The sequence below is a fragment of the Ambystoma mexicanum genome, chromosome 8, assembly GCF_040938575.1.
Source record: "Ambystoma mexicanum isolate Mex_15411 chromosome 8, UKY_AmexF1_1, whole genome shotgun sequence".
Lineage (NCBI taxonomy): Eukaryota > Metazoa > Chordata > Amphibia > Caudata > Ambystomatidae > Ambystoma > Ambystoma mexicanum.
The window spans coordinates 1,553,745,358-1,553,889,536 of NC_090929.1; positions in this window are offsets into that span (position 1 = coordinate 1,553,745,358).

Genomic DNA, 144,179 nt, shown 5'->3' on the forward strand with positions numbered 1-144,179 from the left:
CTAAGAGACCCATCACTTAGAGTAGCGTGGGAGCAGCTCTTCGCCTGGGCACTGAATGACTACTTGATAGGGAGAGCTTAAAGGTAACAAAACTAACATCTAATAACCAGCACTTTTGAGAATTTTCAGGCGGGCAACTATAACGTCGCAAGAATAAGCTGCCAGGACCGCAGCAAGGTAAGAGCAATATGCCGGTGAAATTAGCATATGTAATAAAAATAATAGGGATTTTTATGATCACCGGGTTCTTGGCTGCTTCTGTCTGGCAGTACAGCTATGCTATTGATTTTATTGCTGCACCCAACCTTAATATACCCCCGTCCCCTGCTGCAACAGGTGTTACGTCAGGTGGTAATAGTAATTTTGCACCCAAGCAAAATAGAGTTAAACGCAGCACATACTCAGACAATAAAGGTATTGATAATTATGTACAAGATTCAGCACACGTCACAAACAACATATGGTACCAACACATGACCCGCATTGGTAAGCAGACAACTGAGGATAGCTGTTACGTTTGCTCATTAATACCATACGCCATGAGCGCTTCACGAACATTTGTTGCCACAGAAATAGATGAAAAAACAGCACAGTGCGTAATATATTTGGCCCTGTTCCAAACAAAAGGAAGATTTCAAGGAACAGTAGTGCACATGACATGGAAAACACGAGACTCATACCCATATGAAAACAACTTCCTCAAGACCTATTTAAGTTATCACAAGACCAGTTTACATGCTGAAGCATTCAGGTACATAACAAGTGGCCCTGCAAAAGGAGAAACAAAGAAGGTAACACTGCAGTACCTACCATGTGATTGGTACGCCACTGAAGTTCCGGGTAAACAAGGATGCTGGGAAAGGCCGCTACTGACGATAACAGGAAAGGTGTTCCTGGGCAACAGCTGGGAGATAGGAGTGATTGGCAGCAACATGGTAACAAAAGAAACTATCTCAACTATCGAGACACACAATCATCGATGTTGGACGACGTGGATCAAGTATGTACCAATGCTCACATGGGTAGAAGAAGATGAAGACCCGATAACTATACTACCATTGACTGCACCCAAAGTATGCTACCAGCATAAAGGAGAGGTGGACGTAGGATATAACACCAATTGTGCAAACGTGATGGAGTTACCTGAGGGGGGAGCGGGAACAGCAGTAATAATGGACCATTATTGGGCCTGTGGGGAAAAGGCATATCATACATTGCCTCCCCTGTGGAATGGTGTGTGCACAATGGTACACGTCAATGTACCATCACTAGTGGTACCTAAGAAGCATGTCGATGTGGCGAAATTTCCTAAAATGGATGAAGGGGATAAGAGAAGAAAGAGATCTGCACCACTCCAAAAGGAGCAAGGAAACAGGACCAACAGCAATGATACTGTCCTAAACAGGAGAAAAAGACAAGGAGAGCCATTGACAGGAAATTACCTGTGGGGAAGATCGGAAACGGAACTAACATCAATACCGCCAGAACATAGACTATTCAGTAGAGCAGCAATGTTCTTCTCCTCAATAATACATCCGGGACTGCAGGCATACGCAAACGCAAAATGGCTCCAAATAACAAGGTGGGAACTAATGATGACCATCAATTCAACAGTAAATGGGTTCAACGCAATTAAAGAGGAGCTGCGAGCTGTAAGGATGGTTGCACTCCAGAACAGATATGTATTGGACCTCCTCACAGCAATGGAAGGAGGAGTTTGTGCAAAGATAGGACAATCTTGCTGCACGTTCATACCTGCCAACGATGCTGACAATGGTACGCTGACAGAAGCAGTTTCACAATTGGCCCAGATGCACTCCAAAATGATGGACGAAAGTAACGGTGTGAACAAGGATAAGAGCTGGTTTTCACTATTATGGTCATGGATGCCATCTTGGCTGTCAGATGGACTGAAAATAATAGTGGGATGTGCTATTTTGGCTGGAGCTGCCCTGATAATAATTAGGTTTTGGAAGGCCCGGAAGGCACGCACGACTGACGAGTTGCTGGAAATGGTGGGAATGCACCCCTTGATGCCAGCAGATGATGGTCAGCATACAGGGGTGATAATACAAGAGAGGGAGAAGCTGCGCACACAAATCATCGCCAACCATCTAGATCCACCATCAGTGAAGATCGAGAACCCAAGGAACCCCAGGAGCTACATAGGAAGATGGGTATACTGTACTCCTGGAAGAACATGTGAATACATGTATTGGTCGTTTGAAGATCATGTAAACCATTATGGACATCTCGGAGGGATAACTAAGATATGGAGGGTAAGAGGAGATAACGAGAAGGATATGTTTGTGGTCGACAAGTCGACCAGAGGGGGGACTGAAGTGGGAGAATGGAAGACCAGGCTCCCGTCCTTCACCTCTCGCGCTTGGCCTAGAGGGTCACGGCCCAGACACCCGCCGCGAGAAGAGTTCGTCCAGTTACCAGACGACCAGGTACCATGGTACAGGAACATACGGATGTGTCCACCTGCCTGCCCAGCAGCCCGCACTGGCCGTGCCGACACCTGCGGCCCGGATCAGCTAGACTAAAAACCACACGTCGTTAGAGATGCCATGACGACCTAGACAACGGGAAGCACATCTGTATAAATATACACACTTAACATTCCCACACCAATCTACACGAAGAATATACTCAGTGCTCTGACGTAGGCGACAGGCATATTCACGGACATGCATCTTTATTATTTTTACATAGGCTTTCAGAGTACAGAAACGCAAGACGCATCATGAACTCATCTATAACGCTTGCTCATGCTTCCCTTGAAACCCGTTACCACCGTGAGAGGTATAATGGAAACACGATATTGGTCATGGAAATATATGCCACTATAATCTAAAGCACCCATGCACGAAATGGATCACTTATGCACCAGGCCCAAGTAGGCCTCAAGCAAGAGTTCCGTGGACATTAACAAAGCAAAAGTCAGGTTGCTGATCCTGCAGAATGAGCCTGGTGGAGCACCCAGCCAAGGTCGCAATGTTGCAAACCCACATCCAAGACCAAATCATCAAAGGCACGATGTTGCAACCTCGCACTCCGCGTACCAACGTTAGAATCATATCTACAAATTAAACCAGACACACAGTGGAAAAACAATATTAATTGTGCAGAATTCTGCCTCAAACACGGTCCCGCCTCACGTGACCAAGCCGAACCTGACGAGATGCCAAAACCCAGGAGAGACAGGGCGTCTGGGTCCCGCACTACGAGACACAGGCCGGGACACTTGAAAGGCTCAATGGACACCTGCTACAGTGGGAACGGTCAGCTCCCACCTATGAATAAATCCTCACATTGTCTGCATGTACCCATATTGAAACATTGTTGCAAACACGGGTACACCGAGAGCTGGGAACAACGGTGGTCCCAGGCTGGGGAGCTCACGGATGCACCAATCAGAGCATGGGGCTCTTATCTCAGACGTCAGTAACATTAGCCAATCCTCAGGGGTCTTCATGTAACAATTCTTATGTATCTAATTGAAGGGACAACCCAGATATACCACCTGACTACACCTTGACCACTAATATCATTCTCTATATGTGTACTATACTAACCCTACCACTCGAGCAACCAATTAAGAGTGGCGGTAGGTTTTTGTTAACTTTTTGAAGTGACGCAAGTAGCGCGTCATATTACAGTAAAAAGGGCCTGCGAGCCCCACGATCGTGTGTGTGTCAGGACGAACGCGTACGCTCCTTGACCCATCCCTGCCGTTTGCATAATAAACAGCAGAAGTTGCCTTGCTCCTTGTGTGTGCCTCATACTCTGTCTCGATCCGAGATATACACGGGAGGAGTTGGGGCCTCCCTGCCCGGAGGTCTGCGGGCGGCCCGGCCGACCCCGGCAGAATTTCCCCCCGACACTAGGATTGCTTCCTGTGTCTCTTTTAACCACCTCACTTCATTTGTTGATCCATGGATAGTACTGTTTGTACGTCTTTGTAAATTTGATCTTTTCTTTCTATCGCTCTCATTTAGACTGGACTCTGAAGAGGATGAAGAAGTGTCTTCTGATGTCATGGTTTCTATTGGGCCTTTTTTTGTGTGTGGTAAGAAGAATATCATATCATATCATAACCTTTTCCATTGCTCTTTAGTCATGGAGCTAAGAAACTCTATCTCATTTAGCTCCCATTTCTCCATTAAAGCGATCTCCTTCGAGAACTATTGGTACTTCACTTGTACATGGGAGCTCGCCATCTCCTTATAGGCATTCTCTATATCTGGATGTGTTGCAGGATCGAGCTGTACTTTAAGGAAATCTGCAGGGAGCAAATATGTGCCCGCAACCCTGGACTAGGGACCCCAAACTCCCTTTGTGGTACCTCCTCTGGTGTTGCTATTGATAACCCTACTAGCTTCCTGTTCTGAATAGTATCCAGTCGTGTGCAGGGCAAAAGTCCCCACAGCTCACTTCCATAAAATATCGCCATATGAGTTTTAAGCTTTAAAACAGAGAGGCATTTATCCAGTCTGTTCCCCCATAAAGATAATACAATCGTAAAATACCCTTAAAACATGTTTCCTTCTGCGTAGTCACCAGCCGTATATGAGTATTCCAATAGATGGAGGAATGAAATGGATGAGGCTGGGTTCCAACAGTAAATAGGCTCAGTCAAAAAGTAAGAGTGTGGTGTGAAGTATTGTTGATAGTCCTAATTAAGAGATGCCTTTCTCGGAAAAAAAGGGAGGTCCAAATGGGAAACAACATGACATCTCGGTCAGACACCCTTCTAGTTGGGCTGCAAACAAAAAGCTCAGTGCTACTTATTAATCATCTTGTGCAGTTGGAAAAAAACGTTCTCTGCCTGTTCCTCCCACCACACAATCCTTGTGCAGCCTTGTGGTGGGCCATGGGAGAATATTCCACCCCTTAGTAAAGAGGAGATTTATCTCCTCACTATTGGCAAGTGAGTATCTCAAAACTCCTCCGTCCATCGCAGGCAGGCTTTGGCAGGCTATCTTTTTGCATTTCACAACCTCTCTCCTGACAGACACGCTGGAACAGTTTCAGAGTAGGTTTTTAGATGCCAAAACAATTTCTTTTTTTATTGTATACGGTTAAAATAAACCTTCACAATTCATCACATTGAGTGCAAGGCGATAATACATGCAAACAAGAAATACAATAAAAGCGGATATAAAGTCAAGTTAAGCACAAAATAAAACGAGTTGCAAAGCATTAATATACCCGTAATTATAGTATAACATGCATTTCTTTTACAAAAGCAAATATATAACAATCCTAAAATTGAATTGAAGAGATTTTTTTTAAATCAATTACTGCGTGATCATCTCTTATTTCATCACTTCCAAGCAGATTTTTCTGCATACGAGACATTTAATCACCAATTACACTTGTCTTCTTTGTCTCACCCTGCTTGAGCTCCAATATCCTTAAACTAGGGCAACTTCAGAGAATTAAGAAATCCAGCTACATCAATTCCCACTGCTGTCTACTCTGGGATTAAACAACTTATCCATAAGTTCTCAATGTCTGCCCACTCTATTAGTAGAACAATTGCCTACAGACATTCTAAAGAGTGCCCTCAACCATGTGGGCAACATAGTCTTTGGGCATTTGATCTGGAGGCACAGGTGAGTTTGGGCCTACTGAAGAGGCTCCAGGGCCTTTGGTTTTTGCAAATTTGGTCAGTGGTTTGGGCCCTATGGCCCTGCCTGCAGTCCCCGTTCCCCTCTCCCTCTCCGCTTCCCTTCCTCCCTCCTCCCGCCTTCCAGCCTGCCCCGACCCTGATAGGCTGCTAAGTTGTGCCATACCCAGGCTACCATCAAGACTGCTCCCTGCTCGCTGCATTTATCTGGAGGCGCAGGTCAGTCTTGGCCTACGAAAGAGGCTCCAGAGCCTTTGTTTTTTGCCAATTTGGTCTGTGGTTTGGGCCCCTGGCTCTGCCTGCAGTGCCATTCCCCTCTCCCTCTCTGCTTCCCTTCCTCCCTCCTCCCACCTCCCATCCCGCACCCCGACCCTGATAGGCTGATAAGCTGTGCCATCCCCAGGCTACCATCGAGCCTACTCCCTGCTCGCCGCATTTATCTGGAGTTGCAGGTGAGTAAGGGCCTACAAAAGAGGCTCCACGGCCTCTGTATTTTTGAAAATTTGGTGCGTGGTTTTGGCCCCCTGGACCTGCCTGCCGTCCCCATGCCCCTCTCCACTCTGCTTCGCTTCCTCCCTCCTCCCGCCTCGCAGCCCGCCCCCCAGGCCCTGCGTGCTTCCTCACATCCCTGCCTCCTTCTCCTGCTGGTCTCCTCCCTCTGCCCGCCTCCCATCCATCCCTCCACCCGTGATTGGTTAATCCACTGGCCTAACAAGCCCTCCCAGGGCAACCCTCTGCCCGTCCCAGCCCTTGCGGCTAACGGCCCTAAGGCAAGAGGCGGCTCCAACAGAGGCGGCTCCAGAAAGTGTCAGCAGGTGTCTGCAGGGGAAGCCAGTGAAGCCAACAACCAGCCGTCAACCAGCAGCAACCACAATAGTAAGTGTGGTAGGGTGAGAGTAGAGCATTTACTCTATGCCGGAAAACCCTGCCACTCAACTTTACGTACGTCATAACTGTGAATGTAAGCAATGCCACACCAATTTATAATTGTGAACATTAGCCTGCATCAGATCTAGATAGAATTGCGATGTTCCATCTAAGGATTGTGATCATTAAGTACTCCAACATTTAGAGAGAGTTATGAACCTTAGCCTGCGCCAATCCCAGAAGGATTATGATTGTTAGCAATGCCACACTTAGTTAGAATTATGAACTTTGGCCTGCGCCACACAGCCTTTACCATCGAGCACCAGATGAGTGGGAAATGCAGCCCGAGACTCTCCAGGGCTTGGTTGGGCATTTTGTTAGGCCCTGCATGTCTCACACTTAGATGGAATTGTGCATGTTAGCATTTCCCACACTTGGATAACATTGTGAATGGTAGCATGTCCCACACTTAGATGGAATTGTGAATTGTAGCATATCCCACACTTGGAGATGAAATCTTGAACATTGGCCTCAGTCGCATCTAGATGGAATGCAATTGTCAGCATGCCCCACACTTAGGTGGAATTGTGAATGGTAGCATGTGCCACAATTAGATGGAATTGTGAATAGTAGCATGTGCCACACTTAGAGATGAAATCGCGACCATTAGCCTGTGTCACATCTAGATAGAATATGCATGTTAGCATGTGCCACACTTAGAGATGAAATCATGAACATTGGCCTGAGTCGCATCTAGCTAGAAATGAAATCGTCAACATGTCACACACTTAGACGGAATTGTGAATGGTAACATGTACCACACTTGGATGGAGTCATGACCATTGGCCTGTATCGCATCTAGAGAGAATTGTGCATTTTAGCACGTGCCACACTTGGATTGAATTGTGAATGGTAGCGTGTCCTACACTTGGATAGAATTGTGAATGTTAGCATGTGCCACACTTAGATAGAATTATGAATGGTAAACATGTCCCTCACTTAGATAGAATTGTAAATGTAAACATGTGCCACACTTGGATAGAATTGTGAATGCTAGCATGTCCCACACTTAGATGTAATTGCGAATGGTGGCATGTGCCTCACTTAGATGAAATCATGAACATTAGCCTGAGTCACATCTAGCTAGAACGCAATTACCAGCATGTCCCAAACTTAGATGGAATTGTGAATGGTGGCACATGCCGCACTTGGATGGAATTGTGAACACTTGCATATGAAGTCGTGAACATTGGCCTGAGTCGCATCTAGATAGAAATACAATCGTCAACCTGTCCCACACTTGTGCATGTTGGAGTGTCCCATGGATAGAATTGAGAATGGTGGCATGTCCCACACTTGGATGGAATCGTGACCACTGGCCTGCGTCGCATCTAGATGGAGATGTGCATGTTGGCATGTCCCAGCATGTCCCACACCTGATGGAATTGTGGATGGAAGCATGTGCCACACTTGGATGAATTCGTGAACATTGCCTTGAGTCGTATCTAGATAGAAATGTGATTGTTGGCATGTCCCGCACCTGGATGGAGTTGTGAGTGCTGGCATGTCCCACACTTGGATAGAATTGTGAATGTTTGCATGTGCCACACTTAGATGAAGTCATGAGCTTTGGCCCGAGTCGCATCTGGATAGAAGTGTGAATGCTAGCATGTCCCAGCATGTCCCTCAGCTGGACGGAGTTGTGAGTGTCGGCATGTCCCACACTTGGATGAAGTTGTGAATGGCAGCATCTAGTGCCACACCTGGATGGAATCGTGAACATTGGCCTGGGTCACATCTAGATAGAACGCAATTACCAGCATGTCCCACACTTAGATGGAATTGTGAATGGTGGCACGTGCCGCACTTGGATGGAATTGTGAACACTTGCAGATGAAGTCGTGAACATTGGCATGAGTCGCATCTAGATAGAAATACAATCGTCAACCTGTCCCACTCTTAGATAGAATTGTGCATGTTGGAGTGTCCCACGGATAGAATTGTGAATGGTGGCATATCCCACACTTAGATGGAATTGTGAATGGTAGCGTGTGCCACACTTGGATGGATTTGTGACCATTGGCCTGCGTCGCATCTAGATGGAGTTGTGCATGTTGGCATGTCCCAGCATGTCCCACACCTGATGGAATTGTGGATGGAAGCATGTGCCACACTTGGATGAATTTGTGAACATTGCCTTGAGTTGTATCTAGATAGAAATGTGATTGTTGGCATGTCCCGCACCTGGATGGAGTTGTGAGTGCCAGCATGTCCCGCACTTGGATAGAATTGTGAATGTTTGCATGTGTCACACTTAGTTGGAGTCATGAGCATTGGCCTGAGTCGCATCTGGATAGAAGTGTGAATTCTAGCATGTCTCAGCATGTCCCTCACCTGGACGGAGTTGTGAGTGTCGGCATGTCCCACACCTGGATGGAGTCGTGAACGTTGGCCTGGGTCACATCTAGATAGAAAGGCAAATGTAAGCATGTCTCTCACTTGGATGGACCTGTGGACGGAAGCATGTGCCTCACTTGGATGAGGTCGCGAACATCGGCCCGAGTCGCAGCTGGATAGAGGTGCGAATGTTGACATGTCCCACACTTGGGTGGAGTTGTGAACTTTGGAGTGAATCGCATCTGGATATAAATGCAAATGTAATTATTAGCATGCCCCACACATGTGCCCCTGTGTACCCTGCTTTCCTTTTCCCCCTTGCTGTTGCTATATATCAGTATGCCCCCCTCCGGTCGATGTAAGCCCAGCCCCCTGTCACTATGTGTCTGTGTGTCGCTGTGTTCCCTGCCATCCTGTTCACGTGCCTGGTCTTGGGTGCTGTAAAGATAACCATCATATCACATCAATACGCTTACTCTCTACTATACACCATCACACAACTAGAACACAGCTATACCCCTGAGAAATTCAGCCTAGCTGTTCACATACGAATACTACCCCATGATCACCTTATCACCCTAGTAAAACGCAGCTAGCCGATGACCTTCCGGCCCAGTTGCTCACATAAGCATCCATCAGACCTAACGCAGCCAGAACCCAGTCTGGGTGTCCACCCACCAGACTGCACACATCCAACTGATTTCTTCATCACCACAAGCTAAAATGCAGCTACCATCCTGCAATTATATCAGCTGCACACATATCTTGTGCACCCACGCACCCTACAATGCTATCTCTCTCTACTGGCCAGAACTGCGGTTCCCGAGGGCATTCAGCCTACCAGCGCTCTGAGATCATACCAATGATATATAGAGTGCTAAACAAATGCCAAGTTACATAACATAACATAACATATGTGTAGACATAGGCGTGGGGAAAGACATAAGGGGCTAAGCATACGTCAGGCTACTCGTTTCCTGCAGGAAGAGCAGAATAAGGCGCTTGAACTTGCCTTTGAGAGGCCTTTTCTACTCCTCCACATATGATCAATTGACTAACAGAAAACTGAACACTCAAACCATCAAGACTCTGGTCTCTATACAAAAACATCTGGCTAAAATATTAGATTGTGTAGCCTCTGAGAAGTTAGACAGGTCTTGTGTTTTTTAGGCTGCAAGAGGTTCCAAAACAGATGAATCAGTCAAAACTGTTCTTTAAATGAGTGGTGCAGAAAGGCCCAAAAGACTTCCTCATCTTACTTTGGACCGTTCCCTTCCTCACAGTGCAAAAACTAGGTATGTCCTTCGAGCATTTGAGGCTAACTCAATCCCTGAATGAGTGTGTCTTGGTCTTCAACTAGGGGTAAGGAAATGCATTGCTTAAGAGCCTGGGCTCTCTCTGTGAAGGCAATACTCTCTGAATTCCTACACTGTCTCCACACCTTCCCTCTGCCCCACCAACATCAGAAGATTAAATAACTGCTTCTGGTAGATTTGTTCAAACTTCTCCAGTCACGGGACATTAAGTTATGCCCCCATAATAGAGATGCAAAGGCTTCTTGCCCAGAAGTGTATGGTGAGGCAGAAGCACCAGAGTGATCTCCTGATCATGCTCGACCTTTCCCCAATCCACATATCCCTCCCAAAGCAGAACTACTAGTTGATCACCAAAATTCAAATCTGCTGATTCCTTATAAAGTGGAACTGCACATCTGGTTTTATGCCATGAATGTCAAGGATGCCAAACTCCCTATTCCTATTATTCCTCCATACCTCAGGTAGGGAGGCTAAGGATCAGCACTAAGTCCTGTCCTTTAGACTCAGTATGGTGGATGTCTTTGTGGTCTTCCTTATATTGAATGTATTCATTCTGGTTTCTTTTCCGCTGTCCTAAATGTGCTCCTGCAGGCACTGCAGTCACCAGGCTGCTCTACCAATACGAGGAAATCATCTGTCTGCCCCTCTCAATGTCTATGCTCCATTGAGTACCTCTGGGACCCAGCCCTGGGGGAAGCTGTTTCCCACCCCAGAGAAGTCCACGCCCTCAGAGAGTGTGTTCTTCAGTTCTAGACTCAGATAAGATTGCCGATAATCTTCTTTCACAGAATCCTTTGGCTAATTCCTTTCTCAAAGTGTGTGGGTCTACAGTAACTTATCAAGATAAGGGAATCAGTGCTACACCTCGTGAAGTCCTGGGACCAAGGGCAACAGCCCCAATCCATCCTGCTACCTATCCCAGAGGAAGTCTTCTTAGACCTCCAATGGTGGATTCTTGATGACTAGTGGGTTCTTGAGGGGCTCCTCTGTGTTTCTTCTGGGGATGATCATCAGAGTATGGCTGGGGTGCTATGTTGAGCAGTATGAGAGTGTGCAACTTATTATCTGGTGAGGACACCCCACCTCAACATGCTGGAATTGAAAACAATATTTCTAGCAACTGTTCCTTTCACAAATTTGATAGACCTCATTTACACTGACAAAAACACTTTAATGTTTTACATCAACATGCAGGAGTGAACCAGGTCTCTTCCTTTGTGTCTCCTGGTATTGGAGTTGTGGAAATGGCCTATCAGCTCATACGAAACCTAACAGCAACCCATGTGGGTGTCTTGAACACCAGGCAGACATGATCATCCCACTTACTAATTCGCTGAACAAACGGGCACTGAGTGGGTGTTGCACAAATGATTTTACTTATGTGGCTTCTCTCACATTGCCCTATATAAAGAGTTTGAATGGGAGTTCTGTCTGCACAGCTTGCGGATAGCCCAAGGAACAGCTTTTTTATAGGATGTGTTCCATGTCCTATGGGATGATCTAACTCTCTATGCATTTCTCTCTCTCTCTCTTTCTCTCTCTTTCTCCCTCTCTCTTCTTTACAGAGTAATCTCCAAACTCCAAATGATTACCAACTGTGCTCTATTTCCAGTGGCCCTTACTGGTGGAACTTGTTCTAGTTCCTAGAGCTCCTCTGCCTGTTGCAGCTTCCTCCCACACACCTTCTCTACAGGGAGGACTACTTGATTCGGCACAGTAGACAATGTTGCATCCCAACGCTCAATCACTAAGCACATTTGGGTTACTTAATGAAGATCTGAGGGTCTTTCACTTGTTCCTATCTCATTGTTTAATTAAGCGTTACCCACCCGTTCCAAGGGCTGGAACGGGCAGTAACTTCCTGGGGCCCGAGTTAAAGGCCTGAGCATTAACGAGGGCCCCAGGACGTTACCACCCGTTCCAGCCCTTGGAATGGGTGGTTCATGGTATTAGCACCCGTTTCATGAGCTGGGATGGGGCTAGTTTAAAGCATTTTCTTTCTGTGAATGGATTGCGTCGTGGCATCCCATTCATGGAAAGAAAATACTATACAAACAATGCCGCCAAGGAAAAGGAAGGCAGGCTTCGTACAGAGCCCCTCTTCCATGTCCTTGGCAGCCAAACGTGGTACAGCGAAAGGAGCGGCAGCAGCAGCTGAGGCGACAGCCATTGCAATGAGGTAAGTGGGGAGGGGCGATTGAAAAAAAAGGTAATAGGGGGTGGGGGAAGATGGCGGGTGGCGGACCGGCCATCAGGCGGCTTGGAACACAGGCTATAATGGCAGTTTCATCCTGCGTTCCTTGCCTCCTGATTGATTGGCTCCCCTCTCCCCCCTGCAGGGTGCTAATAGTAATTATCATGCCTGCAAGGATTCAACGCAAACACAGTACCAGGGTAAATTGGCCAGACACTGTTAAGGGTCCCTGGAGAAGGGAGTGAAAACATTGGAAGCCCCTCTTGAGCAGTGTCTTTCTTTAATATCCAGTCCCCCCAGATCTGGCATGCAAAATGAATCCTTCCTACCTCTTGGCAAGTGGGGCCAGAAGGAATTGCGGTTAGGAATCTTTCTATTTGACCAGTGCAGTGGTCAAGAGGCATTTGACAGCATGCTTCATCTCCTGACTTCTGCTAAAATGCCTGCACCCCTTGTGGCATTTGAACATTTCTTGTTTGACTTATCTCACAATCCGTTTAAGCTCACAGCTTCATTCGAGTGTAAGTGGGTCTAGAGGACTACTGAGTTTCTGTTGGATTATAGAGTCTTGCTACTAAGGGACCCATCATAAGATTAACCAAAGACAAGGTGGTTCACACAGCCAAAGTTGTATTACATTATAATATCACGTCACAAATCCACAAAAACATAGACATCTGTCTGCCTGTCTTTTTCAATATGTATTCTGTTAAGGATTTCAATCAGATGATACACTCTGCTCCCGGCCTAGTGTACAGCGCAATAGAAAAACTTATTTGATATATGGATTCAATTATTTGAAAGAGGTACCACTCGTATCACACCCATTACTTAAAAATACCCCAGGCCACGCTGGACCAGGAATCAGGCTGGTTTGTAAAAGGTATTATTTATTTAGTTATTAAAGATCAAAATCACAATATATATATATATTAATAGGTAAACAAAAATCACCAACGGGGAGACTGAACACAGAATGATATCTTTAATACACTAGGACTAGGCAATGAGCAAAACAAATGCAGCACCGAAAATAATACGTTTGTGTTGGTTTCAGATCAGATAGCACAATGGTTAGAAATTCCCCCTGCAACACCCCTCAACTCACCAATAAGCAAATTTAAATAAATGTGAGGAGAAAGCAGGTATTCAGAAATAGTACAGATCACAGTGTCTCACTTCTCCCTTCCCCCCTTACACAGAAAGAGAAAAACAAAGTGGGCTTTTCAACTGTCAGGATGACTTTTAAAGTGGCTGAGCAAGAACTGTAAATGTGTGGAAAAATGCTTAAATTGTTGTAAATTCCTATGGGAGCCGCTTTGAACAGTTGCACACAAGCATAAGAAATGATTTAGTGAGCAGAAAACATTTGCAATCTTAAAATCCAAGTCGGAAGTAGTTTAAATCTATTTTAAACGTGTACAATTTCTCAGGATTTAAAAATCGCGGCAAACTTTTCCATGCACAGTATTCGCGATAACGGGAGAACCGCACTGTTTTGAAATGCGGTTTTGGGTTTTATGGATCTATCACAAAAACGGAGGGTGTTATAGTGGTTTTAGTAAAGGTCGTTTTTTTCGAGATAGGCGCGAGAATGGAAAGAGGCTTTAGTTTTAAAATCAGAAAAATATTGACTATGGACTAGAGCATCCCAGCTAAGCCACCAGGACGGCACAACGGAAGAGTCAGGAGTGATTCGCGACTCAGTCCTGGTTCCTCGCTGTCCACCTTGGAGCGCTAGGCTGGTCACTTAAATGAAATTAATAGATCAAAGTTGACAAAATGACTAGGAAAAGGATGCTTTTACAGATAGACAGAATAAGATTTCACTATGGATTTAACAATATCACTGATTATGGAAGCAAGGATATTTCAGAGGTTAGGAGGGGATAAGATAATGTACGGGAATCAACAGTTTCTAGCTTCCTGTTAATACTCACAAAACAAATGGATTTAAGATTTTGGACCGTCTGGATTCTGGACCATGGAATCGGATCTATCAGGGACTGACAGCTGGGCACATCGGACTGGACAGGGTCAGCAAGGCGCTCTGGTCACAGCACGGAACAGCACAGCACAAGGTCTGTCCTTCTTGGTTCTGAGGATATTTCAATTCAGCAGGCAAGCATTAACAGCATGCCCGGCTGTATTATGATGCTTCCCCGAGGCTTTTGGGGTTCTGTTCTAGAATTTGAGGCCTAGCTGAGAATGGTTCAGCTCTGCAATAGGCCTTTGCTTTGCCAAGTTTCTGGAGTCTGGAACAAGGAAGATGTAGATTTCAGCAGCAGGGCACTCCACCAGCATCAGGAGAGTGAGTGGATCTGTCTGTCCCTATGTGTTGTCAACTGTCTCTATTTATACAATCTAATTGACATCACAAAGGGGGTGTCTGGGCCGGCTTAGCTAAGCTTGCCCCTGTGAGCTGGGATTAGACCCCACTTCATCTTCGCCTTGCAATTGGAGTGATTGGGTGATGTCAGGTTTTATGATTTGCTTTACAATCCTCAGAGACCTCCCTTTAGCCATTGGTCTCCCAATCTGATTTTATATTAAACACACATTTCTACATGAGTCCCTTTTATACAAATTACACACAAGGATGCCATATTTTACATAGCAGCTATTCCCCAAAACCCCACAGTGGTGGGATCTTGTCTCCGCTTTCTACAGAATGTTGCCCTTTTCGCTATGAACACACTTTCCAATTTTTGTGAAAATGTCCACATATATGCGTAATTAACATGGGGACATGTGTGTCAATTTTCACAATTCTAACAGGAATACATTTCGCATAAAACCACATATCTTGCCATTCCTGCCCAGAACATGTCACACAGTTCTGCCGCCTCTTCACACGTGGAGCCAGAAATTAAATTAACAACTCTGTCATTTTTATATTTTTCACCATTTTAAATAGCAAGTTATAAGTCTTTTAAAATGTGTTCTTTGTTCATGTTTAGCAACAGATGGTCACTTGGCTCTGCCTCTTTTTGTCTACCTGCAGTCCAAGGCATCCCCCTCCTTGCTTGCTCCTTCCAGAGGCCATCTACGACCCCTTTTCACACTTCCAATTTCCTGGGCTGCACTTTGTCATTGTTCCTTTGCTCTCTGTAGACCAGATTCCGTCCCATCCTGCAATTAACACCTCCCCGTGAGTTTCTGCTGAGGGGAAGGCCCTCCTTCTGGAGAAAAAAAAACTGCTTTTCCAGTTCTTTGCAGCTTCAGCCAAGCTAATTCACTTTTAAACTTAGCAAAAACCACATCTGTTGCATCACATACAAATACATTTCTTTCTTGGCCTTAAAATCTGTGTAATCAAAAACACAACTAAAATTTGTATTCCTGGCATCAATCCTGTTTATGTTTGCTAATTCAGCCGACTTTTGTTAGTTTTCAGACTTTGTATGTTTCACAATGTTTCATTTGATACATGGATTTTAGCACCAGGCAAGATTGTGAATATTGAAAAGTGTTGTGTTATAGGCATTTTGGAGTTTTTGGCAACAAAGCAAATGTCATTTGTAGGCACATTTTTGGGTTTTATTTGCAAAGTGCTGCTTTTCTCTCTGCCCGCTGTTTGCTGGTCATGAAACCCACTGGCACATTTCTGCAGGGTGTGCTCTATTTCCCCTGCACATGCACCATGTGCGGCAGGTTGTGCATCCCTCTTTTTGTGTGCTGAAGCACACGGTTCTGGGACGTTTTTGTAGGTTTTTGGCGCGCTCAAGGGTTTTGCCGCCATTGTTGCTGTTTCTTTCCCCATAACTGGCAAGAGATTCTGCATAGCACAGCAGAGTGGGTCAATACATCCCACAATTCAGAAGACTGAAATCGCCTCGTAATCTAGATATGCATGGAGACCTCACGCTCTATCTGCACCGCGCCAACGGGTTGCCTTCTACAAACCATCTTTTGTTGTCTCTCATAGGGCTCGCATGAAGACAAGCAGACCACTCAAACAGGAATTTATTGGTGGATTGCTGGCATTTTCAAAATATCGCTAACTTCAGAAGTTGGCACAAAGGGCCTCCAAGCTTTTGGTTTGCACTAAGGGGGCTTTAATAACATTTCAGAGAGGTGTGCCTTTTGGAACCACTTCCACAGCAGCTATGTGGGCTTCCCTACATGCATTTCTTTGCAACCTTTACTCAATGGATTCTGGCTCCAAGGCAGGCTAGCTGTTCTGAACTACATGACTGGGCGAGTTCCTTATGTATTAATCTAAAAAGAGTTGCAAATGCTTGGGTAGGGCATTTTACAATAAGAATGGAGGAAAGTTGACATACTCACTGCAATCAGCATACCCATTTCCTTTTTCATTTTGACTATTCAATGGCAGTTAAGTACAATCAATAAGATTCATATTTTGCACGGGCGTGCACCTGGGAGTTAGAAGAAATGTGAGGAGCAACACATAGTTTGTGGGTGTTTTGTTATAAACCCACCCATTTCATGCCCATGGCCATGCTAATCCCTATGGTCATCTCCACCCACTACCTACCATTCGCTGCCCAAAATATATCACACTGGAATCTCTATCAAGCAGTAACATCAAACTCTGGCCTGTCAGAATTATGTTTACGCGGCCTGCTGAGGGAGTATGACCTCACTTCAGCAGTCTTAGCCAAGTGTGCCTTCATCCACTTGGTTTATGCCTGTTTGTGGTTAAAAACAACTTCTGACAAAGCCAAAAGTATGTAATAGGAATTTGCCTGCCACTGCTGCCATATGCCCAGGTAATCACACCATTCCTCAGCTTTTGCACTCTTATGGCCATGTGGCACCATTATGGCACTGCCTGGTTAAAGCCTATCGTATTCTTACACAAAAGACAACATTATGATATGGCATTTATGACGTGCGTATACACAAGTGTTTCAGCTTTGCCAATGCTTGTATTTTTGTATTTATTTTTTAAAGATGTTAGCATTTCAACCGGAAGTGTTGTGCAGAGAAGCAGACAGTGGCAGAAAGTGGAAAACAAGTGAAAGGTGGGGAGTCCCACCGTAAACTTCTTGTCTACATGTTACTGAAGCAACTGGGAACTGTCCACAAGCGCAGCAAGCTCTTAAAGAGGGGCTGAAGTTTAATTTTCAGAATCCTTTGTCCACTTTTTAAGCAAAAACATGTCTGTCCTTCATAGACAAATAACGTCTGCTTAAAAATATTCGGAGAATATAACACTTGGATGACCCCCTTGCCTGGCAACCAGCTATGCCCTGTTTCCTGCCATGTGTTTGGTGGGAATATTCTACAAATAGCCTGCAACCTTTCTTGCAGTGATGTTGATAATGTGTGTCATTGGCGCAGCGAACGATATAGATGACATATTATATTTTCAAACAATCAGGCCATTCAGAGTCCCTCTCGCTCTTCAAAAGGCGCTTTGTTCGACGACCAGTGTTGGAGCCAGCCCAGGTCACGTTCCCGGTCATTGGCACACACTGCCCTGTTCCTGGCGAACATTAATAGAGCGGGCGCTTCCTGTGGCGCAGACAGATATCCCTCCCATAATTGCCTGGCATAGTCTCTGTCAGTCAGCCAGTACCTTCCTTTCAAAAACAAGAATATACATTGACATGACTCTGAGAAGGATTTCAAAAACCTCAATTTGGGCAAGAGAACAAAATGAGGGCGTGTTTATGTGCAGTCATTATTAGTGCACTCTTCATGAAAAACCCTGACGATATTTGAAATACTTGCTGTTTTGACGGTTTGTAGGGACTATGAGCAGTGGTCGAAGTGCACGAAAAGAAGTAGTGGAACTATGTTGCCTGCTGGCCTGCCCTCGCTCCCCACAAACCCCATCACCACGCCCCCTCCCACACACAATAAACATACCCAGACACTTGCACCTGCTGTTTAAGGGAACGTTCAGTGCAGTGCACTGAAAGTGCAAGTTTTAACTTCTTCCAACACTTTTATTTTAAAACGAAACCATTCCGGAACGGTTTCTTTTTAAAATAAAAGTATAGGAGCTGTAAAAGGTAATTTAAAAAAGTAGATGTGCACCGCTCACGACCGCTCCCGCTCACTCTGACCACTGGCCTCCAGGCAATGACTTGGGCGATTAGTAATTTAGATTTCGGGGGGCAATGGTGTTGCGGAGAGTTTGGAGTTACAAAGCTGAAAAAGCTGTCATTTATTGCAACATGAAAATGTCCACTCTTTCAATCCTGTGTCGCGTTGAAGGTATGAAATGAGGAGAGTCTATGGGCCTCATTACACGTTAGGCGGTAAGGGTTTACCGGTACCGGTAAGGGCACCGGTACCGGTAAACCCTTACCGCCTTCCTACGAGTTCCCTTTGCGGGACCCGACCTTAACGGCTGGTTTTACCAGCCATTAAAGTAGGGTGCCGCAAAGGGACCTCCGTGCTAATTATGGTACCGCAATTTGCGGTACCGTAATTAGCTCCTTCCCCATTCCCATTATGCCCTATGGGGGCAAAAATGGGAATGGGGAAGTGCCTTGGTGAATGGGGAATTACCGCCCCCACTCACCTTGGAGTAGGGCGGTAATTCCGCCATCCACCAAGGCGGACACGGTAAAATACCGGCGGCAACCATGGCGCTAATAGCACCATGGTTACCGCCTACCGTGTAATGAGGCCCTATGCCTTGTTCTTATGCCCCAGGAGGTGGTAGAGATGTTTTGCAGGCGGTGCGGTAGACCGGAACGGAAGTGGAATACCTCGCCTCATTCTCACTGCTCTCGCGAAACCACTGAGGGAGTCATTTTGTGAAAAGCGTTAACTGCACGCTGGGGACCTGGACTGTTAGTACTTGCATGCAATTTTCCATATGTAGGAAACAAAGTGGAAAATTAAAGCCGTCACTCATTAATTCTACTCTTCGTTTTGTGAAAAAATATATAAACGTTGTCTGCAAATAATGTTTTGCAGACGGCATTCAGCAGGTGCTAAATGTAGGTGGATTTCGTCGGAGTCCATTAGTTTAACGCAGGCAGGTGGCGAGTGGAAGCAACAGGGGGATGCAGGCGGGGATGGGACTGTCGGAAGAATGTGTGTCTGTCTGCAAAACACACTACAGAAAAGTTTGTGACGTCAATCTCCGGGTACACCAACAGCTCACTGGAAGGATTCTATAACCATGGAATCTCACTTCCTCGATCAACGGATTCACGGGGTCGCCCCATTTGAAAGAAACACACCAGGTGACAAGGCCGTGCTCTCTAATGCTCATGAGAAAGCGTTTATGTTCTAAGTCCCAGAATGGAAAATGGTGTTGGTTAAACAGCCCGGGCGGTAGTTTTGATCGTCACTTGCCACGTATGTCTTCTCTACAGATACACATTCAGCAATGTAGAGAAATCTATATGTGTGTCACGGCTCCATTAAGCAGTACACCTTAAGCAGGATGTCTGCATGCGTACTCGAAGCATAGAACAGCAGCTCCGTTAAGCAGTGCACCTTAAGCAGGATGTCTACACGCGCGGGTAACACGAAACATAGAACAGCGACTCCATTAAGCAGTACACCTTAAACAGGATGTCTATGCGCGTAACACGAAGCATAGAACAGAGGATCCGTTAAGCAGTACACCTTTAACAGGATGTCTACATGCGTAACATGAAGCATAGAACAGCGACTCCATTAAGCAGTACACCTTAAGCAGGATGTCTATGCGTGTAACACGAAGCATAGAACTGTCACTCCATTAAGCAATACACCTTAAGAAGGATGTCTATGCATGTAACACAAAGCATAGAACTGTGGCTCCGTTAAGCAGCACACCTTAAACAGGATGTCTATGCGTGTAACATGAAGCATAGAACTGTCACTCCATTAAGCAGTACACCTTAAGAAGGATGTCAATGCATGTAACACGAAGCATAGAACACCGGCTCTGTTAAGCAGTACACCTTAAACAGGATGTCTACACGCTTAACACGAAGCATAGAACTGTGGCTCCGTTAAGCAGTACACCTTAAACAGAATGTCTACGCGTGCAACACGAAGCATAGAACTGCAGTGCCGTTAAGCAGTGCACCTTAAGCAGGATGTCTACGCGCATAACATGAGGCATAGAACAGCGACTCCATTAAGCAGTACACCTTAAGCAGGATGTCTACACGTGAAACACGAAGCATAGAACAGCAACTCCATTAAGCAGTACACCTTAAGCAGGATATCTACGTGCGTAACACAAAGCATAGAAAAGCGGCTCCATTAAGCAGTACACCTTAAACAAGGTGTCTGCGCGCGTAACACGAAGCATAGAACTGTGGCTCCATTAAACAGTACACCTTAAGCAGGATGTCTATGTGCGTAACACGAAGCATAGAACAGCGGCTCCGTTAAGCAGTACACCTTAAACAGGATGTCTACACGCTTAACACGAAGCATAGAACTGTGGCTCCGTTAAGCAGTACACCTTAAACAGGATGTCTACGCACGCAACACGAAGCATAGAACAGCAGCTCCGTTAAGCAGTGCACCTTAAGCAGGATGTCTACGCGCATAACATGAAGCATAGAACAGCGACTCCATTTAGCAGTACACCTTAAGCAGGATGTCTACACGTGAAACACGAAGCATAGAACAGCGACTTCATTAAGCAGTACACCTTAAGCAGGATATCTACGTGCGCAACACGAAGCATAGAAAAGCGGCTCCATTAAGCAGTACACCTTAAACAGGGTGAAACACGAAGCATAGAACAGCGACTTCATTAAGCAGTACACCTTAAGCAGGATATCTACGTGCGCAACACGAAGCATAGAAAAGCAGCTCCATTAAGCAGTACACCTTAAACAGCGCGTAACACGAAGCATAGAACTGTGGCTCCATTAAGCAGTACACCTTAAGCAGGATGTCTATGCGCGTAACACGAAGCATAGAACAACGGCTCCGTTAAGCAGTACACCTTAAACAGGGTGTCTGCGTGCGTAACACGAAGCATAGAACTGTGGTTCCATTAAGCAGTACACCTTAAGCAGGATGTCTATGCGCGTAACACGAAGCATAGAACAGCGGCTCTGTTAAGCAGTACACCTTAAACAGGAGGTCTACACGCATAACAGGAAGCAGAGAACAGCAGCTCTGTTGAGCAGTACACCTTAAGCTGGATGTCTATGCGCATAACACGAAGCATAGAACAGAGCAATGAAGCTATTACCTTATGCAGCATATCAGTAATACCGCATGAAGCGCATAGCTCGTGATTATGAAGTGGAATGGCCACCAAAGATAGCCCATATGCTTATATCAATGCAAACGGTGGAGGCAAAATATATCCCTCATTTGTCACTATCCACTTCCCCAACTTGCTGAAAAAAAGGTTGCCCTGTAAGTTAAGGGATGCCCCTGCAAAACTCCTTCACGTACATGACAAATGGGACTCCCAGCAGCAGGGCTTGGAGATGCCCGTTGTATGGAGGGGTCAGCACTGACCAATGCGTGAGTTATCTTCATGGGACCGCATTTGTCTGAACTGCTTCTGTTATGCTCGCATGACAGGCAGTGTTTAATTGTACACACTGCCTGCAATGCTTGCTTGATAGCGCATAAAGCCGGCGGGCTCCATAGGGATCCCGTGCATTTGCGCCGCATGTAAATACATGTCGGCGCAAATCCTGGGGCATTTTATGGCGGAAGGTAAGGGAGGCTACGGTAACGCACGTTTGTTGCTCCCCTCTTCTCCGCCATACAAATGATGAACGCAAGGCTTTGCACATTTTTCTTATGCTATGCCGGGCTGACCATGAACCCGAGGGTGTCATTCGACGCCATCAAACTCTGAGCATCCTAAATGAAATGTTGGCACACCGCCTTTTTTATGGAGGTGTGCTAACCTTACTGTGTGAGGTAAAATACATCCTTATAGATTGAGGAAGGTGTCGTTAAACCGGATGATGACCAGCCAACAGGTTATGAGCAGACGCAAAGCCGAGGGCCATAAGTTGGGGAAACGCCCTTATTCTAAGCAATAATTAGGTCCTTATTCCAAGCGATAATGACCCCTGCCAAGGTCTATAAGGCTATTAGATCATGGGGGTAGTAGCAATGCATGTTTTGGAGTTTTCATGGTGAAGTTAGAAATGGTGCTTTAAAAGTGCGAAAATAGACAAACTTAGTCAATGAATTGTGGTTTAATTTTGTATTATTTAAATAACATGGTTGTCTGAATAAGTTAAGCATTTTAATTGCAACTTCATTTAACTAGAACAGGTTGAACATGACCATGCATAAGGTGTCAGGTAAAAGTAAATGGTTTCTCTATAAGAAAGTGAAAGCATTTTGCAATGTTTTTTCTTTCTACTTTGTGTACTAAATAGCATGTTGCATCAAAAAAGGTCTTCCCCAAAAGGGAATTGTCTTTTTGAAGCAAAATCTTGCCTGCCAATTGCATTGTTGCTTCCTTGTTGCTCCTGAATACCGAATGGTGAAAGCAATCAATACCAGTAGTTATTGACTGCACTGTAAACATTCTGATTAACTGAGAGGAGGACAATAACGGTTTCCAAGTGCTAATCTTGCATAATAGCACATGTTAAACGTTATTGACCTCCTCTCAGCCAATCAGAATGTTCAGAGTGCAGTCAATAACTACTTGTATTGGCTGCATTGTGAACAGTCTGTCTGTCTTCAGAAGCCGACAGGGAAACAACAATGCAAAGTCCAGGCAAGAAGAGAGTTCATCTCTGGGAGGACCATTTTTTTGCTGCAGCATACTATTTAAACAGACAAAAGGGAAAGATAAAGCATTGGAAAATTGTTTCACTTTCTTATAAAGAAACCATTTACTTTACATGACACCTACTGCATGATTATGTTAACCCTGTTCTAGTTCAACCAATTTGCAATTAAAATACTTAACATATGAAGACCACCTTGTTATTTTACTACCTCAGTTTGGCTATTTACTTTACTCACTCTTAAAGCATCATCTGTTTACTTAACCACGAAAACTCCAAAGCAGGTATTGCTGCTTATATATTTTGACATTGTCATTATCTCTTGGGATAATGGGACTTCTCCAAATTATGGCCCTCAGCTTTGCCTCAGGCCATAACTTGGTGGTGGGTCATTATCCAGCGATAATTACCCCTCCCTAAATCTATAGGGCTATAATACCTAAAAGGTCAGCATACGACTCGAAATCATTTTGGACTGTACAAGGTACCTCTTTGTTTACTGCATACCATAACAATATTTGAGATTGGTAGTATTTTCCGAGCATATACCACAACACTCGTAAAGAGGGTCTTTGTGAAATGTAATAACGTTCGCAGGCCTCAGACTGCTTCTGCAAAAGGCATTGTGCTCGGTAAGTAAAGTTCTATTTTCGGCAATGATCTCGTTTCAGTTCTTAAGACTATCCTAGCTTTAACCTGCATAACTCATTAAAAAAGAAAAAAACTGTTTATGAACGCTGGCTCCAATCGATGAGTGCCTGAGTGCTGGAAATAAAATGACCTCTGGGAGGCCACTAACAACTCGACTCCAATATTAAACGCTATTAATCATTTCAGGGGTGTTTAAACAGCAGCTATTCACAGAAAAGTAATTCAGAGGAAAGTAAGCAAGCTTACCATAAACCGCAAGTCTGTAATATTAGATCAGAATGCTATCAAGGCACATGCAATGCTTTCCATCATAATGCATGGGTTACTCATAGCGTGGTGTCATGAATAGAGTGGTTTTCATTTCAGCCTGGGCCAAGCTGATGGAGATTGGACCATACATGTGCTTAAAGTGAGAATCTATCGTTTTCTTATGAGAGTTATACGTATTGTACCTTGTGCCCACAGATGGTTTATTTTGACGTCTTTTTGGGCGTTGCTTTCTTTTCTGATTACCTTTTCCTGGCCTTCACGACCCTTTCCCAAAACGTTGGCACTGAAGGCTTTCACAATTGAATCCTTGCACTATCCCTTCCCTCCACCGGGGGTCAGCTTTGTATGTTTCCTGGAAGAGATCTTTGAAGTGAGACTGGCAGAAAAACTCTGAATTTAAGTACTGTGTACTGACGAAGCAATGGTCCAAATTAAGGAGTCAGTAACGAAACAGGTGATCGGAAAAATTATCGACAAACAGGGACGTCATTTGGGGGTCGCCAGGGTTCGCAACTGCGACCGTTGAGGTCCCCCTTGCTACCCCTGTGGTTTCCCTTACTACCCCTAAAAAAAAAAAAAAAATTTTTATGGTAGGTCATGGGCTGTGGTCAGCACCATGCGGCTCTTTGTTTCTCGAGTGGCTGGCTGTCTTGTTCAGGCCTCTTAAAAAAACGGGGTGTTCCACAAGTGCAACACTTTGAGCAGTGACCCTAAATAAGAAAGAATAGGAATAACAAATAGTCTTTCTGGAATTCTATACAATAATTGCTAGACTCATTAAAGGTTTATTTTATTTTAGGCACACTTCAGGGGGTGAGTCACTGATTTAGTCTGCTTTTAAACAGCTCAAATTCACACTATTTACACAAAATATATGTATTTTGCTTTTCACAAGTTGCAGTTATATATCATGTTTTTTTCTACAGTTGTCTGTTACGATCATAACAAGACATTCCATCTCAGTGTCCTTGGTCACTTGACAAAATCCTTGTACCTAAAAGCTTGTGTACAGTGTAGAAATGTTTGTCCATAGCACATAAAGTGGGCCTTGAATCCATTGTGCCACAATGAATGCTTTGTTGCAATGTGTCTATCTTTACTGTCTCCCTGGCGTTCTGTTCAGGATGTTTGTTTACATGTATGAGGTAACGAGTGCCCAGAGTACGGGATGCTGTGTGAGGGCTCTGCTTTCCCTGCTATTCTAAATTAATTAATACACAGTCATGAACGCTCCCAATGGTATGTGTTTTGCCAATCTCTGAAGCCTAAAATGTAGATCCACTAAGGCTTGGCATGTGACCAACTTTGCAACAGACCTGCAGATGATGAACTGGCCTGATGTTAAGTCTCAGTTACCACTTTATTGGTATCCACTACAGAGTGTAATTTGCTTTCTGATTTTGAGAAGAGTCAGACATGTAATTGCTCGTTTTACTATAGCTGGTAAGATAGCGCAGTGGGATGAGTGCTCGCTGAGCAATGTGTGTGTGGGATTTGCAAGTTGCAGGTTCGAACCCCAGCAAGGCCATCTCAGCCTTTCATCCTTCTGAGGTCTATAAATGAGTACCAACACAGGTTGGGTGATATTATATGTACATTTGTTCTATATAAAGCACTTTAAGCATAAGTGCTATACAATAGCGCATCATTATCATTTGGCCATGGACGTCTGTTTACATTCACAGTAATTTGATAATATGGGCCTATAGACACTGATATTAATGATACATATGGTGATTCATTTTTGTATGAAATGTATATCACATAACAGTGCTAGTGTAGAGGAGATCTCAGAAATGGCCTGCATCCCTTCCTCTCATTTCGAGGTATCAGGAGCGTACTCGCCAAGGTATGTGACTTATGAAGAGCAAATGAGCCTACAAAGAGCTGCACTGGGACTCTGCCCAGTATACATCAGAAGATCCATACCGGTTGAAGCACCCATAACCAGACAACCCTGGGCAGCACGGTACCCTATTAGACAGCCATACCAGCCGCTGATACGAAATGAGGAGTACCTAAACACGGTCCACGAAGAGACCTCAAAAGCCTTAATGGAAGGCCAGTGGAAATGACACAAGGGCCTGAACAGACCCGTGAATGAAAAAAAGCAGCTGTCGAAGATAACACGCCAGTGCGAGTAACTACGAAAATGAATGGAATAGACACAGAGAGGAGACAATGGCCCTCATTACGACCCCGGCGGTAAGTAATGGACATTACTGGCATGGCGCAACTAACGTGTCCGTGCTGGTCTCAAACCGTTAAAAGCGGTAAATTACGACCTCTCGGGCACGAGCATTGCGCCATGCCTGTAATGTAATCTGCGCCATGCCGTTAATGTCCCAAAAACGTCACTTACCGGCATCGTATGCCGTGCAAGCTGCACCACGGCCACCCTACCCATCGATATTAGTGATCAGCGTAAATAGCGGTGACCGCTATTAGCGGTGACCGTAAAGAAGCAGATCTGGAAGTTACTCCATCGCACCGGAACGAGAAAGAGCACGGCGGCCATCTTTAAAAACACAATCCATTGCAATCCTCTACAACCAGTGCACATCTGACCCCGAGACCCGCCACAAACCTTCACCCCCATCCACCCATCGTCATTATGCCGAAAGTTCTCAAAAAATCTTGCGATCGGCTGCGGCAGGAGCGCTTTAGTAGGGAAGAGCTCACCATGATGGTGGAAACCCTACAAGAAAACCCGGACATCGTATTCTCCACTGAAATGACCAGACCGGCAATAGCACGGAAGAAGGCCATATGGGACCTAGTCACACAGCGGGTCAGTGCAGTAGGAACAACACCCCGCACCACAAAACAGTGCTGGAAAAGGTGGGACGACCTCCAGCTCCGTGTAAGGAGCATACTGTCTGCCAACAGAAACCTGGGCATGGCAACTGGTGGAGGAGCAGACTCACCAATTAAAATGGAGCCGTGGGAGGAGATATGTGCCACAACCATTGGCACCGAGACCATCGAGGGGGTCGGTGAAATGGAGAGAGGAGCCCCGACATCAGGTAGGTGCCTCAAATTAAGCCATGCTAAACTTCCTGAAGTCCAGTTTCATGGGAAGCACAATGTTGCCTAATAGGGTTAACGCAACAAATCAGCAGAAGACTGCCAACAGGCATCATTGACCTACACCCTGTACACATGCAGTATGCACATTCTCACTGTAGGCACCCACATTCCTGCTTGCTTCTCCCACCCAAAAGGGAGACAACCTGTATGTCACTGCCTCCAAAGTGCACCATCTAGTCATCAAAATCATGGCAGTCATCACAATGCCTGCTAAATGTCCGCAGACCCATCAATAACAATTTCCCTCCTTTGCTCCACCACAGGCTCCCATTCGGACCCAGGCTAGGACGAGACCTGCACCACACCTGCCAAGAAGGCCAGGACAAGGCAACACCACACCAACTCCACCTCTGCTGGACCAAAAAAAAACCCACAGCAGCCAAAGTCGACTGCCACAACACAGGCCAGGGCAACGATAAGCACCAAGGCAAGCAGAATGGTACCACCAGCAACAGACATTCAACAACTGGTGGCCACTGAAGGGACTGTGTCTGCAGGAAGCAGTACGATTGGGGAGACGGCTGCCATTGTAGCTTGCTCTGATAGTGATGTGGGGAATGATGAGGATGTCATAGAATGTCCCCCCACTGCCCACCTTCATCCCCCTACCTGTCCCAATGTAGCCTGCATGCTGACAACACACAGGGGCTATCCCCTGATAACTCATGGCCAGCCACTCCATGCCCAGTGGAAGGTGTGGAGGAGGGGAGTAGCCCAATGAACGTGCCAATGGCATCATCCAATGCCCAAAAATACCAACAGTTGCTGGACCAAATATTAACAAGGCAACACCAACTGTCCTCACTCCTCACTCAGCATGTGGCCGATTGTGGAGGTGCAAGTGCTGAAATGCAAAAATGTGCCGAGACTGTGAAGGCGGCTATACAATCCTCCACCAAGGACATCTGCGCCTAAATTGCCGCAGTGCGGCACGTGCTCTCAGAGCTTGTACAGACAATGAGGGACATGCGTCCTAGTGAGCAGCCGAGTACCTCCTCCGCTGCCAGTTCTGCCCCAAGCAGCCCTGTCCGCAGGGCGACCAGGAACCTGCAGAGTACAGGCAGGGGTGCCCCGGGGGCCGGCAGAGGGGGCTGCCAATAGAGGCCGCCCAGTGGATCAATTCCACATTAGGCACTTCAACACAGGCATCCACGCACTTTTGCTGGGAGTTGAGGGGAGAGGGGGGAATGGGTGTGTTGGGGAGTTGAGGGGGGAGGGGGGAGTGGGTGTGTTGGGGAGTTGAGGGGGCAGGGGGAGTGGGTGTGTTGGGGAGTTGAGGGGGAGGGGGAGTGGGTGTGTTGGGGAGTTGAAGGGGGAGGGGGGAGTGGGTGTGTTGGGGAGTTGAGGGGGTAGGGGAGTGGGTGTGTTGGGGAGTTGAGGGGGAGGGGGGAGTGGGTGTGTTAATTGAATTCACATTTACAATACAATTTTTGCTTGATCACAAATCACATGTGTGGACATTGCTCATTGAGTATGTGTGATTTATTGGTGACAAGTCCACAGTGTGCATATACCAGACACACACAGTGCCACAATTGCCATCTCCATGTGACACCCCCCATCCGTGTGTGCTAGAAACATTGGTTGATCAGAGTCCGACGCATGTCATGCCCCTCCTGTGCATCGCTGCCTCCCTGAGGTGCTGCCCCATCCCCACCGTCCTTATCCTCATCGTCCGGTGGTTGCAGTTCAGCGTCAGGGGGCAGGGGCACATTCCGTCTGATGCACATATTGTGTAGCATGACACATGCCATGACGATCTTTGCCACCTTCTCATGGCGGTACATGAGTGCCCCACCAGACCTGCTGAGGCAGCGAAACTGTGCCTTCAATAGGCCAAATGCCTGCTCAATCACCACACGGGTTCGTGTATGTGCACGATTGAAGTCCTCCTCGTGCTGGTTCTGTCGGTTCCGGACTGGTGTAAGGAGCCACCTCTTCAGGAGATAGCCTTCATCACCTGTATGTGGACAACAATGTATGTGTCAGTCATGACATCAAATCTCAAATCATGACGTGCCACCATGGCATGCATTCAACTGTTACTTTGTACCACTTTTACATGCACAAATGGATTCACACTATTTTTTTTTTTTTTAAGTATTTTATTGGTTTTGGGGCAAAAATAAAGCAATACAAACTTACAAACTAAAACAAAAAAGGAAGAACAACAACATAAACAACAGTCCTCGTGTAGTGATACGCTTAGAATCCGGGATGGCGTGTGAAAAACGAAATACTGGTTATTCGGGAAGTGAGGGGAAACAGTTTCAGGGGGCATCGACTCTGTGATGGTGCAAGAGATCAGTACTACAAAGCGTTATGGGTTCTCAGGGAGGCTTATGGTCTGCGTTGAAGCGCATGTCTCTCAGGAGGGCCTTCCAGGAGTCCAGAGTGCCACTTGCGACGTCCCCACTGGTTATGGTTCCTTCCTGCCAGGCTCTGGTTTCGGCAGCCGTCCATCTCGCCATTTCGTTTAACCACTGTTCGTGCCTGGGACCTGCAAGTGTCTTCCAGGCCATTGCTATGGTTCTTTTAACTAATATACATGAAATGTCCATCAACTTCACAATATGTTTGAGTTTACTTGGTCTGGGGTAGGTACCTAGTAGACATTCTCCGGGTGTCCACTCGTATCTTTCCATTCCAGCGTCCTTGCAAGACTGTTGAGCTTTGGACCAGAGTGACATCGCCCTAGTACAGGTCCAAAACATGTGGATCATATCCGACTTGTCATTCCCGCACCATGGGCACACCGGTGAGACCTTCTCGTTGAATGAAGCAACCCTTTGAGGAGTCATGCATGTCCGGTAATGGCTGTTCAGTTGTACTTGACCAAATCTGGAGTTTCTCGACACTTTCTTGGGGTATATTAATGCTCTCTCCCATTCCTTATCGGTGAGTGGTGTTTCAAGATCTGCTTCCCATCTCGCCTTCAGTGCCATTCCTTTGGGATTAGGTTTATCGATGAGCTTGTTGTAAAGCCTGGAGATTGGTCTCCATCCATCCGAGAGGTCATGCAGTTCCTGCAGCAGCGGATCTGGGGTGGGTTCCTCTGGCCAGCTGTGCCACTGCTTCTTGGCGGCCTGTTTGAGCCTGTGGTACCAAAGGAATTGGCCCTTGGTTAGTCCTTCATTGTCCTGTAGCGACTCAAAGTCCCTGAATCCCCCTTCTCTGAACAAGTCCCCCCACGTGTATATGCCAGCTTCTTCCCATCTCCTAGCTATGGAGAGCTCTGCCTTTGTTTTGCACACATCAACCATTATAGGGTTGTCAGGAGAGTACGGGTGTTTCACCTTCCTTATGTAGCAGGTCCTGGCCCATATCTTCCTGCCGAGCTCAACGATTAGGGGGATCTCCAAGGGTGGCCGGAGAGGGTACCATAGAGTTTCTTTGGGGATTAGGTTGATATGATATTGTTTCAGTAGCCCTAATTCGGCTGATGGTTCATCTGACAACCACTTCGTGATATGGCTGAGCTGGGCGGCCAGGTAGTAGAGCTGGAGGTCTGGGAGTTTTATTCCTCCCTCTTTATGTGGAAGAGTTAACGTGGCCAGTGACAGTCTGTGCCTGTGGGGGCCCCACAGAAAGTCCCCGAAGGTAGCCTCTAGTTTCTTGGAGAAGTGTGGCGGAACATAGTGGGAAATCTTCACAAAGAAGTACAGGAATCAGGGGAGAATTATCATTTTGGCAATCGCCGCTCTTCCCACCATCGCTAGTGAGAGTTTGGACCAGAATTTTATAGATCGCCGGAGGTTGGTGACTGCAACTTCAGTGTTGTGCTCATGTGTGAGCTGCGGAGTGTGGCCCACATTGATTCCTAGGTACCGGAACTTGTCTAGTTGCCACTTTATCCCTATAGGCAGGAGATCGTTTGCTGGAATGTCTCGCAATCTGGCTAGAGGGAGTGCAGAGGATTTGTGTCTGCTAAACTGTATTCCAGAGTATTTCGCAAAGTTATCAAGTACTTCTAGTGCTGTCGGTGCATTGACCTCGGGGTTCCTTAGGTAGAGATTGACGTCATCTGCATATAATGATATTATATTATAGACATTGCCCACCTTAATGCCAGCATCGAAGAACTGTTGCCGGAAGTATATGGCGAACGGTTCTAGACCCAGTATATACAGCATGGGCGAGAGTGGGCATCCCTGTCTCGTACCCCTCTGTATTTCCCAGGATTCCGAGACTGTTCTGCCTGTCTTGACCCTGGCCATTGGAGAATTGTAGAGTACCTGGATCCATCTAATGAATTCCTTACCAAAACCAAAATTCCTCAAGACCTCCACAAGCCACTCCCAATAGATGGAGTCGAAGGCCTTGATGGCGTCAAATGACAATATCGCTAGGTCTTCCTCGGATTCATAGGTTTCGGCCATGATGTGCTGTAGCCTCCTCAGGTTAGCTGTGGTGTTGCGTCCGGGAACGAATCCATTCTGGTCTTCGTGAATTATGGACCCCATCACTCTAGCAAGTCTGCTGGCCAATATCGAGGTGAGAATCTTGCTGTCATAATTTAGCATGGCCAGAGGTCGATAGGAGTCACAATCAGTGGGTGGTTTGTGCGGCTTTAGCATGGGGATGATTATAGTCTCTTTCATAGTGTTGGGCAAGATCCCGTTTGCGTAGGCCTCCTGGCAAACTTCGTGCAGGATGGGGGTGAGAATAGATTCATATGTTTTATAAAATTCCGGCGGAAGGACGTCGCTACCAGGGGCCTTGTTGGTGGCGAGCGACCTGATAGCCTCTCTCACATCTTCGGCAGTGATCTCCAACTCCAGTTCGTCTCTCTGCTCGCTGGATATTTGGGGTAGGCCTATCTCCTTTAGGGTTTCTATTAATGCCGCGGTGGGTATCTGGGCTTCATGGGCGTACAGTTTTGAGTAGAATTTAGCGAATGTCTCATTGATCCGCATTTGCGTCTTGTGGGATACTCCTTCCTCGTCCCTTATCTCCGTGGGCAGGTGTTTGGGGTGTTCTCGCCTGCACAGCCAGACCAGCAATCTGCCCGGTTTGTCTGACTCTTTGTGGGATCTAGTGGTATATGTTGCAAAGTCAAATTTCTCCAATCTGTCCCAGGACTTCTGACATTTTTCACGTGCTACTTTCAGTTTCCCTTCGACCTCTGGAGAGAAGTCTGAGGTGGATTCCATGCGGGTGATCTCTGCTTCATGTGCCTCCAGGGTCACCTTTAACTGTCTGCGAATGCCGCCAGCTCTGGATATAATTTCTCTTCTGGTAACCACCTTCATGGCTTCCCACAGTGTGCTCCAGGTGGACACCGATCCTTTGTTGATTTCGACATATTCCTCTAATCTGTCAGCGAGGTGTTCTCTGAACTCCGGGTCATCTAGTGTCACGGTGGGCATCCTCCACAAGGGAATCGGGGGTTTGGGTCCCCTTAGCTGCCATTGCATGCTCAGCGGAGAGTGGTCAGAGATAGATCTCCCCAAGTACTCTGTGGATCTGTCCATAGCTGTGTCCATGACGCAGTTAAAGTCTCCACCCCATATAAAGGTACGGCCACGATGGTGTGCCAATTTAGCACTTAATGCGCTGAGGTATGACGGGATTCCGTGCTGTGGAAAGTATGTGTTGGCCAGGCAAATCGGGGTCTGTTCTATGGTGCCCCATATTATCACGAATCTTCCTGCCTTGTCAGATTCGCACCCCTGTAGCTGGAAGGGCACGTTCGGGTTCACCCATATTAGTACGCCTCTCGCGTATTTGGAGTATGGGGACCCACTCACAGTCCCTTCCCATCGGTCTGCTAGTCTGGACATTGCGTCCTCCGTGAGATGGGTCTCTTGTAACATTGCAATCGAGACTTTTTTCCTCCTGAGGTAGGATTGTATGCGATTTCTTCTGAGGTACGAGCCCATTCCCCTCACGTTCCACATCATCACGGTGAGATGTGACGCCATTGATTCAGTGTTCCAGATTTGGCATGAGGTACGATCCCTTTGGCCTGGTGTGACGTCAGGCCGCGGATAGAGGGCTGCATGCGGGAGGCCTCCGGTTCGCGATCACTTGGTTCACCACCTGTATCCATCTTGTGTCTTACTGGCATCAGTGAAACGAAGACCGTGAAACTAACGAAACTAGTAACATAACTCAAACTGGTGCGCCCAGTGACTACAACACTGTCGCGATGCTCAGGCGCTCTCGAGCCATCTGAACCCATCCGGGAATCGGGCGCGAGTTGGGTCGGGTGAAGAACTGGCCCGATTGGATTTTTCACTGGGGGTAGGGCTGATGCGAGGCGGCGGGGCCGAACGAGGGCCGTGTCCTATGGCAAACTGTTGAATGGATTACCTTCTAGGGTCCGGCAATGTGCGTTTCGTGTACTCTTTATGGCCGTGTGCAGGGGCCGTGAAAGGTCTCTGGGGTTCAGTCTTCCTTCCGTGAAGCGTCCTTGCCATCAGCAAGGTTATTATCTTCTAGCCACATGTTGGCTGCCTCCGGGTTGTCAAGGAATACCACTCGCCCATTATGGATGACTCTTAGGCGGGACGGATAGAGCAACCTATATTTGAAGTTCAGTTGGCGAAGCCTTGCCTTGATCAGGACAAATAAATTCCTCTCCCTCTGCACCTTCTGAGTGTAGTCCGGGTATATGGAGATCTTGGAGTCTCCTCGTTCGATAGGACCTGTTTCCCTGGAGTGTCTCAATATAATTTCCCTGTCCTGAAAATTTAGTATCTTAGCTATTATTGGTCGTGGATGTGAGCCGGGGGGAGGACGTTTCTGGAGGGACCTGTGGGCCCTTTCGACCGCGAATCCCTGTGATAGCTTGCCGGCCCCAATCTCTTGTATCAGCAGGGTTTCGACATAGGTTGTGGTATTCGAGCCTTCGTTCCCCTCTGGGATTCCCAGGATCCTGATATTCCCCCGCCTGGCCCTGCCTTCGGCCTCTTCAGCCCTTTCCTCAAGGAATGCGACCTTCCTTTTCAAGTTTGAGACTTCGGACTGTAGGGCTGCTGTGGCCCCGGACGTTTCCTCTGTTGAATTCTCTAAGGTCGTCACCCTCTCCGCCAAGTTGCAAGCATCCTGTCGGATGAGTTGTATATCTATCTTAAACTCGTCGATCTTGGAGTCTATATGGGTTTTCAATGAGGCAATAGCGTCGAGGATTTGAGAGTGATTATCACTGGCCTCCGCCTCAGTCGGCCGAGTGTTTTCGGAGGGGCTAGTTTTGGCTTGGGTGGGGGTCTTTGCCCTAGTTGAAACAAAGGAGTCCATAGTGGCAGCTTTAGTTTTGTTTTTGGCGGCCATATTGGGAGAACAGTAGCAGGTGCACTGAAGCTCGAGATCTGGGTTACCGTTGGGGTAAAAAGTTGGGGGCCACTTATGTGTCCAGAAGGGAGAGTCCCGAGTTGAGCGTGCCCAGAGAGTTTGATGACTGTAATTGGGAGTGATCTCAGGTGCTGGCGCCAGTGTTGTGAGTACTCCGGGCCTCCACAAAATTTTCCAGGCTCTCGCTATCACTGCCCCCACCGCGCCTGCACCCCGGCCACAGGCGTATTGGTATTGGAGCGTGTGGGGCTCAGCAATGGATTGTGATAGTGGGATGGAAATCGTCTCCCCTTTCCATGTGGTCCCGAATGGGTGCCCAAGGTGGTCCAGCTGAGGAGGTGGATGCAGGCGGTGACAAGGGGGGGCGGAACCAGGGGTCCCGCTAGCGGGTGTCTTGCGGTTGCACGCACCTTGTCTGCCAGGCTCCTGCGTCCCGTGTTCACTCTGCCGTCTCAACCAAGATCTGCCGCTGCTCCCACGTTGTCCCCGCTTCAGAAAGGGCGGCCCCGTTGGAGTCGGGAGTGGCTCGTGGGGTCCAAAGGTTGGCAGCATCGGCGCATACTTCTGTGTGCTCCCCCGTCATGGCACTCGCAGCCTGGCCATGGTGCAGGGCTCCGTAATCTCAGGGGCCCCCGCATGTTGCCGCGTCGGCACGTAATGTCAGCCGGAGCGATTTCTGCGGTGAAGGGGGGGCAGGGCGGGAGCCTGGGATTCCGGCGCCGGCCACGGTCGGGTGTCGCCTGGAGGTCCGCTCCGCTAGGCAACGCCTCCTCACCGAACCCGACTGGTGCCCAGGCTCAGGAACGCGCTGTTGTGTGTGCTTCACACGGAGACCCTGCCAAGCTGTTCAGGTCGCCATCTTGGAGCCGGGCCCGGCGGGGGAGGGAGCGTGTTCCGGGCCCGCCACTGCTGTCCAGGGGGTCCGATAATCCAACCCTTCGAGCGATTCTTGGCGGGAACCGCTTTCCCCACAACTGCGTTCTTCTCAGCGAGCTGCTGCTTCGCATGTGCCGGAGAAAAAGGATCTCATGGACTGTTTTGCATGCCATCAACCAATGTATGCAGGGGGGTCAAGTGCCTTGTGAGTGCCCATCCACTGTGTCCGTTCATGGCATTTGTTTTGGTGACCTGACAGGTGTCCTGTGATATCAACGCTCTCATCATGGCAACATTGCTGTCAGCCTCATGAGGACCCCACTGAGCACTACTAATGTTGATAGGCACATTTTTGGGGCCTCGGTGTCTGTGTAGTGGTGTATTGATGTTTTTGTCTGTCATGTGCCTCCTTTGCGTGCAGTTTGGGGGACTGGCCTTTCAGTTGATGGTGTTTGGTGCCGTTTATTGGCTAAAGTCATTGCATGTAGGTGCATTTTTTTGAGGTCAATGTGGTCCGAATCGGTACAATGCAGATGATTGTGTCATGGTTGGGACACACCTTCATTCACATGGTAGGGCTGCTTACATCAGGCATTATGTGTACAGGTGTCAGTTGACATTTGGGCTGCTTTAGGGTATGAGCTGGCTCCATTGCCTCTGCTACTCGCAGCCAGGTAAAGTATGTATCACCCCCCCCTTTCAGCCAGGTAAAGTATGCATCATTCCCCCCACCCCTTTCAGCCAGGTAAAGTATGCATTGGTACGTCAATCACCTACCCACTTCACATTTCCATGGCCATGACATGAGACTCACCGAGTAGCCAGGATCTTGGCCCTGCATGTCGCTCCATGTAGCGTGGTATTGTGGAAACCGTTAAAAGCGGTAAATTACGACCTCTCGGGCACGAGCATTGCGCCATGCCTGTAATGTAATCTGCGCCATGCCGTTAATGTCCCAAAAACGTCACTTACCGGCATCGTATGCCGTGCAAGCTGCACCACGGCCACCCTACCCATCGATATTAGTGATCAGCGTAAATAGCGGTGACCGCTATTAGCGGTGACCGTAAAGAAGCGGATCTGGAAGTTACTCCATCGCACCGGAACGAGAAAGAGCACGGCGGCCATCTTTAAAAACACAATCCATTGCAATCCTCTACAACCAGTGCACATCTGACCCCGAGACCCGCCACAAACCTTCACCCCCATCCACCCATCGTCATAATGCCGAAAGTTCTCAAAAAATCTTGCGATCGGCTGCGGCAGGAGCGCTTTAGTAGGGAAGAGCTCACCATGTTGGCGGAAACCCTACAAGAAAACGCGGACATCGTATTCTCCACTGAAATGACCAGACCGGCAATAGCACGGAAGAAGGCCATATGGGACCTAGTCACACAGCGGGTCAGTGCAGTAGGAACAACACCCCGCACCACAAAACAGTGCTGGAAAAGGTGGGACGACCTCCAGCTCCGTGTAAGGAGCATACTGTCTGCCAACAGAAACCTGGGCATGGCAACTGGTGTAGGAGCAGACTCACCAATTAAAATGGAGCCGTGGGAGGAGATATGTGCCACAACCATTGGCACCGAGACCATCGAGGGGGTCGGTGAAATGGAGAGAGGAGCCCCGACATCAGGTAGGTGCCTCAAATTAAGCCATGCTAAACTTCCTGAAGTCCAGTTTCATGGGAAGCACAATGTTGCCTAATAGGGTTAACGCAACAAATCAGCAGAAGACTGCCAACAGGCATCATTGACCTACACCCTGTACACATGCAGTATGCACATTCTCACTGTAGGCACCCACATTCCTGCTTGCTTCTCCCACCCAAAAGGGAGACAACCTGTATGTCACTGCCTCCAAAGTGCACCATCTAGTCATCAAAATCATGGCAGTCATCACAATGCCTGCTAAATGTCCGCAGACCCATCAATAACAATTTCCCTCCTTTGCTCCACCACAGGCTCCCATTCGGACCCAGGCTAGGACGAGACCTGCACCACACCTGCCAAGAAGGCCAGGACAAGGCAACACCACACCAACTCCACCTCTGCTGGACCAAAAAAAAACCCACAGCAGCCAAAGTCGACTGCCACAACACAGGCCAGGGCAACGATAAGCACCAAGGCAAGCAGAATGGTACCACCAGCAACAGACATTCAACAACTGGTGGCCACTGAAGGGACTGTGTCTGCAGGAAGCAGTACGATTGGGGAGACGGCTGCCATTGTAGCTTGCTCTGATAGTGATGTGGGGAATGATGAGGATGTCATAGAATGTCCCCCCACTGCCCAACTTCATCCCCCTACCTGTCCCAATGTAGCCTGCATGCTGACAACACACAGGGGCTATCCCCTGATAACTCATGGCCAGCCACTCCATGCCCAGTGGAAGGTGTGGAGGAGGGGAGTAGCCCAATGAACGTGCCAATGGCATCATCCAATGCCCAAAAATACCAACAGTCGCTGGACCAAATATTAACAAGGCAACACCAACTGTCCTCACTCCTCACTCAGCATGTGGCCGATTGTGGAGGTGCAAGTGCTGAAATGCAAAAATGTGCCGAGACTGTGAAGGCGGCTATACAATCCTCCACCAAGGACATCTGCGCCTAAATTGCTGCAGTGCGGCACGTGCTCTCAGAGCTTGTACAGACAATGAGGGACATGCGTCCTAGTGAGCAGCCGAGTACCTCCTCCGCTGCCAGTTCTGCCCCAAGCAGCCCTGTCCGCAGGTCGACCAGGAACCTGCAGAGTACAGGCAGGGGTGCCCCGGGGGCCGGCAGAGGGGGCTGCCAATAGAGGCTGCCCAGTGGATCAATTCCACATTAGGCACTTCAACACAGGCATCCAAGCACTTTTGCTGGGAGTTGAGGGGAGAGGGGGGAATGGGTGTGTTGGGGAGTTGAGGGGGGAGGGGGGAGTGGATGTGTTGGGGAGTTGAGGGGGCAGGGGGAGTGGGTGTGTTGGGGAGTTGAGGGGGAGGGGGAGTGGGTGTGTTGGGGAGTTGAAGGGGGAGGGGGGAGTGGGTGTGTTGGGGAGTTGAGCGGGGAGGGGGGAGTGGGTGTGTTGGGGAGTTGAGGGGGTTGGGGGAGTGGGTGTGTTAATTGAATTCACATTTACAATACAATTTTTGCTTGATCACAAATCACATGTGTGGACATTGCTCATTGAGTATGTGTGATTTATTGGTGACAAGTCCACAGTGTGCATATACCAGACACACACAGTGCCACAATTGCCATCTCCATGTGACACCCCCCATCCGTGTGTGCTAGAAACATTGGTTGATCAGAGTCCGACGCATGTCATGCCCCTCCTGTGCATCGCTGCCTCCCTGAGGTGCTGCCCCATCCCCACCGTCCTTATCCTCATCGTCCGGTGGTTGCAGTTCAGCGTCAGGGGGCAGGGGCACATTCCTTCTGATGCACATATTGTGTAGCATGACACATGCCATGACGATCTTTGCCACCTTCTCATGGCGGTACATGAGTGCCCCACCAGACCTGCTGAGGCAGCGAAACTGTGCCTTCAATAGGCCAAATGCCTGCTCAATCACCACACGGGTTCGTGTATGTGCACGATTGAAGTCCTCCTCGTGCTGGTTCTGTCGGTTCCGGACTGGTGTAAGGAGCCACCTCTTCAGGGGATAGCCTTCATCACCTGTATGTGGACAACAATGTATGTGTCAGTCATGACATCAAATCTCAAATCATGACGTGCCACCATGGCATGCATTCAACTGTTACTTTGTACCACTTTTACATGCACAAATGGATTCACACTATTTTTTTTTTTAAAGTATTTTATTGGTTTTGGGGCAAAAATAAAGCAATACAAACTTACAAACTAAAACAAAAAAGAAAGAACAACAACATAAACAACAGTCCTCGTGTAGTGATACGCTTAGAATCCGGGATGGCGTGTGAAAAACGAAATACTGGTTATTCGGGAAGTGAGGGGAAACAGTTTCAGGGGGCATCGACTCTGTGATGGTGCAAGAGATCAGTACTACAAAGCGTTATGGGTTCTCAGGGAGGCTTATGGTCTGCGTTGAAGCGCATGTCTCTCAGGAGGGCCTTCCAGGAGTCCAGAGTGCCACTTGCGACGTCCCCACTGGTTATGGTTCCTTCCTGCCAGGCTCTGGTTTCGGCAGCCGTCCATCTCGGCATTTCGTTTAACCACTGTTCGTGCCTGGGACCTGCAAGTGTCTTCCAGGCCATTGCTATGGTTCTTTTAACTAATATACATGAAATGTCCATCAACTTCACAATATGTTTGAGTTTACTTGGTCTGGGGTAGGTACCTAGTAGACATTCTCCGGGTGTCCACTCGTATCTTTCCATTCCAGCGTCCTTGCAAGACTGTTGAGCTTTGGACCAGAGTGACATCGCCCTAGTACAGGTCCAAAACATGTGGATCATATCCGACTTGTCATTCCCGCACCATGGGCACACCGGTGAGACCTTCTCGTTGAATGAAGCAACCCTTTGAGGAGTCATGCATGTCCGGTAATGGACGTTCAGTTGTGTACTTGACCAAATCTGGAGTTTCTCGACACTTTCTTGGGGTATATTAATGCTCTCTCCCATTCCTTATCGGTGAGTGGTGTTTCAAGATCTGCTTCCCATCTCGCCTTCAGTGCCATTCCTTTGGGATTAGGTTTATCGATGAGCTTGTTGTAAAGCCTGGAGATTGGTCTCCATCCATCCGAGAGGTCATGCAGTTCCTGCAGCAGCGGATCTGGGGTGGGTTCCTCTGGCCAGCTGTGCCACTGCTTCTTGGCGGCCTGTTTGAGCCTGTGTTACCAAAGGAATTGGCCCTTGGTTAGTCCTTCATTGTCCTGTAGCGACTCAAAGTCCCTGAATCCTCCTTCTCTGAACAAGTCCCCCCACGTGTATATGCCAGCTTCTTCCCATCTCCTAGCTATGGAGAGCTCTGCCTTTGTTTTGCACACATCAACCATTATAGGGTTGTCAGGAGAGTACGGGTGTTTCACCTTCCTTATGTAGCAGGTCCTGGCCCATATCTTCCTGCCGAGCTCAACGATTAGGGGGATCTCCAAGGGTGGCCGGAGAGGGTACCATAGAGTTTCTTTGGGGATTAGGTTGATATGATATTGTTTCAGTAGCCCTAATTCGGCTGATGGTTCATCTGACAACCACTTTGTGATATGGCTGAGCTGGGCGGCCAGGTAGTAGAGCTGGAGGTCTGGGAGTTTTATTCCTCCCTCTTTATGTGGAAGAGTTAACGTGGCCAGTGACAGTCTGTGCCTGTGGGGGCCCCACAGAAAGTCCCCGAAGGTAGCCTCTAGTTTCTTGGAGAAGTGTGGCGGAACATAGTGGGAAATTTTCACAAAGAAGTACAGGAATCAGGGGAGAATTATCATTTTGGCAATCGCCGCTCTTCCCACCATCGCTAGTGAGAGTTTGGACCAGAATTTTATAGATCGCCGGAGGTTGGTGACTGCAACTTCAGTGTTGTGCTCATGTGTGAGCTGCGGAGTGTGGCCCACATTGATTCCTAGGTACCGGAACTTGTCTAGTTGCCACTTTATCCCTATAGGCGGGAGATCGTTTGCTGGAATGTCTCGCAATCTGGCTAGAGGGAGTGCAGAGGATTTGTGTCTGCTAAACTGTATTCCAGAGTATTTCGCAAAGTTATCAAGTACTTCTAGTGCTGTCGGTGCATTGACCTCAGGGTTCCTTAGGTAGAGATTGACGTCATCTGCATATAATGATATTATATTATAGACATTGCCCACCTTAATGCCAGCATCGAAGAACTGTTGCCGGAAGTATATGGCGAACGGTTCTAGACCCAGTATATACAGCATGGGCGAGAGTGGGCATCCCTGTCTCGTACCCCTCTGTATTTCCCAGGATTCCAAGACTGTTCTGCCTGTCTTGACCCTGGCCATTGGAGAATTGTAGAGTACCTGGATCCATCTAATGAATTCCTTACCAAAACCAAAATTCCTCAAGACCTCCACAAGCCACTCCCAATAGATGGAGTCGAAGGCCTTGATGGCGTCAAATGACAATATCGCTAGGTCTTCCTCGGATTCATAGGTTTCGGCCATGATGTGCTGTAGCCTCCTCAGGTTAGCTGTGGTGTTGCGTCCGGGAACGAATCCATTCTGGTCTTCGTGAATTATGGACCCCATCACTCTAGCAAGTCTGCTGGCCAATATCGAGGTGAGAATCTTGCTGTCATAATTTAGCATGGCCAGAGGTCGATAGGAGTCACAATCAGTGGGTGGTTTGTGCGGCTTTAGCATGGGGATGATTATAGTCTCTTTCATAGTGTTGGGCAAGATCCCGTTTGCGTAGGCCTCCTGGCAAACTTCGTGCAGGATGGGGGTGAGAATAGATTCATATGTTTTATAAAATTCCGGCGGAAGGACGTCGCTACCAGGGGCCTTGTTGGTGGCGAGCGACCTGATAGCCTCTCTCACATCTTCGGCAGTGATCTCCAACTCCAGTTCGTCTCTCTGCTCGCTGGATATTTGGGGTAGGCCTATCTCCTTTAGGGTTTCTATTAATGCCGCGGTGGGTATCTGGGCTTCATGGGCGTACAGTTTTGAGTAGAATTTAGCGAATGTCTCATTGATCCGCATTTGCGTCTTGTGGGATACTCCTTTCTCGTCCCTTATCTCCGTGGGCAGGTGTTTGGGGTGTTCTCGCCTGCACAGCCAGACCAGCAATCTGCCCGGTTTGTCTGACTCTTTGTGGGATCTAGTGGTATATGTTGCAAAGTCAAATTTCTCCAATCTGTCCCAGGACTTCTGACATTTTTCACGTGCTACTTTCAGTTTCCCTTCGACCTCTGGAGAGAAGTCTGAGGTGGATTCCATGCGGGTGATCTCTGCTTCATGTGCCTCCAGGGTCACCTTTAACTGTCTGCGAATGCCGCCAGCTCTGGATATAATTTCTCCTCTGGTAACCACCTTCATGGCTTCCCACAGTGTGCTCCAGGTGGACACCGATCCTTTGTTGATTTCGACATATTCCTCTAATCTGTCAGCGAGGTGTTCTCTGAACTCCGGGTCATCTAGTGTCACGGTGGGCATCCTCCACAAGGGAATCGGGGGTTTGGGTCCCCTTAGCTGCCATTGCATGCTCAGCGGAGAGTGGTCAGAGATAGATCTCCCCAAGTACTCTGTGGATCTGTCCATAGCTGTGTCCATGACGCAGTTAAAGTCTCCACCCCATATAAAGGTACGGCCACGATGGTGTGCCAACTTAGCACTTAATGCGCTGAGGTATGACGGGATTCCGTGCTGTGGAAAGTATGTGTTGGCCAGGCAAATCGGGGTCTGTTCTATGGTGCCCCATATTATCACGAATCTTCCTGCCTTGTCAGATTCGCACCCCTGTAGCTGGAAGGGCACGTTCGGGTTCACCCATATTAGTACGCCTCTCGCGTATTTGGAGTATGGGGACCCACTCACAGTCCCTTCCCATCGGTCTGCTAGTCTGGACATTGCGTCCTCCGTGAGATGGGTCTCTTGTAACATTGCAATCAAGACTTTTTTCCTCCTGAGGTAGGATTGTATGCGATTTCTTCTGAGGTACGAGCCCATTCCCCTCACGTTCCACATCATCACGGTGAGATGTGACGCCATTGATTCAGTGTTCCAGATTTGGCATGAGGTACGATCCCTTTGGCCTGGTGTGACGTCAGGCCGCGGATAGAGGGCTGCATGCGGGAGGCCTCCGGTTCGCGATCACTTGGTTCACCACCTGTATCCATCTTGTGTCTTACTGGCATCAGTGAAACGAAGACTGTGAAACTAACGAAACTAGTAACATAACTCAAACTGGTGCGCCCAGTGACTACAACACTGTCGCGATGCTCAGGCGCTCTCGAGCCATCTGAACCCATCCGGGAATCGGGCGCGAGTTGGGTCGGGTGAAGAACTGGCCCGATTGGATTTTTCACTGGGGGTAGGGCTGATGTGAGGCGGCGGGGCCGAACGAGGGCCGTGTCCTATGGCAAACTGTTGAATGGATTACCTTCTAGGGTCCGGCAATGTGCGTTTCGTGTACTCTTTATGGCCGTGTGCAGGGGCCGTGAAAGGTCTCTGGGGTTCAGTCTTCCTTCCGTGAAGCGTCCTTGCCATCAGCAAGGTTATTATCTTCTAGCCACATGTTGGCTGCCTCCGGGTTGTCAAGGAATACCACTCGCCCATTATGGATGACTCTTAGGCGGGACGGATAGAGCAACCTATATTTGAAGTTCAGTTGGCGAAGCCTTGCCTTGATCAGGACAAATAAATTCCTCTCCCTCTGCACCTTCTGAGTGTAGTCCGGGTATATGGAGATCTTGGAGTCTCCTCGTTCGATAGGACCTGTTTCCCTGGAGTGTCTCAATATAATTTCCCTGTCCTGAAAATTTAGTATCTTAGCTATTATTGGTCGTGGATGTGAGCCGGGGGGAGGACGTTTCTGGAGGGACCTGTGGGCCCTTTCGACCGCGAATCCCTGTGATAGCTTGCCGGCCCCAATCTCTTGTATCAGCAGGGTTTCGACATAGGTTGTGGTATTCAAGCCTTCGTTCCCCTCTGGGATTCCCAGGATCTTGATATTCCCCCGCCTGGCCCTGCCTTTGGCCTCTTCAGCCCTTTCCTCAAGGAATGCGACCTTCCTTTTCAAGTTTGAGACTTCGGACTGTAGGGCTGCGGTGGCCCCGGACGTTTCCTCTGTTGAATTCTCTAAGGTCGTCACCCTCTCCGCCAAGTTGCAAGCATCCTGTCGGATGAGTTGTATATCTATCTTAAACTCGTCGATCTTGGAGTCTATATGGGTTTTCAATGAGGCAATAGCGTCGAGGATTTGAGAGTGATTATCACTGGCCTCCGCCTCAGTCGGCCGAGTGTTTTCGGAGGGGCTAGTTTTGGCTTGGGTGGGGGTCTTTGCCCTAGTTGAAACAAAGGAGTCCATAGTGGCAGCTTTAGTTTTGTTTTTGGCGGCCATATTGGGAGAACAGTAGCAGGTGCACTGAAGCTCGAGATCTGGGTTACCGTTGGGGTAAAAAGTTGGGGGCCACTTATGTGTCCAGAAGGGAGAGTCCCGAGTTGAGCGTGCCCAGAGAGTTTGATGACTGTAATTGGGAGTGATCTCAGGTGCTGGCGCCAGTGTTGTGAGTACTCCGGGCCTCCACAAAATTTTCCAGGCTCTCGCTATCACTGCCCCCACCGCGCCTGCACCCCGGCCACAGGCGTATTGGTATTGGAGCGTGTGGGGCTCAGCAATGGATTGTGATAGTGGGATGGAAATCGTCTCCCCTTTCCATGTGGTCCCGAATGGGTGCCCAAGGTGGTCCAGCTGAGGAGGTGGATGCAGGCGGTGACAAGGGGGGGCGGAACCAGGGGTCCCGCTAGCGGGTGTCTTGCGGTTGCACGCACCTTGTCTGCCAGGCTCCTGCGTCCCGTGTTCACTCTGCCGTCTCAACCAAGATCTGCCGCTGCTCCCACGTTGTCCCCGCTTCAGAAAGGGCGGCCCCGTTGGAGTCGGGAGTGGCTCGTGGGGTCCAAAGGTTGGCAGCATCGGCGCATACTTCTGTGTGCTCCCCCGTCATGGCACTCGCAGCCTGGCCATGGTGCAGGGCTCCGTAATCTCAGGGGCCCCCGCATGTTGCCGCGTCGGCACGTAATGTCAGCCGGAGCGATTTCTGCGGTGAAGGGGGGGCAGGGCGGGAGCCTGGGATTCCGGCGCCGGCCACGGTCGGGTGTCGCCTGGAGGTCCGCTCCGCTAGGCAACGCCTCCTCACCGAACCCGACTGGTGCCCAGGCTCAGGAACGCGCTGTTGTGTGTGCTTCACACGGAGACCCTGCCAAGCTGTTCAGGTCGCCATCTTGGAGCCGGGCCCGGCGGGGGAGGGAGCGTGTTCCGGGCCCGCCACTGCTGTCCAGGGGGTTCGATAATCCAACCCTTCGAGCGATTCTTGGCGGGAACCGCTTTCCCCACAACTGCGTTCTTCTCAGCGAGCTGCTGCTTCGCATGTGCCGGAGAAAAAGGATCTCATGGACTGTTTTGCATGCCATCAACCAATGTATGCAGGGGGGTCAAGTGCCTTGTGAGTGCCCATCCACTGTGTCCGTTCATGGCATTTGTTTTGGTGACCTGACAGGTGCCCTGTGATATCAACGCTCTCATCATGGCAACATTGCTGTCAGCCTCATGAGGACCCCACTGAGCACTACTAATGTTGATAGGCACATTTTTGGGGCCTCGGTGTCTGTGTAGTGGTGTATTGATGTTTTTGTCTGTCATGTGCCTCCTTTGCGTGCAGTTTGGGGGACTGGCCTTTCAGTTGATGGTGTTTGGTGCCGTTTATTGGCTAAAGTCATTGCATGTAGGTGCATTTTGTTGAGGTCAATGTGGTCCGAATCGGTACAATGCAGATGATTGTGTCATGGTTGGGACACACCTTCATTCACATGGTAGGGCTGCTTACATCAGGCATTATGTGTACAGGTGTCAGTTGACATTTGGGCTGCTTTAGGGTATGAGCTGGCTCCATTGCCTCTGCTACTCGCAGCCAGGTAAAGTATGCATCACCCCCCCCCTTTCAGCCAGGTAAAGTATGCATCATTCCCCCCCACCCCTTTCAGCCAGGTAAAGTATGCATTGGTACGTCAATCACCTACCCACTTCACATTTCCATGGCCATGACATGAGACTCACCGAGTAGCCAGGATCTTGGCCCTGCATGTCGCTCCATGTAGCGTGGTATTGTGGAGTTACGCAGGACCATTGAATCATGGGTTGATCCGGAGAATCGGGCACAACAATGTGTGATGATCCTGTTGGAGACACAAACCATTTGCAGGATGATTGAGTGAAATAGTTTACGGTTGCGGTACGCTACCTCCATGGCATGTGGGACCACCAATTCCACATGGGTGCAGTCGATGGCACCAATGCAACCAGGTATGCCGGCTAGTGCATGGAAACCCACCTTGGTGTTTGCAATCTCCTGGGCAGACCGTGGTAAGGAAATGTGGTCGTCTGTGTGCTTGAGGAGGGCATCAAGCACTTGGATCAGTGTACGTGAGAATAATGGTTGTGAAATGCCAAGTGCCCCACTGTGTGCAGGTAGGTGCCTGTGGCCAGGAAGTGGAGCACGGACACTACCTTCAGTAGAGGGGGGATGGCGGTGGGTGTTTCTATAATGCTGACGATGTCATTGTGTATCATGACAACGATGGTGGTGATGGAGTCCCGGTCCAAATGGTACAAGGTATGGATCTGCTCAGCGGTGAGGTTGAATGGACTGGCTCGGATGAGTGGGATTGGGGGCTGCCTGCGTGGTGGCACTGGCTGTGGTGGTGGGGCTTGCTGGCCCTGCCTTGCCCTCCTTCTCCTCCTGCGTCTCCTCTGTGCTGCCTGTTGTTTTGTTGTTGTTGTTGTTGTAGTTGTAGCACTTGCATTGCAATCAGGTCCTCCAGCCCCAACATTGCTAGTCGTATTGGAATCATTGTGTAGTGTGACTGGGTGTGGGAAGGGGTGGGGTGTCCTCTTTTTGTACTTGGTGAGTCTGTATTGCTTCCACCTATGCTGATTCTGTGCACCTGTGGCAGCTGGGAACACTGCACATGGCCATTTACGGTTGGTTCGCAATGGCAGAATTAGCACCATGGCGGTAAGGTACTTTACGGCCTTCGCAAATGGCGTTAAGAGCATGTCCGCTTGGTTCATGATTTACCTACCTTTGCGCGATGCCGGTACTTACCGCGTGGAAGGTCGCGTGCGCGCGAGCTTGGTGCTGTTAGCGGCACCGTTAACTACGATGCCGCTAATAGCACTTTCTCGGGTCATGATCGGACCTAGCGGTAAACAATGCCGGTAATCATTTACCGGCATCGTTTTTCACTTACCGCCGGGGTCGTAATGAGGGCCAATGTAACAACGTGAGAAAACAGTGCTACGAGACAAGATGGAAGCAACCATCCTGTTAAACATGTGTAAATAGGCTTGAAATGCAAGATGCTAAGAAATCGATATTGCTTGCAATGCTTAGTAGAAGATAGAGCGGCAAGCGCCAACCATATATCTACCTCAATAAGGCACATTATACAAGTGCGACTCCATTTTGTAAAAGCAGAAAGGTACCCAGGCGGCCAAAGGTCTGACAGTCCAAGTTTCGAAACCCAGCCAAAGGCAGGAGAAGGAACGGAATCGAAACTCAACAAAGAGCAGCTCATGCCTAGGAAATTGAGGTCAACCAGAGAAGGGGAGGAAAGCGTCAGCTCACAAGACTCCAACTTCAGGGCATACCAGCATGCCTCATGAAGGGCAAGATAAGGGGGCCCATGCAGGTGGCTAGGCCGAAACAGAATTAAATGCACTAAAAGCTGGAAACTGAAGCAGATTCATGGTGAACTAACACATGACCAGCCAGGCGCGAAGAAGTACCATCGCCTGATGTCATCCAGGACCCGAGGATGCCTTAACTTTTCCCATAAGAGACTACTGTTTCGAGGCCATCCTTAGCCAACTAATTGACACGTCGCACTAAAACACTGATTGGTGGAAGGGAGGCAGGGTGAAACTTGGGACACCAGGCAAAGGGGTGTCCATTCTGCATGCTGCTAATTAAAAGTGGAAATTTATGTCAAGGGGTGTAACCTGCCCAATCACAATGGACCAAGTTATCTGGAGTCCTATAGATATTGTAGCCAATAGGACGTTGTAGTTATAGTGACGTCTATCACGCGTGATGTAGAGGGATGGGCATAGACGCCCACCCGATAAGGGTTGTCCAATCCGCATACCCTATTATCATATACAGATATACTTAAGTTACCTTTCCTAACCAATTTTATTGCGTATTGATTTTTGTAAAGTTAGACGTCAATGATGACGAGTTTTATGCATAAAAGTGGCTGTTCAACTGAAGTTCGAGGAAGTCGGGGTGAGAGAGGTGATTGCAATGGTGCCGATTTCCATTTGTTTCCGTGTTTGATGTACTTGTCATTAAACAGACTTCCCTTTGCCAACTTACTGAGTCCTCATTATTGAGTGTTGCTGGAGTATGTGAATCCTGCACCCCCTGTCCTCACATCGTGCAGCTATCTTGTCTTACAAGCTCTGGAGGGTGAGTACTGACCTATGGGCCCGTCAGTAACTTCCTCCCCTCCTGAACACTTTGTAGCAGAGGATGGTTTCGGCCATCGATTATTGATTATCGATTGATAGTTATAAGACACCTTTAGACCGACGGCACAAAGTAACTCTAGGCATTCGGTAAAATCACGAGTCCTTTCGCCATTCTGGCTGAGTAGACTGAGAAGCTCCCCTTGGAAAATGATAGAGTAATAATTAAAAAATCTGCAGTGGGTCTGAAGGAACCTGCCTTTCCAAGCATAACCCTTCTCATTCCCACAGGCAGCGGATCGGACGAAAACCTTAAAAAGCAGGTAGAGGAAGGGAAGGTGATCCCGAAGTTCCAGAGAGGAAAAGATGCGATCAGTGAGTGAAACAACAAACTTGTTACTTTGGCAAATGTCGTGAAGGCATTGGAGTAAGTCAGGGAAAGATAACGGAGAGTGGCGGAAAAAAATAAATAAATAAAGTAGTTAGCAGTAGAAAAGACTGTATATATCTAGGGGGTTAATGACTCGAGTATAAGAAATAAAGAAGAATGCCAGGGGGCACCTGAGATAAAACGTAAGGAATACAAGGGGGGCACCTGAGATAAAATGTAAGGAATACCAGGGGGGCACCTGAGGCAAAACATAAGGATTCGCCTTGTTCCTGCGCTTTAAAGAGTGGTCAGAAGGAACGTGAAACCAGAGCCCACAGTGGGGGGACAATTTAGGCTACGGTGATGATTAAAGAGGGCACAAAAGGGGTTTGTTCACATCCCATGACGGGGTATTGATTAGAAGGCAGGTTTATGTATAACCAGCTGGTGTCCGTCTAGTCTGTCGAGTATCTGTCATATGTGTCTTGGTGTATGTCAAATGTAAAATAATTGTATTAATGATTGGTTGAAATGCATTATGGCTTTGCGCGATTCTGTAACTAAGAGGGAATCACCAGTGAATTGATGGGTTTTGAGTAAATTGTTGGCACAAAATTTGGCGGGAAAAGATTGGACTGGAGCTTGCGTATGTGGTGCTTGGTCATACCATTGGAGGGTTGAAGAACTATGTAAATACTGTTGGTGACGAAATTAAAAATGGAGGAAGTTACCCCACTTGCGCATTTGTGCATGCAACTGCCCAAGCATGCACTAAAGCTGAAGAAATACAGCCAGGAGTGGGTTAAGGGTACCGCCGATAAGATGTTTATGCCCTGGCCCCAGAACGGGTCACTCTCAAAGGCTGTTTTACAGCACATGACTACCTTCCTACACGCCACATATTCACGCAAGAAGTTAGAGAAACGTCTTGCTATTCTAGAGTTGTCGAAAATGTTTGAAGAAACGAAGGTGGAAGAACCACCCACAGACTGGATACTAAATGTATGTACAGAGGGGGGTGAGACGCCTACCGCGCCACCTGCCCCGCCTGAGCCAGTCATTGAAGGAAGCAAGTCAGAGGGTCTTTACCCTCTAAGAGAACTTCAAACAGCCACGGGGTATAGCAACCCCGCATATGAGTCGCCTACGTACAGTAGTGACGATAATAAGGGAAAAGAACAGGAAAACAATATTGCCTCCGTAGTCTCAAGGGACAAAGAGAGATGCGAAGATGAAGGGAAAGATTGGGCACAGAGTTGTGCACCTCCAGAAAAGGAGAAAGAGGGAAATAAACATAAAGGAAATGAAGGTAGAGGTGATGAGATAGCAATCGCGAAAGACGAATGGATGGGAGGTCAAATATTACTGAAGTTAGATGGAAAAGGAAGTGATGATTTGAGGCCCAGGGAGAAGTCTGATGAGATGCAAAGGGGAGAGAAAGAGAAAGGGATGGAAGAAAGAGATGAAAGGACTAGAAAGAAAGATAGGCTAAGGCGAGAACAACTATATCACGAAGAGCAAGGAATACCGCTCAGTCGCAGACAGTACACAGCCTATAAAAGGTACAGGCAGAACATGTTAAGGTTGGAGAAAGAAAGGAGAGTGCACGAAAGGAAAATAAAAAAGCGGGAAGATGAGGAAAGTAGAAGGGCAAAAGAACATAGAAATGAACGGATGAGGGAAGTAGATGAGGCTAGGGAAGAAGCAAAGAAGCGAAAGGGAATAGACGAGGAAAAAGAACGTAAGCACAGACAGAGGGCACGGGATCTTGAATATTTGGAGCGGGAAGTGATTAAACCCAATCCTACAGTAGAATGGGAAGACATAGAATAATTTTTTCCTGCAAGCGATGCGGTACCAGGTACAAGCGGGACAAATATTGAAGATTGATGGATTGATTGATTGATATTTTATTTCTATCGCGCTCATAAACAAGTGTTTCAGAGCGCTACCAGGCAGGGAAAGGGAACAGGGGAGAACAAAAATAACAATCTTACTAGGCCCAGTGATATTGAGAACATGCAAGTGCAGGGTAGAGAGAGAAGGGGGAGAGTGCATGGAAGGGTGAACAAAAGGAGAGTGCGGAGGGAGAAGGAAAAAAAACAAAAATAATAATAAAATAATAAATAAAAAGGCAACAAACAATGGGAGTGCAGCCAGCAAGTGGCAAGTGCTGGGTTTATGGCAGCAGGCCGTGTAGGTCTGAAAGTGCAGGAAGAAAAGGGGAGGGCTGTATGGGTACAGATACAGACTCCAGTGCAGGGGGTGGCCCGGAGGCAGTGCGTGAGGGTAGCAAGATGAACAGGTACCTGGGCCCAGAGGACAGAGGGTGGCCAGGTGCATGGTGCCGAGGGAGAGTAGAATCAACAGGGGAGAGGGGAGGAGAAGGCAGAAGCAAAGAGGAAGGTTTTGAGGTGCTTCCGGAACCGGAGATGGTTCTCCTCAAGTTTTAGAGTGGCAGGGAGGCTGTTCCAGAGGGAGGCCCCAGCCGAAGACAGAGATCTACCCCTAGCTCGTTTCTTTGAGAAACGACTGACCCTGAGGGAGTTAGAGGTAGAGGAGCGGAGTGCTCGAGATGGGAGGTATTTGCGGAGGGATAGCTGAAGGTATGTTGGACCCAGACACCAGAAAGCCCAATGGACAATGCAGAGGGTTTTGAATTTAATCCTTGCATCCACTGGGAGCCAATGGAGAGATTTCAGAGCTTGAGAGATACGATCCCAGGGCTTGAGGCCAAGGACACGTCTCGCAGTCCTGTACTGGATACGTTGTAAAGGGCGGAGAGTAGAGGCAGGTATATTAAGAAAGAGGCTGTTGCAATAGTCCAGATTAGAGAGAACCAGAGCTTGGGAGACAGTGAGCTTCTGGGGGAATGAGAGGAAAGGAAGAATACAGGTGCAGTAGGAGGTTTGACTTTTTTGATACATCAGCGATGTGGGCAGAGAAGGAGAGTGTGGAATCAAAGGTGACACCAAGGTTCTTGGCCTCGCAGGTGGGGATAGGAGGAGGGCCAAGGGAGGCCGGCCAGAGAGTGAGGGGAAAGGAAGGTGATGGTGTGCCAATGAGGAGGATCACTGTCTTTGTGGCATTAAGACAAATATCGTTGGCGGCACACCAATCTTGGATGGCAGTTAGGCACTCAGTGATGAGAGAGGTGGAGGAGGTGGCCGAGGGCAGCCTGAAAATGAGTTGAGTGTCGTCTGCGTAGCACTGGAAGCTTGAGCAGAAAATGGCAATACAGTGGGCGAGAGTTGCCAGGTATTGGTTGAAAAGCCAGGGCGAGAGGTTAGACCCCTGGGGAACACCACAGGTGGAGAGGAAGACAGATGATAGGAAGGACCCAATTTGGTCCTGGGAGGGTCGATCAGAGAGGAAAGAGGTCAGCCAGGCCAGAGCCTGATCGGTGATGCCCAAGTTATCCCGGAGATGGTTGAGCAGGATGGTATGGTTGACCGTGTCGAAGGCAGAGGAGAGTTCAAGTAGGATGAGAACAGAGGGAATGTTAGAGTCAAGGTTGGAAAGCAAATCTTCATGGATGTTCAGGAGAGCAGTTTTCGTGCTTCTGCCAGATCTGGAGCCAGACTGATGGTCATGGAGACAGCCAACAGAATCAGAATGAAGGTTTAGCTGAGAGATGGCCAGCTTTTCAAGGAGTTTGCCTAAGAAGGGGGTAATGGAAATTGGGCGATAGTTGGCCGGACAAGAGGGATCCGCTGTGGGTTTCTTGAGGAGAGGATGCACAAGGGAGTGCTTAAGAGGGGAGGGGAAGGATCCTGAGGCAAAGGAGTGGTTGCAGAAGTTGGCAAGGGCCAGAGTGAGGGTATCAATGAGGTCCTTGAGAGTTTTAGAGGAACAGTGATGAACCTTTTTTGACAAGGCTTTCATAGATCGGACTTGTCTAGCGACCTCATCAGGGGAGAAGAGAGGAAAGGAAGAGAAGGAGGGTGGGGTGGTGACTGAAGGAGGGTCAGTGAGTACCGAGGGAGAGGCGAGAGGAGAGGGCATGGAGGAGAGTGTGGACAGGATGTCCTGGTTTTTTGAGATAAAGTGTGTGGCCAGGGCATTGCAAAGAGCCTGAGAGGCAAGGGGAGGGGTAGATAGACTGCAGCAGGGTTAGCCAGCTCCTTACAAATTTGAAAGAGTTCGGCCGAGCTGTTAGATGCCGCAGAGACACGGGCTTGAATGTGGACTCTCTTCTTGGTACGGACAGAGAGACGGTATTGCCTTTGGAGAAGGCGACAGGCCAGTTTGTCAGAGGATGAGCAGGAATCCCTCCATTTTCTCTCAGCCGCCCTACACCTACGTTTAAGTGTAGCTAGGTCAGAGCCATACCAGGAATTGCACTTGGCTTTGGACTTCAGGTGGATCCTCATGACAGGGGCAAGACTTCGACACCAGAAGCATCGGGGAAACGATCGATAAAATATACAACGAGATGGGGCTAGAGCAGATATCCGATGGGGGAAGCGAAGATGACCGCTTAGAGAGCACTCAGCTATATGATACTGAGGATGTCACCCGAAGTAGTGGGAGCAGGGGACTGTCCCTAGACAGGCTGGAGATTGGGCAAAACGAAGAAGATGCTAGGAGTTGTGTAAACTGGGAGTATTCAGAATCTGACTGGAGGATGTGGCACATGAAGAAGGGAGACGGTGCGGAAAAACGGCTCCCAGGGGACCGAGAGATACGATGGTCAGACGCTAGCGGGTCCACAAGTAGGGCACCGAAGTCTGCCATGCAGTCCGGCCGTCATGTAGGAACACCCCACGGTCAGAGGGGGGCGTCAGCACCTGCCTATGCAAACAGACTAAGGGGATTGCCAGGTAGATGGCAAGGCGGGAATGCCACCCTGGCAATAGACCAGAGAGCTACGGGGAAAGAGAAGGAAGACTGTGCATTCCAATTCCCGTTGCTAGAAAAAGCGGGAGCCAGACCACAGTATATTCCATGGCCACATATGGACCGAGAGAGCCTTAAAAATAAGCTTGCAATGCTGACATTGGGAGCCGGAAAATGGATACACGAGTTAGAGAAAATGATGGGGGGTGTCACCTTAGCTATAGAGGACATTAAGGGCCTCCTAATTGCCATACTTGGTGAAAGAGCAGATGATGTATGGAAATGGGCAGGCTATCCTAGGGTAACCGTGACTAACACCTCCCATGACGGAGTGCCATTTAATAACTGTAGGGCAGCAGTGTGGAAAGCGCTGAGAAACGCTATATCCAGACACTTCTGATATGGGGGCTATAATGACTCCAAAAATTGAAGAGTCAGAGGACCCGTTGCTTTATATATTGATATTGATATTCCGAGACCCTAGCTGCCCCCACGCTCTGAATGAGCAAGATGGGATTATTTCCAGTTTTTGCCAGCTTCTGATACTACATTTACCAGCATCTGCCCCCGACTTGGCTAAATTGCCAGATTTCACAATTTGGGGCCCAAAACACCACGGAATCGACTAGCTGTACCCATGGCCGCCATCATTATCAACGTGGTTAATGGCCGCCGCTCCGGTCAACACACAGCGCTCATCCAGGAGCCCAGCAGCCTTTGCAGCCTCTGATTGGCTGTATCTGTAGCCACCCGTCCTCGAGCTCACTGATAGGCGGTACCCGAAGTGCAAGCCTAAGGGCCTGTCTGTGCCTGTCCCCAGAGCAGATTCATCGCCGTGCAAGGAGGAGAGGGCTGGAGCCTTCTCCCCCTACCTACAGGCCCCAGGAGATATTCTGAGACCCTAGCTGCCCCCACGCTCTGAATGAGCAAGGTGGGATTATTTCCAGTTTTTGCCAGCTTCTGATACTACAGTTACCAGCATCTGCCCCAGACCTGGCTAAATTGCCAGATTTCACAATTTGGGGCCCAAAACACCACAGAATCGACTAGCTGCACCACTGGCCGCCATCATTATCAACGTGGTTAATGGCCGCCGCTCCGGTCGACACACAGCACCCAGCAAGGAGCCCAGAAGCTTTTGCAGCCTCTGATTGGCTGTATCTGTAGCCACCCCCCTCGAGCTCACCGATAGGCGGTACCCGAAGAGCAACCTAAGGGCCTGTCTGCGCCTGTCCGCGTCGGGCAGCAAGGAGCCGAGCAGCCTGATGTCCACTTCCTGTAAGTACTTTTTGCACAATACCTCAGTGGTACTAGACTGCCCACAATCACTCCTGCCTCAGATTCCTAGTGCACGACCGCCTACCTCACATATCCTTGTGATCACCAAGTATGCAAGCATATCATTGTTGACTCGTACTGCTTTGCCCATAACTGCCTCCTTTATGTCTGCACTACTTTCCCATTCCCAAGGAGGGACTGTAATGCAATCCCAATCATTATGTGCATTGTATTGCTTCACGTTGCTTCAATCCATTCCATGCCTACCATGCCGGCACCTTGTTATTACTGATATGCAATACGCTACACGTGCGCGTACCTACCACGCTGTGTGCATTGTGACCACTTGCACCATGGATACCCCTCGAATTGCTTGCATGCCTATGTACCTCAACCTCTAACTTAATAGTATTGAAACTGATCCCACCTGTCACTATAGCGCACTTCAGCCTTACTGGGATTTCTGCACCCAGATGGACCCTACTGCTATAATTGTTACTGTCTGTTTGTACTCTGCATCTTAGCCTACTGTGATCTTAAACTCAGATGGACTTTGCTGCTATTAGCGTTCATGCCTTTTGCACAGTGCATCTCAGCCTTACTAGGATTTGTGAACCTAGATAGACATTGTTGCCAGAATTTTTTTGTCTGCTTGCACATTGCAGTTTAGCCTAAACTGTGCTTCTTAAACTCAGGTGAACATCTGCTGCTAAAAGTATCTCTGTGAGCACATGCCAGCAATGCCTATATATTAAAATATAGTATAAAATATAATATATAGTTATATATATAGCATTAAAATATAGTTAAAATCGAACCTGCCCACTGTTGATTTTGCATTGCCTTAGCCAAAAGTGAACCTGCCTACTGTTGATTATGCACTGCCCTAGCTAAAAGTGAACTTGCCTACTGTTGAAGGTGCACTGCCCTAGCGCAAACTGAACCTGCCTACTGTTGATTGTGCATTGCCTCAGCCAAAGTGAACCTGCCCACTGTTGATTGTGCACTGCCCAGCTAAAATCGAACCTGCCCACTGTTGATTTTGCATTGCCTTAACTAAAGTGAACCTGCCCACTGTTGATTTGCATTGCCTTAGCCAAAAGTGAACCTGCCTACTGTTGATATTGCATTGCCTTAGCTAAAGTGAACCTGCCCACTGTTGATTTTGCACTGCCCTAGCTAAAATCGAACCTGCCTACTGTTGATTTTGCATTGCCCTAGCGTAATCGAACCTGCCTACTGTTGCGACGCATCTCCCCCTAGGTGCACATCCACCATGCTCCTTATACTGTACCACGTTCTGCCCTTTGAAGCAGCAACTACCAGCCAGCTATGCACACGTCCGACACGGCCGACACACCTTCAGCCATCAGACACCTTGTCTCTCCCAAGCCTTGTCCCCCAGACCCTGCGCAGTGCGACCCCCACAATGGACCCTATGACACCCACTATAGGCCTCCATCACTTCAACACTGACATTAACCCATATTTCAATGACCCAGCCCTCTGGCTGGAACACTTCACTAGTAAACCCACTCCGAACCAACCGTGTTCCTTATCTCTTAGAAACAAAAGACTAGGCACCAGATTCCGCATACGCCCCACCCATAGTAACCTCTCCAAGCAAACACGACACACACCACCGAGCTCACCAACCGCACCCACCAATAGCAAGCCCCCTCTACAGAGGCAAAATTGCCGGTTATCAAGGGCGCTCTCATCAACGCCAGATCCCTCCCAGTGCACGCTCTAGATATGGCAGACCTCATAACATCTTCAGATCTTGACTTCATTGCCATGGCTGAAACCTGGCTACATGCCGCATCTGGCCCCTCCTTGTCCCTTGCCCTACCACCCGGCTTTGGCATCATGAGATGTGACTGCACCTCTGCTTCCCAACCAAAGGTGGTGGCCTAGCCATCATCCACAAAATCACTCTGGACTTAAGGGTATCGCCCAACACTAAACTTGAGTACGCTCAACTATTATCAGGCAAACTCGCACTAACACGCAATCAAACAGCCACACTCCACCTAATCTAAAGGCCCCCACGCCCTGCACCCTACTTTGTCAGCAAAATCTCCACCCTTCTCCTTGACAATGCAAAAACTAACTCTCAAATTATCATCCTTGGAGACCTCAACCCGGGATCGGCGACCCCAAAGATCCTATTGCACTAGACTTGGAAAACGCCCTTTCTAACTCTGGCTTCACCCTACACAGCCAAGAGCCCACGCATTCTAAAGGCAGGACCCTTGACTGGCTAGCCAGCTCTAACTGCAATATTAATGTCCTGACCAATACCCCTTTCTTATGGTCAGACCACCACATCATCACCTTTAATATTGAAGCTTCCCCCCATATCCCGACTCTGATAGCCCCTGCTCTCCCGACCAGAAATAAAAAGGACATAATCAAGGAGAAACTTCTCCCTCTGCTACTCCCTTTGCTAAAGCGGCCACTGACTCTTGCAATGACCCCACCACCCTAGCTGACATCTATAACTGCAGCATGTTCACAGCTATAGACTTTATTGCCCCCATCAAACTGAGGAAGGCTAAACCACGGGCACACCTTAACTCTTGGTTCACACCACAGTTAAGAGTACTCCGTAAAACCAAACGTTGTGCCGAAAATCGTTGGAAAAGTCACCCTTCTGACGCGCACAAAGACGGTTTCCTCCTGGCATCGCTCACCTACAAAGCAGCCATTAGAGAGGCAAAAAAAGAGTCCCTTAATAATCGCATCATGCAAGATGACTCCAATTCTAAGGAACTCTTTAAGATCCTAAAAGAGCTTGAAACTCCATTACCCCCCACCCCCGACACTTGCATTAAAGCTAGTAAATGGTGTGCTAACATTCAGGCAGCGTTACTGAATAAAATCGCCATGCTACAATCTAAAATCATAGCTAAACAAGACAGCCTGAAACTGGACAATCGCCCTCCTACCCCAGCTGGGGCCCTCTCCCTTGACCTGCCAAATCTCAAACGATTTGCCTTCTCACCGCTCACCACTGCGGAGGTGGAAAACATTATCCTGAGGATCAAACCGTCCAACTGCCAGGGTTATCTCTGCCCTGCCCCGATCATTAAGGAATCCACCCACGATTCGGCCCCATTTATAACATCCTTCATCAACGCCTCCTTTAAAACAGGAACCGTCCCTGACAACCTTAAGGACGCATGGGTGATCCCCCTGCTCAGAAAACCCTCCCTTGACCCAAGCATACCTACCAACTACCGTCCTATTACTACTGTCCCGTTCCTGCTAAAAATTCTAGACCGCGCAGCATACCTGCAAATCCAAGAGTACCTGGAAGCTAATAATCTTCTAGGTCTTAGACAATCTGGTTTCCGCCCCAGACACAGAACAGAGACAGCTCTACTAGACTTAAAAACTCAAATTGAAGTTTTAAAGGGCAAGGGCAAACTAGCCCTGTTACTTCTACTTGACCTCTCTGAGGCATTCAATTTGGTCAATCACCAAATCTTACGCAAGCATCTTCACTCTGCCGCCCATTTCTCTCCATCAGCTATGACCTGAATCAAATCATTCTTGAGTAATAGATCTATGCGGGTCTTTTCTCAATCCGCAGCTGCCGATCCCTCCCCTATTCACTGTGGCATCCCCCAGGGCTCATGCGTGTCGCCAACACTCTATAATGTTTTTACAAAACCGTTCTTTGATGTACTTGACTATCTGGGTGTCTCTTATACGAATTACGCTGACGATATCCAGATACTCATTCCCATCACTGGAGACTACTTAGCTGACACTAAGGCCCTGAATGACGTCTACTTGGTCATCCAAGCTTGGATGGCCCAACACCAGTTATGCCTCAATGATGACAAGACTGAGCTCCTCATCTTGGCCACTAGGCAACGCCTTAGTAAACTCGAGCCGTCCTACCAATCGTTTATCATCGATGGCAACACCATCCAAGTTTCAAAAGACACTAAAACCATAGGCTTCTACCTTGACACCACCTTATCCCTATCCCGACAAACAAATGCAGTCAGATCTGCTTCAGCATACACCTGCAAACTCATTGCAGCCTGCTGGCCATTTCTGACCACCCCAAACACGGTCATACTGGCCAGAACCCTCATCATGGCCAGAATTGACTATGGCAGTGCCCTCTACCTAGGAACCAGCCAAGAGAATCTGAACAAATTGCAAATCTCCCAGAACAACGCTATTAGAGCGGCCCTAAACTTCCCACGAAACCACCACACCTCTGAATCTAGATCCAATCTACATTGGCTACCTGTCAAACAGAGAATTTCACTGAAATCCTTAGGCCTTACCCACAAATGCCTAGCCAACCAAGCCCCCACGTATCTCTGCAGCCGGCTATCCCGCCACGCGCCCACCCGCCCTCAAAGAACCACCCAGACCCACTGTTTAACTATCCCTAGGTTCAAACTACAAAAAGCGGGTGGCTCAAGCTTCCCCGTCCTAGCTTCCAAGCTCTGGAATGCCCTCCCCCTCACCATCAGATCTGAAGAATGCTTTAGTGACTTCAAGTCCAAAACAAAATCCTGGCTCTTCAATCAGCCTTGAAATTCGGATCTCCTATGTACCTGGGAGCCCTTTCCCAGTAAAATGTCTGCTCTAATCTCTACTCTGTAAATGATGTATATTTCTGTATGCTCTGAATACTTTGCACAAATACTCGCCCTGTATCTAAAGTTTGTATACATGTATGCTCGTTATGTAACCATGTCTAAGTTGCGCCCTGATGCCTCCGGGCCTGACGGTGCGCGTTACAAATAAAACAAATACAAATTATATCCAGAATTTTCAGGACGCGTGGGTGCTCGAAACGCATGAGTCATGGACAAAATCTATCCCTGTATTCTACCACATATTATGCCAAGGGTTGCCTGAACCGGTGCAGAAGCAGCTTAAAAAATTTGCAGGAGTAGAAGCAAAACCATGGGCCGAAATACAGTTGACAATCGCACACTACTGTAGATTGTTGCAAATAAGAATCAGAAAAAGGAGGCAACTGATAAGGGCGAGGAGGCGAAGCTGGTGCAAAAGAAGTTCTCGAAGTATGCTCTCAAGAGAGGCATGCTCACCAGCCCAGCCGAACCAAGCGCACAACAAGCGACCAACCCATCGCAGAATAATCAGGGTAACGCAGGATTTTACCCAAGAGGAAGGGGTTTTGGAGGAAGAGGATGGCAGAGTAATGAAGGAGGGTTTCGAGGTAACCAGGGAGGCTTTCAGAATAGTCAAAATGGCTTTCAGAATGTGCAGATGGGCGGTCAAGCTATGCCAGATGGACAGATGGCCCGACCACTGCCAGCGTGTTGGCTGTGTGGAATGACAGGACACGTGGTGCGCATGTGCAGAAACAAAGGCATGTGGCAAAACGGCCAAGGGATGGGGGCAGGCATGGTGAATCAGCCTGCCGTCCCGCAACCGGGCGGTGAACAAAATTACACAGTGCACCCGCAGGCATCAGGCGTGCAGCAAGGTGCACAGCAAGTGGTTCAACCACCGAACATGGGGAACTTGCCGCAGGGACAACCCCAGCAGGAACCACCACAAATGTCACAGGGCACTAGCTCCGGAGGGGGAGTTAACCCTGGGACTGGGGGAAATCAACAAGTATACAGTGTACCAAATTTATATACAAAATAGGTCAGCTCACAGGGGACTCTGATGTGCTCTATCCTATCAGTGACACAAGACCCTAACAGGGAACCAAGGGTGAATGTCACCATAGGGGGGAAAGAATATTCCTTCTTAGTTGATATGGGTGCAACGCGCTCGTGCATTCGAGAAGGCACGTTTTCCTTGTCCGGCGAGGCTATTTAAGAAACTCTGAGTTTCCAGTGAAACTCAGAGTTTCACTGGAGCTCATAGTAGAGTTCCCTTTACAGATGCACTCCCAGTCTCAGTGGGAGATTGCGAAATTAATGTACCTCTGTTATATTCGCATCAGACACCAGTAAATATTCTGGGTCGGGACCTGATGACTAAATTAAACATGACCATCGTGTTTACCGAGAATGGTATAGTGTGCTCCACTCCAGGAATGCATTATTCAAATGTGTGCGAAATGATCAGAGCATACTCAGGACGTATAGCCATGAGAGCTATACCGTTAGAACCAGAAGTCTTTGCATATGGCGTGCGGGTGCTCATGGCGGGATTGCCAGGCCTCGCAGACAAAACTATGAGAACCCCTGATGAGTTTCTATTCAGACCAAGAATACCCATGCACGAAGAGGAGGGACAAGTAGTTCCCTTAAAGTTACAATCGGCTGCAGTGCGAGGAAAAGTGGTATTGGTCGAAGGATATGACGATGAAGGTAGACAATGGTGTGTGATTATCGCCATTGAAGAAGGGTATCGAGTAACTGACGTCACCGATGACGATCTGTTCGAAGAGAACCCTGACCTAGAGGAGACAAGGGTAGAAGTGAGTCTCATATTTTGGGTCAAAATGATCAAATGGGAGGTGCCGCAGAGAATGATGTTGGCACTGATACGTCCAGAGTACTTTGATGATGACATGGCCCAAGTGCCTGCCGCAGTATGGACTACAGGGCCATATGACGTAGGTCTCCTGAAGGGGGCAGGTGAAGTGAAGATTAAATTGAAACCAGGAGAGATTTTGCCACGAGCACGACAACACCCCATGTCCAGAGAGGCAGATGAAGGGATCGCGAAGACAATTTCTGCCATGATGGAGCAGGGCATCCTAGTGACGTCAGAATCACCTTGCAACACAGTGATTTATCCTGTCAAGAAATCAAAAGGAGGGTCTTGGCATTTAAGCCAAGATTTACGAGCACTAAACGATATAGTTGAACCGAGTTCCTACTAGTCCCTAATCCATCCACAATACTGTGTAACATACCCACTGAGGCAAAATATTTCATGGTGATTGATTTGAAAAATGCGTTTTTCTCCATTCCGCTGACGTCATTCACGTTCAGACAAATTTGCCTGAAAATCACGAGGTTGCCACATGGGTACTGCGAGTCCCCATCTATTTTCAACAGAGTTCTGCAAAAGGACCTAAGCAATATTGCGGTAGACAGTGTTGTTTTGCAGTATGTAGATGACATTCTGATCTGTAGCACCACTAAAGAGCAATGCAGACACGATTCCCTCCAGCTACTAACTATTCTGGCTGAGAAGGGATACAAAGTTTGTACGCAAACGTTGCAGTACTGTCAACAAGAAGTGTTGTACATAGTGCAACTGATCTCTCATGAAGGGAAAAAGGTAACCCCATAAAGGGCTGAGCTATCATGAACATGGCCAAGCCGCACACGATAAAACAAATACAAAGCTTCTTAGGCCTGTGCAATTATGTCACAGCATGGGTCTTCTACTACAGCTCATACACCAAGCCCCTGCTTCAGGCACTGAAAAAAGCCCAGGCTACAAGGGAAAATATCGAATGGACTGAGGCAATGGAAAAGGGGTTTGCAGATCTCAAGGGGGCAATTTGTAAGGCCCCAGTTCTCGGGATTCCTAATTATGCGGAGGAATTCTATCTGTTCTCACATACCGATGGTAATTTCATGACGGCAGTGCTCGCACAGTGAACCTCGCTGGCGTACAAGCCCCTAGCATATTACAGTGGGAATCTGGACCCAGTCATGAAGGGCCACTTTCCATGCAAACAAAATCTAGCTGCTGCGCGTTTGCTATCGAGAAGGTGTCATCCATTGTGATGGGGTGCTCCATGATACTGTATGTTGAGCACTCACTGTTCGCCATACTAGAGAAGCCAAAGGGCACACTGACGTCTCAAAGAGCATCCGTCTATGAGGTGATCATCTCTAATCCATCGATCAAAATACTGCGATGTAAAACTGTAAACCCTGCTATGTTCATAGCTGAGTCAGTCACGGAGGGAGAACCCATGCACGACTGTGCGAACTATGAGGAATTCTAGGATGAGATCCCCAGGGTAAAGGAAAATGCCCTGGCGAGTGGAGAGATCGTCTTAATTGACAGGTCTTCGAGAATAGACCAAGAAGACGGACAAAGGTATACAGGCGTGGCTGTGGTAAAACACCTAGCGAATGGGGATTTTCGAGTACTCGTTAGTGCCCGAATACCATCTCACTATTCAGCACAGGCTGCATAACTATTGGCATTGATACTTGCCATTGAGAATCATGCAGACCAGGAAGTAATGGTGTACAGTGACTCTGCCTATGTGACATCCACAGTGCACGCAGGCTTAGTGTGCTGGAAGAGGAGGGGCTACCTCTGAGCAGACGGCACGCCAGTGCAGCACGCAGCCTTACTGGACAGACTGATAAAAGCACTGCAGGTCCCAGTGGGCATAGCGGTCGTGATGCGCCACTCACACCACGGGGACAGATTTCGTGTCACGTGGAAATCATGAAGCGGACACGGAAGCCAAGCGTATGGCATCTAGGAATGAAACAATCATGGACGTGGAGGTGGCACGTAACCATGAGCGAATGATGATAGCGCGAGCCACACCAGAAGCCTATAGTAATATGGGGCAGACTCAGCTAATGGAGCTCCAGTGGGAGGCACCCCAGGAGGAGAAAAATTTGTGGAAAAGTCGAGGGTGTTCTTTAAACCCCTCTGATGGATTGTGGATGCAAGACAGCACTGGTAAACCAGTAATGCCTGTCGCCCTTCTAAAGGTAGCGCTAGAACAGCTTCACTACCCCATTCACATGTCTAAAGAAAAGATAGCTGCAACGCTCGCAGAAGACTGGTTCACACCGAATTTGGCGGAGCATGTAGCATTTTTTATGGTGAACTGCATAGTCTGCCAGCAATTCACCGCTGGGCACACATTAAAAGTAGTGAGCGCAATCATTCAAATACTAAATGGGCCATTTCAGCACTTGCATATCGATTATGTCGATATGATTCAGGTGTGCAATGGGTACAGGTATTTAATTGTGGTGGTGAGTCCATTCTCTAGATGGATAGAAGCAGGTCCCTGCACACACCCCGACGCTACCTGTGCTGCCAAGTTTCTGGTGAGGGAAGTGTTCCCTAGATGGGGTGTGTGCGAGGTAATGAAATCAGACAATGGGGCTCACTTTGTTAACACAGTTTTTGAGCAGATTAACATGTTGCTTGGTAGGAAGCACAAGTTCTCGTCGGCATATCATCCAGAGGGAAATGGCATATGAGAGCGGCTCAACGGCCTGTTGAAGGAAAGGATAGCCAAATTGAAGCTTACATTAAAGAAGGGATGGCTGCACTGTCTACCACTGGCATTGTATGGTCTTCGGAAACCAACCAGGATCCGACCATCTTCTCACGCCGCACAAGACAGTTACAGGCAGAAGGATGAGGACCCCTCTCACTCCCCAAGATAGAGCTAGTTGTGATGCCCAGCCAACTGGGGAGGTTCTGGGAGCAGAGATGAAAGACTATCTCAACTGTATGACAACCAGTGCCTCTGTCATTACAGACCAGCTGCAGCGACGGAGAAAGAATGACAGCACAAAACACAACAGGAAGTGCTGACGCAGGCATAGCTCAAATCCTTTGCGCGCCCCTCGTCTTCCCTGGTGATGCAGTATTGGTGAGAAACCACAAAAGAAAAAGGTGGGACGAGCCAAGATTCAATGGCCCCTTCATCGTAGAGGACTGCAACCCATCAGCTGTCAAGCTCAAGGGCAGAAGAGACTGGATCTTCTTAAATGACATTAAACTCTACATAGGGGAGAGCCCTCCAGCTGCATCCAGCTGTGAAGAATCTACAAACAACGGGGAAGAACCTCAGCACGTGCAGACAAGATCCATGATGAGGAAGAAGGACGCATGAGCAGAAAAGACAAGATGAAAGAGCTCCTTGTGAAAATCTTGGCGTGCACTGAACTTATCCTCTAAGCACTGAAAGGACAAAAGCAATAAAGCGAACACTCTGTGCAGTCAAAGTTGCAGAGCAAAAGAAGAGAATCGCAGATCCAAAGCTGCAGTAACGCTACTCATATGAATGTAAAGCCACACAAAGCATTGGAAAAACCCTAAGACTTTGACAAGCGGAAAAGAAGACATTTCTGAGAACCAAAAACAGTATCCTGAAGCAATCAGTATTGAGACTTTATTCACAGAACTTATGGTACATTCCGGTAGAAGTCTCAAGTGGGATGTGCTAACCTATTTCCAACTCGTGGTGCTATCATATCCATCACTCATAGGTAGAGGAGCCAGTGTCACAGACTTTATCCAAGATTCAGCCAACAAGAAAATAATCTGGCAATGACTGTCATCACGGAAGCCTTCATTGTACTGCCCGAGTACAGTGAGAAGGGCACAAATGCGTCCACCGCCAATAGACATTGATGAACTCATGTTTAAGTTGTTCGTCCAAATAGTCGAGAAGTGCCCAGGGATCGTCGGGAGAACAACTGACACACGCACTTATATCAGAGATCCAAGAAATCTAGCTCAACTGAGTCAGCTGTGGACTAAATTAAATCATTTGGTGGGAATCCATGCAACGGGAAGGTGCAAGGACTGTGTGAATCAAAAGAAAATCTTGTGATCAGGACACAGCCAAACAGGACAAATGTCCCTATCACCCGAGGACATCCGGCTGGCGCAGAACGTTCTGTTTAGGTTAGTCACAGACTATCCAGAAATGGTAGGAAGGCCTGCAGATGTTGACGTCATCACTTTCCTTAGAGATCTGGCCAATGCCCCACACATGGGCACACTTCTCCATGGTAGAATGCTCCAAGTGAGCTGTCCAACTTCCAGCGAGAATTCCTAAGGAGATTCCAATAAACTTCCCACCAAGGACAGATCTAGAAGAGCAGAAACGAGGATTACAACATCATTGATCCTAGTTATTTTTTTTTTCTTCTATTTTTCTTATTATCCTTTTCATCATCCTTCCACCATGAAACAGATAGAGGAAAGAGACACTGTTCTTCAACTTGTCACCAAGAGACCGAACGAAAGGAGAGGACACAAGAACTTCACCATCTTATTTTCCTTTTCCTTCATTTTTCTCATTTTTTCCTATTTTTTCATATGTTCACTTTTATTTTTATTTTGGTTTTTATTTTTACAACATTTTATTTTTGTCTGATTTTTAGCAGTTCCATCTTTTTATTCGTTCGCATTGAGCAAGTTCCAGCATGTTCTCAGGACCAAGACAAATTCGAGGCGTGCATTGGGACCTCACCTATTATCAATATGCATAATGAATGTGATGTACCAAAGTTGCTAGCCTAACCCTTTTCCATAGTCTAGCACAGGTACTGTACTGAGTACCCAGAGACTACCATCGTCACTCACGTGAGGGGGGACATTTGGGGAAGCACTCGTCCCTCTAATAGTAACGAACTCTCGATACACGAGACCAGAGCAAAAGAAGGAATAAATAATTGACTATGAACTCATTCGAAATGGGGGCCCAGAACAGTAACTTGGTTTTACCCCCAACAGAAGGGCGCCCCCACTTCCCTGGAAGAAAATGCTGCAAATTGTCATTCCGAACGATTGTGTGTAAATATGTATAGTTATTATTATTGTTTTTCTGTCATTAACAATCAGAACTGCTTTCTTTATTGGTGCGCGAAGTGCCCCAATCTCAGTGCACCCACCAGATAATGAACATCTGGTGCCTACGAAAGCACCCAGACCCTATATAGTCACCCCAGTCCCAAGAAAACCTGATGATAAAAGTAACAAGTTCATTTTAAATGTTATAAGCAATGATTTAGACACATTTGAGGTAACAAATGAAGAGAAAAGCTGGAGACAGGGTCAGCACGGAATGAATGAAAATACTGCACTGACCACTGCACGCACCCACACACAGGATGCACACAGACAAGGGCAAGAGTCAATGGCTACAGGGCCTCCAACGAAAGCAGCAGAGAAGAGGAGACTGCATGCCGAACAATCTATTCCAGAAAACAGATGTAGTACTCAAGAGGAGCTAAGTGAACCACTAGAGAGAAAGGGCATAGCAAAATCCCTCAAAAGAACATAAGTGGCCACGAAAGAACTCACAGAGAAGACACAAATGCTAATAGATTATTTATTCCCATTCATAGTCCAAGCAAAGAAACTTCACGAGGAGCAGAAAAACAGAACTATAGAAACTATAACAGCAAGCACACAATGGTGGTTACGGGAAGTTTATGGCAGACTACAGAAGGGAAGGAAAGGCAGCACAAATCCTCCTCCTACCACAGCGATGCAGTAGAGGCAGCCTGCTCCACCGAGACACCCAGAGAGGAAAAGCAGCACAGACGCATTTAGAGACATAGTCATTGCAAACTACAGAAGAACACTGAGAATCAAGAGAAGCACACACGAAGATAACAATGAACGTAATGATTACCTGGACAGCACAGCTCATCTTGGAAATAACATATGGTACCAGCACATGAAGGACAAAGGCAGTCGGAAGGGGAATGCTTTGTCTGTGCTCTCCTAGCATACAGCATGGGAAAATCCAAGATCTTCGTGGCTGTAGAAATTGATGTCCCTACAGCACACTGTATGTCACATGTAGCAATGTGCAACACCAGAGGACAATTTATGGGAAGAGACGCCTCGTTGATATGGGCCAACGAAAAGGATTACCCGGATGAAGATGGCTACGTCCAGGACATTAAAACAAGAAACCGAGCGCATACAAGGAATCACGTGATCAGGTACGAGAAACCTTGCATCAAAGGATCAGGGATAAGATGGGAAGTTAACCCGAGACTGAACGTTCAAGGAAAGACTGCAGAAGAGGCTCAAATCTGGAAGAACAGAGGCCAACTGCAGATCTGGGGGTCAGTGGTCTCCCCATATGGATGGGAAGACGGAGTAGCAATCTGCCGAGCATGGATGGTCCTTGGAGCCTGCAAGGAAGCAATAGAGAATTTGCAAAGGCTATGCAAACCTCTGTGGCCAAGGTTGGTAAAACTGCTAACATGGGTTGAAGATAAAGGAGGACCCCTGCAAATAGTACCACTGGAGACTATGGAAACTATGTTTCAGAAACAATGGCACAACGAAGATGGGAGAGAATCAAAACTGCGGACAAATCTTTGAAGCTCCAGGAATGACACAAGGAACCACAGTTATTATGGACCATTACTGGGTGTGTGGATCCAAGGCATACATAAGGCTGCCGAAAAACTGGGGAGGCATATGCACACTAGTGAACGTCCACTTTCCCGCACTAGTGATCCCTAAGAATGACCTAAAGTTTGACAGTTTCCCGAAAGGAGATGCTCATCTAAGAAGGAGATCTGCGGAACTGGTATCCAGGATGAAGAGGGAAAATTACTTTTCTCCCAAATCAGAAGAGGCATTCCATGCAATCCCGTACGAACACAGGCTGTTTAGTCTCACCTCAACAGTATTCACAACACTGCTCCTGCCCCACATCCAAGTTGGAGTGAATACTAAATGGTTGCAGATAACCAGATGGGAGTTATTGCAGACCATCAATACCACCATAAAAGGATTCAATGCAATCAAAGAAGAGCTGAGAGCAATCAGACTTATGACCCTCCAAAACAGATATGTGCTTCACATGATCACTGCAATGGATGGCGGTGTTTGTGCAAAAATCGGAGAAGCATGTTGCACATTGGTACCATCACACGATGAAGAAAATGGAACCCTAACAGAGGCCATAAGCATGTTGACAAGCCTGAAAAACCAGATGATCGATGAAAGTGATGAAGTGGACGATGACAGCTGGTTTGGAGACCTATTCTCGTAGGTCCCACAATGGATGGCAGATATATTCAAGTTTCTGAGAGCTCAACTAGCAATGGTATTGTTAGGATTCTGTGTTATCAAGATAATCATTACACAGTGCCAGAAAACTGCGAAGAAAACCATAGGGATGAGAATAATGGTTGATGTCGAACCAGGATGGAAGCCCAGAGACCTGACTGGTGAAGAAATAAGAGACTTTGTGAAAGCCAGCAAATTTGCGCCAGAGGGAACAAAGTTCACATATCCTAAGAAACGAAGAAAGTATGAAGGAAAATGGATCTACTGCAGCCCAAATGGACAATGTCCGCATGGAACAAAGACGGACATGTGAAAACAGCAGGGAATTTGAAAAGGAGTGATAAAAATGTGGACTCCAAAGGCTCACACATTCACACCATCATGTACCAACGCAGAAGACGATGAGCATGACACCGAAGAATCAAAAGAAATGAATGCAAAGGAGAGTGCAGAAGTGGTCGATGAACCAACCAGAGGGGGGAGTGTAGAGGAGGTCCCAGACATGGCCTGCACCCCTTCATCTTATTTCGAGGTACCAGGAGCGTACTCGCCAAGGTATGTGGTGTATGAAGAGCAAATGAACCTACAAAGAGCTGCACTGGGACTCTGCCCAGTATACATCAGAAGATCCATACCAGTTGAAGCACCCATAACCAGACAACCCTGGGCAGCACGGTACCCTATTAGAGAGCCATACCAGCCGCTGATACGAAATGAGGAGTACCTACACACGTCCACGAAGAGACCCCAAAAGCCTTAATGGAAGGCCAGTGGAAATGACACAAGGGCCTGAACAGACCCGTGAATGAACAAAAGCAGCTGTCGAAGATAACACGCCAGTGCGAGTAACTACAAAAATGAATGGAATAGACACAGAGAGGAGACAATGTTACAATGTGAGGAAACAGTGCTATGAAACAAGATGGAAGCAACCATCCTGTTAAACATGTGTAAATAGGCTTGAAACGCAAGATGCTAAGATATCGATATTGCTTGCAATGCTTAGTAGAAGATAGAGCGGCAAGCGCCAACCATATATCTACCTCAATAAGGCACATTATACAAGTGCAACTCCATTTTGTAAAAGCAGAAAGGTACCCAGGCGGACAGAGGCCTGACAGGCCAAGTTTGGAAACCCAGCCAAAGGCAAGAGAAGGAGCGGAATCGAAACTCAACAAAGAGCGGCTCATGCCTAGGAAATCGAGGTCAACCAGAGAATGGGAGGAGAGCGTCAGCTCACAAGACTCCAACTTCAGAGCATACCAGCCTGCCTCATGAAGGTCAAGATAAGGGGGGCCCATGCAGGTGGCTAGGCCCACACAGAATTAAATGCACTAAAAGCTGGAAACTGAAACAGATCCTTGGTGAACTAACACCATGGATCAGCCAGGCGCGAAGAAGTACCATCGCCTGATGTCATCCAGGACCCGAGGATGCCATAACTTTTCCCGATAAGAGACTACAGTTTCAAGGCCATCCTTAGCAAACTAATTGACATGTCGCACTAAAACACTGATTGATGGAAGGGAGGCATGGTGAAACTTGGGACACCAGGCACAGGGTTGTCCATTCTGCATGCTGCTAATTAAAAGTGGAAATTTATGACTAGGGGTGTAACCTGCCCAATCACAATGGACCAAGTTATCTTTAGTCCTATAGATATTGTAGCCAATAGGACGTTGTAGTTATAGTGACATCTATCACGTGTGATGTAGAGGGATGGGCGTAGACGCCCACCTGGTAAGAGTTATCCAATCCGCCAGCCCTATTATCATACACAGATATAACACCTATACTTAAGTTACCTTTCCTAACCAATTATATTGCATGATGATTTTTGTAACGTTAGACGTCAATGATGACAAGTTTTATGCATAAAAGTGGCTGTTCAACTGAAGTTTGAGGAAGTCGGGGCGAGAGAGGTGATCGCAATGCTGCTGATTTCCATTTGTTTCCCTGCGTGATGTACTTGTCATTAAACAGACATCCCTTTGCCAACTTACTGAGTCCTCATTATTGAGTTGTGCTAGAGTATGTGACTCCTGCACTCCCTGTCCCCACATGGTGCAGCTATCTTGTCTTACAAGATCTGGAGGGTGAGTACTGAGCTATGGGCCCATCAGTAACTTCCTCCCCTCCTGAACACTATCATAACCATATTTACCGTAGTTTACTTAGGAACAATGCTGTGTGATGCCACTTCCTGTTTTGTCAAGAGGTGAAAGGTTGTGTTCAGTCCCTTCCCGTGATTAGACTGTGGGGCGGGGTCAAATGACATCACTTCCTGTGATATCATCAGAGTTCAAGGGTCGAGTGATGTCACCTCCGCAACCCCTGGCATTTTGGTGAAATGACATCCCTGTCGTCGACATGGGTCATACAAGGAATCTTGATGGAAAATATAAAACATGCACAACCAATTAAAAATGGATCTGTACACCTTGAAATGTGAAAGAACACTTGTTGTTACAGCTTTAAGAAATGAGAGAAATTTGGCATCAGGCACTACATAAAATGTGAAATTATATATTATTATTATTATTATTATTATTATTATTATTATTAGTATTATTATTATTATTATTATTAATATTATTATTGTTAGGGCTTTTTCAATGAAAAACTAATATACTCAGATCAGTCTGAATGATGTGAAAAGGTTCAGGAAGTAGGTGTGGCCTGAGCAGAGACCAGAGTAGGGGGGGGGAACATGCAAAATGAGGAAGAACAAGGGGAAATGTGGGCGTTATGAGGGACGGCCCACAGGCAGTCCATTGCACGCCCACAAATGCGCACAACCAAGCATATTCATGGATCTGACCGTGCAACCTCTCGTCAGGGAAATGCCCATGCAAAGCTCCCGATCTATCCACCACCCGAAGGCAGGTGTACAGGCACTTGCGCATAGAAATCACTGCACAGAGGCAGCAACACATGTTGGATTTAGGCGTGCGTGCACGCAGACAGGGTCCCTATCTCACATAGGGGTGTGATTACGCAGTGTAGTGGGGTGCAGGAATGTTTTATGGGGGTTCACACCAGAGGCGTTGGTAGGGTGGGCTAAAGGGGATATAGCCCCTGATCTTTTGGTTGTAGCCTCGGATAGAATCTCAGGAGCTACAATCAAAAGGCTAGCTAGCCCCCAGACCCGAGAGTTCCGACATCAGCGTAGTGTAAAAACTGATCATTGGAGAGGCCTGATTTGTTATCATTATGGAATCATTACACCACATGTAGGTAATCATTAGACTCTTTGGTATAGAATCATTATCCATCATTCCATCATTGAATCCTGTTTAGTTCTGATTAGTACATGCAGAAGTAGCATCATTATACTAACCACATTACATTATTAGACTGCCACTTTGTAACATGTGTATTTGCTTATAGAATGACACACTGTTATACTTGCAGAGACATGTAGAGCCATTTAGAGACACATGTTATGTTTTGTAGTTACATGTACACATGTATGCATTGTAGAGACATCACACAATGTGAGAAATATGCTTTGAGCATAGTGCTTGGTATTGTTTGAATGTGTTAGGCAATACATTCGAGAATAGAGAAAGCATGAAGCCATTCCACTGAATGAGACAGAGAAGCGCCATGGTGTGCGAAGATTGTTTTGAATTACACTGAGTACAAGTATTCGTAAACAGTTGTTTGGCAGGCAGTCAGATCGACCCTTTTCCGAGTAGGGAAGGCGAAGGGGCCTTATCAGCATGGCTTGTGTGCTTCGCAATGACAGAAAAGGTGGGGGCTGTGCCACATAGAGGGAGAAGTGCTATTGCATGAGAGGAGAGATGGCCTGTTCTCTGGAGGAAAGAGGGATTTCGTGAAGCCAACAGTAATGAGAGGAAGAAATAGAGGAATCAATGGTGTATTGCAGGCAGATAGAAGGCCATGACAGAGATATGACAAAATGTCACATTGACAAAGAACACGACCAGAACACGGAGTGATTGCCGTGAAAGTACATGCAAACACAGATATTCAGGCACTGCCTGAATATAGAATGCTGACACACAGAGAAATGAAGGAATGCTAAAAGTAACCATAGGTATTTGTGTACGTCATTGCATAGTATAACCAGGAGAGAGGGGAGATGCTGGTGCTAGTTGTTGGAGATGAAGATGTTGATGGAGTTCGCTCGAGCTGGTTCTAGATGGTGCTAGACGGAGTTTTGGATGGAGCTGCCCTCTTTGAGATTGAGAGATCGAGGGAGCTGACTCTGAGATTGAGGGAGAGGTGTATCGGTTCAGCAGAATCCGATGGCTTTGGGAGATCGAGAGCTTGGCAAAGGTTTGAGGTAGTTCGAATGACCCGATCTTGAGACCTGGCCCTGACACTGACTGGCTGGTGGAAAAGAGAGCTGGAGAGGGGTGAGATGCACAAAGCTCAAATGGGAAGTATGGTTTATGGCCTAAACTGGACTGATTGATTAGAACAGACACCCACAAAGAGCTTTGGGTTTGGGAAAGGGGAAATCAGACAGGGATTTTCTTAGAGAGAGAGAGTGAAGTATGGTGTGGATTGGAGAGGAATGCTGAATGCTGACACTTGCATTAGGCTGCATTAGAATCACAGGCATGCATCACAGACATTAGAAGCCTGTAAGGCTTATAGTTATCCACTGCATGGTAGATTTGCACCAACATTATAAAAGGTGCAAATTTGAGTTTGCATATTTTACTAGTGTTTGCATCTTGCATTGTTGTGTATGAATAAATGTATTCTATTGTTATAGTTGAATCGATTCATGTGTTTTCTTTGTGTCTTATGTTATTGTGTTGATAGGTGTACGATAGTCAAATAGGAGTAATCTAGGAGTAGCACAGTGCACATAGGCCCTGAGATACAAAAGCAGGGGGGGTATATATACACCCCCCTAGGAGATTGTCTAAGATTGTCTAAGACCGGTGCATGGTTGCCCAAGGGGGGCTAGACCATGGTAGGATTTGTTTCATGATCTCTCAAATGGCACCCGTAACGCGGGACTTCACTAATGCTGACTGATAGAATGGATTGCAGCTGGCTTGTTGGTCCACTTATCTGTTTTGCAGCAGTCGAAGTTTGAACATCGTGTGCAGCTGTGTTTTTTTTTTGTAAGTTCGTGGGAATACATATTTCTATGTTTCATGTTTTGTCTGTCTTGGGGATGTTGTGAATTTGAGCATGCTTTGTCCACAATTTTTTTCACAGTAGGAAGGGGAACGCAATTGTCTGACTGACTTTGAAACAGGAATTTGAATTTGGGAATTGATCCAGAGCAGTATTTCATGACTTGCAATATTTTGGGAATAAATGTACATTTATGTAGCCGAGTTGGAGAAACAGTTTTTCTTGAAGACGCTTGTGGTGTTTTGTTTGTGTGGAAATCTGCGGAGACTGACACTTTTTGGGGGAAATCTGACCGTTGTTTTGAATTCCTATTAGTTGAAATTTGTGTGCACATTTTTGGCAAGCCGACGACTGTATCTGCATATTTAGAGAAGTCTTGGAACTTGTTTTTTGAAACTCACTTGAGTGTCGTGAGGTTTGTAATTAAAACTGCTGAATGAGCTCATTTTTTAATGACTTGAAAGCAATAAGAAATCGGCTTAGAAATATGCTTGACGCCTGGGATTTTATTTATTTATTTTTATTTGTTACACGCCCAGACCCTCAGGTGTCACGGCGAGGATATAAGATGCCTTAGGAATTAGTCATATTCATACATTACATTAGTTGCTTTACATGATATAGGTTACAAACATATTCACAAAAATATACAGTGGCCTAGGTATTCACAGCAGTATCCGGTGGGAGGGGACCTATCTTTGGGTGCTAATATTGGTTGAATAACCAGGTTTTTAGCTGTTTCTTAAAGATCGTGAAGGAGGATGCTTTTTTGATGGTGGTGGGTAGGGTGTTCCAGTGTTTGGGGGCTAGAGTGGTGAAGCTGCTGCCCCCTGCTCTTGCGGTTTTGAATCGGGGGGGGTCCAGGAGGAGTTTGTCATTGGATCTCAGTAGTCTAATATTAGTTTTAGGATGCAGAGTGTTGTTGAGGTAGATGGGTCCTTTTTTTGTGATGCATTTGTGGGTGATGCATAATGTTTTGAAAATGATGCGGGCTTTGATGGGGAGCCAGTGGGCATCTTTCCTGGTCTTGGATATATGGTCTGATTTTTTTATACCTAGCGCTGCCCTCAGGACTTTGTTTTGCAGAAGTTGCATTTTGGCTAGGTTGGTGTTGGATGTGCCCAGTAGTAATACATTACAGTAGTCCAATTTCGATAAGACCAGTGCTCTGGCCAGGGTGAGGCAGTTAACTGGAGTCAGAAATTGGCGGCTGAGTGCAATTAATTTGGAAGTGTAGGCCGTGGAGGAGGAAAGTACATTGATCTGTTTAGTCATGGTCAGGCTAGCATCGAAGTACACTCCCAGTGTTTTTACTTGTTTTGATACTGGAATATTGGTGCCGTCGATGTTGATGGTTGAATATTCTGGCTGGAGGGTTGCTAATTTGGCTGGAGCTCCTACGATGAGGACTTCCGTCTTCTCATCGTTAAGACATAGGCTGTTTAATGCCATCCAGTTTTGTATGATGACGTAAATTTTATTGATGGTTGAAGTGTCCTGGTCATAGTTGCCTGTAAGGGGTATAAGGATCTGAGTGTCATCCGCAAAATTTGTGTATATGACACCCATATCGTCGAGTGCTGAGAACAGGAGCTTGGTATATGCGTTATACAGCGTGGGGGAAAGGCAAGAGCCTTGGGGCACTCCTATGGGGACTGGGATGGGGTTGGCTGCTTCTTTGCCTATGGACACTCTGGAGGTGCGGTCAGTTAAGAATGATTTCACCCAAGCAGTGGCTGCCCCAGAGAAATTAAATTCACGGGCAAGTGAATTACAGAGTTTGTCATGGTCCACCAAGTCGAACGCAGCTGAGAGGTCCAACAGCAGGAGAATGCAGAGTTTCCCTGAATCTCTAATGGCATCCATCTGGATTTTGAGGTCCAAGAGAGCTGTTTCAGTACTATGGTTGGGCCTGAAGCCTGATTGTCTGGTACCGAGGAGCTGGTTAGATTCTAAATGGGCTTGAATTTGGTGGTAGGCTAGTTTGTCGATGATTTTGAGTAAGAATGGGACCGTGGTTATGGGGCGATAGTTGGTTGGAATGGTGGGGTCTAGATTTGGTTTTTTTAGAAGTGGTGTAACCCAGGCTTCTTTAATGCAAGTCGGAACTGTATTGGAGTTGAATGAGGCATTGACAAATTTAGTGATGAGGGGGGTCAGGGTGGGTGCACAGGCTTTGACTAGTTTGGCTGGGACAGTATCACCTTTGCAGTTGGATGCTTTTAGTTTGGAGATAGTCTCGAGTACGAGATTGTGGGTGACTGGTGTGAATTGGAAGGGGGGGTTGGAGTTGTCACTGGAAAGGGTACAGGGATTAGAGGAGGGGGGGGTTTTTGTAGCTAGGAGTAATTTTTTGGAGTTGATTTTGTTTTGTAACATAGTGATTTTGGAAGCAAGAGCATCTTGTATAGTGGTACACCATTCTTTGCTTGTGTTAATGGGAGTGTCGGTCGGAAGTGGGTTTTCAAGTTCTCTAAGGATAGAGAAGAGCTCTTTGGAATCAGATGCTGCATTGCTAATGCGAGCATTGTAGGCGTTAGCTTTATGTGAGATGATAGCTGATTTGTAGAGGGTATTTGCGTCTTTGAATGCTTTAGCTGAGTCTGGGGAGGGATGTTTATTATGGGCATGCTCAAGAGAGCGTTTTTTCCTTCTAAGGGCGATTAGTTCCTCGTTGAACCAGAAGTTGGATTTTTTATTGAGGCGCCTTAGTTTGGAGGTTACCGGTGCTATGGTGTTAATCGCTGTGGAAAGGCATGTGTGGTAGTACTCAGCGATAGTAGTTGGGTCATTGCTGAGGATAGATTGGGTATCTAGCAATTTATTCAAAGTGGGATCGAAGTTCTCAGCTGTGAGCTTTTTAGAATTTCTACTTTCGATGATGTCCATAGGTATGTTCTTGGGTATGCAAGGTTCGTCACTAGTGATTGTGAATTCTATGCAGAAGTGGTCTGTCCAATTCAGTGCGGTAATCGGGCCTAAGGTGATGTTGGTGTTGAGGGTGAGGATCCAATCGAGGGTTCTGCCCTTGGTATGGGTGGGGGCATTGACGTGTTGGCAGAAGTTCATGTCATTTAGTGCCAGGAAGAGGGCGGTTGCTTTGGAGTCTTGGTTGTCATTAAAACCTAGATTCAAGTCACCAATGATGATACATTTCGTTTTAGGTTTGAGGAAGGGCGCCAGTATTAGTGGGATGTCTGTTTCTGGGTGGCTGTTTGTGCTAGGGGCTCTATAGATGACAACTATGTTAATTGTGGTGTTTTCATTCAATGAGAGTTTGGCGAGTAGTAGTTCGTACCCTGAGATTATTTCAATGGAACTAGATCTAAGTTTGATAGTGTTTTTTGCAATGATGGCCACACCGCCTCCTGGAGTGGTGGTTCTATCAGATCTGAGAATGGTGTAATCTGGTGGAATAGCCAGTGCTAGCAGAGGGCCTGAAGCTTGGTGTAGCCAGGTTTCTGTAATTACTAACATGTCAAGGTCAAGTTCGATGATGAGGTCATGAATATCAATGGCGTGGGCTCCAAGGGAGCGGGCGTTAATGAGTGCATTTTTGAGACTAATGGGGGGGTTGGGCTCCTTAGAGGGTGTATTTATGGTTGGTGGGCCACCTAGTGGAGTGGTTTTAGTTGCTCTAGGCTGGGTGTGTTTGCAGGCACCAACCATACGAGAAGTGAATAGTGAAATAGCAGTAACAGAAATTACAGACGTGGCACCATATATTGGTGACTTGCGAGCAGTAATATAAATGTAATTAGCAAGTGGGAAGATGTCCCAGCAGCAGCAGTATGGGTCTAATGACCCATTGAAATCCTTTTCAACAGCAGTGATGGGCGGGAACAGAGTTCCTAGAAATATGATAATTGTTCATGGGGAGAAAGAGTCACCTCAGAATAATACGAGAGCATTTTTGACAGACATGAAGAGAGTGCATAGAGGGGTTGCCTATGAAGATTTGAGGCATTGTGAAACTGTTTCATTAGAGAGACCTGTGCATGGAGGTACTTATGTGAAAATCTTTGATTTGAATAGAAATAGCATTTGTGATGACATTTTTGAAAGCATGAGTGATGAGAGCAGTATTGTGCCTATGTTATCGAGAGAGACTTTTTTTTGTCTAATGACATTGAAACAGGCATAGCATTGAAGGAGAAGGGGAATCGCGCTAATGGTGCTATATTGGGATGTTATGAGAGTTTGCTTTCCTGGAATTTTTTGAGTTTGAATGAGTGCATGGAGAGAACGTTTGTTGACATTAGACATCGCGCGGGATTAGCAGACTGTTTATACAGAGGCAGTGAAGTGAAGGTATGTTGTTTGAATCTGAATTACATTGCACATGAGAGAAGCAGTGTCTCTTTGAATGAAATCGATTTTTTTTTCAACATTAAGTAATTCAACTTTGTGAATACTTAATGATGAAAAAAGGGGAATTTGTGGCTAGAAGACATGGAAATGCAGGACATGGAGTGCAATTGAATGAGAGATATGCAGTGGTGCAGCATTTGAATGTGCAATTTTTGAATGTGAAATTTTTGGAGTATGTTAAATTGGCTGTTCTGTTTTGTTTTGAAAAAGACAGAGATGGAGGCAGGAGTCATGCATTAAGCAGGCATGCATTAAGCGGCTGATGAGACAGGCATAGTTAGACAGATGCTCTGACACATTGATAGAACTGACTGAAACACTGAAAGAAACTAGCATTGATGTCTTTTGAGAGACATGGGGAGTTTAGAACTAGCTATGTGCACTGCAACACACAATGAGAATGCTTTTTTGTTTTTGGCTTTGATAACATTTGAATCTGATTGAAGACTGATACTTGCACTTTTGTTTTCTTTGCATGACATCTGGAGAAACACCTTGACCAGTCTGAGATCTCATTGATGACTGACCAGATTGCACCGCAGGAATAGACCAGACCATGATTGGCAGCAGCATGACGACTGAAAGCAGCATGACCAGAATGATACTGACCAGACCAGAATGACCACACCTTGCTGACCATCTGTTCGAGAGCCATGATGGCTGACACCTTATGACTTTGCATCATGGCTGTTTGTTTGCAGCACAATGATGAGACATTGGCATCTGACTTTTGCTACGCTTTGCAGTAGCACTTTTGGGTAATGCAGACTGACCAATTTGAGGCCTTAGGGTGTGGCTTTGTCTAATGGCTGTGCTCTGAGAATGTACCCAGAAAACCTGCTTGCTACCCAAACTTTGTGGCATGACACCTATTGCCATGGAAAGCGAAGATCATGACTGACTGTAAAGAGAGAATACACCTTGCAGCATTCTATGCCAAGAGAGAGAGAAAGAGCAGTGAAAGATTGTTCAGCAAAGAGAGAAGGAGAAATGCATGTGTGAGCTGTGTTGTAATATGCAGCGAGAAGAGAATCCATTTGGAATGCCTTACCTTGTGAACCAGAACCAGACACAAGTTTGGGCCCGAGGAGAAAGAGAAAAATGCAGGAATGAGCAGGAAGACGCGCTCTGAAAGCATTTGAATTCCTGATCTACGTTTGAACTGCAGTGAAGCTTTGTCTCTTGAGTGAAAGAGATAGAGCATTGATCCATGGTGCTTTGAAATTTGCACTTGCATTCAACGTTGGCTGGTCCCACATTTGAAGAGCAGGGACTAGCATGGCATGAGCTGGAATACTGGCAACAACATGACCTAGCAAGGAAGGAGAGAATTTGAAAGCTGGAGTTGGGCCTATGCCAAGGGCCACTGTGCATGGAATTGCCAGAGGAAAGTTGCAATCTGCATTGTGTTGCAAGCACTCGCCTTTGTTCCCAATATGAGATCGAACAATGGGAATGGAGGCCTAGGGAAAAGGGAGCGTATGAGCTGTATCAATTGAAAGTTCTGACACGCGGTTTTCCCGGTGGTGCCATTGAAATGTGAAGGACATATGTTGATCACCTCATGGGGACAAGTGGGTCGCATATGGTACCGACACACTTGATGTGACACACCCCCCCTAGGAGATTGCCTAAGATTGTCTAAGACCGGTGCATGGTTGCCCAAGGGGGGGCTAGACCATGGTAGGGAATTGTTTTAGGACTCACAGTAGCGCCAGGTGTTTTCAAGACCTAGCAACACCCCTGGTTCACAAGCAGATTGACCAGAGTTTTACTTGAGTTACGGAAAATGGTACGCATGTTGTCAGGGTGCCATTAACAGTTATGGGGGATCCCGCACAGTGTCGCTGAGGTGCTGGCTTGGTTGCGGGGGACCCCACGCAGAGTACCAGGGTGCATGAGTTTGCACCCTGGGAGCTTGCAAAGGGGCATTCCAGCCACGACTTGCATATAGGGTTACTTTACAGGAACAATTCCATGAATACTCGCAGCGTGCAGAAAAATGTAAGTCATTTTCGGCACGCAGGCTTTGCAGGATCTATGCGCACTTTTCCATGAATCGGGCCCCTAATCTTGCATTTAACCTAGTAAGGGCATGATTAAAATTTGTATTGAAACCAGATGGTAATTTTGTTTCAGAACCCATGTACTATAAAAAGTCCACCTATTTGTAAGTGATAATTCGTCCTATCCCATGTGGAGTTGAAATAAACTCCAAAAGGGGAATACAAATTAACCCAAATCAGGCAGAAAATTACTTTTACTGTATATGTTGCCGGTGATTGATTATGAGTTTGCTTTAATGTGCAAACTCGTAATCAGGACCTGCCTGTTATGATTTGAAATGCTATATTATATACCATCATATGTGAGCATTAACTTTAAATCCAGATCTGCATAATGGAAAGTCGTATGTGCACTGGTTTGGTGTATAGTCCTTGAATGATTCCCATCAGCCTGAGAACATCACATTTAGCCAATCATAACTAAGGAATCATACAGCTCAATTTAGTTTTTCACACACACAGAACTTTGCAGTTTGTGAGTGCGCTCCTCTCATCTCTCAACCAGCAATGTCCTATGAGTAATCTGGATGTCCTCACCTTTTCAGATCTGTCTGGGGATCCAGAGCAACCCATACTAGCAGTACACCCACTCCCCATATTGAGGAATACACTCATACATGCGCATGGAAATAGGCCTTGAATGTTAAAGGTGTCATACCTTTGTTTCATGTGGACTGTTTCATTCCATTTTCTGTTGGGCTGGTATATGGTATAGAGCGGGCTAAGCATGTGTAGACAAGCGTGCTCCATGTTTCTCTGTCTTAGGTTTCTCTATATGTAGCAGGAAACTTGCCTTGTGCAGGGGACCTTAAGCTATCTCCACCCACATCTGATTTCAGGCAGAAAGAGAACCGGGAATCCTTCTGGATTTGGATCTCTTTTTATGCATTGGGAAGCCAAGTGGAATCTATAGGGATTCCCTGTAGTGATAGCTGTCAAAAGTAATCGTGCATCGTTGTGATTATCATGCATTGACTGCCGGGGCTAGTAAATGAAATCCACACATGAGCATCTCTTAGCATTCTGTGCCACATACTGTCCCAGGCAGAAAAAAAAGATCTGAATCTCCCGGGTCTGACTGTGACGTTGTCACAGATGCGGACCGCTCGGACCGATTTACTGTAGAGAGTGGTAATAGGTTCTACATTCTTTGTGTTGTGTTTTCAGGGGTGTGCAACCAATTGTTTGGAGATCTGAGCTGTCTGCTCCTTTAAATTGATTATATTTTGCTTTTTAAACAATATATTCAGTTCAGTTGAAAACATTTATTCAGATTAGTCATTAACAATACACAAATTAATCAACATTAAATTCACTTATTTTTCTTACCAAATTAATTAACAGCTCATTTATAATCAAACAGTTAAAACCAGAATCAAATACAAACCCCATGTCCTACACATGTCACAATATATTCAGTGTCATTACTCCATACAGAAAAATAACAAAGATATGAAGTATACACTAGAATGGAATATAAGGCTGCAAAATTCCAATGACTATTTAGCTCCTAAAGTATGCATAGACTATGCATATGAGAATATGTCTGCATTTGGTTTTCAATTCAGTGATAATAGTTCACAACCAAATTAACAAATCAATTGTTTATTTCTTATTTAAGGTATGCTGAGGGACCATACACTGCAAACTTAAGCACCCATCTGACGCCAAGGGGTAATTCCCCAATAGGAAGGCAGCAGTAGTCCATCTGACAAATGCAGCCAAGTTAAAGGGTGGCCTGTAGGCTACAGATATCAATGATGATTTTGCCAAAAAATGACATCCCCTTGGACATCTTTTGTCGCATTGCTAATTCTCGAACTTTGGAGCACATACGCATCCTGGGAAAACCTTAATGTCAAATGTAAGAGTCCAGCCGAATCCTCTCCGAAATTTAGGGAAAACATGGCTGACACTTGAGGCCTTGTGGGAGCTGCACCAGGTTTCTCAGGAGCTTTCAGCAGACAGAAACCAACGCAATATACATGTACACTGTTTGTATCTGGAAATTTACAACAATTCACACTTCTTTTGCATACTTGAAGAATGTGAGGACAGGTATTATGCCCCTATTACAATTGAAGAGAAATGTAATATCTTTGAAATGGTGGACACAAGCACGCAGGCAACCGTGATATCAAAGAAATTATTAGACAGCATAAATGAAGGGAGATCCCAACAAGATATGCTGAAATTGAGATGGATTGAAGGCCCCGTGCATAATTTAAATGGCAAAGAAATACCAGTGGTAGGTGGTGCCACTGAAGTGACATCAAGGTAGGGAAGCTTAGAATGAGACAGGAGATGCTGGTCACACCCATTGAAGAGACACAATTCCTATTAGGGAAACACTGCTAAAGAGACTGTCACCCCTCATTTATGGGGTAAATGAGGTGTTGTGGTCTTTGGCAAATCAGCCCCTGAAACCTAAAAAAGAAATGAGCCAGAGAAGCAGTGCAAAGGAATGCCACACCATTGCTAGAACAAAGAGTGCAGTGGAAGTGAATGGCTGTGTGCCTAGTGTCACTGTCATTTTCATGGGCCAGGGTGAAATACAAGAAGAAAAAGAAAAGCAATCTTTAGAGATTTACTTGGACCACAAGAAACACTGGAAAACACAGATACATGAAAACACATTGCTTTTTTATCTAAGTGAGGAAAACTGTGAGCAAAATATTGCTATAGAATCAGATCAGGAAAAATATATTTCAACACTTTCAAAAATACACATGAAAGAAGGTCAGGCCTGGATTCATGTGCATGTAAATGGGCATCCAAAAATGATTCAAGCAATGTTGGCCCTAGAGCAGGATAGGAGTTTCATTAGTGAAAATGTGTTCAAAAAATTCTTGACAGAGAAGAGATTCCAAGTTTTAAAATTAAAAATCAACACATTTCTGGTCTAGATGGCCCTGATTTGGGACAGAGAATTGTGGGAAGATGCATGTTGAGAAACACAATAGGGTCCAAAGGAATTCTTCACAATGTATGCATTGGCAGTGGAACCAAAACCAAATTCTATTTGGGAAATGACATAATGTACATAATGTGCATGGTGTTAGATTTCTTGAATCAAAAGGTTTGGTCTATATTGGGTGGAGCAACACCGGAATTTGATAACAGAAGCAGGCTTACCATGATGTGATGTGAGATGGCATTTATAACGTGCCTATACACAAGTGTTTCAAAGCGCGATGAGGCAAGGGCGGGGGAACAGAGGGAAGACAGAAACAACAATCTTACTAGGCCAGGTGACATTGAGATCGCGCAAGTGCAGGGGAGGGGGGAAGGGAAAGTGTGGGTAGGGGAGGGGGCAGTTCAATACATAGGATCAACAGTAAAAAATAAATAGAATCAATAAAAACAGTAGGTAAAAGTGCGGCCTGCTAGTGGCAACTACAGGGGTAAGTGCATGCATCAAGAGTCAAGAGCTGATGGGGACTGTAGGGATACAAAAACAGCCCCCAAGTGCAAGGGTTGCCAGGGAGGCAGTGCAGGTGTGTAGCTGACAGGGGAGGGGACCTGGGCCTGAGATCAGAGGGTAGCCAGGTGACCTGTGAAGTTTCAGTCAGGAGTTCCGCAGGTGAGAGGAGGAGAGAAGGAGAGAAAGCAAAAGCAATGAGGAAGGTCTTGAGGTGCTTCTGGAACTGGAGATGGTTCTCCTCAAGTTTCAGGGCGGCAGAGAGGCTGTTCCAGCAGGAGGCCCTAGCCGAAGAAAGAGATCATCCACCAACTCGTTGCTTAGAGAAGCGACTGATCCTGAGGGAGTTGGCAGCAGATGAGCAAAGAGCTCGAGAAGGAAGATATTTAGGAAGAGAGAGTTGGAGGTATTGAGGCCCCAGGCCCAAGAAGGCCATGTGGACAATGCAGACGGTTTTGAACTTAATCCTCACAGCCACTGGGAGCCTGTGCAGAGATTTCAGTCCTGGAGAGATATGATCCCTGCGCTTGAGGCCAAGGACAAGTCTCACAGTCCTGTTCTGGATGAGTTGCAGAGGGCAGAGAGTAGAAGCAGGCAGATTTATAAAGAGGCTGTTGCAGTAGTCCATCCTAGATAGAACCAGAGCTCTGGAGACAGTGAGCTTCTGGGAGACGGAGAGGACAGGAAGAATACCTCTGAGGAGGTGCAGCTGGTAGTTTGACTTCTTAGAGACGTCAGAGATGTGAGGAGAGAAGGAGAGAGTGGAGTCAAAAATGACCCTGATATTTTTAGCCTCACAGGTGGGAGAAGGAAGAGGGGCCAGCCAGAGAGTGATAGGAAAGGAGGGAGCAGGTGTGCCGATGAGGAGAATCTCATTCTTACTCGCATTAAGGCAGAGATCATTGTTGGCACACCACTCCTGGGTAGCGGACAGTCAGAGATGAGAGAAGGAGAAGATGGTTCACAAATGATGCCATATGCGATTGAACTACAAGAAAAGAACAGTGTTATCTATTCCGCTTTCAGAAGGCAATCTACAATAGAATTAACATACAGGAAGGGACAACAGATGAAAGGGCCTGATGAATGTGCGTGTCTCAATGAATCCATGAGAAAACAGGGACTGGAATATACAGAATATACACCATTAGTAGACATTGGGAATGGCTCCATTTGAACACTGGTGAATAACACAGGGTGCCAAGCCATTCAATGGAAGAAGGTACAGCATTACAGATGGCAGTGCTGGAATCACACTATACTGCTGATCTAAATAACCCAGTTATTGGAAACATCCCTGAAAGCTATGTCACTGTTCAGAATTAATTGCCTGAGTCCTTAGATTCTAAACCAAAGGGGATTCGATGCAGTCTGTATACCCTTATGAGTCAAAGTGTGTGGTTTGTTGTCATTGGGACAATTGCATCCTATTTCAGGTGGGAGGATATGAAAAAGAAAAACTGAAAATTGAAATGGAGGCTGAGGTGCCAAGATATTTGAGGGTGGCGCCTCTCCAAAGAGAGACTGAGACACAGCTAGAAGAAATCACGGAAGTCCTTCCTTTAGAGGATTTCCCATAATTCTCTAAAATGGTAGAGGAACAAATTCAAGCTGCAGATGCTTGCACAGATTCAAGGGTCAATGGTATTTAGCACTTTGGATCTTACAGCAGGCTATTGGTGTGTGCCACTAGCTGAAGATATTCAAAATCTATTTGCCTTTTCATTTAACCAACTACAGTATGCACAGAATCACACTCAGTTCGGGTACCTCAATAGCGGGAGGGAGTTTGAGATATTTCTGAGCAAAGCACTCCCAGATGCAGCTGAGAGCGGATCTGTGATCTATTAAAAAGCCACTTGAATAAAATTAGACATGTGCTCAGCCAGTTTAAAAAAGCTGGGGCAAAGGTGTCATTACAGAAAGCACAGTGGTGTAGAAGAAAGGTACATTTCTTGGGACATGAAGTGACAGAGCAAGGGTTAAACACACAAAAGCAAAAAGGTGGACGTTATTCAGAAATTAAAAGATCACACCAATATGAAGGGCTTGAAGAGTTTGTTAGGGATGACAAGTTACAAGAGGAAATGTAATGCAGAATATGCAGGAATCACACAACCATTGACTAAATCACTGAAGCAGTGTGTACCCAGGACATGGGGAAAGGAACAATGTGAGGTAGTAGCCAAGTTGAAAAACTGTCTGATAAAAGCCCCTGTTTAGCTTATCTAAAGAAGAACCACAATTTATTTACAGATCAGTGTATGTCCGCAACCTTATGTCAAAAACATGATTGCCTTCTGTCTCTTCACTGCTACAATGTCTGTATCTATAACTGACTGCTCTGTGACCTAATTGTAACCACATTTGCCACCACACTGTAAAGAATTACTCTCAGTGTGCCCTCAATGAACCCCATTGCTGCAATGCTTTTACTGTGACGCAACCACAACTAGAACTGCAATACCTCCGGGTCTGGGGGCTATCAACAAATAAAATAAACAAATACATACATGATTCAAATAACAAAACCAAAATCCCCCAACAGAGGAGGATTGCAAAGAGGGAGGAGAGCAGCAGAGGGTGTTGTTAAAGAACAAAAAGAGAATTTGATTCCATGTCAGGCGAAATCCAGTGGGTGGTCCTTCTGTCATTTCGGGGGTTGATGCTACATCATGCCCATGATTCAATAACTGCAGGACACAGGGGTTTGCAAGAGATATTGGATATATTAAAGGAATATACCTATTGGCCAGACATGTCCCAATATATAGTGTTGCATACTCAGGGATGTTTGGTGTGTGCACAGTTTCAGCCTGCCTCCCCAGTCCAAAGATCAACATAGGGAATCAGACACATGCTGACAGTCACCTCTCTAATTTCCAAATGGTAGGATTGCATTCCAGCACCTGAATGCAGTGTGTAAACAGCGGCCACATTGCTGCTGAATCCTATTTTCGTTTGCCTCAAAGAATAGAATCAGACCATGGAAGTAATTTTACTAGTGCAGCGATGATTAAGATGTGTCAAATCTTGGGCGCGAAAAGAAAACTGCATATTTCCTATCAGCCATCCTCTTCTGGTGTTGTGGAACGTTGCAGTAGATCTATCATTGACATTTTGAAAAGGTTTGTAGCTGAAGCAAGGTCAAGCTGGGATTTGCAACTCCCTTGGGCTATTAGGTCAACACCATCAAAATCCACAAGCCTCAGCCCACATTGAATTATGAAAGACAGGAAAATTATTTTGCCACAACATTTTGTTGTACAGGACCAATTACCAAGTTCTAGTAAATGCATCCACAACCCAGGAATTTGTGGAAGATTTCGGAAAGCCTTTGCAGCATGCCTTGCATTTGCACAGCAGAATCTGGAAAGGGCAGCTGAGAGTGACAAATTATACTATGACAAGAAAACATCTGTGACAGAATATGAAGCGGGTGACCAGGTGTTTAAATTCAATTTTGCAAAAGACAAACATTATAATGCCAAATTTCTAGCATTGTGGTGTGGCCCATACACAATTGTGGACACATTTTCAACTGTTATCTACAGGATCATCGTGAATGAAGTAAATCTGGATGTGGAACAATTTGTCCATGTGACCCAGATAAAGTCATTCCAACTGAAACATGAGGTTAAAAGGCTGGAACATGCTGGAGAAACCAGTAGGGAGTGAAAAGTGCAGCTGTTCCATCATAATCAAGGTGAGTAAAACAATCATAATAATAAAGTAAGTAGTTCCTGCAAGCTAACATTTATACTTTGAAGGGATTCATCATAGCAGGCAAATAGGTGTTTGTGAATGAATGAATGTGAGGTGTGTAAATAAAAAAAATGAATAGGATAATAAATAAAAAGTTTAGGCTATAGATTTTGTATATCTAGGTTAATGCTGTATAGCATACATGTTGGTTTCTAAGTAGTTGAAGAAGGGGGAATGTGATTGCAAATTGTATGTTCTATTATGTTTAATCCACAAATTTGATTCCAGGGAATTGCAAAAGGAGATTAAAAAAAGGATATTGTTTACTTGATACTTAACATGTTCTTTTCTCTTCTGATTTAGATTGCTAACTCGTTTTACTTCACCAGCGCCCCTGGAGCTGGCTGGCGATGGAGGAGGCCCTTGGAGGAGTCCACAGGGCCAGAAAAGGGAGGAGACAATGGAGAAACTGGCATGCATAAAGGAGGGATCCAGATTTAGGTGATGCACACATGCATCCATGTTGTGAGAACATTTGTGGCATGGACAAAAGCCTATCTGGCAAACAGGTGCATTTGGCGAAATGCCGGGACCGGTATTAGGCCTTGAAATGGATATGCCACTACCGATATAAAGGAGCATTTTACTTCCCATTCTTTTTCTATTCATTTCTCTAATCACTACCTATCCTTGATTCATGAACAATGGTTGAGATATTTATTCCTAGGTATGGATATTTACTGCCACTTATTCTTAAGCATGAACATTTATTGCTACTTTTCTCTTGCCATCTATTGACTGTATGGACAAATATTGCCTATTTTTATTTTTATTTTGTTTAAAAGAAGGTCTGGATACCACACAAGTATGAATTAATGGTTTATTGTAAGTTATCCAGTTTGATTAAAAAAAGACAAATATAAAAATAAAACAATAAATAAAAATGCATTTAGAAATATATATAAGTATAACTGCAAAAGATTAAAAAAACATTTTTGCAAAATACTTGCGCAGAACAAATTCTCACAGGTTTAATAACATGAACATTGTGAATGATCATTTCTATCGACAATTGCCTCTGAATATTATTGAAAAGTATATATTTTCACCTTATGTGCCGAGGATCACATGAGTTGATGGAGCTACGAACCATGTTTCTGTGGAGGTCCTTACAGAATCCGAGGGGTATACATGTATGGATAATTGGATAATTAGTGCACAAATTTCAGCCGTGCCCTAATTTCAACAAGGCCACTGATCTCAAGAGGGAAGACAAGCACCAATGTATAAAGGATCCCTGTGGCAGCTTATGAGTGATTTGTTGCTGATGTGAGGCACTGATGAGAACCACCCCAAACCAAAGAAGGGGTCATTTGGAGGGTTAGCAATGCACAGCAAAGTGTAGTGTAGGGGTTAATAATTCGCCTAAATAGTACTAATCTACTAACCAATAAGCTTAACAAATTTAACTATTACTAATTAGAATGGGGTTGCTTAGGCCATAGCCCAGCTGCAGGCTGAGGGTGCATGAACTTGCACTGCAAGGTTGGTTTAAAAAATAAATGCACACATTTAAAGCTGTTTTGCTGTGTGCTGAACATGAGGCTCAGAGCAATGGGGAAGTGGAATGTGCCATGTAAAATACAACTCTTTGTTTGAGTAGGAAGATGAAGGAAGTTGGAATACAAATGTTGCATGTGTCATCCAGGTCAGAGAATCAGCACTGTACAAAGGTGATTCTACCACGGAGAAGCAGAAATGGTTCTGGAAAGTTACTGGGGGTTTGTGAAGGGGAGATGTGTGATTGATCGATGATCTGACAGAGGAGGCAGGGAAATAGGTGGTGACATCATATGCTTTCTTTATGAAGATATATGCAAGGAGGACTGAAGTGAAGGCGTGTTATAAGTCAGAGAAGGAAGTAAGGTTAAGAAAAAGAGCAAATGCGAGCAGAGAACCGAAGGGAGAAAAAAATCAAAAGGAGAAGGGTGCCGGTATAGCTGTCATGAGCCAGTCTCGAGAAAGAAGGGGCAGGCCTGTGCAAGCCCTAGTCAGCAGCTGACGGTGGGAGAAAGATAGTCTTTTTGACCAAAAACCTTTCCCATGCAAGCTGAATCCTTTCTCTGGGCTTGGTAAGTATTAGTTCAAAACAATAAAGATGAACAAAATAGGTGATTAGGAAAAGCCCTGGGTTGATTCAGGAGGTGCGAAATCAGGATAAAACAAATAAACAGGAGACACGAACACATCTGTTTTCAATACATTTTGTTTCACAGGCGAAGGCACAGATTTTGCAGGAGTGGCAAGGGTTTTAGTGTAGCAGTCAAGACCATTGATGACTGTGTGACTCCTGCCAAATGCTGATGTGCAAATAGTCTTGCTAAAAGAAAAGAGACGTCTCTGTTGTGGCAGGGAACATGTACAGAGGGGCGTCAAAGTGTGACCGCCTTGCTGAGCTGTTTGTGAATATGTTGGCCACTTTATCACCTGTTCAGAAATACTTAATGGTAAATAAACTGTTTTCATAGTGTTGCCCTCCAATGTAAAATGTGAAATTATATGTATTTATCTTGTTTTTTTTCTTCTGCTTACAAAAGCCACATCTAAGTGCTACATTACTTTTAGTCTCTTGCATGCAGATGTTCTATGCTGAGCTGAGATTTTCAAACATAATATAAAATCTATGATAACATAGTATGTGTGTTGGTTCCTTTATAGCATAGCCTGCTAAAGTTTGCACATACAATAATGAGCCTGATTTGTTGGTTATGTGGTGATCCAATATGACTGATGTAAAATAGTGTGCATACTAAGTCTGATATTGCCCTAGCCAAAGCGTCCCATTCAAAAATACTGCACATTGGTGCATGCACTTAGAAGTACAGAATTGCCCTACACCTCCATTCCATCCTCTGTTCTTAGATCCCCACTCCCTTGTGTCTCTGCACCCTAACCTTGTTCTTCCCCATCATCTATTGATGTATACAGAATGCTCAAAATCTGTAGTTGCTATTAATAATTCATCTTTTCATTGTATTTGTTCTATTTTTTGAAGAACATCCATTTTATCCCGAGTGTCAGTTTTCGTGCAGTAATCATAGGTTTCGGTATACAGCCAGTCTTTCATATTTCTTACTGAACCAGTCCTGCTGATAATAGATCATAAAGGTAGAAATGTATGTGCAATATCCTTCATCTTTACAATAAGAGATAGTTGGTAGAAGTGGACATTTTAACAAACATACAATATTTGCTTCCGGGCTCGTTAGTGCTTTTTGCACCAAAGGTCACGTTTTAACCAACATTCCTTCTGTGACTCTTTGGTTGGATTTGTTGTAATTTGATAATAGTTTTTAGTTTTCAAAAAATGAATTATGGTGCATTTAACATAGTCTAGCTTATCCGTTATTAATACATGTCTACCCTTATCTGTGTGTCTTTTATACTGCACACACAAGTGGTCTGAAGCAATACAAGAAAACAGAAAGAAATTGCCAAGAAGGGTCAGTCAAGAGACACAACGTGCAAACAGATGTCAAAGTACACAGGGAAATAAAACAGCAGGGCGTATAATAGTGGTGCATGTGTATTCACTGGGTAACACTATGAACATTAGGTCGAGTTATTGAAAGATTTGCAGCTTTATTTTCTGAAAGGCAAACAATCATGAATTCAGTAATGCTATTGGTTACAGTCATGCTATGGATGCATGAGGACCTTGAGAATTGGCCAAGGGCGCCTATGAGCTGTGGAGGCTTCGAACCAGATATATACATTACATTCTCTCATGATGGAAACCAGACGGTGGTCCGGAAGTACTGTGCATGTGGGAGAAAGGTAAGACTGAGTGTCAGGTCTACATGTACAGTGGAAGAATGAATGATACGTGTGTTGCAGTTTATAAATAGAAATACAAAATGAAGCCCACTGCAGTAAATGTAAGGAGCAAGTCGTTCTTCTGTCGGTCTGATTCCATGTGATCCGGAAGAGAGTTTGATTATGACATGAAACTTGTTAGCCAAACATTGAAATCCGTTGATGCACTTTAATAAGTGCACACACTATACATATACATACTTTTATGTTTTTCCGCAATTTCCATAATCTAACTGTCTCTATTCTGGTGAGGAAGAGATGTATACAGGGAGTTGTGGGGAAGTCTATGACTGCGCTTTAATCATGTGAAAATGCTATACATCTAATTGTGTGTTTTTATATTTATTGTGCTGTTTATATCATGGATGTGTTCTTTAATTTTTTTTTTTAATAATTAAATTTTTGCATACATACAAAAAGCATATTTCCAAAACAACATAATGATTTTTGCCATAGACTTCCGGCACCTTTAAAAATAACATAAGACACATCGCGAAATACATTTCTCTATATAGTTTACATTCCCCTTAACGTCATGGATAATTAGGAGATATCCAATTACCTGGTGTCTTTCCCGAGAGCCGCAATGATTTAACAAGCATAATATGGGCATCCGGTAATGTGAAGTTACTCCGCCATTATGGAGTGATAATATATCACAGTTGGACCGTAATTGGCATGGGACTCAGTCATCTAAAATAGGAGACAATACGTAAGTGGAGTGAGCCCTATATATAAATTGCCAGAGAAACTGTTTGCAGTTGAGGGCTCTGCAATATTGTTCATGCAAATTGCATGCACAACACATGCATTGTATATCTATATTTGTTAAACAATAGAGACCAAATTCCGAGCCTACATGTACATATTTCATTGGTAAAATATGACTTGCCAAATGCTACACTTACTGGCTCTGTTGTCTTGCTGAAGCACGGTCGCATAGTTGTGTGAAAACCAATTCCCCAATTTGTCATTGCATGGTGTCAAGGAACCCCAGGTAGTGTCCAAGACAGGTAGACAGTTTCTGAACACACTCATCAAACCGCACCATTGTTGGCAAAAAACAATTCAGGCAGAGATTTACTGGCATAGCAACATCACATCCAGTAGTCGGACCTTCCAGGTGTGGGAGGTAGGATTTGATTAAACAAAACCGTGCCCTCTTGGAACCGCGCCCGCTTGCTGCAAGCAAAGAAAACCCAGCGGAAATGAATAGCACTGCCACCATTATACTTCATCAATATTTCATGTCTAGAGTGTGGGTGTTAATGATTAAACAAATCATCTATGCTGTGAAGCGCTGTTAAACCTTGATGAGGGTGTTTATTTAGTCAGCAAAGAAGCAATTAATTTATATTAGATCAGATGGGACTATCACTATTGCAAGACCTGAGGGATGGGCTTGGGGATTATGGCCCACCCACTATATGGGAAAGGGCTGATCAAGATGCTGTTAGTCATTAAGGCAGGGCCCTGCTGAAAGGAGTTGGGAGTTGGGGGACTGGGAGAGAATCTGATGACTAGGACTGATTGGCTGGCAGCAACTAGTATCAAGGGATGCAATGGGCATGTAGGAAGGTAAGAGTGCAGACGTCGTTAGGAGAGGTAGGAAGACAGGAGCAGGGTAATAAAGGAGCAAATGGATGGATGGAGCAAATGGATGTCACCTCAGGTGAGGAGTTGCACATTGGACAGACATAAGGTGGCGAGAAACATTGACTTCCTATGAATTTAAGTAAGGATTTATCTCTGGTACCAGCAAGATGTTTTGGAAATTCTTCATTAAACTAAGGGACCGTTTGGTAATACATGTGTAATAGAACAAGCAAAAGTGTAATGAATGCATCACTTTATCTGATGGATACTTTGAATGTACAAAGGGCATAGCTGAATTCTAGAGAATGCCCCGTGCCCACCTTTTTATAAGTGTTGAGATGCATGTGCAGTGTCCCAGCCAGGCAAAAAGGTTCAGGGTGAGTAAAACCTATTAGTGTGCAACATTGTGGTAGCCGAGTGAAGGGTGTGTCCCAGACAGCACATACATTGTTTTAGTTAGGTCTGATACATATTAGATACTCACATATACCAACACAGAAACAGCAACAAATGTATTTATGTTGTGGTTGCAGATGTCATTGATAGGGCAGCATTATATGCCAGTGTTTAATTGATGTTTTGTAGTGACGTAGGATTGCGTGTTGTGCGGTAAGGATTGAAATAAGCAGAAGATGAAGTCAGCAAGGCACTGTGATTGAAGCAAGGTCGGTGTATTAACTTAGTAGAAGTGTCGACATTTGGATCTTAAGGCCTAGCACACGAGCAGGTTGGGAGCTACGGCTCTAGTATTTAAGCTTCAAAACAAATCCCCTATCCCGTTCTCCAGCAGAAAAGTCATGGTCAGAGGCGGCTATGGTGCGCAGATAAACACTAATTGCATCCAGCTGTGGGGGCCTGAACGTAGTGGGAATGGAATGATATTTGTTAAAAGAGCAGGAAGCGATGCACCCTTTCAAGGCAAAATTCATTAGAATAGAGCATGGGTCGCTATGATGAAAAAAGAGCCAGGATTTAGAACACTACTGCCCTCACCCGGGGTGGACACCCTATATGAATTACACCTAGACACACAATTTAAACAAACAAATCCTTGAAATTCAGACTCAAGAGTGGTTCGCTGGTCATGTCATCCCTGGGCACCTGGGGCTGGGAGAAGATAAGAGGGGAGGCAAATCTTGTACATCTTGTGATTTGGGACAGAAGGCGCAGAGGTGATGCCAATAAATTTAGTACAAGGTCTGGAGAGCAGCTTGTGTGCACCATGATGTCTGGGTTAATGAGTAAGCTTATTGTCTAATCAAAGCAGAGTTGACCTCACCAAGTTACTTTGATTGTTTCTGTAACAGGAGGGTGCACATCACGGGATGGTCACAAATGTATGAACCTATTGATTAGAACCCAACAATCGTATACCTGGGTTCAAAAGTGACGATGTAGGGGACCGCATGTCCAGGGTAAAGGGTGTAGCATAGATGTAGCCGATTGGTCAAGGAACTATTGGGGGTATTAGCATGTTCTTTAGGGGGTAGCCAGTGAGGGCGGTGGGGTATGCTGCATTCATTATTATGCATAGTATTGTTATTTACATTCTGGCTGCTAAATAACCTGTAACCCTTTGGAAAATCAGAGATCTTTGTTTCAGTTTGGTTCTATGGGGACATCTGAGACACGTTTTGCATGTAATAAACCATGTTTTCCTGTGCAAAGTGGTGCAGTGATTATTTTGTCAGTTGGACTGTTTTTATCCCCCGGTTTTTGAGCTGCCATTCTTTCAAAAGGAAAACAGTCTAAATCAATTTCAGTTTGTTTGATAGCTGAGTTGGCTAATGCATTTTTTTGGGAAGCTGTTTGCTAAATTCACACTGCACTAGTGAGGCCAGCTTTGAATTTCAGCATCCTGATCTCATTACAACTAGTAAAAAACAAAGACAAGTTCCCTAGTCGGGAACTCACGTCCCCTGCACACTTTCACTGACTGGAAAACCAGACCAACAATTAGTTGTGTTTAAATTATAAATTTAGTAGTTACAAATGTTTTTTTAGAAATGCAATAACTTAAAGAAAAGCTCATTAACACAAACTTAGGTCACAAGAAACCATCTTATTTTTATTCATTTTCATGATGTGGTAGTCAAAAGGGGCCCAACGCGTTTCGAGTATTACACACTCTTCATCAGGGGCAATAAGCGATTTCTAAGAAAAAAATAGGGTGTGCTTCTGGTGTCTGCAGTTCTTTCGCTCATTACACCTAGTACCAGAGGGCAACAATGACGCCTGTATTGGGGTGTTATTAAATTAGGCATTGTGCACTACGAAAACATATTACTAATACAGATATCCGATGTACTCAAGCAAATATTCTGGTATTAGGTCCAATGATGAACTACCCGATTAAAAATATACACATGCTTATCTTATCTGGGAGCAATCTTCCATCATCAATTGCCATATCTTTTCAGGATTATTATGTTCCTACACTGCCCAAAACACCTATTGTGATGCTTGATAGATTTTTAATGGCAACATATAGTTTTGGTTTCGGACCTTCTTTTAAAACAGTCTTTCTCAATGTAACTTTTATTACAAACGTGAATACGGCAATGATTCGGTAATATGAATATTCTGGAATTGAAGCAAAGAACCATATTTACTTTTTTTACCTTTAAACTGCTGGGTTATTATGCATTTCTACGTAACTAGGGATGAACATACTTGCCATTTGCAAACATTTCGTTTTTTTTAAAGTTGTTTATGTGATAAGGTAACTTTTAAATCACATATTTCTTCTGGGTCCACAACAGGTTCCAAAAGTACTTTAACAGGGCCACATATTTCTTCATTTTATGTTTGTTTTTGTTACTTGTTTGTGATCTCTCTCAGATTCTGTACATTCTTGTTCATAGTTGAATCATAGTTCCACTTTACTGGCTTTGTTGCCTTTGCAGTATCTTGTAATTCAGTTAAGAACCTCCCTTTATGATTCCAGTTCAGTACATCTATATTTCTATCCTCTGCAGTGTTTGATTCAGTGTTGCTTGGAACAGAGTGCACAACAGATTGCACAACTAAACTTGTTGCTGAGGAGGTGGGCCTGTTTTTCAAAGAGCGTTTCTGTTAATAAATGCCAGCATGGACTCGAGAGGATAGCTCAGGGGCAATATGCTCGCCTTGGAAGCACGAGGATGCAGGTTCGATCCCCGTCCGTGCTTAGAAACCTCTAGTTATGAAGCATGTAATAAATAACCAATTACAATTACAACATATCTATTTCAAAATGTACATCCAACATCATAATCACTTTCACCTCTGAGAAACTGTCTTGATTTTCTTAATTTGGTTCCTTTTTGGTAGTCAGGAATAATAATAATATTCAGCTTTGCATAGTCATTTTTACTAGATTCAGATTCAGATTCGGGAACACCAACAGCCAATATTTCTTTGTTTATAGCTTAATTTTCTTTTTCTGTTTTAAATGTGATTTCCTTAGTTGTTCTACAAGTAATTTCATCAAACCCTGTGATTTTTCCATTTAACATTCAGATGTCTACTGTAAACATCATCACAGTTAGGAAATAAGCATATCCTTGAAAAACGGGAACATTATTTAATTGTAGAATTGCAGCATCTCGACACATTTGTTTCTTTTTTCTTAATCTCTCAAGCTAAACACATTTTCCCTAAGTGTTTCTTTTTTGCGATCGTTACTTTCAAATGCATTGATAGTGCTATCTCTTTCTGAAAATAGTGCCTCAAGTTTAGTATCTTTGCTGTCTCTGTAAGTAGCCACTTTGGATTGGTAATGTATGCTGTGAGCCTAAATAATTAGCTTTGATGCTGGAAATGGAAGACTCAAAATATAGTGCAAAACATAGAGACATCCTTTACAGGTTCACAAAAAATGGTGGAACCGCATTCTGAGAATGGGATTTCTGTGAACAGTCCTGGTTATCCCAAGACATTAGTTTACTAGAGGTTTTGCGATGGTATCCAAAACCTCTGCAAAATTTCTGTTGACTATTTTTCTTCTTAAGTGATAAGTTATGCCTTCACATTTGTAAAATGTTTTTTTCTCTTATGCATGATTTGGTTTACATAATTTAAAAGGGTCGTGGCATTACTCCTGCTTTTCAACATGTGAGATGCTTAGTGAGATGCTTAGTGTTTGAGTTACCACTGGCACACTTCCAGATGAGTAGAAAGCCGAGGAAAATAAATTCAGATTTGGGTTAAGCTTGTGACAATTCAAGTCGATAAAATGTTGCTATAAGGTTGAAGAGGTCAGACATGTTCCTGCAACACACGTTCAAAACAAACAAAGTGTAAAGTTATTGCATTAGGTCAGAAATGCAGAACCTTTCCTGCTATCTAAATGATGAATGCATTACATCTGGCTTTTTCGTTCATATAGATAGCACGATTTTCTCCTTGTTTGCAGCTGACAACAATTGTAATCTTAAAAAAAAAAAAAACTTGAAGTAAATTTCACAAGTGCAAATAAAAAATGTGCAGGTGATGCACTTTTAGTTTGCAATACTTTGAGAAATGTGTAGGTCACCTCATTCACAAAGGCGGCCTGTGTATTTCCAGTGGGATGTGCTACAGCACAAAGGGTGTGCTTACCAGCCCCCTTGCACACAATAGCATCAAGAGCATGCGTTGTGGCTGTCTCTGCCCTTCACATATGCTGTACCTGGAGAATGTAAGCCTCTGCATCTTCACCCTCCTCCATGGTGCACTGCATCACTGATTGTAAATTGGCGCTGTCTGGGAATGAGCTCCTCAGTGCATCCCATACCTGAGCCCTCAAAGTGTTAAATGACACTCCATCATGGCGGTCACAGTCCAATGTTACTCCAGGGTACCCTGCTTTCACCCACACCCCGTTAGCCTGATCACCTACTGCTGATACCAAAAGACTTTTGATGTCACCAATTACTAAAGGAACCCCTGCAGTATTTTTCTCAAAGGCGTATACACATTTACTCACTCCCCTTGAAAGCAGAGGCAATGTTTTCAGTAGATTGGCTTTATTCATTTGTGCCCAAGGGATATAATGAGGCCTCCCTACTCCCTTGTGTATCAGTGGCATCTGTGAGTTACTCTTCCCTTTTCCCTTACTCACCTTCGCTCCCTTCTTCCGTGCTCTGCCATTCTCCCCATTCAGCTCCTCAACCTCCCTGGGTGCCATCCTTCCTCTTCCCCCTGCTCACTGGGTGCTGACCCTCTTGGTAGTGATGCCCCACATGCTCCCTCCCCCTCTTCATCCTCGTCTAGGTCACTCCAATATTCTTCTTCCCTCTCTGATGTCACACTCCCCTGTCCCGGAATACAGAATAGGAAGTCTCCTGCTTTCCAGTCACCCCCCAATGTACTTAATGGGGTGTTAGGTATCGGGGGTGGCGGTGTTTGACCGCCCCCTGGAGACAGCTGGCCCTGTTTGCATATCCCTCTTAACCTTGTTAGTTCTGCATGTGTCATTGTAAATTGTGTTTCTTAGTCCTGTGTTAACTGCCCTAAGCTCACTGGAGGCGTGCACGTTTGTCTGTATGACCCTTTTTGATCATAAGGGGGATGAGCGGTTGCTGATGATTTGGGGGGAGCGCTTGGTTTCGGTACATACAGGGGGTCGCTATATCCTTCTCCAGGTTTTGTTAATAGTGGGTATAACTTTTTAGGCTCTGTTCCTTTCTCCATATTATCTCCCCTTTCTTGGTTGCTGCTCACTACCTGGGATGGTGAACCTTTGCCACTTTTCTTGCTTGGGGGTTTCTCTTCGAATAACCTCCACAAATCCAACATTTCTTTTATGTTTTGGAGTTGTTTCCTTTATATTTTATGGTCAAGTATGTTGCTACCATGTCTAGCATTGTTTCATCGAATAACCCACCTTCTGGCCATACCTGGGGCATTCCCTCCCCTTTCATTTCTGTTTGCCACTGTTTATGGTATTTCTTTATTTTTTCACTTTACACAGGTAAGCTCTAGCATACATGCATAAGTGGCATCTCGACTCCCATCCTGCATCTACTATTGGCTGTGTGGTACGTGCGTGAAGATGTGAACACTGTAAGGCCCCTTTTAGTAACCTTTTGTTGCAGGATACTCTTTAAAGCAGAAACGTTTCAACAATTTTGTAGTACCACTTTCACAATATGCTTTTGTTAAATCTTAGAACACTTCATACCACCAAAATCATTGTCATTAAAAAATAAAATGGAACATTGGCCAATTGACGTTTAACACAGATATGCCATGTAGCATTAGACATGAACGTGGAACATGAACATGAGACACAACCACTATCTCCCTGTTTCCCCTTGCCCCCTTACTTTACCCTGGATTTTCCCCCTTCCCTGGTCCCTTCTGGACCCCCCTCTAGAGACCTTATTTCTTTAGAAAGAAGAGAAAAGAAAGCAAAACTAATTCTATTTCGAGTCTTCTCCTTATACAAGACTCCTACTTTGTTTATTTTTTCACCATTTAACCTCTTGTATTAGTCGAGATAGCACTATGTGGCACCGCCTTCTACCCCCTCACGGTGCTAGGTACATCTGTTCACCTTATCACCTCTTATAAAATCCTAAGGGCCATATGCAGAAAAGAATAGTAGACCCCTTGTTTCCACCCCTACCAAATATCCCGAGGACACTTCAATATAACTGCTTTCCCATTTCCTCCACCTTCTTTTAGAATCTCTCGCAATTGATAGATTTCCGTATTGATCCGAGAGCCTCCAGACCCGGTCTATCATGGCACAGCCCCACATTCAAAGGCCAGACCGGCTCCAGCGAGCGGTACAGCTGGGTATTTGCAAAGCTGGGGCCAGTGGAACCTTCTCTCCTAGTTTGCGCACTTCTCAAGGGTACCAGTGGCCGTAGGTGGGCAGCCTTGACGGGGGCACCCTGGATCTGGCTGCTGTTGCCGGGGGACGTCTTGTGCCAAAAACAAAAGAACGATATCCCGTCAGTGTCACAAAATGAAAGCTGGCATTCCCCACTCATACAATGAAATAACCAAATAATAAGACACCAATGGACACACCCAGTAGGGGAATGAGACCAGGACCAAAAGAGATGTCTTTATATAAAGTTAAATGGGGCACAAAGAGAACTCTGCTACTCCAAGAGCGCTCTGCCCAAAATACAGAAAATACACATTATATTACAAAAACACGTCATCAATGACGTGTGCTATAGGGGATGCAATAAGTGCTGCTCATTGGTAGGAGAAGACAGGGCATACACATCATATAATCAAGTTGCTCCAGGATTGGTCAGTGCTGAACTTGCAACTTCTTGAGGCACATGGGTCAGCTGGGCACATCTGGGAGGGGTGCGGGGCCAGGGGACGCCCGTGCAGGCATATTTCTTCCTGACTAATGCTACACACTAAGCAATGCAAGATTTAATATAGTACATAAACTTCAATATAATATATATCACATAGACATTTGACCTGGGCCACAGGGAGAGCGAAGATACATGGGTCCAGGTGCCTTATCTAACACAGTATTTCAAAATACATTGATCAGACGTTTCTTAGATCAAACATGGGTGTTTTACTATTTTTTAGTACGGGAAAAATATATGGCCTAACAGGATTAAAAAAAATACAAAAAAATACAAAAAAGGTAGTACTGCTACTCAGAAAGGCTCAAACCAATTTTTGTCAGTGCATGAAACAAAACATTTAGGTTATATTGGGGAGTCTTTGCCAGTTATACTAATGGACTGTATCCCAAAGTTTGTAGCCCGTGAAATTGTCCAGGAAGAAAAAACACACACACACATATCCGGGGCTAGGAGTATAAATTATTTATATTGAGACAAAACAAAAGTTTTCCTGTGAACACTTACATATATAACAAACTTTCAAATTATAAACAAAAGCATATAATGGAGTCACAAAAATAAAACAGTACTACCTTTTTTGTATTTTCTCTTTCCATGCCTGAGTCTGCTACCCTTCACCACGAGCATACCTAATCCTCAGGTGTGGATTTCTAACAGTATTAACGACAGGGGGGTGAACTGGGGTGGCACATGAGCGGGGGTCTTGCAACTGTTACATCAAAGGGACATAAAGTTTGGGGGTTCGAGGTTCATAATTCTCAAGGACGGGTTTGTCAGAGCAGAGGCATATTTGTGGAGATGGATGGTTTTTGTATGGCCAGTCTCTAGCCAGTTCACCCACATGACAGTGATCTCAGAGGAAGAAGAGAGATACAGTGTTAGCTTGCAACAATTCATGGCCAAGCTTCCGTGAGAACACAACAGCCATGGAGCTGGCAGAGAGGAGGATGTGGGGGTTGGCAGTCTGGCTGTGCGTGATGAGAGAAGGGGAGAGGTGCATGCTCAAGTTTAGTGTGTATGTGCGGCATAATAGAAAATGGAGTCTGCAGTTCATACAAAATGGAGTCTTGTGTGCTCATAGGTCATGCACAGTAATGTATCATTCAATGGCTACCTCACACCTTGGCCAGAGGTCCGCTGTCAACCATGGAATGAGCATATCGTGTGCTTTTGATAAGCATCATCACCCAAGCTCTCCCTCACCCAAACCTTTCTATGTCTTCCTGAAACATCTTACGTTATTTTGTCTATGCCCAAACCTCTCTCTAACTACACTGGAGATGTACGACTCTTAATGGCAATTAGAGAAGATTTGCGCTGGAAGAAAATCTGCAATAACCTGCAAAATGTACCCAAATCTCACTAGACTTGCAGGAGCCCAGTGATCACTTTTTTTAAAGTTTTCCTGTGCTTATTTAGTACCCTGGAGCATAGCCACATACGGTTGTCCCTCAGTAATAGTCTCTAATTTTGAGAGTGGACTCTAACCCAGGTTAAGTTTACATTTAATTAAATTACGCACTCTATTTGTTTTACCCTAAAATAATGTACACAACTTAAAATTAACCCACATACCTAGAATATCTATTCAAGTCCTAGACTCATTAATAAAATACCAAAAAATGGCAAAAGCTCCAAAGCACAAAGCTCAATACTGAATAGCTGAACTAACAAGGTGATTTAAATGATCAAATTACAATACTGTGTCTCACTGACATTTTACTGTTTTGATAATTGATAAGATGTAATTCAACACAGTTTGCTTTAGCAACTGTTAGTATATTTACAGTATGAAAAAAGGGTATTAGTCAATGTCCCCTAGGTATGTAATGTAAAAGAGCATGCACATAAAAAAAGAGCTCCCAGAAAATACCATAACAAATGTAATATAAAGTTTGTGCATTACTGTTACGCCTGCAGTTCACAACCACATCTCTATGGGAAGGCTCAATAAAAGCTGCGTTTAGCACTCTTTTATTACAATCTGTGAACTGCGCTGGGTTTTCCACACGTGAACCATGTCTTCACTTGGGGGAAGATTCCCTATGAGTTCACACCACTGGAGGGACATAACCCCTAGCACTGATAGAACACCCATCAAGACACTTCTGTAGGCTGCTAGCAAAGGGCAAGACTATAGTGTAACTAGTAGATGACAACCTTGTATTTGATCTAGTACCCAATGCCTAAATAGCCAAGAACTGGGTGAAGAGTAGCAGTACACGACCTTATAAAGAGATCCAAGAGCTTCTTAAAGGAATTAAAGGAATAGTGCGCTCAGAAATATTATTGTCCCGAGGGTTCGTGCATGTGTTTTGAAGCATACATTGATTGATCGTACAAACATTTCCTATGCACCTTAATGTAGTTTTCCACATTGTACATATGCAGAATCAAGCAACAGGGCATGGCCATTTTGTGATAATCTTATCCGTTGCCGCATCGCCCAAGCAGGACTGCCCTTGCGGCACTAAATCATATCCCCCGCCCCTGAGCCTGACATCACTAAACCTAGTGATATTCTCTGCCTTTCTCTATGACGTTACTGGGCAGCGTAGACAAACGTAACCAGTCATCACCTACGTGACGTGACGCAGAACCCGGAAATCAACACACATTGTCTCACAACACAGCGCATCACAATTCGGAATATAAAGCTGTACTTTAAAAGGAAGCAGCAAGACTGTACAATTTGTAAAGTACTTGTATTTCACAATAAACGCTGCGAGAACATCCGGCTATTGCCATATTCAATCAAGTTGGATTTTTTTTTCTTTGCTCTCGATCCACAAATGTTTATCATGAGTTACGCGGTGTTCCTTTTGGGTACACAAGGTGTTCGTTTTGGGTAAAAGAAGCGATTTGGTTGCATGGTGAATTGCAAGGCTTGTTCATCAACTTGGCGCTAGACCACCATAAAGGATGTTATGTTGCTCCCAATCGCTGGTGCCGCGTAAGGGCATATCGGCCCTTGGCGATCGTCCCAAAGAAGAGTCAAATACATCCAGTTATTGACATGTATCTGCAGCTGTAGGTGGAAAAACCCATTAGTTGGTATCTGGAAATGATGACAATTGCAGAATGGCAGGATGTACCTGTTTGGAAAACATAATAGAAATGTGTCTCAGTAGCCGATCTTCATTACAATTTATCATTTTACTTATTAATTCGGCATCGAGTTAAAACTAATGATTAGCACAGATGTGAAACAATGTGAACACAGTGAAAACAACGTGGAAAGTACTACACAATTTGCTTCCGAGAATAGTGCTATGGAGTATGTTCAGCTCTAAACGGGATGCGGAAGCTGATGCTACAATTTGAGGTACACATAGATGGCATTTTAATAAAATATTAGCGTTGAACCTGGGGGAACCGAGTGGTGGTCTACATGCATCATGATGCTGGACTGCCAATGTGCCCGTTAGAAAGACCAGTACACACAAAGGTTATACTTGTGTTTCATTGCAATATGCCACACAGAACAAACAAGTACAATGTAACTCAGCAATAACGGTCAGATAATGATAAATTGATGCTTGTTCAGGTATAAAATCTGAAATTTGAACCTTATACTGTGTGTGCGATGCGTGGGCTTCCTCAGCTCGCAAGCAAAAATTCAAAGCTGGTGACCTTCACTCAGAATGAAGATACATTCTTACTTTGCAACATCTTGGCTCACCACATCCATGAGTACTGGAATTGTGAAGCACGGGCACAGGTGGAAAAATGTGATGGCTGTCCTTGCTCGATGTTTGTGGTGCTGCTGAGGGGTAGGAGAAACTTGGCAATGACAGAATGCGCTCTACTCCAAAATTGGAGTCGAGGGTACACAAAATGGAGTCAAAGTGTGTCTAGCAATAGCCCCACCTCTGCTTATATCACGGCCTCCTTCTCCATGGCAGTAGATTGGCAAAGGAGGCACCCACCGCGAGTGCAAGATCAGGATGCCACTTTCATGTATAATGTATGTTGTCCGGGGGCTCAACCGACCCACCCCTTCCTTACATTAGAAACGACACCCAACACATGCCCCCATGAATATATTGGTTAGAGTGCTTCTTTTTCTCACCAACAATGCGCTTTGATGCACTGTTTTGTTCACAGTCAGTACTTCTTGCGTGCCGAGTATCTTATGTAGGTCCCACAGTAGCTTGACGAAACTGTGAACTGGGAAAGCACAGCGTTACATTGCATGGCAATCGTAAAAATGGTACTAGTTGAAAAAAGGACAAATAGGATACATTTTAAAAGATAAATTGGATGCTTTATTTGGACACTTCATAAAAACATTGTTGATCTAAAACACAGATGGTAATCATTTGTACCTGGATTTGAACTGTTCCACAAGCTCTGCTTTAGGTGGACAGGGCACGTTGGCAATGTTTTGAGGCAATGTATGTGTACTCGGAACAATATCGCGCGCAATTCTGTAATTATGCTACTCCAAAACATTAATAATAAGATTGTTCACAAAATCAAATTCCATTTCCTCATACTGGCTTGACCACCCATTTTTCGAGTCTTTTTGTAAAGGCCATAGTGTAGCGAAGCATTACAAAGTTTCAAATCTCTTTGGCCTGTACTTTAGGCACATATTGTGGAACACCTCCAAATCTCCTGTGTGGCAGAATTCTATGAGTCCCTTCAGATCTCTTGATAGAGCTTTATCAAACACAATCTTCTCAAGGGCTTTGTGTGGAGGTGAAGATGGAATCAACCACTTCATCTTCCGTTCCTGCTCCGGCGACAAAGGGCCATGTTCACATTGGTGGAAATGTTGGTTTTCTGTCCAAGAGTGAACGTTGGAACAGTGGTGCATTAGTGACCGCCAGTTTTCTAGTAGAATTTCCACAGACCCATCACAAGTTTTGGAGCTGGGACCACTGCAAAATACTTTCAGAACCTTTTTTTTCCCAGCAGCTGAGATTTTTTTTTTGCTGGATTTGGCAACGTGCCATACATTGAATTGATATATTTGGAAACTGCTCTCTCATTGTCTTGGCTATTGAAACGTGTCTTTTCGTGGCTATGTGGTCGATTTGCATTCTCCTCGATTGTAGATCTTCCAGTGATTTTATAAAACCAAGTTTCTCCATGGCCACTGAGGATTTACATTCGGACACCTGCACGACCACCAAACCCACAATTGACCCTCGCCAGCTGGCCTGAACCGTTTTTCGGATAATGTACTTTTGAATAGACAATTGTTCAATTTTCCAAGCTTCACTAATGGCAGGGAATAGATATTGATGTTGACATTTGCAGTACTGTTTCCCCAGTATTGGTTGAGCGGACCATGAACATTTTTCATGGAACATTTCACAGGTGGAATGTATTTTGAGGTTACTGCCTTGTGATACACGCGTCACATTCACCAATGGCTTCCCACATATTTCCCCTCTCACTGAATGCACACATTTCAGCATCTTTATAATCTCCATCAAGCTGCTGTCAAATACTATGTATTTGGCCTCCTTTATTAGACTGTCATCTACATTAATGTTGTTTCTGACTGAACTGTGGTTGACATATCAGCCAAACTGGACATACTGTAGTCGAGATCTTTGTCCAGTTCCTCGGTCAATTGTATTGATGCTTCAGTCTCTGTCATTTCAGCATCTGTTACTTGAACCTGAATCGGAAAAAACATCAATGTCGACTGGTTTTTGGGGGGCCCTTTTTTGGCAGGTGTGGATTGTGTCAAGTGGTCTGCGACTAATTCAAATGCATCTTCAATACATTCAGTTTCATCTTCATCTGGTGGTGCAGACGCGTTGTAGCAATGGTCCAAAAAACACTTTGCTGGCTTTGCCGGTCACATTAAATTCATTTTCTGGCCATTGGACAAATTCATCTCGACTCTGAACATGCCACGCCTCAATTAATAGTTGCTCCATGGTGAAAACAGTTTGACAAGCAGCATCTCTCATTTGTTTTGCTGTCTGTGTCTGCATAGTCCGTACACCATCGGGCAAGTAGAAGACAGGTTGGAAAAAGATGTTCAATGTAAATCCAACATACAGTATTGGACAGTTTACATTAAAAAAAAACATATTATGAAGGCCCCAGCACAAAACACTGGTTAAAAATTGAAATTGTTTATAAATCACCTTATCTTTCTTGCTTTTCGTTGAAACCGTCTTTACTGTAACGTCAGTAACAGAAAGCTGGTCCACCGACTCGGATCCATGTGCCTCCTCTTCTATATCTGGATCTTGTATACATCCCTAGAAAAGAGTATCCATTTAAAATACGTAACTTATTAAGGCATTTGTATTAGAAATCCAATTATTCCCTCGAACACATGGCTTACACAGATGAACTCATACATCGTGTACGTCATTAGTCAAAATATACATTTCGGATTTCACCTGATTGATGGCTAGTTTACTTGATCAAAGTTGACTGTCCAAAGCACACTCTTCGAAATGTTGCACTCAAGCAATTTGCAAAAACTGCTTGTTTCCAATACTGTCACTGTCTAATAGTATCAGATCTAGGACCAACTTTCTATCATTCAAGGGAACTGTCAGTACTCATACCTCTGTCTCCAGATCAACTACAAGGGATGATGTAATTGTAGTTGAAGCTTCATCATCTACCTGTAGGACAGTACTTGTATTAGTATGGTTGAAAAAATTTGAAATTTAACACACACAATGTGACAGAGACAATGGTACATATCTATAGAAAAACACAAATGAAACATTGTGTAAACGAACGACACAATATGTAAATATGATGAGATTATCTCATTCGATGGAACTGTCAGAACACATACATCTGGCTCTGGATCAACTACAAAGGATGATGTAATTTTAGTCGAAGCTTCAGCATCTCCCTGAAACACAGTACTTGCATTAGTATGGATGAAATAATTGAAACTGAACACACACATTGTAGCGCATACATTGGTACATATCAATAGCAAAGCACAAATGAAACATTGTGTAAACGAATGACACGATACGTAAATAGGATCAGAGTATCTCAAATTGTTCGAAATGTTGCAAGCAAGTAATTTGCAAAACCTGCTTGTTTCTAATATTGTCACTGTCTACTAGTATCAGATCTAGGACCTACTTTCTTTCATTCGAGGGAACTGTCATTACACTTACCTCTGGCTCTGGATCAACTACAAGGGATGATGTAATTGTAGTCAAAGTTTCAGCATCTCCCTGAAACACAGTACTTGTATTAGTATGGATAAAACAATTGAAATTGAACACACACATTGTGATGCAGACATTGGTACATATATACAGCAATCCACGAATGAAACATTGTGTAAACGAATGACATGGTACGTAAATATGATCGGATTATCTCAAATTCCATGCATAAATAAATTCCGAACTGAATGGCTAAGTAAGACTACCTGATACGCGCTTGAAGTGGTTGTTGACTCCAGGCAAGACATGGGGCCTCATTCCGAGTTTGGCGCAAAGGGATACCGGGCACCAGTAAGGACACTGGTGCCGGTAATCCCTTTGTGCCCTATTCCGAGGTTCCCCAACGGGACACGTAACGTACGTTTGGTTGGACCAAACGTACCTTACGGTTCCCGTTAGGGGACCAGGGTGCAAATAACGGCCTTGGCATGCGCCCTCCCCATTCCCATTGAGCCCTATAGGGGCCCTATAGGGGCTCAATGGGAATGGGGATTGCCATTTTCAATGGGGATTTACCGGTCCCGCAAAGGTCGGAATAGACCGGTAAGTCCCCATCGAACCAGGGTGGACTTGGTACCGTTATTGAAGGCAGTCATGGCGCTAATAGCGCCATGACTACCTCCAATCTCGGAATTTTTGGCCCATGGATGCTGAATCTTGCTCCTTCATATTCAGTGCACAGTCATGGAGTTGTAAAGGGAAAATATTATTTGATTTAGAAATGCTAATCTTAAAAATTGGCATGTAAGGAGACAGATTACAAAAACATTATGCTTATTTCAAAGGACAATATAGCATAGTTATCTGTGCCCGTAAATCAATTTTCCATGAGGCTTCTAAAACCAAGGACAGATGTTTAGCAAAATGGTCTTTATTTAAAAAGCAATACAATTTTACTAATATATAAAGTATTATAAGGGACGAAAACACCTAAAACACCAATCCGTCCATTTAGTTACCTGTTCACTACCCCAAGGGCTACAGCTAAATCCAGAACCGTGACTCACCTGAGGCGGCATGTGAACAAATAGAGTCGGTATTGCATTTGGGAGCTATTTTTGAGTCGTCCTGAGTTGATTCTTCTTTGTGTACATGGATGGGTCGTACACATTCTGGGTAAAGTGCAGGCTTCAGATGCAGAATCGATCACCACTCTTGTCCTCCAAGACATCTTTGACTCTACTTTCAAGCTCTGCCGGCACATATCCGCAATATCTGACCCATTCTCTTATTCGATCTACAGTCTTTGGGAATACATGCATTGTAGTGCCTTCAGATTTCTCATGGGTCTTAGAAGGGAAACCGAAAATCGCACATGCAGGCATTGTTGTGAATTCTTCCAAAAAAAAAAGGTCAACATTATTCGACAATTACTGTGCATAAAAACGTGAGAAAGAAGGATTATACCATACATTCTTCTATGCAAGGTATGTTTTGGTCACCACAGCAAAACCAGTGTAGCGCTGGCGGCTTTATTATAGGATAACTTTCATAAACAATTCTGTGATGCAACGAAAATCAGAGCATGGGCATTTAATTGCATAGATGATGTTAGCTGTATCACATGTTGCAAAATCCCTTAGTGACAGTTTTTCTCCAGTGTGTGGGTGATTAATGCATTGTCCTTTTTGTACGTAGCTGCAATTACTACACTGTAGTCATGGGAATGTTCCCTTACGTTTTGTTTCAAGTTTTTTCAATGGAGGACGTGTTTGTACTAGATAGTCTCTTAAGTTCTTGCTTCATTGATGTGCAGATGTTGGTAGTTCTTTGAACAAATGTTCAGTTTCTTGGTCACATGCTAATATCTGCCAATGCTTTTTGATTATTGATTTAATTCAGTTGCTCTGTGTTGAGTATTTAGTCACAAACACAAGCGGTGGATCTGTTTCAACTTTCCTTGATTTCGTTAGCAAGTCGCCTCTGTTGATGTCTTCTATTCGAGTTTTAGCTTCAACTATCTCACTTTCTTTTTATCCTCTTTTTGTGAATTTTTCTTGCATTTTTTGTAATTGCATGGAATAGTCAGAGGGTTCACTGATAATTCTTTTTACTCGTAGCATCTGGCTATACGGAAGGTTCCGTATGAGGCTTGGTTGATGGAAGCTGAGTCTATATAACAAGTTGTTACGATCGGTGGGTTTACTATAGATGTTAGTTAGGTATCCCCCTTCTTTTGACTTGATTGCAACATCCAAAAAGTGTATGCTTTCCTTATAGTACTCGTGGGTAAACTGGATTCTCGGGTCAAATTTGTTAAGATCTTCAAAAAAAGTTAATAAACTCTCTTCACTGTCGGTCCAAATCCCAAAAATATCGTCAATGTATCGGATCCAAAGACGTAGATGGACTTTCCATATAGGATGGCTGAGAACGTGATCTGTCTCAAACTTGTACATAAAGGTATTGGCATATGTGGGTGCCATGGTGGCACCCATAGATGTTCCAGCAATCTGTAAGTAGTATTGTTTTTGATATTTGAAGTATGAGTTCTTTGAAATAATGAACTATAGGCCACCAGCCTGTACCACCTGTGAAAGAGAAAGATACAAACTGTTTTTAAAAGACCAAGATACGTGTATTAAACCTTAGTTGCCAGTGACAATTCTTGTATCCGATGGCATTGTTGACAGTACAAATGCTACCTAGACACTGTACAATATTGAATGACTATTATACGAATATTACTAGGGAATTGCAAGACTAAATTGGTTTGACAATGATATATTGAAGTTACGACAATATAGGAGACAACCTTGAAATAGCAGTGGCCTAAGTGACATCACAACCAGAGTATACTTACTCATTACTTGGATTCCAAGGGCGAACTGTTGCATGAAGTTTGTGCATAAGCACCATCAAAATCCTCAACACGGACCATGTGAGGCAGGCTGCCCTGAATTCTGGCAGCTCGGTAACACATTGCGGCCGTGGCTCACTTTTCGATATGTAGGACAAGCATCCAGAGTTTTCTCGGCAGCAGCAGTTCTCCTCCTCGGTTGGCATTAGCGTGCACCGATTGCAGGTACACCAGGTGGAAACGCCGTCCATCCGAGTAGGATCAGGCTCTTCATCTGTTGAATCGTCCTCCCAACTGTTGTCCAAAGCCCCATCCTTTCCGCATCTTTCTCTTTCAAGTAATTCCGCTTCAGAATACTCCGGCTCGTACTGGTAGGGCTGTTTTGCTGCCATTGTGGGGGAAACAAATGAAAATAATTTATAGTAATGGTACTGGTATCTGTTTGCACGGGCTATAAGCAATGAAGGTAGCTGACCAGAGCACAGAAACAAGGCACAGAATACTCAAAGAAATACAGTGAGAGGAATGAAAAAGAAAATCTGATGTCTGTTGTGAAGTGATCTGTTTATATTTATTGAGGAAAGAGGCGTTCTTTTGGATCAACCCAGTGTATAATTTGTGGGGGTGTTTGCCAGGCCTCAGCACTAGCACTTATTTTTGAGCCCCAGCACTTATTATCCCAGACACAGTTTAATAATGATGTGCAGTTTTAACAAATGTAATCAGTAGCCATCACAAAACAAGCAACATCAGTTTGCCCTGGTCACATGTCTCTGCAGCCTTAGCTGGCTCATTGTAACTCATGAACATGATGACCCGCAATGGAGCAGCAGTGCTAGTAATTAATTTTCATGAATACAAAGCCATGCGCTCATGCTGGCACACCGTTCCTGTCAGCCTGCATAACATTGATGCAGCTCCACTACTGTAATGACCAGCAGCAATGCCAAAGAGGGGTGGATTGACAACAACAGGAAAGACATCAGTACTAGCTTCAGAGCAATTCCAGGTAAGAGGCCATTGTTGATGAGGAGTGATTCTCCTGAATGCCAACCTACACAAGAGGTTCTTGCTGCAGTGTTTGACAGAAGAGTTAATTTGAAGTTTTGTCTGCATTTGTACATCAATTGACCATAGGAGGAAAGCATGTTTGCTGTCTTCTGTGGCAAGACAGTCAATATGTTCTGTTTGCCACCTAAAGAATCATTGCATGATGTTAACCATGATAATCTGTTTAAATAAACTTTTAATCATGAGTCTCATTTCAAGATATAACTAACGTGATATTTCTTGCTGATTTTTATTTGTATATTGCATATCTGCTATAGTCAGTGCATCAACCATGTCCCGGTGTGACTTGCAGCTTTAACCCCAAATATGATGATACTGTGGTGGAAAGCTGTGGGCAGTGGGAACAATGGTCAGAGCAGCCGGCCTCCAAGTGTCACAGGCATTCTAAGACATATTTGTGCCCTGGCACTTATTTTTGTTGCAAATTAATCACTGGACCCACCTTATTTGGCGCAGCACTCCCCAATGTGTGGAGTAACAATAAAGTGGACAAAAGAGCAATAAATTGCCACTAACAACATGATTATGTAATTGAGACCACATGTATGTGGAACAAGATGTATCAGTAAAAAGTACATGTTCCTTGAAGTTATGGAGCACTACCTAATCATGCGCAATACTGCATTAACCAGGCATGCAACCAGACTGGGGAACTCCATTTACAATCATTCCTTACTACATCAAACAAGCTTGTAGCAGTATGTGTCCTGTGGAGGGCATACATGGAAGATGCCTGAATATTTAAGACAACCATACAGACCGAGGGAGGGTCATATTGTGGTATAATGACCCGCCACAAAGTTATGGCCCAAGGTGAAGCCGAGCCGAGGGCCATAAGTTGGGGGAAAGTCATTATACCAAGCTATGATTAAAGGGGAAGTTCGCTCAGAAATTGAATTGTGCCGATCGTTCGGGCATGTATTTTTAAGCATACTGTAATCGATCTTAAACATTTTCCTATGCATCTTACCTTAGTTTTCCTCATTTTACACATGCGAAAACAACAGGTTGACGCGGCCATCTTGTGCTAATCTTATCTATTGAGGCATCACCTAAGTTCAGGTGCGCTCGTGGCAAGAATACAGAACGCCCGACCCGGAAGCTGACATCAATAGACGCGTACGGCCCTTTTCACAACACCAATGCACATCTTGTGTCAACGTTGTCTGTGTGCAAGCTATTGAGGTGTCTCCATGGAAATGCCAGAACGCCTCTTTCCTCAAAAAGTATAAACAGACCCTTTCTGTTCAGACAACATTGGAGTTGTTTTTTCAATCATTTCACTGCATTATGTTTAGATCACCCGTGAGTTGTTTCTGCTCTGTTCAACTATCTTCTTAGTACGAAGCCCCTGCGAACAGGTACTTACACTAGCAGAACTGATTTCAATCGTTACTTGCATTTTATTTTAATATTTGTCATTTAATGGCAACAATACATCCCTACCAGTATTGCAAGGAGGAACTAATGAAAAGAGAAAGATGCAGAAACGATGGGAAATCGGGCGACAGTATGGAAGATGAATCACTGGAGCATGAGCCTGAGCCTAGTCGCATGGAAGACGTTTCCACCTGGTGCACCTGCAATCGTTGCAAAGTCATGCCAACCGAGGTGGAGAACTGCTGCTGCCAAGAAAACTCTGGATGCTTGGTCTACATAGCGAAGAAGGCACACCACCGGCATGCGTTACCGAGCTGCATGACTTCAGGGAAGCCTGCCTCATAAGGTCCGTGTTGAGGATTATGATGGCACTTATGCACGAACTCCACCTAACTGTTCGCCCTGGCAATCCAAGTACCGAGTAAGTAAACCCTAGATGCAATCTCATTTTGACCACTGAGACGACTACCATTTCATGTTTTTCTCCTACATTGTCGTAACTTTGATCGATCACTGACAAACTAATTTATTATATTTATAGAATACATTTATCTCGCTTTTTGTAAATCAGAATCTTCATTGGTTACGTGTCTTTCGGTTCCAACTAAAAAACAATATTTCTCTGTGTTGCCCAAACCATTCTAGCTTGAATGGGTGTTCACATTTGTAATGTGTCGAGACTTCAAAGCCCAAGTTCATTTTTCCATAAAGTTACTTTTTAAGGGCAAATATGCCATACAATTTAGTTTAGTTTAGTTTAGTTTAGTTTATTGTTTGATAATGCGCACAAAACCCAGGGGTGGCCGGGCGCAGCAGTTATAAGAATACTTAAGCTTAGCTTACATACATAGGATACAAGGGTAAAATGCAGTGCATGTATTATTGATGAGTTTGAAGAACAGGTATACATACATAGGATACATACGGAAAATACAGTGCATATATTATTGATAGATTTGCAAAACTGGAATACAGAAAGTGCGGACTATGAGTGCATGGTCCAAAAAATGTGGGACCCATACATAAGATGGTCTGATGTCGGGTATGAAAGGTATCGGGGTAGTTCAGTATGATAATCAATCCGGGCCTAGCGCAGTTGTAGGTCATCATAGGGTCCAGAGCCAGTTTTTCACATTACGTCTAAATCTGGTGTAGGGTAGGTTAGCTCTCAGTGCTGTGGGAAGTGCATTCCAGGCACGTGCAGCTCTGACAGGGAAGCTTGCCCCGACAGCTTTGGATAGTCTAAATCTGGGCGTTTCAAGAAGAAGGTGGTTAGAGGCTCTAGTGTGGTGAGTGGGGGCTTTTCTAATCAGTCTAGCAGAGATGTAGGGAGGCGCAGTGTTGTTCAGGCCTTTATGGGTGAGGGATAGTGTCTTGAGGAGAACAATGTCACTAATTTTTAACCAGTGATGGTCTTTCCTGATGTTAGAGATGTGTGCTCTGCCGGGTATGTCCAGCGCTGCTCTAAGAGCATTGTTCTGTCTGCAATATTTGCATTTTGTTTATGACAGTTTTACTGGCGCCTGCATAAAGGGCATTACAATAGTCCAATTTGGACATTACTAGGGCATTTGCTAGCGTAATGCAATTATTTTTGGAAAGGTAAGGTCTGCAGGCCCTGATTAGCTTGCATGTGTAAGCTGTAGAGGACGCTAGGGAGTTGACTTGTTTTTTGAGAGATAATGTGGAGTCGAGGTAGAAACCTAATGTTTTTACCTCGGCTGCCACTTTAATTATGTTGCCGTCTCTGTTGAAGGCACAGTAATTCGGGCTGAGTTTTTTGAGGTTAGAGTCGCAACCCAGGATCAGTATCTCTGTTTTGTCATCATTCAGGCAGAGGCCGTGGGAGGCCATCCATGCCTGAATGAGGAGGTAGATCTTGTTTACTAAGGCTGTGTCTTCGACAAAGTTGCCAGATAGTGGTATGAGGATCTGCGTGTCGTCCGCGTAATTGGTATAAGTTACCCCCAGTCGGTCCAGTTTGTCGAAGAGTGGCTTAGTGAAGATATTGTACATGGTAGGAGAGACACATGAACCTTGTGGGATGCCACAGGTCATATGTATTGGGTCCGTTGAGGCTAGGGTGGGAGAACACTCTCATCGTACGGTTTGCTAGGAAAAATTGTACCCAGGCTATAGCTTCCCATGCGAAAGGATGCATTTTCAAGTAAGATGGTACACTTATCAGGTTCATTCAATTAAAATATTTATGTTTCTCTTTCACACATACAGGCTGGTGGCCTACCATTCGTTTTCATTGTGGCATTATGGGAGGCTTGGATTCCGCATTTGACATGTAATACCCGCCTATGTCGTTGGAGCCATTTGTGCCAAATTCCCCAGTGATAGCGGACAGTAAAGGGGATTTTCACCTACTTTGCTGCAACCTCAAGTATACAATTTGTAGTTTGCTTGTGCCATCAACATCACCAAATTAAATAAAATACAAAAGAGCATATAGGAATAGTTGTTTGAATTGTTCAGTGAGTCAAGAACATGCTCAATCATCCACGAGGACCATGAAAGAATGTTTGGTGCCCTTTTGCGCTCTCCTCATCCCCATTCAGCCCCCCCTCCCGTATCCCACCTCCGGTACTGGGTGGGTGGGAATGGCCAAGGTTCCAACACCATGTACAACGCAAAGGGATCCTCCAGACTCCCCTCTTCAAAACCCCGCCCCAGCAATCAACAAAAGTTTGTGTCCTTTCAGCAGTGTTCCGGGTGTTTTGAGCTCTCCTCATGCCCATCCATTCCCCCTCCAGTATCAATGGCAGTTCACAGCTATGGCCGTGCGCTCCCAAGGAGGCTGGGTGGGGGGGAACACTCAAGTTACCAAACACCATGTACACTTCAAAGGTAACTTCCACACAGGGACCATTGTTCAAATGGCCTCTACAAACCCAGTGTCTGTAGACTCCCCTGTTCAAGTGCATCCATCCCCTCCATTCCTCCCCAGGATCGATAGCAGTTTGCACCTTAGACCATGCGCTCGAAAGGCAGCTGCGTGTGTGTGGATGCACAAGGTGCCAGAAGATGTTCAATAGCTAGCCTCTGAGTAGCAATGAAGATATACATTACGCATCATACAAAATTATGCAGACTCTTTGTTTTTGTATTGGCAATAAAAGTGTGTGGCTTTGAGTAAATGAAACAATAATAAACCAAACAAGATTAATGTGTTTGTCACAAATCAACAGGTGCACATTGTTATAATAGTTCTGTACTTTTTGGGCACTTGGACCATGAAACAGGAACTGGGCCTCCTTAGATCACTGACTGCCCCTATTGTGGACTCTCAGGTCCGTGTGCTGGGGATCTACATCTTGTCTGGTGAGCTCTCTTGCGCTTGCTGGCAGCTTCCTTCCAGGCCCATTATATTCATTGTCCACATGGCCAGGCCAGACGCAGTGTCTCCTAACTCCCCTCTTCAAGAGTCCGCACATACAATCAACATATATGTTTATGTCCACTGAGCAGTGTTCCTGGCCTTTAGAACTCAGCTTGTCCCCATCCATCCTCATCCCTAGTATCAATGTTAGTTGGCACCTATGTACAGGGTCATACTGGGCCATAAGATTGTCTCAGGCACCAATGAAAACGTTGCACAGTTTGAGGTCGCTAGTCATTCCTTTTCGGGCACCGTTTGAATATTACCCAAAAGAATAGTATTTTGATGAAAAGGTGATGTAAATTGTGCATTTAAAATAATATATATTCAGCAACAATGTTCAATACTACTAGCCATTTGTTTAAGTATCTCATTAAACTGGCACACATTGCCCAAAAAAGTAGGCCAATTTAATTAACAAAAAAAGACCCATACAAGCCTATTGTGTTTGTGTTTCAACCCCGGCCCTATTGACCTATAGGCTGTATGAGCAGGCCTTTGCCTGTTCGCTTGCAAGGGTGTTGGGTGGGTGGGTATGGCATATGTGAAACATTGGCATTGGGGCTGTGTGGGTGTCAACGAACACGTCACACATTCACATACACTTCCACTTTTCAAAGCCTTTTTAAAAACCTTGACATGTACCAGGAGATCTCTGCGATCTAAATGGAATATCGCCATCGAGATACCTGTTTCCTCTATACCTGTTCCACGGTTACTTGCTCCCCTGCTTACTGAATCGTCTCATTTGTCCGTCCAAGTAAGGGTAGGTCACCTATTTACTTCTCTATGTTCATTGATCACTGCTGTGAAGGTTTCTATTGATTTCTATCTAATGTACCGAGTATTCTCATGTTCATTTATCTCAAAGACTTCCCCATTATCGAATGTTTGATCTCAGTAAATAGCACATTGCATAACTGTGCATTGTAATAGAATGGAATGTTTCATGGTCCTTGTTTGCAAGCAAGTTGTCTATTGATACTTGACAGTTCTGTCAACGGACGAGTAACACATTATGATTTGTGGTATGTCAATCAATTCTGTAAGAAAGTTATCGCTGTGTTCATTTGACTAGGTTTCACAGGTTTTCTTTCTTTATTTAAAACAAACTTTGAAGACAAAGCTGTGTTATAATTCCTTTATTCACATTCATACAGTATTTCTTGTTATAATTATTTATATTCAGTGAAAAAACGTTGTTAAAGGGATGTTATGGTTCCAAGTAAAACCGAAAACCCCCTGAAATTCGCCAGTTATGGTAAGCTAAGCAACCATAACTCGCGCCACCACCGTGCACTGCTAAGACTAACACCCACAACATCAAAGATGACATCACAAATGTCATTGATGACATCACATGTGTATGTACTTTTCATAAAATATGTGTACAAGGGATTCTTATTTTAATGTTGCGAAAAAAGTGTCAAGGATCATTGCAATAAATATCATACCCTAATTAGTGCATTGAACGATGCATTGATATAAATAGTATTCTATTATGGGGTTCTATCTAGTATACTAAGCTACTCATGCAGAAACATAGCATTGTGTGCAGCGTAGAAGATGAAGGTATAATATTTGTAATGTTAATATGTTGAATAATGAAATGATAATTGTTTTCTTAATTGAAATTTGTGTACTGAGAAATATGTAATAAGTAGCTAATAAAACCATGTATTACATAATTGCTTTACTAGAGACAAAACACAAAGAGACAAGAACACATACAAATATGGGTATATACCGGGAAAGTGAAGTTAGCAAAAAAGCAGAAGTAGTAGCAGAAACAATTTATAACCTAACTGATTATTTTCATGCGCATAAATAATTGCTCTGTTTCAAAGCTGCTATTTACCCTATGTGAATGTATCACATGATGTGATTGGACCCTAAGGAAAGTAGTGTGAGTACAATATATACAAATATGAGCATATACAGGGAAAGTACAGCGATAAAAAAACAACAGAACTATCAAAAAGTGCTGATAACTCTATAGATTATTTTAATGCACAGAAAGGATTGCTGTCTTTCAAGCTTGTGTGTTCCCCTATGTATATGTTTCATATGATGTGACTGGACTCTAAAGGAATTACTGTAAAAACCTACTTGAAGGATAGGTGTACAAATAAAATAAAATTTTAAGTTTCTGTCTCTTACTGAAGAAAACCATATGGCCTAGATATGTCAGTAAAGGAAAAAAGAGTAAGCCAGACATGTGATGTCATCAGTGATGTCATCAATGACATTTGTGATGTCATCTTTGATGTCGTGGGTGTTAATCTTAGCAGTGCACGCTGGTGGCGCGAGTTATGGTTGCTTAGCTTACCATAACTGGTGAATTTCAGGGGTTTTTCGGTTTTACTTGGAACCTTAACGTCCCTTTAACAACGTTTTTTCACTAAATTTCATATGTTTTTAGTTGCGCAACTTAACCATAATGTCCCTTTAGCAAAGTTTTTTTCACTGAATTTCATAGGTTTTTAGTAACACAACTTAACCATAACGTCCCTTTAACAAAGTTTTTTCACTGAATTTCAAAGGTTTTTAGTAGCACAACTTAACAATAATAACTTTAACTTTGTGTACATGTAATATGGAACATACTGAACCCCTTTTACTGAATTTGATGTCCGCAAACTCTTTTAATATCCGCGGACATGTTCGGACAACAGTACCAATACCTAAAAACTCTGGGGGGGTATGTTTAATTGTTATATCATAACATAGGAACATTTTACTATTTCACAAAGCAGCACACATACACATTATATGTAGTAATACATAAGAAGTGTAACCCATATATGTAACACACTAACCATTCATTTAAATACAATGGGGGTAATTCATAGAATGCAGCGCACAAGTGGCGCACGCGGCTGGCGCACAGTGTGCGTGTGCAAATCCCTGCGCCAGCCGCGTGCGCTAAAATCCATTTCCGCGCACAGCGTATTCATGGATTCCAGCCACCAAAACCAGCCGTGGCGCACAGTGGCGCAGCGACCCTGCAGCAGCGCCAGTTACGCCCCCAAGAACGCCTCTCGCGCAGGGAAAAGCCATCAAAATCCCCAATCCAGCGCAAAGGGCTGCGCTAACCCTGTACCAGCACGGCAAGCGGGCTACGTGTATCACTGGGGTGCGCGGGAAGTATCTCACGCGATTGGCCCCGTGCGAGCAGGGTACGCGTATTTCAGGGGTGCGCGGGAAGTTCCACACGCGATTGCCGCAGGGTACGTGTATTTCAGGGGTGCGCGGGAAGTTCCACACGCGATTTCAGCAGGGTACGTGTATTTCAGGGGTGCGCGGGAAGTTCCACACGCGATTGGCCCCGTGCGAGCAGGGTACGCGTATTTCAGGGGTGCGCGGGAAGTTCCACACGCGATTCCAGCAGGGTACGTGTATTTCAGGGGTGCGCGGGAAGTTCCACATGCGATTTCAGCAGGGTACATGTATTTCAGGGGTGCGCGGGAAGTTCCACACGCGATTGGCCCCGTGCGAGCAGGATACGCGTATTTCAGGGGTGCGCGGGAAGTTCCACACGCGATTGCCGCAGGGTATGTGTATTTCAGGGGTGCGCGGGAAGTTCCACACGCGATTTCAGCAGGGTACGTGTATTTCAGGGGTGCGCGGGAAGTTCCACATGCGATTGGCCCCGTGCGAGCAGGGTACGCGTATTTCAGGGGTGCGCTGGAAGTTCCACACGCGATTCCAGCTGGGTACGTGTATTTCAGGGGTGCGCGGGAAGTTCCACACGCGATTTCAGCAGGGTACGTGTATTTCAGGGGTGCGCGGGAAGTTCCACACGCGATTGGCCCCGTGCGAGCAGGGTACGCGTATTTCAGGGGTGTGCAGGAAGTTCCACACGCAATCCCAGCAGGGTACGTGTATTTCAGGGGTGCGCGGGAAGTTCCACATGCGATTCCAGCAGGGTACGCGTATTTCAGGGGTGCGCGGGAAGTTCCACACGCGATTCCAGCAGGGTACGTGTATTTCAGGGGCGCGCGGGAAGTTCCACACGCGATTTCATCAGGGTACGTGTATTACAGGGGTGCGCGGGAAGTATCACACGCAACATCAGCAGGGTACGTGTATTCCAGGGGTGCATGGGAAGTTCCACACGCGATTCCATCAGGGTACGTCTATTACAGGGGTGCGCGGGAAGTATCACACGCAACATCAGCAGGGTACGTGTATTCCAGGGGTGCGCAGGAAGTTCCACACGCGATTCCATCCGGGTACGTGTATTACAGGGGTGCGCGGGGAGCACCACACGTGAATTGCACGTGTGGGTCCTCCCAGGTGTTCCCTCTACACCCTGCACTGCCCCTGCAGGTGGCTCACACCACAGGGGCCTACCCTGCACATGTCCTGCAGGCACCCCATCCACCATGGCCATGACCCCCAGCCAACCCACATGTCAACTTACACTACTGCCCACCAATGCATAGGCCCCTGCACCCCCAGCCGCCAGGGGCACCCTCCACCAGGCCCCCAACCATGTCTCCCACCCCCCCGCCAACCCCCAGCACTGTGGGGCACCTGCCAGCAGGCCCCCACCCATGTCCAACTCATGTTCCCCACCCCCCCCACCCCCCGGCACTGTGGGGCACCTGCCAGCAGGCCCCCACCCATGTCCAACTCATGTTCCCACCCACCCCCACCCCCCAGCACTGTGGGCCACCTGCCAGCAGGCCCCCACCCATGTCCAACTCATGTTCCCCACCACCCCCACCCACCAGCACTGTGGGGCACCTGCCAGCAGGCCCCCACCCATGTCCAACTCATGTTCCCCATCCCCCCACCCCCCAGCACTGTGGGGCACCTGCCAGCAGGCCCCCACCCATGTCCAACTCATGCACCCCACCCCTCCCACCCCCTAGCACTGTGGGCCACCCTCCACCAGGCCCCCACCCATGTCTCCCACCCCCCAAACCCCCCAGCACTGTGGGGCACTTGCCAGCAGGACCCCACCCATGTCCAACTCATGTTCCCCACCCACCCCACCCCCCAGCACTGTGGGGCACCCTCCACCAGGCCCCCACCCATGTCTCCCACCCCCCACCCCCCAGCACTGTGGGGCACCCTCCACCAGGCCCCCACCCATGTTCAACTCATGTTCCCCACCACCCCCACCCCACAGCACTGTGGGGCACCTGCCAGCAAGCCCCCACCCATGTCCAACTCATGTTCCCCACCCCCCTCACCCCCAGCACTGTGGGGCACCTGCCAGCAGGCCCCCACCCAAGTCCAACTCATGTTCCCCACCCCCCCACCCCCCAGCACTGTGGGGCACCTGCCAGCAGGACCCACCCATGTCCAAATCATGTCTCCCCCCCCCCCACCCCCCAGCACTGTGGGGCACCTGCCAGCAGGCCCCCACCCATGTCCAACTCATGTTCCCCACCCCCCCACCCCCCAGCACTGTGGGGCACCTGCCAGCAGGCCCCCACCCATGTCCAACTAATGTTCCCCACCCCCCCACCCCCCAGCACTGTGGGGCACCCTCCACCAGGCCCCCACCCATGTCTCCCACCCCCCCACCCCCCAGCACTGTGGGGCACCTGCCAGCAGGCCCCCACCCATGTCTCCCACCCCCCCACCCCCCAGCACTGTGGGGCACCCTCCACCAGGCCCCAGCCCATGTCTCCCACCCCCTCACCCCCCAGCACTGTGGGGCACCTGCCAGCAGGCCCCCACCCATGTTCCCACCCCCCAGCACTGTGGGGCACCCTCCACCAGGCCCCCACCCATGTCTCCCACCCCCCCACCCCCAGCACTGTGGGGCACCCTCCACCAGGCCCCCACCCATGTCTCCCACCCCCCCCACCCCCGAGCACTGTGGGGCACCTGCCAGCAGGCCCACACCCATGTCCAACTCATGTTCCCCACCCCCCCCCCCCCCAGCACTGTGGGGCACCCTCCACCAGGCCCCCACCCATGTTCAACTCATGTTCCCCACCACCCCCACCCCCCAGCACTGTGGGGCACCTGCCAGCAGGCCCCCACCCATGTCCAACTCATGTTTCCCACCCCCTCCCCCCAGCACTGTGGGGCACCCTCCACCAGGCCCCACCCATGTCTCCCACCCCCCACCCCCCAGCACTGTGGGGCACCCTCCACCAGGCCCCCACCCATGTTCAACTCATGTTCCCCACCACCCCCACCCCCCAGCACTGTGGAGCACCTGCCAGCAGGCCCCCACCCATGTCCAACTCATGTTCCCCACCCCCCCACCCCCCAGCACTGTGAGGCACCTGCCAGCAGGCCCCCACCCATGTCCAACTCATGTTCCCCAGCCAACATGTCATCACAATCTAGATCCCTGGTCCCTATGGTCAGCCTCCAAATGCAAAACACCCACCAGAGTATTGCATCCACCCACTCATAATTGGCAATTACATGACAGAACACCAATTGCAAGTTCCGAAACAAACACATTTCCCTCACATACACCCAATGGGTGTCAGTGAATCTCAAAACCCATATCATGATATGCATGAAACCAATGAGATGATACTACACATTGAAGTTTGATAAAAAAGATATGTATTAAAGGAAACATAAATAGAATCAAAAATAAAGAAACATAAATGGGAATGTACAAAAATGAAAAGAAACATGTCCGTGAAAAAAAGCAAAACCAAAAATCAAAATCCAAAGTAATGGTGTCCAAAGTCACTGTCCACAAAACAAAATCCAATGGGAAATAAAAAAGAAAGCCATTGCTCCATGGTTAAAATGTGAAAGAAAAATACAATCCAACAGTGAACTATGTACATAATAACAAGCCAGGGTCCATTATCCCAACAAAAGAAAGGAAACCTATCTAACTACACCAACTAATAAAATAAACTATATACAAAAATGTGGCCAATGTCCAAAAGGTCCAAAATAAATCCCCCCAAAAATGAAACCTAACACTACCTACATAACTATGTACAAGGGCAGCGGGCTAGTTTGACGGCTCACTTTTGGATGTCCCGGGCCAGGGCATCATCGAACTCCTGCTCAATGTCCCGGAGGCGGTCCTCCTCCATGGCCCCGAGGGTCCGCAGGGCCGTCGCCGTGTCCACCTCCAAACCCCTGCGGATTGCCTCGAGGCACTCGGCCCGCCTCAGGGCCCTCCGCATGGAGTTCTCCGCCCTGACCATTGTGAGCCGTGCCTCTTCCGCCCGCTGCCGCTCCGCATCTATGGCGTGGCCCAACCGCTGCCATACGGAAGATACTCTCTTTCCTGGGTCCTCCTGCCCTCCGGCCGATGCCTGCACCTCCTATGTTGAAGGCCCCGAGCCTTCATGGCTCCCACCACGTTGCTGCTGCTGCTGTGCCTGTGCCCGTGCACTGCCTCCTGCTGCCTGCACATCCTCCGCCAGCTGAGGTGAAGTCGTTGATGTGGCCACCCCTGCTGGACGTCCGACTCCCGACTGTGGCAGGGATGCCTCCTCCACCAGCCTGGCCGCACCGTCAGAGGCAGCTCCACAGGGCACCCAGGTGACTGATGGGTGAGAAGATGGCACGGAGGACGACTGGCGCGTAGGGGGTTCAATTGAGGAGGGGGTCGTAGCAAGCCCCATCATACGGAGGAATCCGGCCTGGGTGACCTGTCCCAGTAGGCTGACGTGGTCAACAAGCCATTCGAGATGACGTGCAGTCTCCTCATGAAAAGACTGCAGGTCACCTTGCATGGCCCGTTGACGCAACGCCACACCAGTCAGAACAGGCTCAACCCGGACCTGGATAGCCACGTCCGCAGGCAGAGGAAGGCCAGTTGTCGTGAGCTCATCCCCTGCCTGAAAACGGGTCTGGACGTAGGCATCCCTGCTGGTGCAAGATGATGCAGGGACCGGATCAGGGACACCTCCGCGGTGGCCTATGCTGCCTCCTGTCCCTGGTCCTGCACTGCACCACTAGCACCAGTGGGATCCCCACCTCCAGACCCCGTCTCTGGTGCTTGCACGGCCTCCTCCTCCACCAAACCCCCCACCAACCTGGATGACTCTGTGCCATCTTCCCCTGTTGGGCCCTGTGGGGTCCCAGCTGCCCCTTCTGCTGCCGAGGAGTCCAACTCCAACCTCCGCCTCTTGGACCTCCCCCCGGCAGCTGCGGCCTGGGACGCGGCACCGGACTCCTCAATCCCCGACGAGATGACAACATGGGAGGGGAGCCGGGCCTTGCGTCTCCGGCTGGCGGTGGGATCCCCGCTGCTGTGCTCCACAGCACCTTCTCCGCCCTCTTCATCAGTTGACGCTGCAGACAGGGAGAAATAAAACACAGGCATCAGGGCACTGTACAATGGACACATACACACATGACAGTTGTACATTTGTGGCATTGGCAAACCTCAGACATGCCATCACAATCCCCAACACACATGTCATTTCAACTTGCACACATGAGCCATACCACAGCTATATCGCAACTGCCCGCACCATCCATACACATACAACAGCATGAGCAGGCAAAGGTGAGCCAGACATCACATGCAACACAGGAAGTGCACCACACATTTACACACAACACCACACTTGCATGCATGTGTACACCTCTGCCAAGTGTCGCAGTCTTCAGATGGGCATTCATGTCACATCTGCCGATCAGGCTTCCACATACCGCTGTCACATGCATCCATGTCGCATCACTGTTGCACTATTGTCAAATACACACAGATGCACATGTACACAGTGCTGATACATGCAGCTGAAAACAACATACATGCGTGACATCACGTACATGTCTACTTACATACACATTCATCCAAACATGTGTGCCCACACAACTGCATTTGGCATGCAAGCCTACACACACAAGCACCATCCATGTCTCACACATTCCAGCCCTCGCATGTGTTAGCCGCACGGCCCTGTACACCCCCACCCATACTCAACCCCATACAAACAGATGTGCAACCTGCACACTACTGAAAAATCACCACACGCACATCTCACAATCAGGATGCATGTACACTTACCGCTCGACTCCAGACGGGTCTGCCTCTCAAGGACCTGGACGTGGAGCGCTGGGGATATGCGTTCCAGGACCCTCATCTGTTCTTCCGACAAGTGGCCCCGGCGCCCCTTGGCATCCGCTGCCTTCAAGAGGCGCAGGGCCTTGTTCAGGGTCCTGGACCTGAAGTCCTCCCAGCGCTTCTTGACATGCTGTAAGTCGCGGACTGCCACCCCCTCCACGTTGATGGCAGTCACGATGTCAGTACAGATCCGAGTCCGTCCTTCCTTGTCGGCGCGGGAACTTCCGAAGAGGGCATCATACTGCCCCAGGACTTGCTCCACCAGGACAGCAACTTCGGTGGCACTGAAGCTGGTGCCCCTCTGCCTCTCTGGCCGGGGGTTGTCAGTGGTCTCAGATGGTGTTTGCCCCGACATGACAACCCCAGAGGCAGGAGTGGGTGGGCAACTGGGTCCTGGGGATGGGCTGTGGAGCGATGGAATCCCAGTCGGGAGTCTTCGGTTCCAGCAGGGGTGGTCACAGCAACAGCACCCCTGGCTGATGTGCAGGCAGCAAATGGCAGGGCACGTGGGCAGCAGGCAGTCAGGCAGCAGCAGAAGGCAGGTGGGAGCATGCTCGGGGCTCTGGGGGGCAGTAGTTCGGCCTTCTGGGCAGGAGCGTGGTCTTCCGTGTGCTTACGCGTGGCCAGCTTGATACGGAGTGATTTGGCACGTGAAAAATCGGCACGTCAGCGTGTAATTCGAGGAAAGGCCCTTAGCGCGTAAGCGCATCTGCACGCATACGCATTTTCATTGGACAGAAGGCCCCTCAAGCGCAAGCGCCCCTGTGACGTGACGCGTACAGGCGTGCATGGGCATTTCAGCGCGTGTGAAAAACTGCACGTCCGCATGTAATACGAGGAAAGGGCCCATGCGCGTAAGCGCACGTGAAAAACTGCACGTCCACGTGTAATACGAGGAAAGGGCCCATGCGCGTAAGCGCTCATGAAAAACTGCACGTCCGCGTGTAATACGAGGAAAGGGCACATGCGCGTAAGTGACGTGATGCGCGCATGTGTTTCCCTCAGCACGGGTTAAAGGTGAGCGGGCCCAGCAGTCCGCTGTACGTGCCTTTCGTGGAGACCAACCTGTGTTGCTGCTTCCTATTGTTTCGCGCGCCATCACAACTTCACAGCTATCAAGGACGTATCTCTTCTTTTGGCGGGGCTATTGGCTACGCGTGTTTTTCTGCATCGCGCTAGTCAGAAAGTGAGTCGCACATGCTCTTTTTCCCATTGCGGGTGCCCCTGTGTATTGCACCCATTTTCGATGTCATAGTAGCCTGCGTGTCCCACGCGTACGCGTTATTCGTGTTACTGGGTGCCACTGCGTACTGCAGGAGGTTGAATCCACGCACGTAGGCTGCAGGTTTGCGTGCACGGTTTTACTGCAGTTTTGGGGTGCCTGAGCGTTGTGTAACCCGTCACCACATCACCGGGGTCACATACAGCCTTGCAGGTGCAGGGGGGCTGTTAACATCTTGCTTCCCACCCCCTTCACCGCAATTGCCCAGGTCAATTGTGGTGTACACCTCCCATTGGCACCACTCCATCTGTGCCAGCACTTCTACATCAGTGGCATGGTTGGGAGGCCACCAAAGGTGAGGGGCGCCTCAGCTGGGCGTCCTCCTCGTGGCGGGCGTGGTCGGGGATGTGGCCGTGGTGACCAGGCAGTAGGGGGACTCCAGGGTGTCCAGAGCGGCCACAGAGGGGGAAGAGGCAGGGGTGCACCACTTGAGCACAATGTTGTGCCATGTGTCCGTGCAGTCATGCCACCACCCCCTGTGGTTCCGGGGGATGCAGCTCCTGCATCTGGCACAGGCACCCGTTCGACCCAGCAGTCGGTTCCATCGACTGCCACGGGCCCAAGGGTAGTGGTAGCTGCAGGTGCAGCTGTGGACACCGCCACCCAGGCTCAGGGTCTGCCAGCGCAGGCTGCGTTGGCACTTGAAGAGCCCTTGGTAGATCTCCAACAGGCCAGGGGGGAAACCATAGGGGCAGGCCGGGCTGCTCAGACCAAGACACGTGTCCCTGGGGCAGTCATGTCATCTGCTGCCCCGAACAGCCGGGTGTTGGCAAGTGCAGGGGCAGATGCACCCAACAGCACCCGGGTTGTGAGTGTGCCAACCAGGACCGTTGCGGTCAATGACCCTGCCACAGCTGATGTTGCTGCACAGGGTCCATTAGTGGGCCCCCAGCTGCCACTGACACAAGTCAGGCCATTGGTCATCCCTCCACCTGCCACTCCCTTGGCTCGATCCACCGAACCCACTGGCCATACTGGTCAGGGCGGCATTAGCCGGCCAGGGTCTGCGCCACAGTCCAAGAGGAGGAAGGTTGCACCTGCAGCACAGGCTGGGACCCCACACACAGCCACGACCTCCTGCACGTCGAGGAAGAAGCCTTTCTGTAAGCAGGAACTGGACTTCCTCGTGGACTACGTGCGGGGCCACAGCCGTGACATGCTAGTGGGTGCCAATAGTCAGACTATGGCTGCCCAACGTGACACCCACTGGAAGCATGTTGCGGAACATGTCAGTTCATTCGGCCATGAGGTGCGCACGGCGCTAGAGTGCAAAAAGCGTTGGAATGACATCAAGCGCAGCACTAAGGCTAAGCGTGCCTCTAATTACAACTTGACTCTGGTGACTGGCGGTGGGCCTGCACCAGAGGAGGAAGAGCTCACTCCACATGAGGCTCTCGTTGCGGAGTTCATACCACCTGAATTGGTCGAAGGAGTGGGAGAGATGCTGGACTTTGATGCGCAGTCCAGTGAGTGTTGATGCGTGTTTGTTGAGGACGTGTGTGTTTCACTTGTGGGATGTGTTGTGCATGATTGCTGCTACATGTGACGTGTACATGGTTCTGATGTGTAAGTAATGCAATGCTTCCGTCATGCATGTCTCCTCTGCCTGCATGCGGGACTCCATGTAGGCATGCTCCCTTGCCCCTCCTCTGCCACTCTGCACCCCAGTTCCACCTTTGCACTGGTCTGCTTCAATCTTGCCAATGTGTAGTTTCTTGTTCATGTGTCCTGTGTAGATGCTAACTTCCAGCGTAGAATCTGCCAGACATATGCCGTGTGGTACAGCCTTAGTACTCGATGCAGGGTATCTCACTTGTACTCTGCATGGGTCAGATGTCCCGCAGGGACATGAGTGCCCATTCATGCTCCATGTGCATTGCACGCATGCCCCTATGTGTCCTTGACTGGATGATCACTGTAATATAAGTCCTTGGTTACATACATTGCCTGCCATCTCATCAGCCTTCCCATGTCAACTGTGGCTCAGTCCTGCGTTGCACACATGTTTAGGCTCTGACAATCTGTGTGGCTCACAGGCCTCAGCCTGTTCAATGGCCAATAACTCTGTCCAACTCTTGTTGTGTCTTCTTCACACGTGGGCGGCCTCCGGAGTTTTCATCCTGTGTCTTGCCTACTATCCCAGCATCATTTGCAGTGTTGTCATTTGAATCACATTAAGCTGTTGATGCCAGTCAACACTGCCTGTCAATACACAGGTGTATGGTAAGCCTTTTGATACCATGCTAGGCATCCCTGCTTTGGTACTGGGGTAGAGGGGTGCTTGGCTTCTAGATATGGTACACATTGAATGCACAATGCACGTGATGTCTGAATTTGAAATTGCACTGCCTTCACATTTCCTGGCACACACCATGGAGTGCTTGTACATGTAGGTAGTGAGTGGCGTACACATTTTCTGCAACGCATAGACCCACTTCCATGGAAACTGCCACCTTTCAACAGGTCTGATCATAGAAGCTATTCAAAGTTGACCCAGCATGCATGCCAGGTTATATGTTGTTTGTCACATGTCTGCCGGATGCGTTTGCTCTCGGTGTGTGTGTGTGTCGTGTGCTTCTGACATGTGTAGTGACCTTTTTTCTCTCTATTTTTCAGGTGATGATGCAATGGAGGCGGAGGATGGTGTTGTCATGCCAGACACAGGGTTGGTAACACCACATCAACCCGGCACTAGTGGGGGTCGTGGGGTGGTAGGCCACGAAAACCCCCAAGTGCTGCAGTCCATCTTGTCTCTGGCTGCCTATGAGTCCAGCCTTGATGACGACTCTGACGTCAATGTTGAGTTGGATGAGCATCAAGTCCATGTGTCAGGGGTGAGTGATTCTGATGTGGACACTCCTCTGTCTGCGACCCCTGCACTGAGGGATCAGACAGTCTTGGTTCCTCTGCCCGTGGTGGATCGGGACGCAGGGTCACCCTCCACACCAGTCACTGATGTGCCTGGGACATCACGTCGACGGGGGCATGTAGTCGTGCAGCAGCGGGCTGTGCCAACACAGCGAGGACCCCCGGTCCTTGGGTCCTGCAGGGGTCAAGCCCGGCAACGCGGTCGCCGCGTGCAACCGCTGTATACTGAGTGGGAGCAAGACATGACTGCCAATTCCGAACGGCAGGGGGCAGCAATGGAGAACATCGCTGAGAGCATGGAGCGTGTGGCCCGATCTGTGCTCCCCCCTGCTAGGCAGGTGCTTCTCCAGCAGCAGGCGGCACGGTCCACGGCCCGCTCGCTCAGGCTGGGCATGGCGGCCTCAGACAGGGCACGCCAGGCTGAAATGTCGTCTCTGTGTCAAGCAATTGCTGCTTACGCAGAGGCGCACATGGATGCCCTGAGGGAGGAGTATGCTTCCCTCAGATCCACTCTGGGTGTCCTTATGATGTCCCAGAGGCAGCAGGCAGAGGAGAGGTTTGCACAGCTTGAGCGTACCATCTCGGCTGAGCTACAGGCTTGCCGGGAGGTGCAGCGGTTGTCCAGCCAGGCCTTGCAGGAGGAACTCCGTGTTACACGTGCTACCTTGCAAGAGGAAGCACGTGTACCACGTGAGGTTCTGCATGCAGACCTATGTCACATCGCCACACAGAACCAGGCTCACCCGTCCGGCAGACTTGCTGCCGACGAGGGGCAAGCTGCGGCTAGGCGTGTCCAGGCTACTGTGCCACGTCCTCCTTTCCAGGATGAGCCAGACTCGGACGACCATCTATCTCCCACATAGGTCGGGCTGTGCAGGCGTTGAGCCCATGGAGGGTTTTTTTTGGCTCAGCATCATCGCATGTGGATGTTGAGCAGCACCCTGTACCTCCCCCCTCCTGGGTGCCTCCCCTCCCCCCCGGGTCGGATGTGGCCATTTTTGATTTTTCTTTTAGTTTAGTTAGTTAAGTTTCTGTTTGATAGTTAGTTTAGTTAGGTAATGTAGGTTTTGTAATTAGTTAATAGTTGATTTAGTTTAAAATTGCTAGTCTATTGTGCTTTCATGTGACGGTGCGGTGCTTTGTGGCTTTTGAAGGCATCCACTGTCTGTTCCAGCTGGGCCCTTCAGGCTTGTCTTGTGTATGTGTTTGCTGCTTGGGGTCCTTGACTCACATATGCCACTCCTGCCTCCCTTATCCATGGGCTCGCAAGGATGGTTCGGTGTTACAGAATATTACACAAGGGCTTTGGACTGTCATATCTGTGGCATGTCTGGTGCTGTGTGACTTGTGTTGACACCCCTAGTGGGGATGATTTTGGTGTTATTGTCCACTGTTCAGCTTTTGCTAGATGGGTTGTGTCATGATTAATGTGTACATTGATTGCTTTGCATTGTGTAGTATGTTTCATATCTTTCCTGTACACGTGCTTGTTGCAATTCATGCTGTAGATAGTGTTCCCACTTTGGATGTGAAAGACGGACTGATGGTGTGATTTGTGATGTGACTCTCTGACATGGTCAAGTAATGAGATGCCTGACGAGACACACACAGATGACTTTGAAGCATTAATCATGTGTTTCATGCCCTTTCTGTAGGGGGATGAGCCTCCAGAGCACCTTTGCCAGCAGACATGGCCCATTGGACGACAGAATTCTGGACCCGTTTGTTGGTGCCCACATGCACATGTGTGCACAAGCAGAGGCACAGGGATTGCAGACCCACATCCTAGAACTGCTGACATTTTCCAAGGAACTCCAGGCAGGGTGAGCAGCACAGGGGGGCCACGACACAGCAAAGCTTGCAAATTGCACATGCAGGCTTAGTCACAGCACTGAGGGTGAGCTTAGACGAATATTGGTGTTGAAGCACACAATGCAGCTCAGATGTGTTGGTGGACTGATGGCTGTTGATAGTAGGGTTGTCTGGGACACATGCAGGGGCAGTGGCACATACCCTCCGTGACACCAAGGTCCATTGAGGCACTTGTATCAACCATGTAGCCTTCCGAGACATGGAAAGGGGCAGCTCACAGGGACATACAGCAAGGGACATATTCGGGTGCAGTGCATGTCTTTTCCATGTACTTTATGATAAATGCACTGCCAACTTTGTTTGGGTCATGGTGGTACGCAACTTGCTCTGAAGTCATGGCTTGCTATATGGGTCTGTCTGCTTACCCAGGGAACATTGCATGTTGTGTGAATTGTGACACATTGGTGTTCCATTTGCCACGCACCCACCAGCGGCTGACTTACTGCATTGACTGTGTATGACCATCACAGGGGTGATGTTATATATGGGTACGAAGCATCTACACCAGATTGTCTGTTTGTAGAGTAGTTTGTTGCTATGGGGCATGTTTGGTGTTGTGTTTTTGTGTAATTGGCACGTACAGGTTGTTGACTGTGGCTCTCTTTGCAGCATTGCAGTGCTCCTGTAACCGGACCTGAGAGTGCGCAGGCAGGAGGCCAGCACTCAATACCAGAGCTAAGTGTCTTGTTGTTTTCCTTACAAACTGCCCTGCATAGGCTTGCTGGGGAGTGTACTAATGCATGGATGTATGTGTGATTCAATTTGGTATGTTTTTTCTCCCTAATCACCCGAAGGCCATGACAATGATGTCTAAGTTTGTTTGGATTGTGTATGTGTTCATGCAGGTAGTACATTTTCGTGCATTCCCTAGTTTCATGTGTCATTACTCCTCCCCTCTCCTGCCACTCATTCCAGTCATCCAGTGTGTCAACACCTGTCCCGACTGCATATCCCTGAACCTCCTTCCCCACCAGGGTCTCAAGGGCCTGTGTGAGTTTGACCTTGCAGGCACCCGGGACATGGTGGGGGTGGTTGTTCCGTGACACTCCCGCGCCTGTACAGGGGACCTGTGACAGTACACACATCCTGACACATCCTATGTCATGTACCACACATGTTTCACATCCTGTCGTGACATTGTTTTGCTGTGCTACCTTGGTTGTTGCATCATTGTGGTAGTACTTGGCCTTTGTGAGGTACTACGTCAAGTCATCTACTGGAGGGTGTTCTGGTTCGTTTTTTTGGCTTGGATTTTGTGATTTTGGACATTGATTATGAGGGTGCAGGCACCTTTTTACACACAAGGTGGGAGATGGTGACGAAGGGTAAAGGTGATCCTGTGGCCAGGTGGAATTGAGGTTTGAAGGCTCCATGACCCAGGTGCAGTTGTTCAGTGGGTAATGGTCATTTGTGAGGGAGGGGGGGTTGTTGTTGATAGTTGCCTTGCCCTGCAGTGTGATGGGAACTCTGACATTGTAATGGTGGTATCCTATGTACATGTTGTGTTCTGCTGATCAATGCCTGTTCATGTGTTGTGTTTACCTTTCAGGTGCGAGGGGATAGTTTTGGTTTGACATGCTGGGTTGTACACATGGTGAATGTTCACATGTGATGTGTAGAGAACACTAATGGTCACTTGAGTGCACATGCATATGTGGAGTGCATGCCCTTGCAGAACCACACACTTGCACTCTGATGCACTACATGTACTCCCACCCTTGCATATCCACGTGTACACTGTTTGCCTTCTGGTGCCCACTGTGTCCCTGCAGCACATGTTCTGTGACCGATTATGGATCCTGTACATGCCTAATTTGCTGTTTGATGTGGTCTGTCACTTAGATGTGATGCTCAGGGTGTGCATCACACACAATGGCTGTTCACTGTGCTGTGCGCTGAGCAGTGTGTTGCAGGAGTAGGACACTGCACACATGAGCTGCAGTGTTGATTTTGCAATGCTCAATGTGCATGTAGACAGGCATTCATTGTTATGTTACGTCTACGACTCTTGTAATGCATTTGGAAATTACTTATTTTGGGTGGGAGATTTCGTTGGTCAGTCATTTCATCTGATTTCGGGTCAGGCATCATTGTCTGATGCCACTGTACATTTAGGACATGGCAATGTGTACCTTATTGTTACTGTGTTGGTGTATGGGTATTGCTTGCCATGTCATGTTGTGGTTTGGGAGGGTTTGAGTGACATGACAGCGATGGCCATGACCTGTTTTGCAGGTGTGTGTGATGCACACCTTGCATGTCAGGGTCATCCGCTTCTCAGAGCAACTAGTTGGGGGTAGATCTCTCTCCGCGGCAGGGCCCTCCCTCTGGAACAGCCTTCCTGCCTCACTTGAACTTGAGGGGAACCATCTCCAGTTCTGGAAGCACCTCAAGACCTTCCTCTTTGCTTCTGCTTTCTCTCTGCCTCTCCCTTGCAGAATTCTTCACTGGAACTGCACTGGAGCTGCAACTGGGCCACTCTCACCAACCTCGGTCCCTGGCCCAGCCACTCTCCACTTGCACTGCCTCCCTGGCAACCCCTGCACTGCGTTACTGTCTCTCTATCCCTACAGGCCACCCTTCCCAGCACTTGTCTGCACTTACCTTTGCAGTTGCCACCAGCCGACCTATGTATATTTTTTTTGGGCTACTTCCCCTCTACTGCACTCCCCCCCCTTCCCCTTGCACTTTTCCCTTCCCCCTACCCCTGCACTTGCACAATCTCAATGACACCTGGCCTAGTAGTACCGTTGTCTGTCTTCCCTTGTTCCTCCCTCCCTGCCTCATCGCACCTTGAAATACTTGTGTATAGGCCATATCATGTCATATGTCATATGTGTGCCTTTTGGTCACACAGGATAGCTTGTGTTTAAGTAGCTAGGGATGCAGACGATGTGGCACTTCCATGGCAACTATCTCAGGGTGGTAGGGTTGTGACAGTTGACTGTCTCTTTGTCATCATCGATTGTCACCTGGTATGTGCCAGGCCTGTGTGCACTCCGCAGGGGTGGGAGTTTAGGTGAAAAATGTGGCCACAAGCTGGGTCCGGGCTTCCTCGCCACGTGCCCTGTCCCCTCCCATGGGCAGCGCCTGTGCCTGTGGTTGGGGATGTGGGGGCACCACCATGTCCACCGGGACGCCCTGCTGTGTTGCAACATTGTGCAGGACACATGCTGCCACAATGATCCTGCACACTACTGGTGGTGCATAGAGTAGTTGCCCACCAGAGCGGTCAAGGGAGCGGAAACGTGACTTGAGCACTCCGAATGTGCACTGCACTATGGCCCTGGTTACAATATGGGTGGCGTTGTATCTTACCTGGGGTGGTGTGGTGGGGTTCCGGATTGGCGTCATCATGTGGTTGCTCAGAGGGTAGGCACTGTCCCCTGGGGAGGTGATAATAGTTGAGATTATTAGGGTTTGGATATTTGTCTGTGTGTGACTTGCATGCATGTGCAAGGGCATTTGTACTGACTGTGGAGCCATGTGTCGTCATGCTGCCCAGCTTCCAGGGCCCGGCTCAGGGCGGACATTCTGTATATGAAACTGCCATGGGTGGAGCCAGGGTAGTTTGCATAGACAGAGGTGATGATTCCCTTTGCATCGCATACCACCTGTACATTGATGGAATGCCAGTGCTTGCGGTTTCGGTAGATGTGCTCAGTGGCCCTAGGTGGACGTAGGGCCACATGGGTGCAATCTATGGCACCAAGCACTTTGGGGAAGTGTGCCACCCTGAAAAAATCCAGGACAATAGCCTGCCTTTCTGCGGGTGTTCTGGGCATGTATATGTGCCTGCGGACTGAGGGGCGCGCTGTCATGATTGCCAGTACCTGGTGTAGGCAGCGTGACTGCGTGGCCTGTGAGACCCCCCCCACTATGGCAGTGGTCCGCTGAAATTACCCAGTGGCCAAAAAATGCAGGACATTGAGCAGCTTCTCCAAGGGGCTCAATGCTTGGGAGCAAAGGGTGGGGGATGTAAGGTCATCTTCCCACTCCCTGACCAGGTCTAGGATGATATGGGGTGGAAACCTATACCTGCCATAGACCTGGTCGTCAGGCATCCCAAAAAGGCTTGTCCGTGGTGCGAAAATGCGTGCCCTGGCTATTCTCCTCCTCCTGCGGTGTCCCACGATCAGTGCTGCGACAAATGGGGCATTCATCGTAGCTGTATATACGCGTTTGTTGTTTGCGCGCACTTTTATGCTGTGCGCGGGGATGCTTCCGCCTGCCTTCGTTTGGCGGATGCGTTGACGCCTGTGCGCGTCTTTTGCCGTCCGCGGGTTTCCCGTATTCGGATCCATGAATACGGGTTGTTCGCGTGCGTGTGGGCGTTCCGTGTAGTTCCCTGCAGTACTTCCCCAGTTACGCCTTCTTTTTCACGCGTTGTTCCCCATTCCGCGTGTTACGCCCACTGTTCCGCCCACTTTGGTTGTGAGCGCCGCGCTATGTGCGCTTTTGCTGTGCGTGTAGCGCACGCCGTGTATGCCTGCGTGCGCCCTGGCTGGATTGGGCGCACAGACAGCGGAAACACGTGCAGCGTCTTCCTTGAATCGCACGCGTGCACTTGCGCTGCGTTTCTCACGCTTGCGCTCCCTTGCGCCTGCTTGCGCATTTATTGTCGGCGCACGTTTGTTCCATGAATCGGCCCCAATATGTTCTAAAATGGAACATACCAAAAGAAGATAAATAGGCTTCCAACATAATTACCTCACAGACACTCCACAACTAAGAGCAAGACCAGACCTACAGAGTACTCAGAACATATCTTACCTGAAATAGTAAGTGTACTTCATTTCACTCATATATTTATAAACTTTCTGGATTAGATTAAAAAAATATATATATTATCTTTTTTTCTCACAGAAATCTCTAGTACTCTGGATGGCTAGAGGAGCATTTCCCACATGAGGAAATGTCAGAAGATAGTGGTAGACACTTTACAATATAAATCATTTAATTATTATTATTTTATTTACATTTAACATATATTTTTTTTTTGTACAGAGCATACCAAAATAGAAAATACCTCTGAAGAAACTGTTATAGATAACACTCTTGACAGCATAAAAGAAAAAATGGATTTATTGTTGACCAATTTTAAAGATCATTTTAAAACAAAAACCTCATACCATTGTCCCACATGTACTTGTCCCCCTCACCATATCCCAGTCAATTATCCCCAAACCCTCTCCATAACCCAAAACGTTTTAATGAGACTTCCATCCCTTCTTTACCTGATACCAATCATGTTGAAACCCCTAATTCTCCTGTTTTTGTTTCCGTGTCTGCCTCACCTTATCTGTTATAAATTGTTAATATATGTTAAATAAAGTTACATTTTTATATTGTGTTGTAATTAGTTTCAGTTTAAAAAAAAAAACACAATTTAGGTGTCCGGGGACAGCGCGGGTGTTCTGAAATGTTCTTAAATGAACGAAAATGGAGGTGTCCTGAAGAACATTATTCCTGTCTGTAGTGTTCGCTAGCAAGTTGAAACTGTTCCAGAACAAACGCAGTGTCCTGAAATGTTCGCAAAGAAACTAAAATGGAGGTGTCCAGAACAACACTATACCTGTCCGTACTGTTCGCTAGCAAGTTGAAACTGTTCTAAGAACACACAGGGTGTCCTGAAATGTTTGTAAACAAACGAAAATGTAAGTGTCCTGAAGAACACTATACCTGTCCGTAGTGTTCGCTAGCAAGTTGAAACTGTTCTAAGAACACAAGTGGTGTCCTTAAATGAACGAAAATGGAGGTGTCCCGAAGAACATTATACCTGTCCGTAGTGTTCGCTAGCAAGTTGAAACTGTTCCAGAACAAACGCAGTGTCCTGAAATGTTCGCAAAGAAACTAAAATGGAGGTGTCCAGAACAACACTATACCTGTCCGTACTGTTCGCTAGCAAGTTGAAACTGTTCTAAGAACACACAGGGTGTCCTGAAATGTTTGTAAACAAACGAAAATGTAAGTGTCCTGAAGAACACTATACCTGTCCGTAGTGTTCGCTAGCAAGTTGAAACTGTTCTAAGAACACAAGTGGTGTCCTGAAATGTTCGTAAATAAACGAAAATGGAGGTGTCCTGAAGAACACTACACCTGTCCGTACTGTTCCCTACCAAGTTGAAACTGTTCTAAGAACACACGCGGTGTCCTGAAATGTGCATAAATAAACAAAAATGGAGGTGTCCTGAAGAACACTATACCTGTCAGTACTGTTGGCTACCAAGTTGAAACTGTTCTAATAACAAACACAATGTCCTGAAATGTTAGTAAGTAAACAAAAATGGAGGTGTTCTGAAGAACACTATACCTGTCCATAATGTTCGCTACCAAGTTGAAACTGTTCTAGGAACAAACACAATGTCCTGAAATGTTCGTAAGTAAACGAAAATGGAGGTGTCCTGAAGAACAGTATACCTGTCCGTACTGTTTGCTAGCAAGTTGAAACTGTTCTAAGAACACATGCAGTGTTCTGAAATGTTCGTAAATAAAGGAAAATGGAGGTGTCCTGAGGACGCTATGTCTGTCCGTATTGTTCGCAAGGAAGTTGAAACTGTTCTAAGAACAAACGGCTGCCCGTAACTGTTTGTTTAACGTGTGACGCACTTTTAATTACTTCAGGACCCGAACAGTGTCCCTAGAACATCAACGCACATGCGCAAACCAATGTCCATGCATTTGGTGTCCTGCGGACAGCCGCTTCCTTCGCGGACATGTTCACGAAGCGATCATGTGACCGCAACCACGCTGATCGTGTGTTCTGAATGCGGAAACTGTTCGTGTCCCCGAACAATTTAAAAGAACATTTTCAAGTAATCCACACTATTTCTCAATAAAAACTCACCATAGCACAAGTCCCACATACTAATCCTGAGTTTCTACATACTTTTTGAAACTTTTTGAACCTTTTTTTGTGTTCGATTTGTCCGTGGCCAGTGCGCATGTCCGTGAACCGTGTATAAGCACCCCTATAAAAGACCACGCCCTAGAGCTTATTCTCATTGTGTTTCTGGCTATTCTTCAGAAGACAGCTATTTTTCCTGTAACTTACAGATTATACCATCATCGAGATGGCATCCATGGCTGCACTACTGCCACATGGTGCTGTACCTGCTTCAGCACCCCCCCAGCCCCTCCACCACCACCACCTCTCCAAGGGCCTGAACAGGGGAACAGGAGTGAGGATGCAGAGGAGGAAGAAGAGGATGATGAGAATGAGGTAGTGGAAATCCCTACTACCCGCACTCGGCGTGAGTCTTGGGTGTGGCGGTTATTTACCATTCATGGGAATGGTCCTAAGGCTTGTGCGAACCGAGTCACCTGCAATGAGTGCAAAATGGTACTCAGTCACGGAAGGCATGGTTTGTATCGCTTTGGGACCACTACCATGAAGCGACACTTCAAGTCATTCCACACTGGGGCCGTTCGCAAAGTTGCACCTTGCGAGGAGTGTAGTAGGTTGATTTCCTCTAGTTCATCCTCTGTTTCTGATCCTGTCACCACAAGGAACACTCCTGTGGGACAGCGTCTTCCTCAAGCTGCCTCACAGGCCATACACAATGCTCATGACCCTTACCTTTCAAGGGTTACAGTTGTGTGTATGTACTGCGATGCAGCACTCTGCAGGGGGGAGCGACTTCGCAGTGCTTTTGAGACTATCGTCTCAGAGCACGAGAAGACCTGCTCACTACCCAAATAAAACCCACTCTACATCTTCCTCTCTCAGCTCGCCCTTTCTTATCCCTGTGGTTGGTGTCCCACCTTTACCCTCCTTTCCCCTCCTCTCCTAGTGTGTCGTGTATAAAAAAACCCAAAAAATATAAAACAACAAAAATAAAAAAAAACAAGGCTCTTTTCAGAGCCGCCTTTCACAGTTAAAAAATAGAAGTGAAAATAAATGAAACAAGACTCATATTTTTTAGAAGTCCGCGGACATCTAAAATATTGGGGCGCTGCCCTATAATAACCATTGCAATTTTCTCTGGGAGGAAGTGGTGGCTCTGCAAAGAGCCTTTAAGTGGTGTTTGTGTTTGAAAAATTATAAATACTCAACACCCACTTCAAAATGGATGCTGTCATTCTAAAAAAGGTTGCAATGCATTTTGTAGGTTTCTTAGAAAAATCTGATTGCCAGCATAAGTTAGTACTCCATCTCTGTGAAAAATGTATCTACTACGAAACATAATATTTTCATTGTGAAAAGAGGACATGCCAAAATCTCTTAGAAAGGCACAAACAGCCTTATTAACATTGCGCCTTGCTTTCTACATTTGTGGACCAAATGAAGAAGAACAAAGCCACACTTGTCTCTGCGCAATCCGTGAAAAAAATACTTGAGAATTTGGAAACATGTCCATGACCTTCCCAAGTCCTTCTTTCATTGCAAATTGCAAAGAAATTCCAGACACATGTCCTAAACTGTTCCCTCCACAATGAATTATAATTATATCTGGATGTTGCTCTGTCTCCAAAGTAGCACAGAGAGGTAACAAGTCCAACCACTTCATTCCATGTACTCCATGCCAGTGTACTTCCACATGTGGGAATCCAAGATCTACAGCTACTCCACAGGTTTCTGCATGCACCTTCAACCAATGTATCCACGAGTCTCCCAAAATCCAAACAATCTGTTTTCTGAAACACACATCCATAGCTATCTGTTCTTCTCTCAGTAAAAAGAGTATCTGAGAAACTCTCTCCTGGCACAACACACCCCCTAAACTTTCCTGACCAATCCCTTTCCGTGCTCATTCTCATTTTCATGGCTTCCCAACCCAAAAATCTCCGGATGTAACACCTGATGTCCGCGAACTACCGTCATGTCCGCGGACATATCATAACATGGACAGCCCTTCTACCATTTCCACTTCACTCTCTGTGCCATTCCTTCATTGGATGTAGCTAAGAAGTCACATGACCATCCACCAATCACATCCAAGACCTCTACATCTAACTGCATCATCATAGATCAGCACTGCAAATGTACTGTGAATCTTTCTGAGTACAAGTTTCATATCATTGGCAAGCACCATCTACAAGAAATACTATACAAGTCTCCAAGATTTCTACTTGCAGCTCCATGCATATCCATATGCATGAACACAAACCACAGGTATGCATATTTTCTGTACAGTACATGAACACATTTCGTAACTGACTTTTAGCTTGTATAATCTGTAAAATGAATCTACTGTCTTTTTTCAATCTCCTAAAATCAATTGTCACTTACAAACCTTTAGACTATTTAATTTCTTTATACACACACACACACACACACACACTCAAATCATGTTGAACTAACATTTTTTAAATAAAATATATAGACTACATATAGTCAAACAAAATTGCATGCACACTCTATGTTCAAATCTCAAACAATAATACTTGTACAATTACATATTTTTTTTTAAAAAAAATGTATTTATTTAATTACTTACATTTATATAGGACAAGCAGCCCATGGCATTAAGGCACTATTACTTGGAAGAGCTTAGTTACAGAAAAAGTGGTATTCAGTAGTACATTATGAATTTCACAAGGCATACTAAAGATATTTTGTTTGCTACAGTTTGTCATTGCAATACAATTTATTCATTAAGAACATATGATATGTATTCAACTGTTGTGACGTATTTTATGTGAATAATATAGTTTTAATGGTTTTGAGGAAGGCGCTGAGGATTTCAATTAAAAAAATCAATGTCTAAATTAAAAACAGTGCTACAAACAAAATTACTAATTTGTTTATTTTACAATTGCAGTGAAGACCATTCTCCTGAAAAGAAGCAGTTAAATTTGAAGTACAAAGAACAACTAAGAAGTAACCTGCTCATTTTAGAAAAAAAGTAAGTAGAATATCACCATAATATTTGTATTATTACTCAAACACACTGTAAGGTTAATTCATGCTATTTCTGTGCCTAAAAATAGAGATTCTGCACCATTCTGTCAAAAAATCCCCATGTCTTAAACAGCGATTTACAGCCAGAATGGCCCACAAATTACTGTTTTCCGACACACAAATTACCCAACTCAGCTGCTAGAATGTAGATGTTATAGAACAAACAATTGTTTTAATTGTATAGCATTTGATTTATTATTTATACTTCTCCACACCACTAGCTTATTTGTTTCTGTCATCTGAACCCCAGTTTAGTAACACATTAATTCAAGAATACCCATCCCTGCTAGTTGTAGTTGCCCAATGCACAATCACACACCATTACATACATCTTTATCATCTTACTCAAACACTCATGCACACAGCACACATACATTGAAGTACACCCCAACCCATACCTTCTTTATTTTTTTCAACAGACCCTAAAGAATGCCTACCAAAAATCAAGTCTGTAGAAAGCAACGCAGAAGTAGAGCAAATGATAATAAAAGTGTCCAACATAAGCATCCATCTGTAGCAGAAATTTGTAAAAAAAAGTTGAAACAAAACAGCTAATACAGTCATTTAGTGAAACAAAAGAGGTTTCAAGTACAAAAATTCTGCCTCCTCTATCAAAATGTAAAACAAACCAAAAAACAATTATCGGAAAATCAGCTATCACTACAGATAAAACTGCTTCTTTAAATCTTGATATAGTGCAAAGTAAGCATACCAAGAAAAGTATTTTAGCCAAAATGTTCCGTCACAAAGTCCTTCAAAATCTTATAAAAACAGGAGAGAAACCTGGTTCAACGCTTAAAACCTATCGTAGGAAATTAATCTTAGAAGCGTTGATAGACAGTGCAATTCTTCTCAAAAGAAAGTTATTTATTTTAGTGTTAAACAAAATTAGACCACTAACAAAACTAATAACTAAATAACAATAAACGAAATGTCAACAAAAAGAACTTCTTAAGTATCTGCGGAGGTGAATTGAGTCAAACTACGAGCACAGAACCATACTTTAATGAAGAAGCATACAAACAAAAGCAATCAAATACAATTGCCATATATAGCAGTGGACGAGGCTATGAAAAAGTTAATAATACCATAATGGAACAAGAAGTACTCCTTACCAAAATATGCCTTGAAAACATAGAATTACCCCTCCATTCAACTGAATCAGAACGTCTAGTGTACAAATGGCCATGCACGTCAATGTGTAACATTCCCAAAAAATGTTTCAAGTCTTTACGCCAATTCCTCAACCAATATGTGAAAAGCAAAGACAAAATCAAAATTAAACTACTGCAAAATATGGATACCTGTCCAGTACGCAAGTACACAGGACTACAAGGACATTCATTGGCCTGCATTACAGGACCTATGTGCAAAACCACCTTCCATGATATCAAAAGGATATCAACACATCATTCAACTATAAGAAATCTAGTTTATAAACTGTGCTATGCTAAAAGTCCTGCTTTAGCACTAGCCAATTTAAATAACATTCTTCTACATGGTACAGCAAAAGACCTACTAGAAGAAATCGACTATATCCAGAAAAAATATTTTGTAAGTGAAAGCCACTTACAGAATGAAATAGCTGTAAACCAAATTAGTAACAATTCTACACATGGCAACCTTTTACTACACACATACAAAAAAGAAATACTAAAATTTAAAAGTACATCATCTGAAGTACCAAACCATGTGTTTGTATGTTGCTGCAGAACTTTTTTATAAAAGTAACACACACACTGTAGAGCTATCATAGAAAATAGAAGACAATGAAGATTCTAAATGGTTTGAATTAGCTCTCTAACTTATAGCAGAAAAGAAATACGAAATAACTGACCCCGTAATACTTTGCAGTTACTGCACTACAAAACTTGACAACAACCAAAATCCTTCACGTGCTATCACAAATAATTTGGAATTATATCCACTACCAAAACCCCTTCAACAACTTAATTTATATGAGAGCATCATAATTCAAACAGTGCACCCATTTCAAGCAATAATACGCCTTTAACCAAAAACTGCAAAATTACCTCCCTCTGAATTAGTGGAAGGTATTCGTGGAAAAGTTGTGTATTTACCACTAGATCTAAAAGAAAATGTGCACACTCTAGGAGTGCAATGTCCAATGCAGCAATCTTTAATTATCTTGGTAAATGGAATACCTACAAAAGACAAAACAATTTGGCAACAGCTGGTAGATTTACATAAAGTTAGAGAAGCCTTGCAATATTTTAAAGAGAATAATGAATATTACAAAGAAATTAATATTGAAGAAAACTTGAAGGATACAACTGAAATAATTCAAGAGACACAAGAAGCTGGTCAATTTGAGCTCCTAGATCCTGCTACAATATCAAACACTTTAGACCATTATACAATTCATCCATTGCACTCTAATGACACCATAGAAGATGCACTTGAAACGTACCAAATGTGTCAAACAAAAGGATCACCAGTCAGCATATGGGAAAAAAAGTATAGAAGCACGTGCTTTTCCTCTACTCTTTCCTACTGGCAAAGGAGGAAGGTACGCTGATAGACCTATTCAAATATCAGCATCAGAATACCGCTCATTACAAATGTATTCTGAAGATCCCTGATTTAGACAAAATGTGGAATACATATTCCACCTACTCTTTGAGAGTGAACTAGCAACTTTATATTACAGAGTTGCACACATATTAAAATGAGGATCGCACTTTCAAAATATGAAGCTACACAATTATTACAAAACGTTCAACTAAAAGATGAGGTTTTAAAATCAAATATTACAAATCTGTTAGCAAATATACATGGTACTAAAGAGTACTGGTTTCGACGTCATTGAGATGTACGTTGTATGATCAGAAACCTTGGCCCACCCACTTCGTTTGTTACATTAAGTTGTGCAGAATATGCATGGGAAGATTTACATGATTTCCTACGCATATCAAACAAAAACAAAACAAACATAGATATACTAACACCTGGAGAACTTTGTTCTCTGGATCCTGTTAATGTTTCAAGATATTTTCACCATCGCTTCATTGCTATGCTACATTTCATTTGTAATAAAACTGTTCCTCCCCTTGGAGAAGTGCAACACTTCTTTTGAAGACAAGAATACCAAGCCAGAGGAGCACCACATATCCACATACTATTATGGATTAATGATGCTCCTAAATTTGGTCAAGACAGTGATGCCACTGTTTTACAGTTTATTGAAAAATATGTCGCTTGTGAAATTCTATCAGAATCCACAAATAGTGATCTTCATGCACAAATGTTACAATTTCAAAGACACAAATGTGGCAAATATTGTCGTTGCAAATACAAAAACAAAGGGAAATACTACACCAAATGCCGATTTGGTGTCCCTAG